General features: G+C 38.5%; 3 protein-coding genes and 1 pseudogene across 4 annotated transcripts; 2 read left to right on the top strand and 2 right to left on the bottom strand.

Annotated features, from left to right (window-relative positions):
- Positions 1–6,922: 6,922 nt before the first annotated feature.
- On the top strand, positions 6,923–50,755 carry LOC139726091 (N-acetylneuraminate-9-phosphate synthase-like). Its single transcript, XM_071637172.1, has 8 exons — positions 6,923–7,030; positions 40,246–40,443; positions 43,411–43,626; positions 45,258–45,410; positions 47,060–47,161; positions 48,249–48,408; positions 49,560–49,666; positions 50,013–50,755. The coding sequence occupies exons 1-8, from the start codon at positions 6,923–6,925 to the stop codon at positions 50,199–50,201; spliced, it is 1,233 nt and encodes a 410-aa protein (XP_071493273.1). The 3' UTR covers positions 50,202–50,755.
- A 9,332-nt stretch (positions 50,756–60,087) lies between these two features.
- On the bottom strand, positions 60,088–90,564 carry LOC139726145 (N-acylneuraminate cytidylyltransferase-like). The gene is made up of 8 exons (XM_071637225.1): positions 90,339–90,564; positions 81,489–81,641; positions 77,198–77,350; positions 70,727–70,865; positions 68,184–68,371; positions 62,742–62,828; positions 60,815–60,952; positions 60,088–60,336 (listed from the first exon to the last, which is right to left on the bottom strand). The coding sequence occupies exons 1-8, from the start codon at positions 90,484–90,486 to the stop codon at positions 60,140–60,142; spliced, it is 1,203 nt and encodes a 400-aa protein (XP_071493326.1). The 5' UTR covers positions 90,487–90,564; the 3' UTR covers positions 60,088–60,139.
- Positions 90,565–97,010: 6,446 nt separating this feature from the next.
- Positions 97,011–107,282, top strand: LOC139726144 (DNA-directed RNA polymerase III subunit RPC8-like). 2 transcript variants are annotated; one of them, XM_071637224.1, is made up of 6 exons: positions 97,011–97,144; positions 99,670–99,849; positions 100,614–100,797; positions 102,748–102,811; positions 103,831–104,032; positions 105,938–107,282. In XM_071637224.1, the coding sequence occupies exons 2-6, from the start codon at positions 99,739–99,741 to the stop codon at positions 105,989–105,991; spliced, it is 615 nt and encodes a 204-aa protein (XP_071493325.1). In that variant the 5' UTR covers positions 97,011–97,144; positions 99,670–99,738; the 3' UTR covers positions 105,992–107,282. The 2 variants fall into 2 exon arrangements, with proteins under 2 accessions (XP_071493325.1, XP_071493324.1); XM_071637223.1 differs by having other exon boundaries at positions 97,022–97,246.
- Positions 107,283–116,217: 8,935 nt separating this feature from the next.
- On the bottom strand, positions 116,218–118,764 carry LOC139726090 (uncharacterized; annotated as a pseudogene).
- Between the last annotated feature and the right edge of the window lie 25,415 nt (positions 118,765–144,179).

The raw sequence follows: 144,179 nt of genomic DNA, 5'->3' as shown, positions 1-144,179 counted from the left end.
TCTACTTGCAGTCTAACAGGACTGAATTAGATTGCTAGTTGATACATCCCTCAAGATATTACAATATATATCATTGCTCAATACCTTCAATGCAGAGGCTGAAAGTTTCATTGGGCAGCAAATTCTGAAATGGAAATGAATGTGTTATATCAGCTATATAGAAATTATATCTTTCATGTCAAAGTATTTTCAGTTGGAATACATTCAGAAAATGTCTCATTTCATTTTTGTGAATTTTTGTAACAATAAGTCATGTAGACCTATTATTAGAAAAAAGAAAACAATTCTCACAAAGAACACATTTTTGCATCGAGTGTTGTTAACTTTTCTTACTGAAATACCCAGGCTGGAAGTCAAAATACTCAAGCAAAAAGCATTCTGATGACAATGCAGGGAGCATCTGTTGAAGTTGACGCTGATGAGAGCATCCAGTCTGATGAATCTGATGAAATGCAAGGTATCATAAAGCATAATTTTTTGTATCATGCTTTTTTTTCCTAATTAGTAATACTGCAAACAGAATGTTAAAAAAGTGATAATATTAAGTCAATAACACTGACTGTAAAGCCTAAAAATAAATAAGGGAATGTTCAGCTAGATGTAAACTGAATGTGAGTTATGTGCTAACAGTAATTCAGTCTCTGTTCTCATTACTATTAAACTGAGTATGTGAGAGGTGACAGTCCAATACTAGAGCATTTACTGAGTACAATTTGATAAATTACCATCAGTATGTAGACGATCAATGAAATGAAACTGATTTTGTTAACCAGTAATAGCTCCCTATTGCTTAACAACACTAATATTGAGAACTTTCACGAAATGATGAGTTTCATTCGTTAAAGTACTTACTGAATGACTCAATATCTCTGAGTTGCTGAATGCTGCACCTGATCTTATTTGATACAGTACCGTTACTACTGCAGCATCCTGGTTTAAAGGAGACATCAGTTTTTTCTTTTTTTGTTGATGTGAACATAATGAACAATTACAAATTGGTTATACTGAGCACAGAGTTTACGAATTTACTGTGATTGGGAGGAGGAAAAAGAATATTTTCTAAATTTATAATATGTCACAATGAACAAGGATAATATAATTGCAGCCTCACTACAAGAATGCATGAGATGGGGCTCAAGGAAGCAGAACAGAATAATAAACCATTCATAAATTCTACACATGTGAACTTGTCAAGTACAAGTGTACATGTACATGTTATTGCAATGGTATTACATTGCTAATTTCTGAAATGTGTGAGGCTATGCCATCACCACTTCTCAGTTTCATAAGATTTTATTTTTTCAGAGCATAGATTTCTCTCCTCATACACTGTTGACTACAATGTATTTCACAAATCTATGCATGGAATTGTTCATTTTTGTACTCCATGGTGTGAAATTATGAAAATCATCTGGAATGCCTCTCTTGACATCAAGAGAAGTCAAACACTGCGTATCAAGAATTTTAATTCAGTATACTAAATACATCACTGTCTGCGATGCTTTATTGCAAGAGATTTCCGTCAATAATTTCAAAATGTGCAGCAAATATATGATGCCCACTGTCAAAATAATGCCAAATCTAATTTTCAATCATTTGTTAAATGATATTTAATTTTCTAAGGTGCTCTCCCTGAGGAGGAAGAGGAGATTGTAAATGTTGCAGTGAGGGGTGGTCGAGGGAGAAGAAATGAAAGGAGCACCTATGAGGAGAGGTTCCTGCGACTCGAGGAGGAAAAGGTCACCACCCTCAAAGCAATTCTGGATCAGTTGAAAATCATTGCGAATAAGTAGTACTTTGAAATTTTTAATGGATTGTATAGTTTGAGTTTGAATGGGAATTACAGATTCCAACCTCTATTTATTTATTCATTCATTATTGGTTACATGCATAGAATAAATGTTGCTACATAGGTAACTGGTATGCATTATCTGTAATGTATGGCTCTCCAAATAGGTCTAGATTATGTCTCAACAATGTGAGATGGCAGTTTCACGTAAGTGAATACAAAAAACAAAAACCTAAAACGGCATGTTTGCCATTATGTAAATCTATTGTTCACCTTCCTTGATCTTGGTTTCAATTTAATGTAAGAAAAATTTGAGGGAAGCACATCAAAATCTGTATGTGCCATGGTGTAAACCCCTTGTGTGCTACATTATTCTGAGATGGCAACGTGGTTATGCCTTTGTCAAAGATATTCTGTTTTGAAAATCCATGTACATCTTACAGATTTTAGTTTCCTGGACAAGCAATGAGAAAAGTTGAAGAAAAATTATCAAGCTTTGCTTGATATATTTATGAAAATGAAGATTGTATGAAAATCTATTTTTTTCCCCCCGTCAAATGACCAGTAGCCTTAGAGCATGACTTTTGCACACAAAACAATGACAAAAACTTGGAATTCACTCGGAAATCCAGTATGAAACACCTGCACTTGATAATCAATCACTCCAAAAAATGTATGTTACATGTGGCAGGCATGGAATAGCAAGAAATGCTTTCACTGCATTGTGGCATTTGGCGATTTACCGATTAGTTTGGGCGGGTTTGTACGCTTGACCAGAATATGTGAACTTGGCATGCCGTCGACTGAGTTGGGAGTGCGAATGCGGCACATGAAGAGTTAAGCTTTGACCCCATGGCCAAAATCTTTTCAGCTGATATATTTTGCAGTAATGCCTACCCAATTTTATGCATGCATACCAAATTTCATAAAGTGCATGCATAGAATAACAGCTTTAATTCAACCAAAACATAAAAATTTTACTACTTACATCATGCTTCCAAACATTGTATCCAAAAGAAAAAAAAATGCCACTGTCAGGCCATACTTGCATGTGTATGCATAAGTTCCATGAAGCTATATTTAGCCAATTTTGATATGTACATGTATATGAGGAAACGGTGAATTTAAACAAAATTGTGACCCTTTAACTTTGAACTGTGACCAGCATACCCATACCCACATCTTTTCCTACAAAACCTTTATCTGGTTAAGAATGCATACATTAAAAATGAATAAACATACATTTTGGCACTATGTAGGTATTGACAAATTATTATTGAAGCTTTACAACTTTGACCCCTTTGCATTTGACTTTTCTCTCAGAGCATGTGCAACTAAACTTTGATACTTTGTTATTCATTATCTCAAGTTATCAAGTTTCATAGTATCTCATAGATACTTGTAATGTTTCCAAAGTTACACTGCTTGAAAACTTGGTCATGGACGGATTGATAGAATACTCAAGCCATAACACAGAGTGTCTCTTTGTTGCAAGGACACCCATGCAAGGACACACAAAAGAATGTCACATGAAATGATATTCGATTAGCCGAGCTCTTGCAGCAGCTCCACACGGTGCATGTTCAAGAGGCAGTTGCCAGTCATGATCTTCTTCCATGTGGAATTCAACATCAGGCTGGTGCAAGTCCTTGCTGATGTTGTGCAGAACAGCACATGCCACGATGACATCCCCAGCCCGTATGGGACTCATTTGCAGGCCTTGACCGATGAGGCACCTAAATTTATTCTTGAGCTGCCCGTTTACCTGTTCAACAGTTGCGCGAGTGCGGCTGTGTGATCTGAAAAGAGCAATTTAGAAATACATCGGTTTAGTCATGATTAGTACAACATTCTGAACACACAAAAAAGAACTTCAAACCTCTACGGTTGAAAGATAGGGATAATCTGGCTTGAAAGTAGGGAAAAAAAGGAACAGCTGTCAAATGAGTGTGTATAGAAATCATTCAGAAATGTAAGATTTCCATATTCAAACAATTGCTGGGAATTGTGAACTTAAAGAATCTTTAGTCCAGATTCAGAATGAAATTCTTCTGTCGAGGTGTTTTGCATTGCGACTGATTGACAAATTACCCTACGTCGATATGAACAAGCACTGCATTGATCAGTATTTCAGTAGTAGCCCTGATAAAAAAATCATGGACAGACATACTCAAGTAGGATTCAAACCTATGACCTCCTGATCGAAGGACGGGTGTCATCTCCACTACATCACCGAACTTTAGCCCGACAGCAAGTGTTGGTTCTAATCCTTATTTATAGCGTGCAGCGGGTACCGTGTAATTATTCAAATTCATGACATTCTTCTGTCGAGGAGTTCTTCATTGCAACTGATTGTCAAATTGCCCTATATCGACGTCGATGTAGGGCAATTTTTCAATCAGTTGCAATGAAATTAAGAATGGTTTGGAGTTCTGCATCAGATCAAATAAGAGTAGACATGATGTCAACTGCAAGTGGCTCTTTAATATCAGCTGTCAAAGAATTATGTGATTAACGGTACACTGAATATTGGTGGTAAGGTAACACTGGCACGGGGCGCTGTAACATCTACGTATTTGGGGTTGCTACTGCGGTTAATGGTAAGGGTATTAATCTGTTGTCATTTCCAACATTTTTCAGAATGGGATTCGCAATCAAATATTTCGCATTTTTAGTACTCTCACAATGCAAAGTGCATACTTAACCTTTCGTAGCCTGATCAGACACTGTAAGTACGCTGTGCGATACATACCTACCTACAGCGACTGGGCTGTGTATAGTTGAACCTTTCGAAACCCTGAATTGTAAATTGCATGCTTGACATTTCAAAAATATATCGAAATAAAACTGAAAGTTAACAACAGTTGTAGGATTAGGAATTTAAACAAATAAAAATCAAAATTCACATCTTAGTGACATTTTCCGTAAAAATAAAAAAAAGTTTACCATTACCACTGACTGTACCAGTATGCTAGTACTAGCAGTAGCAGTAACTACCAAACAAAAATGAAAAGATGATTATCATAAATGAAGGAATGTGCCGACAACTGAAGGTAAAATTAAAAAAAAAAAATGGAAAGAGTTCCTTGTTACCCCCACTCACATACACACTAGTTTGCCCAGAATAGGTAGATTACTAATACTATTTTTTTCTTCTTTTTTTTTTTTTTTCTGGTGGTATTAAACTAAATAGGTTATGTGAATTAAGTCTTCCAATAAATAGCATAATAGTCTAGATCTAGTTACGTTGATTGTTAGTGAAAGGAAATAGTAATTTGTTTATTTTGTGCAAGTTGAAGGGACATAAGGAACTCTCCTCCCCCCCCCCCCAAAAAAAAAGTATATATAGACCTATGTTTCTTCTGACAAACATTTTCTGCCGTGCCTTCTCATTTGCAGTGACTAAACATGTGATGTAGTATCAGATCACGTATCATCACTACGAATTTTGAATATCTTGAATTTGCCATGACACTCCATCGTCACACTGTCACTGACTATCATTTTCCCCGCTTGCACGGGGCTGGGAGGTGCTTACGAACCGCTAATTCCACCAATTAGTGTACCAACATACCTGCTGCAACCTCACTCTAATTATCAATTTCGTCCTCAAAATAACTACCTTGTCAATATTCAAAGTCACCAATGTCTTCCGTGGATTCTCCCAGTAGTCCCTAGTCTAGCATGCAAGAGCCTCGTCGGTTGTATGGTTTTCTTGGCATTTTCCCCGTCGGCAATAGGCGCTGGCCTAGCCTAGGCTCTTTATTCACTTTTTTCTCTAGAAGTGGGGTCCCTAGAAGTCTCGTCTAACCAAGGAGGTACTGCCTAGTACCTCGGTCTAACACCGAGATGCACGAATTTCACGCTTGCGCAACGCCCGCAATGTAAATTGTACTGCGAACATTGCACAAATTGAGTTGATCACATGATCGAAAATACGGGCAAAAAATGTCACATGACTGATAAGGTCCAAACAGGTTCTAAAGCTATGTAGATTTTTTTGGGGTGATGCCTGGTTATACTATACTATTTTACTTTCTCGACGAGGCTGGAAAAAAAAAATGGGTCATTCGCGTTCAAGTGGTTAATTCAATAATTTTTATACAGATTTATAAATATTGAAGAACAGATAAGAATGTCTGTGTCTCGCACACAAACAATATTGTATAATGTGACTGATGAACTTAAGTGCAACTTGTGACATTACACTGTATTAGAAAAGGTGTTATTCTAATGATGTTTTGTTTTCATTTTATTTCCCACATTAGTAATAGGCCAAGAATTTAAGACATGAAAAATATTGTAAATATATAAATTGGTGCGTTTATGATATAGCCTCTTTGCCACACTGATGAAATGTCATCTGTCGAATATATATATATATATATATACATATTTTTTTAAATAAAAGCTTTCATAGCAATAGTACATGCACCTATACAATGCTCCTTTATTAAGTTTCATCAAAAGACAACTATTAAACCAAATTTTTGATTAAAAAAAAAAGATGTCACCTCAATTGTATATGTTTTTTTTTCCAAACCTTGCAGGCAGATCTAAGATTTGGATGTAAATTTTCCCCATTTTAAATTATACTCACTGGTTGTACGTGTATGGAGGCTGTGTCGATGAACATTTGTTTTGACGGGATAAAGCCATAACTGTGAGAGGTACTAGGGTAATTAAGACATGTGAGGGTACGAAGTGTACTCTGATAAGGTCAGAAAACTTAGAGTAAAAATATGACATTGAAGAGGACGTAGTTGTACAATAGGAGAGGAAGGAGATGTTTGATAGAAGAGGGCTAATATGCAAGAGTGAGCGAAAAATACTCTGATGAGGTCAGAAAACCGATAGTAAAAATATGTCCTCGAAGAGGAAGGAGTTGTCTGATAGAAGAGGGCTAATATGCAAGAGTGAGCGAAAAGTGCACTGCTGAGGTCAGAAAACTTATGGTAAAAATATAACCTCGAAGCTGTTAAAAATAGAGGAAAACAATGCAAAATAAGCCGATTGTGATGAGCTCTGATACATTTATAAAGAGTGAACATGAACAACATCGATCATTCTACAGGTAAAATCAGTATTGCGATCTTTGTCTTGAACGTGTAGCACTTTGAGTTAACTGAGAAAATGGCCTCTTACAGTTATTCTGATGCCAGTGCCTATGTGAATGATGAGGGGGATGTTGCTGGTGTTTCCAAGGGACGAAATGAGGACGGTGACAGTTCGGCATCAATGGTGAGTACATTATCGTTTTTTCGATGGATATGTTTAACACAGATGATTTTAGAAAAGTTGATTGTCACAAAATTAAAATACAAATTAAGTATAGTTTATCACGTCTATCACTTAATTACAGTGCCGTAGGGACATACTGCATTATTATGAGTCTACGTTTCAAATGATCCTACGTTTTAGTTATTTCTATTCGTTTCATTGTTATTTTTTTTTGTAGAATTCCTCCACGAGTGGATATGCTGGAAAGTCAGTGACGTCACCATTTACTTTCGAGGAAGGAGCCATTCCCTTTCACTTGGGTTCAAAACGCTTTGTTGTAGTGAAAATTTATCAAGGCACTGTCTACGTGAACATTCGCGATTATTATCAAAATCATCTTGGCAAGATGTGCGCGGCTTTGAGGGGTATAAACCTTACTGTGGAGCAGTGGGAAAAGATGCGTGATGCGATGTTTCCAATTTCGCGTGCGATTAACCAGTTGCAAAAAGAGGCCAAAAAGCAACAACTACAACAACAGCAGAAAAGGAAGAGGGAGAACAGCAACTCCCATTCATATTCTCGCAGCACTTCTTGGCAAGGTCCCGATTATTATCATTAATGGTCTAACAGAACTCGCGCTTCTATTTTTTTTACCCACCCCCTATAGAATGAATATCCACTATCACTACTTCTACTGCTAATAATAATAATAATAATAATAATAATTTTTTCGATAGGTCAAAGCTGAACTTACCCACCACAAGGAAATGAGAAGCATAAAACCATTGCCCGCTGCCAAACACGTGTCGGTAGATGAGATTCGGGAGATGGTGACATCGAAGAGGGCCAGTGAGACGAGCGGAAAGGACGAGAAGGAGATGGGAGCAGGTCAGGACGGCGAGAAAAGGAGGGAGAGATCAAACCTGATTGATATTCCCAATGATATCCACTGCATCACCCGTACGACCTATGCCGGACCGTTCATCACAGCCACCAAAGTGATCATGAAAAAGATCAACGAACTTGTACTGGAGAAATGCTACGGTTGTCAAACGAATCATCCTAGTCAGAAACACCACGAGTGTCTGTGGTTAGACTGGGAAGCGAAGATAGACACATACATGGATTCAGCAATATCGCAACTGACGGAGTCGGAGTTCATAGAGAACTTGGACGCCGTGTACGACATGGACAATTTGTGGGAGGATGAACGTTTGATAGTCCTGTGCGAGGCTGTGGAGTTTTATCACTTTTACTTGCGTACACCAGAGGTGGTGGAAGAACTATCGCAATACATAAAGTTACACTGCTAGTCACTTTATGGCATGGGTGTGTGTGTGATAATGTTACATTATAGCGATGCACTATGCATTAAATAATAATGATTATAATAATAATCATAACAATAATAATAATAATAATTCAATTGACTATCTAATCTGTCAATAACGCATTAAAAATTGAAGCCGAGCAATCCAATTGGGATCGAATGTGAAGAAGAAGAACTACAGTCTCGATGTGTCATACTGTTGGTATTTTCTCGTCACATGAAAGGTTGAAAGAAAGAGAGAGAGGAGGGGAAGTAGAGAATGATATTTTGTCTTTCGTTAAAAATTGCACATATATATATATATATATATGTATTGTTTGCCTGTACGAGTGTTCGGTGTGATACGTTCAACTAATTATCCAAACGGGATCTTGTGTGAGAACCTATTACACACACACACACACACACACACACACACACACAAATAATGATTGATAGAGAGAGAGAGAGAGAGAGAGAGATAGGAGGGGAGGAACAGAGATGAGTTTTCGTGGTTCGTTAGAAATTACACTGTATATTATATATATATATATATATATATATATATATATATATATATTACTTGCATGTACGAGTGTTCAGTGTGATTTGTTTAATTAATTATCCAAAAGGGATCTTGTGGACATGCCATCCTATTACACACACACACACACACTCACACACACACACACACACACACATACACGCAACCCTGAAAAATTATAAAGTACGATAGCCCAGGGACATCGTCCTTTGCTCCTTCGAAAATACAAAGTTCAAACGTCTCAGAGTGCACAAACAAGTTTTAAAAATAAGGGTATTACAGTAAGGTGACCGGCGGATGTCTCTTTGTCTTTCTTGAAAAACACAGCCCTCAAAAAAAAATTATAAAGTACGATAGCCCATGGACATCGTCCTTTGCTTCTTCGAAATACGAAATTCAATCGTCTCAGAGTGAACAAACAAGTTTTAAAAATAAGGGTACTTCAGTAAGGTGACCGGTGGATGTCTCTATGTTTTTCTTGAAAAACACTGCCCTCAAAAAAATTATAAAGTACAATAGCCCATGGACATCGTCCTTTGCTTCTTCGCCGAAATACAGATCTCATACATCTCAGATTGAACAAACAAGTTTTAAAAATAAGTGTACTATAGTAAGATGATCGGTGGACGTTCCTTTTCCTTTTTTAAAACACAGCCCTATAAAAAAAAAAAGTTTACGCAATATGATGTAAGAAGCTAGTACCATAATCACTGTACATAACGCCCCTTGCTCTGACCAGTATAAATATAACTTGCGAGAACTGGAGTACAACCGTTCGAAAAAAATGGACAAACAAGGGAACTCTGGAGCTGTCGCTCCAACACCACCACCCCCACCGCCCCCACCACCACCTTCACCTCAGAAGGGGGGGAAAAACGCACCCCCCCCCCAAAAAAAAAGAGAAGAAGAAGAAGAAGGAGAAGAAGCCAGGCCATATCCCAGCGGGCACTATGGCTTTTTCAATGCCGTCTACTGTACGGATCCCGGCACTAGAAGGCTTGGAAAGAAATGGGGATGGTGATATCATCATCCCCTTAGAGCTGCTAATGGCAGTTCAAACACCCGATGAAGAAGATTACATTTGGTAACTCTTCTTCTTCATCACACACCACGTGAGTATACCCTTACCTGTGTTTTTTTTTTCCTAGATCCGTGTACTATTTTTGTACCTTGCATGTTCACCTCGAATATAAATTGACAGTCCGTGGTCTGACGTATCATCATTATCATTCTAGCAGCATGGATTCCAATACATTTAACGAGAGACTGACAATATGCAATTCGCTTGACGATTTGAATGCATTGTTAATGGAATATGAACAGTACCAGGGTAAGTGTCATACGTTCATTCATCCCTACAAGAAATGTATGGTTTCTTGCGTGTTTGTGTCTGTGTCTTTGTGTTTTGCCAGTCATTCTCTATTTTCTTTTTTTATCTTTGTTTTTTCCTTCTTTTTTACCTTCACATATAGACCAACGTCTGCCACCAACACCACCACCACCATCACCATCACAACTCACATCACCCCTAGCGACCGAAGCCGGCCCCCGGAACAGCCAAACACATTTTCCACCGCTTTCCACCGAACCACCACTACCTGACATCTCTGCTGCTCCTGCCCAGCAAGGCGGCACCAACACCACCGCGGAGGAGGAGGAAAAGGAGGAGGAGGAGCAGGAGGAGCAGCAGGAGGAGAAGGAGGAGGAGGAGGAGGAAGCAGATACACCCACCACTTCTCACGAGTCGCCATCCCCCGCATACTTTCTTCGACGAGTGAGTCAAAGAACCAATAAGAAATTTAAAGCCAATGTTGTTGATTACACCGTCTCTTTTCCTACCCATAACGAACTGACGCCACTGATAGATGCCTTGCCGCGTGCCAGTAGTTTATTTCAACGTATAGTAGATGATATGATAAGAGATGCCAGTGATCACGACATGATTCGACTCGTTTTTAATACTCCTAAGTTAGACAAACCCATAAGTCTTCCTTTTGTGAGAAAAGATCAACTAAGTCATGATGTGTTCATGCAAAAGTTAGAGGCAACCTTACAGTCCCACGAAGAAATAACCTTGGACGAAACGGTAGCTTTCAACGTGATACATATGGAAATGCCAGTAGGTGGTAAGAGGGATAGGAGAAAATGTTCGGATTACGATGAATTACTGAAAACCATGCGATGTGTGTTGCGCATTAATAATAATACTGACAATGATAGAATGTGTTGTGCAAGAGCGATCGTGACCATGATAGCCAAAATTGAAAATCATCCCCAAAAGCAATCTATTCAAAGAGGTACTAGATTACAAAGACAAATGGCTAGACAGCTGCACGAAGCTGCTGGTATACCCATCGAACAGTTGTGTGGTATTCCGGAAATCAAATGTTTCGAACAGACTCCCATGATGACCAATTACAGAGTAGTGGTTGTTTCCAGAAGAGCCTGTAACTACATCACCTATATTGGTCCCGAAGATAGAGATCATACGATTTATCTTCTGCAGACAGACGATCACTATGATTTGATCACCTCCATGAAAGCCTTTTTGAACAAAAGCTACTATTGCGAGAAGTGTATGAAAGGCTACGATCACAGGCGCGAACACTCTTGCCAACGCATTTGCAAATTGTGTTACGGTTCGACTTGTCCCGCAGTTAGCCGAGCGGACGAATATGTAGAATGTCACAAATGTAATCGTAGATTTAAGAACGCTACTTGTTTGAAAAATCATGTCGAAAATAAAGTGTGCGAGACCATGTACAGGTGTGTGACGTGTGACAGAAATGTCAGCGTGGAACTCTTAAAAAAACACAAGCGCGAGCATGACTGTAGCAAGAAATTTTGCAAACACTGTCAGGGCTTTTTTCCGTTCAATCATCAGTGTTATGTCTCACCCGAACCCCTCGAGAAAAATAAACAAAAAAGTTATATATTTTTTGATTTCGAGTGCACTCAAGAGAGTGGGATACACGTGCCCAATTACTGCGTGGCCCAAATTACCTGTTTTGAATGTCGTGACCAAGCTATCCACACTCCTTGTACGCATTGTGGAGAAAAGAGACAATTCATTTTCAAAGGACCCACGACTGGCGATGATTTTTGTAAATGGTTGATAGACGAGCATTCCAACGTCATAGCAGTGGCCCACAATATGAAAGGGTATGATGGGATGTTTGTTCTTGATTATCTCTATCGCAATTGCATCATTCCCAAGATGATTTTGAACGGTGCAAAGATCATGAGCATTGATATCTCCTTAAATGACATCAAGATCATCGACTCCCTCAATTTCTTACCAATGCCTCTGGCGAACATGCCCAAAACTTTCGGTATTGAAGAACTGCAAAAGGGATACTTTCCTCACTTTTTTAACACGACCAAAAACCAGACGTACACGGGTCCCCTACCCGATGTCAAATATTATGGTCCCGATAGTATGTCTTGCGCCAAAAGGCAAGAATTTTTGAAATGGTACGAGAGCGAGAAATCCAAGAACAAGGAATTTATCATGGCAGAACAATTACACGCATATTGCGTCAGCGATGTCGACATCCTGCGCAAATGTTGTATGCGCTTTCAGGACCTATTTTTTCAAGCTACCAACGGCGTCATCCCCTTTGAGAAAAGCATCACCATTTCCTCGGCCTGCCACTATGTGTACAGGAGAAATTTTCTCAACGAGAATACCATTGCTGTTCTTCCCCCTAAAGGCTATAATCTCCGTTACAAGCACTCTAAAGTCTCAATAGAATGGCTAACTTACATGAGTGAGAAAGAGAATGCGTACATACGTCATGCGAGGAATGAAGGGGAGGTAACGGTGGGTAGATACAGGGTAGATGGTTTTTGCGAAAGCAACAAAACTATCTATGAATTCTACGGGTGCAAATATCATGGATGTCCCAAGTGTTACCAATTTGATACGCCTAGTCCAGATTATGAAGATAGGATTATGGGTGAATTATTTCTAGACACTCTGGCTAGAGAAGCGTACATTGTACAAATTATGAAGGAGTATCAAGTGGTCACTATGTGGGAATGCGATTGGCAGAGAATGAAAGACGAAAATCAGGTACCGCCCCACATCAAAACACTGCCCGGTATCGATGACTATGTACCACTTGACCCAAGAGAGGCTTTCACGGGAGGTAGAACCAATGCTACTTGTCTTTTGTACGATTGCAACGAACACGAAAAAATCAAGTATGTGGACTTCACCTCTCTATATCCATGGGTGAATAAGTATGGTGTATACCCCTTAGGACATCCCGAGGTAATTACGAGCAATTTCAAACCTGTTTCCAACTATTTTGGTCTTATCCGATGTAAAATACTACCTCCAACTGACCTCTTTCATCCTGTTCTACCTAGTAAGATCAATGGTAAATTAATGTTTCCATTGTGTAGAACGTGCGCTGGAGATTACAATCAGCAAACCTGCCAACATTCTGACGAAGAGAGGATGTTACACGGTACTTGGGTTTCTATCGAACTGAATGAAGCCATAAGAAAGGGTTATGAAGTTAGCTCGATCGAATCTGTCTGGCATTTCCCCCGTAGAACGCAATATCAGAAATGCGCGGAAGAGGAGGAGGAGGAGGTAGAAGAAGAAGAAAGAGAGGTCTGGGTTGGGAAGCCACGCGACGAATCAAAAACTGGTTTATTCCGGTATTACGTAGATCAATTTTTGAAAATTAAACAGGAGTCCTCGGGGTGGCCAGATTGGTGTAAGTCAGAAGCCGATCGAGATAAATATATCGCGGATTATCTTCGTCACGAAGGTATAGCGTTAGATAAAGAAAACATCAAGAGAAATGAAGGCATGCGCGCGCTGGCGAAATTACAATTATGTTCATTTTGGGGTAGGTGGGGTATGAGAAATAACTTGACCAAAATAGAGATAACTCAGGATCCTGCAGTATTATACGAGTTTCTCACAGCGGATGACAAGCAAATATTAGATTTAAACTTCGTTTCTGACGAATTGGTAGAAATAAGATGGCAAGTGGCGGAGGAATTTGAGGAACTATCTAAACAATCTAACGTGGTCATAGCTGCCTTCACTACCGCTCAGGCCAGGCTTAAGTTGTTTCATATCTTAGATCGTCTAGGAGATAGGGTGCTTTATTATGACACGGATAGCATCATTTATGTCGAAAGAGGACATATTCCCGACGAATGGTCGCCTCCCTTGGGAGATTACCTCGGTGATCTTACTGATGAATTGGATGGTCGTTATATTGTGACTTTTGTGGCAGGGGGGCCAAAATCTTACGCTTATCAATTGAACGATGGTAGTACTGTGTGCAAAATCAGAGGGATCACTCTAAATTACAAAAATTCCCAAGCCCTGAATTACAATGTCTTGAATCGCATGGTGAAAACATTGAATACCAAAGAAACTTACAAAGTAACGGTCACCGATAATCATCACATCACGAGAGATATCAAAAGACAGCGCATTTTGTCTAAACCACTCAGCAAAGACTACCGCATTGTTTACGACAAGAGAGTCATTCAAGATAACCTGTTTACCGTGCCATACGGATGGGTTCCCCACGAATAATAATATAAATCATACCTCTTAACAACAAGAAAGGCCATTTCGGCGTATGCCTCTCAAGAATGATGAACGTGTCTGATTCTCGCGCACGGGTGAACGAGGGGGAGGAGGAGGTAATAGGGGAAGTGGAGTATCCGGTAGAACTCACGGAACGTGACATTTTGACAGTTAAGCGAAATATGCCTTGGAAATCAGTTTTTCTATCTGCTTTCCTAACCCTTCTTTTTGTAGTCACCTTTAGTTTAACTTATCATTCGGAAGAAAAAATCTTAAAACTCCTCCAAAATGGTGTAATTCCAGATACTGAACTCTTTAAGCCTTTACGTTCATTCTTTTTCAACGCATCCAACATCCTGGTTTAGCTATTAAGACGCAACACTAAATAATGTCCATCTCATCAGAGTATAAAATAGACTGCGATGACACTAAACCGCGTTAGTTCAGACGCAATTTCTCGAAAGAAGAGGGGAAAAACACTGTCATCGTCATGTCGTTAAAATTCATTCATCCATTTACCTGCATAGTGGCAGGTCCCACGGGGAGTGGTAAGACAGTATTTGTCCGGAAAATTCTAAACTCTCACCGCGAGATGATCGATCCGCCTCCAGAAAAGATAATATGGTGTTACGGGGTTTATCAAAAAGCTTACGAAGAGATGATGCGAGAAATGCCTTTTGTACAGTTAATAGAAGGCATACCGGGCAATCTGGACGAGCTGATAGATCCTACATTTTGTAATCTTATTATCATAGATGATTTAATGTCGGAATGCGGTAATGACGCGCGAATCACCAATTTGTTCACTCGCGGTTCTCATCATCGCAACCTCTCCGTCATATTCATAGTACAAAATCTTTTTCACCAGGCCAAAGAACTCAGAACCATCAGTTTAAACAGTCATTATCTGATTGTGTTTAAGAACCCCAGAGATAAATTGCAAATTGCTCATCTAGGTAAACAACTATACCCGGGGCGTGGCAAATACTTGCAAGAAGCGTACCAAGATGCCACTCGTTATCCTTATGGATATTTGTTGATTGATCTAAAGCCCGAAACGCAGGAAGAGTATAGATTACGTAGTAAGATATTTCCTCCCGATTTGACCGTTGTGCACGCTTGTAAAACGTAAGATCAGAGAATTACTCTCTTTTGTGCATCACGATAATACGTGGTGGTTGATTGTGACTGGCAGGTAGCCATAAAATAGACGTTTGTAGCATTTTTGCGTCACTCTTTCAATATGTCTCGTAGATTAAAGAACCACTTGCCGGAGCTGCAAGTCTTGAATAAATGTAATTCTAAACAGAGAAAGGCTCTTTTAGAATACGCCAACAAAGATCTCATTTTATGTCTATCCGAATGTTGCGCAAACTGCTTAAAAGGTAACGTTCAATTAACTAAGAGCCAGAAGAAGGCATTATCGCGCCACAAGAAAGAGCTGCGCTTCGTAGGTAACAAACGCAATGATTATAAAGCTCGAAAATCAATGTTAGTCCAGAGAGGAGGTTTTCTCACATCTCTGCTGGGACCTATTTTGTCAATGTTATTAAAATGATGTATTTTCTAATCAAAGTGATACTAATAGATTAAGTTTAAGGTGTCGAACGAGTGTATGATTGTCAGAATCGATTCTCTTTGTTAAACTTATTGGTACTTGTCATGGCTAATAGTAGTAGTAGTATGCAAAACACCAAGAAAATGATATTGGTGCCTCACGATTTTGCTAGTTCTTTGCAAAAAGCATCTCCACAGCGTGAAACACCCACGGGTAAAGCTCTGTCTATATTGGACGAGTCTATTCGTGATGTGCTAGAAAATCACACCTTATCGGATAGAGAAAAATTGCAAAGATACAATGACATCTTGTATAGATACTTGCAATTGCAAAAGCAAAACAGTCGGAAGAAGCCGATCGAAGTGCTCTTAGGAGAGCGACACGCAGATACCCATGATCCGACATCTACAAAAGCACAGTCCGACGAATTGTCTGACCATCAATACGCTACCTTGAAGGAGGATGTGTTAAAGATTTTACCCCCCTCGGTAAAACATCGAGGGAGTTTGTTATTAGATCATTTACTGCAAAAGAAAGACAGCACCGACTGGCTGAATAAAAATAGAGAGTTGATCGTTGGTGATTCCATTGTACCAGGCTCAAATGTAGTAGATCTAATATACGATGTCATGAGGGTACGCAATACGCACGAACCAGCAGGGTTGGAAAGAATTTCTTAAAATTCTGATCAATAGGCAATACGCCCGAATCACTTATTGTCAATACGGCACGACGCAACGCAATGCAAGACATGAAAATTAAAGGGTTCATACCTACGTCTGTAGACAAGAGGGTTACTAAGAAAGGGTCTAAGAGCGCAAGCTCAATGATGATGATGACTACACGTGCAAAGAAAAAAAAAGAAGAGAACTCTACCTTTCAAGTGGGAAAGTCTCTGAATTATTGTGACCTAATGCATTGAGATTTGAGAGAAATGTGTTTATGATAATGAATAGTATAGTATTTTCTTGACGATAAATGTCTAAGCTAATGTTACTGAATACGTTGATACATCAAGACAATTGTTGAATGTGTATTGTGTTATATCATTTTTATATTATCTTTCTCGTCTTAACCCTACCGCGTCTCGGTAGAATAAGAGGAAACGAATGCCCATGATAGGTCACACATATTGATACCATACATGTATCGCAACGTTTTTATGCTCCTTCGCCGTGTATTGTTTGGTGTAATGTTTTGTTATAGGATAGATTACAATTGATGCCTTACATGCATCGAAACGATTTAACGAGAGTACAACGGTACCTATTGACTTTTATGACACTTGTGTACGATCGTCAAGTTTTATGTGAAGACGACTGATTTTTTTTTCAGCCTACCCGATGGTATTGTGAAATGACGTTGGTAATGATTATCATAATCATATTTTATGCATTCACTGAATGTTACAATACATAACGAACCTCTACGTAAGACGTGTACACGTGAATTCAAGCAAGATGAAGACAAATGAATATGAATTGTAAACGCTTTATTTAATTTATTGAGACCACAATCGTGTATTATAGTCAAACATGTACAGACAATAAATCTACCATGTACAGCGTATAAAACTTTGCAACTGTATCACTCTTGTCCGAGTCTATGCTACACATTCTATAATCTTATAGACTAAGCTGCAATAATTCCCACAACCGAGGTTTTGCATGTTTGCGTGTGTGTGTGTGTGTGTGTGTTAGTGTGTGTTGATTAATACTGTAAGACTAATACATTATAAACGTGTAGCTTATGTGAAGTTGTGTATGTGTGCGTGTATGTGTGTGTGTGTGTGTGTGTGTGCTGATGTGGTTAGGTTAATACATTATAGCGTGCAAAAATTTACATTTACTATATATATATATATATATATATATATATTATTGTTAACATGCAACACCATAAACTCTATAAGATAAAAAATAACTATACAAATAGTCTTCAGGTTATAACATTCACGCCGTAATTCTTAATAATATCAACTATCACAGAGACAGAGCTATACATCATACATTTTGAGCATACAATATCTACGCCTGACTTTATGGCACCTATGTACATAAAAATCTTAGCAATATAATCAGAAGATACATAGCGTAATATACCTACGCGTGTGTGTGTGTGTGTGTGTGTGTGTGTATTTGAGATTTTATTTTCTTGACAAGACAGTACGATTTATATTCTACGAATATACTTCTTACTGATACCATCATATCAGACAATGACATTATTCTACACGCGTGTGACATTGCTAACAAAATGCAAGTTACTATATCGCGGTCAGTTAAATAGGATCAAGTCACGTCACGACATAATCATTACAGTGTACAAGACGACACAGGGAGAGAGAGAGAGAGAGAGAGAGGAGAGAGAGAGAGAGAGAGAGAGAGAAAGAGCTATATCTTATACGTACAAACTACGAACATATATGAACAGCTTCGCGGTACTTATGAGGGTACCAAAGACAACACGCTTCGTTAGGTTATTATGTAACAGTACAGTCAGACATCTAATTACTACGGCATGCTTTGACGTACCACGTTAGAACCAGCATATCTTTCATAGCATAGCATCTATTTCAACATCCACGACTTTGCTATTTGATTGTACAGAAAATTCGCATCTACTAGTGGTGGCGGAGAGTGTAAATAATTGTTGATGTAATGGTACACTCTCTGATCATTCTGCCCCCGTGTGCGAGAATTAAATTCAGACAAAATGCTACTCATCGAATCACCTCTGGCTCTACGTATAAGATAATAAAGACAGTACTGCCCGCACACTGTAGACCAGCTGGATTGTAGCGATTTTCTATTGTACGTCCACACATCGGCATTGGCATTCAAAAACTTGGTAAAGTAGGGCGAACATAAAGTAGGGTGTCTACCATATGAATCAAAAAATTCACCACGCCCTCTACTGTCGATGTAAATAGCAATCCAATGAGAACCTATTTCTCTGTGACCATCTACATTCGCAATCAATGACACGGTTTTTTTCTCAGCCTCTCTTCTTCTTTTTCTTCCATTCCTTCTTCTTCTCGTGGCTAAAACTGGTAATTTATCGGCGGGAAAAACACCAACAAAAGTCCCGTTTAGTTTGGGTTCTTTCTGAACAACTCCCAAGAGTTCACGCGTGTTCATCTCGACAGATATCTAATTACCATAGTCGAGAGTGACATTACGATTACGATCAACTTCTAAGATAGATTCAAATTCGGAATAAACGACGACATTCACAGTTTCGGACAGGGGAGAAGCAAAAGTCAATTCCAGTCGAACTGATCCGGAAGTCTTGGGTTGAAAGTAATCGTCGGTCGACAGATCTGGGGTCAAATCAAAGGCGTAGAGGGCGTATCCCTTTCCGTAGTCGTCTCTAGTGATATGATTTCCCTTGTCGTGAAACATACTATTGGTACCAGAAAACAGAGTCTGATAGGCCAAGATGTAATTGGGGGAAGATCCAGTAAACTGAGGACGGAGCGGTTTCCACGGTACTTGTTCTGAATTAGCATACAACGCTATGTAATTCAGGTCATAATGATGAAAATTGAAGGGATTTCTGGCGTAAGATCCATTGTAAGCCGTGTTACTGACACAACCAATCACCATTCGCTTGGGAATCTGTCCTATTACCAGGCTCTCTCGGGTAAAAGACAACTGTCCTTTGGGAATTGAAAAAGAGGTTGTCACGACTCGTCTGATAGGATACTTGGCCGTTTCCGTTTCCAATGTTTTAGCGTGCAGTAGCGATGTGGTCGGGCTCAATTTCACGCGTCTCACCAAGAGACTGGCTTCGGTGATTTTGACTTTGTAGCTTGCTTCAGGGGTAGACGACATGAGACTAAATGCGTTCTTGCTGCGATGAAGTTTGAATTTAATGTCCACCCCTCCCATAATCAACCGATCTTGGAACGATGCATCCACGTGTAGCCTTCCTACCATGTCTACCGTTTTAGACAATTTGGTAAACTCGTGGCGTTTATTCAGCCCTTCGTTGGTATTACTCGAGGCCAGAGGGTCATTGATTTCCATATATCCCGCCGTGTCTTTGTAAAACAAGGACGAAGTTAGCTGCGACAATTTTGCATCACGACCGTAGGTGAGAAGATTTTCGAACATAGCTCTATAAGGATAGGTGTTCGTGGAAGGGGTGACGAGTGTATCGTTGAACATCACATCTACCTCGCTGAAGAGCGAATGTAGAAAAAGATTGACTGGTGCTACAGAAGATTCATCGGTGAGGGCGGTACCATCCGCATTAACAACTTTCGCCTTGAGATGTAGCAGCGTTTGAGAAAGATCGGTATACTCTTCCGGCGAACTTTGCAGATGAAATTGTATGGGCGTGGCATCGGCTATGCTCGTCACGGGGAAGAACTCGACCCATTTTCCTTGCTCTATAGTCGTCTGAGTCGGGGGGATGCTGAACAGGTCAATTTCCGATTTAGAACAGTCGCACGATAACTTGTGTAGCTTTTCCATTATGCCCTCAACTTTAGCTTTCACTCTCTGTCTTCGGTTAAAAATAGTAATAGAGTGATCAGGACCGATCAAAAATATCGTTGCTTCTTTTCACCGGTCGAGAGCCAGTGTAAATGAATGCCTTCTTCTTACGTCTGGTCTTTTTATTCACTTTCTTGTCATTCTTCTTCTTCGTCTTTCTTTTCACAGGAGGTGCGTCCATACTCTCGACCAATCGACGTTTAATTTTTTTCGCTTGTGCGGCCGAAGCAGTTTTCTAACTTTTTCCCGCCATGACATCTTGAGCTACATTAACACCTGTTTGCAACGCTCTTTTCCCCAAGTACTTTGTACCAGCTTTCAGGAGTGGTACGGCCGATTTCCAGATACCTTTAAGCATACTTTCCAGCCCATATCCCCGTTGCACTCTCGCCCCTCGAAAATAGGGCAGAGATCCACTCCCATACTGGGGATGAGACCACACTTGTTCTCGATGGCGCGGCATTACACCGTTAATGTAGATAACGACAAGCTCTAAAATGGAGTTTAATTACCAACTTTCCGGACTGAAATGGCACTTTTTCCCCAAAGTCACTTCTTATATCAACTTGTATAGTGTCTATGTATTTTGATTTTACGGGCAGATAGTGAGGGGTTTGGTAAGTAAACGTGACGATCTCACCGGCCCTTCTGTGGGGAACGGGAACAATTCTCAGGAGAGGGGCACTGATGTCACCCACGGGCTGATTGCAAATCACGTCCGTATACAGATAAAGTGTATTGATCCCCCCATTCACGTTCGGAGAAAAAGGCGCCTGTGCGTGACCGTGAATGATGCCGCGGGGAAATCCCAACAGGTAACCTAATCCCTCGCTTAACTGTATGGCGCTGACTTGATCGAAATCAAAAATAACTTTGCCCGAGCTCGAATCGCGTTGTACAGTGAAGTTGTTACGAAATCGTTCAGGTAGAGCAGCTGTCAGTGCCTCGCATATACTACCTATATCTTTGTAATGTCCTTCAGGTATAACGCAATGGCTGACCACCTCTTCGGACAGTAGAAATTGAAATGTGTTGTTCGTAATATTCACGTTATACCAAGAATAGGGATAAATTATTTCCACCAATGCCACCTCCCACTGCGCGTGAAATATGAGCGGCGCGGCCAATTTAGTCTTAAAACTGGTGACTGTATTATCCGGAAAATAATCGAACGAACTATTACTGGGTAGAGTCACGTAAAATTGTTCCTCACCTTCCATACTGATTCTTTCGTCAAAATGATGCCCTCCCTCAATTGCGATAGGTTTTATCGATGTTATCTACCCAAGCATTAAACGTGTCTGGATAGCCTAGAAATTTCACGAAATATTCGGTTTTACCCCCTCGCTTTCGCCGTCTCAGTATCTTTTCCACCCTATACATGTCCGTCTTGTCCTTACGCACCCTCTGCAATTCAGGTTCGTAAAATGTACCTTTCAATTGTTCGTTATTATCATCGGTTAAATGATAGACGGGTAAATCACGATGTTTACGACCAGACACTGTGTACACTTCCTCTGTCCAGTTGGGGAGGTACCCCTTTTCAAAAGTTCGTTTCATCTTACTGATGCGTACTCTTTCACCTTTTTCGTAGCGAGGTCTGTTTTGTTTACGTAATGCCCATGATTGATCACCATACAATCGCTGCCAGATGATACCTTCATTTTTCTTGGTGACGAGCACGGGTTTTGTTTTGATCGAACGGTGCTGGGCATTATTGTAGGCTCGGAGGAGTTTCGGGAGTATGCGGGTATACTTCAACGTGTTGGAGTGAGTAAAATATTTCCACATCTTTTCTTTCAACGTTCTGTTAAAACGTTCGACGACACTAGCCTTGGTTTCGTTTTCAGTTGTAAAAAACTCAATGTCTTTCTCTTTCAAGAAGGCTTGAAATATTCTGTTGGTAAATTCAGTGCCTTTGTCCGTTTGAATCTTTAGCGGAGACCTCTGCGTTTTGAAGATAATTTTCAGAGCACTGACCAAGCTTTTGCCACGTTTGTCTTTGATGGGCACTACCCAGGCAAATTTAGACAAAATGTCTATACATGTAAGGAGATACCTATACCCCGAATTGTAACGGGAGAGCGCAGACATATCTACCAAATCCATTTGCCACTGATCATCCATACCGCCAACAATGACTCTGCTTCTACTAAACCGACGTCTGGCCGGTTTGTGCAACGTGTAGGTGTCAATACCCTCTAACCATTCTCGTATTTGTTTCCTACTTAAGCGATATCGACCATCTTCTCGCACGAACTTGTACAATTTTTCTACCCCGCCAAAACTGGCTTCGTGTTCTGGATTGAAATAAATGTCATTCAGATATCGATTCATGTTCTCTCGTGTCACTCTTAACGTGTCAGTGCGAGCACGTCCACAATACCTATATACTCCCACAAAAACAAATGTTTATCAACTCTGTCTCAATACTACGTATTTATCGTGACAGTCATATTCTATATTCAGTCACTGTCTCATATGCCCGTCGGTCATCAGAGTACACCTCTTACCCTCACATTTTACAGTAGACGATACTGTTTCACTCGCTTAGACTTCGTCCAGTCATATGATATACTGTTTCACTGGCTGTCTGCTCTGACCGTCGGTCACTGTCTGATATGTCCGGCGCTCATCAGTGCACACTTCGTACCCGCACATTTCTTCATCACATTGCTCTCGTTCCTCCAGCAGACGATACTGTTTCACTCGCTTAGACTTCGTCCATTCATGATATACTGTTTCACTGGCTGTCTGCTCTGACCGTCGGTCACTGTCTGATATGTCCGGCGCTCATCAGTGTACACTTCGTACCCGCACATTTCTTCCTCACATTGCTCTCGTTCCTCCAGCAGCTCTACGGGCTTTATCCCGTCAAAACAAATTTTTATCAACTCAGCATCAATACTATAAATTTATCGATACATTCATAATTTTCTTTTTCTCACTGTCTGATTTGCCCGCTCCTCCCTATTTTCAAGGCTACATTATTACTATAAGCTCTCTGACCTCTCCAAAGTACGTGACCTGATTTTCAACAAAATACATAGCGATACTATTTTTATATTTATTACTCTCATTTTTTCCCATTTTCTCGGAAAAATCAAGGTCGAATTATTACTATCTAGACGAGCTATACTACTTACCAAGAACTTTTCAACACAACACATGTTCGAAAGAAACCATTTGGTTCATATATACACTAACTTTTATTTTTGGTGGCCCAAAGGCAAACATCCGACATTTTTTGGTGGCGCGATCAGGCCACCAAAGTCTTCATTTCTGAAATTTTGGTGGCCCGATGTGCGTTTTTGGTGGCCCCGGGCCACCGGGCCACCGTTAGTGTCGAGCCCTGCTTATAGTATAGGCAAACCAGGCCCATAAGGGTCCGACACATGGGGGGAGGGGGAGGTCCACAAGACCTACACTGAATAGATTAAGCTTTCTGATGTAATACATATATTAATCTCGTGGGCCTTGTTTTCGTCGAGTGTCGAGTTCGCGGACCGCACAGCTTGTGGGCCTACTATATTTGATGTCGAGCTCATTGACCTTGTTCATCTAGTGTTTAGGTCACGGGATGTATGACTCGTGGGCTGCGTAACTATGTGCTGTACGACTCGGGTTGTTTGGCTTGTGACGTACACCTGATGAGGTGGGCCTGTTGTTTTCTAGTTAGCATCTGTCACCCTTTCATCCAGTTCAAGGGACTTAGTTTGCCATATGCCTGTTCACAAACTATTAAGCATCAACCCAAAATATGGTACTCCTCTCCCCACCTTCCATGTTTAAGTGTACAAATTTTGTCCAGTGCAAATTGGATAATGTTGCACATAATTTCATGCAAGCTAGTCTGCATAACTAACCCAAACATAAATATTATATTTGAGGTCACTGCCATCACTGATGAAGGCACGTAAGCTTCATTTCTGAAGTAATTGACCGCTCACATTCCTGAGACCTGTTACTATGAACCAATGCTTTGTGGAATATGCATACATATACTTTGATTATAACGTCAAGGCGTGATTTGTACATGATTAAACATTCAGGATTAAACCAATGAAGCCAAACATCAATATTTGCAATCCTACACAAATTTTGATATTCTAAAAGTCTGACCTCACATTGTCCTTGGAGGTCAAAGTTGGATATACATAGGGTACCGTAATGGCCAATGTTCTGTGGGATGAGAAGACACTTCTTGTAGCATAAATGCTAATAGCATAATGCATAATTGCACACCAGGTATACAGTTAACCATTGAATATACATCAAATATCAATACAGCCTTGTATTTTGATATTTTGAGGTCATTGACCTGTCACAATCCTCAGCGGTCAAAGGCAGAGACGTGTAAATAATTTCCCTTGATCTGAGGAATAAGAAACGATTCAGTTGTAACACAAATGAATGTTTAGGACATCGTTATCATGTTTATCATCAACCAATTGCACCAAATATCAAAATTCTGATAATTTGAGGTCATTGACCTCTGGAGGTCATTAGAGGTCAAAGCTAAAAACCTGTCAAGGATCTGCGGAACATTGAGGCAATTCCACTGTTTAAAAAAAAAGGTTTTAGTACATCATTGCCGTGTTTATCATTAATCAATGACAAAATATCAATATTCTGATATTTTGAGGTCATTGACCTCTGCAGATCATCAGAGGTCAAAGGTAAACCTGTCAAGGTTCTATGGAACATGAAGACAATTCCACTGTAAGAAAAATGAGTCTTTAGTACATCATTACCATATTTAACATTAATTAATGACGCAAAATATAAATTTTTATCAAATTTTGAGGTCATTGACCTTTGGAGGTCATCAGAGGTCAATTCAGACTTACCTCCCGATCTTAAAATGAATCTTATAACATGTACTAACACTGGTGAAAGTTTCATGCTTTAGTCAAATTTTGCACAATTTTTCGGCTTATCTGCTCTATTTATATATATATATTATATATATATATATATATATATATATATATATATATAAGCGTTAACTATATAATCTTTGGTCACTGCAGGTAGCCCATTAGGGGCCTACACATCCCCATCATGGTCCCCCCCCCCCCATCATACACCAATAAAGTTGTGGTCTTCCATGGAACCCGCAATAATATTGATTCCTGTTGTGCATGATTGATGACATATCACAGAATATTCATTGCTTTTTTATCTCTTTCCTTATGATTCTCTCCCCCCCTCCTCCTTCTTGTCAGATTTTTTGTGTTGTTTTGTATTGTCTTGTTTTTCGCACTCACACCCGTTTTTATACGTATTTATACGTACTACTAGTAATTATTGGATGAGGGTCTACCACGGCGAGCAAAACTTTCACAGCCCGTGCACACACTCACTGATGAACGTGTACGAATCGAATCGTCGCGAGACCACAGAAATACTCACAGAACTCTTCGCAACACACAACCACAGAATATCTGTGCACACAACCCGAGCGGAGTAAGCATAGACGTTTTACAAGCGGTTTTATTGAATTTGATTGCCAAAAGCCACAGGCTTGCGTGTAAATAAAAAATACGCTACCCGCGAGGATGAGAAAGCTTATGTTTGTTGATCAGCATGTGCGCGCCTTAAAATGGCTGCGACTGGCTGGAATGCTCCCCAGGGAGTGGAGAGTGAGCACTGTCAGTGCTGGTTGGAAATAATGTATCCAGTTACCGGAGTAATAATAGTCTGTAAAGCGCATTGAGATACTTAACAATTGATGCGTTATATGAAGGCCATTATTATTATCATAGACATTTTTTTGTAACCCCGGGTTACAAAGTCTTTGATGATGAAGACCACAGAGTTTGGAGTCTTCAACCTCAGTGTATACATACACAACAGTGATGTTGAAATTAGTAAACTATTGTAAGGTAATTGTAGATTATTTTGATAATCTTTGAAAAGATTTTCTTGTGTGTGATTATGAGCACTTATACATCAACCCTGTTAGAGGGTGATGATTATTCAACTTACATGTATTGCAGGCACAGTGCCTGTTATAGAAAGTAAATACATTGTAGTCTGATGTATTCGTATATTCACTATTCCATGTACATGTATATCTTCATTGCATGTTTAGTCTGTCATGTAGATTGTTATTCTTGCCAGTTTGTATCTTACATGTATTTATTTTTACTCACATACCCCAGGAGGGTGATTGAGTTAATAAACTAAACTAAACAACCCCTTCCTCCTAGATACACGTGCCTTCTCGTGCATTGTCCTCCAGTCCCTACTTCCGTCCTTATCTTTCTTCTCCCCCCTCTCCTTTTACACGGGGATGCAGACCCCAAATGTACGTAAGTCTCTCCTCATCTCGTATTCGTCTTTTCCTCTACCAACATCGGTACTGTCAAATTTTAAGATAGAGTTCCCATAGTGCTACGTCCTCTTGCGCCCTTGGACGTTGGAGAGAGTGGATGTAGTAAGGCGTGGTGCTGGCTCCTTTCAAGGTGAGAGCAATATTATGCCAGTTTATATGTTATAAACCTTTAGGGCGGTTACTGAAATTTCAGTTAACAAGTGAAGGTACAATAGACTGACAACTTATTTTTCTGTAAAGGAAAGTTAGGATGTTCAACTGATGGAACATTTCATCAATTGACTCAAGCAAGGCTGTCAGTTCGCAAGCCCTATATACATGTATATATGTGTATGAGACAATGTGTGAGGTTTATAGTGTAGTTTCGAGCAATACCTGTGGTATGCACTCATTTGCTTAATATGTGTTATATTTTGTTAGACTTTCTACACCATACTGTATGAAAATTATGTGCTTTAATGATGAAGATTAATCCAAACTTTTAGGGTCTGAATAGTACAGGCTAATGTACAGTGATGTATGGGGTGATTGCATGCTAGGGCATGAGAGAGAGAGAGAGAGAGAGAGAGAGAGAGAGAGAGAGAGGGGGAGAGAGGGAGAGAGCCAGTCTTCGAGGAGAGAAAGGACTTGATTGTTTTAGGGCTTGGCTTTGGTTTCATCCCGAGTTTAGGACAGAGCTGATAAGAACTGTGGCTGTAGTGTGCTGGGTAGTGAAATACAGTGCAGGCTTGATGGGTTGACTCGTATGTTACACCATCTGCTTGTAATCAATCATTCCCCGCTGAGAGTAACTATCCAAGTACTATCATTTCATCTTAATTGTTCTGTTGCATTAATCTTGTGTAGAAACGGTAAAGTAGGAGAACAAATGTTGGATTTCCATACACTGTAGTGTGTAGCTTGAAGTGTTTGATATACATGTAGTAGGTATGTTGTGATATATATGAAAGAATAGATTTGAGAGTGAGTGACAATTGAAGCAAACATTCTGTACAGTTATAGCTAAGATCTACTCTGTTTTATTAATGTTTTATAAGGAGAAATGTGATTATATGTTGGGATGACAAGGGTGACAAGCGATAGAAGTCAAAATGACATACTTCAACTTCTTAATATGATAAAGTATTTCATGATTGAATGGGTAATCAGATCAATGTGGTTATATAAGTGGAAAAAGAGAATATATCCCATAACACCCGTAACAATAATGATTTCAGAGTGATGATATTTGATTTAATGCATGAAAGTGTTTATGCAATTTCCCATGTTATTAGGTTCGGCTTGGATAATACATGTAGTTCAACCCTTATGTTTCATACAGATGAGCTCTATTTCAATATTCAGTCCTTATGGTTTATTTTGTTTGATAGATACTTTATTTTCTGCAAATCAATATACATTGTACATAAACTGAATAATCGTGAACATGGGAAATATACAAAGTATATTTGAAACAGAGTCGTTTGACTTGCATAAACAATGATATAAAAGGAAATTAATGATATTACAGTATGCATGTCTATGCAGCTGGGATTACAATAACAATATTATATTTAGGAAATGATAATGCAGAGGGCCGCCATTGTAAGCATTGCTTGAAAAGATGGCCGGCCCGAGGAAAAGGTAGGTAGGTAAATTGGTAAACAATACAAATTCTGCTGCGAGGATAGCAGGGGAAAATAAACTCTGATGTGTGAAGGTGGTGAATGTGCGTGCGAGTGCTTGAGAGTGCACAGGGGCAGATAGGCTGGGATTTGGAATGATAAAATTGGTTTGCTGGAAGAGGGAATGACTTACGATGTTGCTACTATCGGGAGACCAACATAAGTCATATAAATTATTCGGGCTTAATTCGTATTTGAAGTATACTGTGATAAAATATGCTTCTTTAAGTTTGCTTTGAATGAAAACAAGGAGGCACACTGTTTCAACTCTTCAGGAAGAGTGTTCCATGTATCCGGACCGACTTTTGAGCAAGTAAAAGCTTTGGATTACTTAAATGAAAATCATGGGAACGACGGGTAGGGTATGAGTGAATATGATCATTAGTAACTAGGGCATTATGGAAAAATGGTAATAAATTTCGAATGTGTTTGTACATAAATATAGCAGTTAAATATGAATGTATATCATGGGCATTTGATTGCTTTGAGCTGACAAAATAATATTGTTGTATAGTCAGTATAAACTTATTTGATTGATGAGTGCACGTAACAATTACTTGGTTAAGAAGTTTAGCAAATTTATCACAAACACGCTGTATGTATTAGACCTTTTATATAGTGCATTTATATATATTGTATATGCACCTCCTTTCAGGGTTTTCTCCATTGATTCATCTCCTCGATAGTCTACACCCGTGACATCAGGGACATTAACGCGAAATTTGGATCTTCTTTGGATGTGACACCCCCCTGATTTTGTTTAATGTTTGGTGAAAGACGCTCTGCTGTAAATCCCAAGTAGCAGATATTTCCCCACGAAACAACGCCGTTAATTGTTCTCTGATGATAGCATTTGGAGGATATTTGGAGGATATATTGATGCCTTTCTCATTGAACCCGATGTGAAATATGTGTAAAGATATTGTTCGCTCCGGCTAATAGTAATCTAAGATTAAATGGAGGAACATCCACACGTATAAACATAACCTTTGAATTGTACATTGTATTCATTTGCATTGTGCCAAAAGAGCGAACCTTGTGTTACATATTATTATTATTATAATCATTATGCTACAATAATCAATATGTGGTAAAATCATTGTAAAATACAGATTCTTCATTAAATTGAACGACAGCAAATGTTTACTCCTCCATATACAACATATTGCCTGAGAAATTTTACACACAATAATGGAAACATGTTTACATAGTGAGTCGAGCATAACACCCGAATATTTTGATCTTCTCTACATTTTCTATAGGTAGGTTTCTAAATTTTATTAACAAAACATCATTCCCTAATTTTTTTCTTATTACCAAAAGCCGTGACTTTCGTCTTTTGTGGGTGTAGATGCATATTATTCAAATGTAACCACTTGCATATTGCAACAAAGTCATCTTGCAAGTTTTTCTGTGACTGCTAATTATCTTACAATGATTACAAATGGCTGTATCATCAGCATAAAGAGACATTTTAGAATCAAAATGCAAATTTACATTACACATAACATTGATTAAAAAAACCAAAATATCAGCTTTTCTGATGTCGACCATTGCGGAACGCCTTGTTTGATCTTCAAAAAATCACCGGAGCAATTATTTTTCTGTAACAAATGGTCTCTGGTCACTCAAATAGGATTCCATTCAATCGTATTCTTTCCCTTTAACCCTAACCAGGCCGGGCTTTTTTGGGTGTTCTGTGGCCGGGGAGGGGTTGATTCAACCCCCCCCCCCCCCGAGATCTCGGCCGTCGATCGCGCAATCGCCATGAAATTTGGCACGCGCATTACCTGTGGCGTAATCTACCAAGCTATACAAAAAGAAATGGAAATTTTCGTCAAAATAATTAATTATGCTAATATATGCATAAAATCATACATTTTGCTCTAAATCAGAAATTAAAGCTCCTAGAATCCTAATTTTTGGTGAAAACATTCTTTGTAGCATTCCTAACAATGTACTTGAAAAAAATATTGGTATCAAAATCAATTTCTTATGTATTTTATTGTTTTCTGAATTTCTTATGTATTTCCTTGTTTTTTACCTTTTGTTTTATCATTTTTTCCGCAAAATTTATGACAGAACCTATATCAGGCATAATTATGCTAAAATTAATTAGTTTCAGCCTATAAAAGTGAAAATAATCAGATCTTTATGAATATGAAGAGAAAACTCCATTTGCATAGACTTTATACACAAAATCACGTTTTTGAGCCATTTTCGATCTAACAGGCATGTATAAAACGTTATGCAGCGTCGTAACGGTATGCACGATTTTCGCGAAAATGGTGTCAAAAGATGCGCGAGACTTGAAAGTAAAAAGTCAGCGAACGGCGCGGTCAAAAAATTTCGCGCGGCGGAGAAGTCGCGAAAAATGTCGAGGGGGGGGGGGGTTGATTCAACCCCCCCCGGCCTTTTTAGGGTTAATACCATCGTACTTGAGCTTTGCAAGAATAAAATTGTGTGGAATAACATCAAAGTCTTTGCGTATAGATCTAAGAAATTACCTCCAATGACATGTTTTTGGTCCATTTTATAGCATAAATAATCTGCAATTTCAGTTAAAGATGAAGTAGTAGAATAAGATGGTCTAAACCCTGATCAACAATTCGCCAGGAGTTTATTAACATTTGAATATGCATAAAGTTGATCATGGGATTGAAATGCTCTCTCCAATATTTTGGACAAGGCAAGTAACAAAGAAATTGGTACGTCAATACATAACAATTCTTTTACCACATATTCAGTCTTTATTGCAAAAAAATTAAATTCATATCCAGAAATAGGTCAAGTTTGCAAACTGTTTAATAAATCTTCCGTGGTATTACCAGAGGGAGATTACAACCTTAAGCCTACTTAGCATGAGCTACATTGTATTTCTTTGTTACAGGTATTTGGTCATTTTCAATTGTGAGCGTAATATCATGATTCCTATTATTTTTCTTTAACAATTAAAAAAAAAATTCCCTTTCTTCTTGATATCATTTCCACAATTCTGAAATTTATCCTGATAAATGCTTCTTTTTTATTATCTTTTTTTTTAAATTATTAGCCCTATCACAAAAATACGGGAATTTATTCCAACAATAGTAATTTTGTTTTCCAAATTGCTTGCGAGACTAATCTCTTTGGCGTCCTAAGGTTAAATAATCATCATTTATTCAAGGTACCCCTCTCTGTTTTTGACGTACAGTTATTATGGGATAATGTTCATCAGGGTGCTTTTAAAGCACTACCACAGATATTCAATATCAAAACCACAGGAGCAAAATTCACTCCAGTGTACTTCACTCGCATCCTCTTCACATTTTTCACTGTCAAAGTGTTTGAAAGGATGAAATATGACTATTTGGGATTGATATTTACCTATAATCACAGAAACTAAAATCAGCAGTTTGGACTCCTGATTTATTGATTTTCTCATTAAGTTGTTCAAAAATACAAATCAAGTCAGAGACTGACTATAATTATTCTTGTGGATTGAGATATAATTTGTGTCATTGGCACTGTTGTACAGAGGGTTTGAAGTTTTCTAGAAAGATTATTGTCAGTCATCATATTGCAATAGAATCACCGAGCAAAATAACATTGTTTGTAACTGTATGTAATTTCTCAAGACTATTTTGTAAATTATCTAAACAAGCAGAATGATATTTGGTTTCCTATACAATATGTCAATGAATAATGAACTACTTTTTGTGCTTTGAAATTCCACCCACATTATTACTAATTCGTCAGATTCGAGATCAATCTTCCCACATACTAGAAGAATTTTCTGATATAAAGCATCCCACTCTTCCTCCACTGGTGCGTCTGTTATTTCTCCTCTCAAACATAAATCCTTTTTATAGAAAACAAACTATCAGGATTTTCTTCTGTCAACCACATTTCTGAGAGGCCTAACAAGTCATAAGAGTAATTACTAAGGCAAGTTTGCAAACCAGCAACTTTATTGACTGGGTTCCTCACATTGAGTTGAGGTACTTTTATACTCTTTATTTCGTTTAAGTAAAATCATTATTAATATCAGTTGAACTATCTTCATCTACATGGATTACCAAATCATTACAATCAGTGTTACTATCCTTAACTTCTATATTTATCCAAATCATTCCAAAAAGTAATTGTTACAGATAACTATTATTATTATTATTATTATTATTATGGACACTGCTAGACCCAGTCAGCTCGTAATTAGCTCATGTGCACATTTGTACAAACATGAACCTACAGGTAGGGCCTACTACAAACATGGACTATTATAAAATAGGTAAATACTGAAGTGGACACTTTTGGACACGCGTTTAACGTTGGTTTAGAATGGAAAGGCGTACATGTTGTCTACCGTTACTGTCCATGTTTACCCTGAGGCAATGTGAGAAAAAAATGGGAAAAATTAGATTACAAAATCACTATCAACGTGCTAAAATATTTGCTTTCTCTTTCAGAGTTAATGCATTTCGCATTTCGCATTTCGCATTTCGCATTTCTTGACTTAAAAGAGTTAATATTTTCTGCCCATGTAGTTTTTTGATTTCTCAAAGCGCCGTCTTGTTTTTATTCTGGTTGGCTGTCGTCGGTGATGATGAAATAAAGCAGGAAAGCATGCCTCAAATGTTGATGTGAAACTTTTTACAGAAACAGGTGCGTGAATTAATTGATTAATCAATAATCTAATACTTGGGGAGGCATCCATTTAATAGTTTTACATATGAATCCGATAACAAGATATTACTATTAATATTGTCAAATACTAGGTTTCTTGCTGTTGTCAGGCGGACGTTTTGGCAAGCCCCATTTGCAAGAATAACACGAGTAGTCACCACATTACAGCTGCTTTTCTCAGCGAATTTTAAAGCCAACAAGACTGTTTACCCTTTTTCTACTCATGCGAAAAGTGGAACTACGAATTGGCTTATTAAGACTGAGCAGATGCAGGGCAGTGACGAGTGTTTCGAATGTATACTGTTTGGCCTCTCAACTCGCCCCAACCCACAGTCCCAAACCCATTCACATTTTCAGCAATTGTATGCATGACACTATGTTAAACGAAATGCCTCTTTCGATTTATTCCACTCACTAATTCATTGCATCAAAACTGTTGTTGCCGACTTCATCGTATGCTCAAAAACTGAATTCCCAGGTAACATTACCCTTTGCATATAAAAAAACAACGCTCAGGACCCTCAAACAATGTTATTCCTTGTCTCTCTCCTCTCTATTTTTTTTCAGGTATAATCCCGTTCTATGTTCCTCGTACTCAATTTTGATGCAATTATAATCCAACAAAATGAACGAAACAAAGGCAAAATTGTGAAATCGGCCCCACCAGTTCAGGTTTAGGGTTAGGTTTAGGTTAAGGTTGTATTTATGGTTAAATCAGTCGAGGGACATTTTAGGAAGTCCTTCCGAAAATCAAAGGGAGAAAAAAAAGACAGGAAAAAGAAAAAAATGAACAAAGGAAAGATGAAAATTGCTCTTCCGTTGAAATCGGACCTGCCGCTGTATCAATCACGCGTTGCGCTGTTCGGTGGGGCCTCGTTCACGAGTAACATACTAAATGGAAGAGAGCCCCACCGCTGTGCTTAATGTACCGCAGCTGACAGTGGGCTGAATTCACGAGTACGACAGGAAAGCCGCCATTAGCACAGACAGGCAGTGGTGGCAATGGAGGGGTCTACTTCACGAGTATGCCAAAACAAAATGCAGAGCATACGTTACACAAATCATATTATTTTATCAATTTGTAAGAAATACATGCGTTCATAGTGCTTTGTGGATCGTTCAGTTTATTATTAAGAGATATGAACAATTAAGTAGAATAGCCACGAACAACAATGCAAAGGGCCTATTTGCAAGGTTGACAGGAGGGCAAGTATCCTGGGTAAGTATGAAAAACAGCGGTCACTGAAAAGCAGGGGTTGTACAAGACGTGGATCACTCAAAACATGAATATGTAATTAAAATCATCCAAAAATCTATCAATTTACAAACAAAATATTGATGTTAAATGTACAGCAGGTAACAAAGAAATCATCATTAAGAAGCAGTAACTATTTTAAAGTGCAAGAGATAGAAATTCAGATTAAGCTTTTAATGTTATAATCAATTCGTCTTGTTGAAATCATGTATGTACAACACAATGTATACATTAATTTATTGAACATTATGAAATTAGAGACTGAAGTACCTTATTTTTTGTGCTATGATGTTGTTGTTCATTTATTTTATATCAGTTATTTCAATTTTTAGTTATATTTGTTCAAGTAGACAAAGAAAATATATGGAAACGAAAATGGAAAACGAAACGATCAGCATTTACAAGTGTTTTCGGACAAGATTGTTCATGAGAGTCTGTGTTATTAATATTGCTGAAATGCATTTGTTGCAATATGATTAAGAGATTGCTGCCTAGATATTGACAGGGACAAAATCAAAACCACCAATAAGTCAAGGGAAGATTGCAACCATGAGAAAGGAATACTACCATACGTAATAAATATGACTCCTAGAATATAAACGTAATATCAAATATGCATATGAAATAAAGCAAATGCAAAACGATGATTTTACTGCATAATGTTCATGAAGGAGTGAGGGCCAGTACCACGAGTAAACTGAACAGTACTATTGTTTCTAATCTCACTGCTGAAATTGTAGACACTTTCATTAGTAGCTAATCCATCAAGGGACCTTGGCATGCACAGTAATTTAATCTGTATCAAATAAACGTCATCTTGGTGAATTCGAGCATTCATTTTCCAGAACTTTGGATCTTGGTATTTTTCATTTCAAAGATATGAGATAATTGAGCAATTTTGAAGCACGACGATGCACTACCCCATACATCACTTGATATGGCTTGTAGCAATTAATGTGTAGTATCATAGTAGTTTATATTGATTTAAAAAAACCCAAGTGATTTGTTTAACGCCTGGGCATTTTTCCAAGTATGCAATATAACTTGAAGGGATGGTATAGTTATGGTTGAGATGGTGTGTCAGATTTCCTACTTTTTTGTGATGTAATGAGAGACCTCTCATATGAAAATATCAAAGAGCTTAAAATTCCAAGAGAAATTCAAAGGTCATTTGATGTAAATCGGGTTTGAAAATGACTGAGATACCCAAAATCAGATTGGTGCCCAATAAAAATTGGGACCCACCTTATATTGGGCACACTTTGTTTTAATTTTTTTTTGTACATCTCAGACTATTCGAAACCGATTTTAATCAAATAAATGCTATTTGATATTTCATATTGTTTTCTAATCATGTCACTAAATGTCAAAATTAAAATCCCCTATCTCAACCAAAATTATAGCATCCCTTTAAACTGTTTGAAAAACAGATGTGATGACTGACTAATCCATGCGTTTGCTGGAGACGGACCCAAAGCGTTCGTTTTCTCGGTATGTGGCCACCATCCTACATATTTGTCACTCAAAATTGGATGTTTCACGTTGAGATTTTGCACTCAGAAAGATAGATATCATACTTTCCATTGTTCATATAGAAACGTTTCCTACCCTTCATCACAATGAATCCTGTATTAAAACGGCGAATTTCGTTGACTGAACTTAATTTCATTATTGACGTGCAACGGCGCTATATATTTATACGGCTTCCCGCAAAACCCGTCACGCCAGCGAGGAAGGGAGTGCTATATCATAAACAGGCTGCCGCTCCACTCTGCCCGGGCTGCGCCAGACAGTGATATACCGATCTCGCTGAAGCAACGCTGTATATGGCTGGCATTCAGCGAAGCACTGAACACGTCATGTCGTGCTTTGCTAGGCGTGATGCTGTTTCACATGAAGTTGCCTCCATAAACCAGCTTTCTGAACATGAAAAAATGTGTATCAATATGCAATCAGACAAGTAACAATCGTAATGTGACAGAAAGAACGTCCTCTAGCTGTTATATGATAAACCGGAAAGAATGCGGGCCGAAGGAATCTCATAACTCGAGACATCCTCAAGACATCATTTATATTCGATGTTCAAACTTCGCAAGCTGAGGTAAAAGTCTCCCATTATAGCTTTGTGCAATTCCTAAATCCATATGAAAATCGGAGGAGATCGCTTCAAATATAACTAGTTTTTTCTGGCAGAAGCTTAAAACTATAATTTTGAAGGCACTCGAGAAACCTAAAAAAAGGTAACATATGGGTGCAATTCTGTTCTCGCATTAAGTATGTAAATACTGCATCAACTCCCCTCTTCCCTCTCTAATATGCAAACTGCATGAAATCCATGAAGGCTACAGTGTGTTTCACAAGGTGCTGTAGCATCATCTTTTTCAAAAGCATTTCGCTATAAACAAGTCAGTGAGTGCCAACACCGTGTGATTTTTTTTTTTTTAATTCCTTTAGTCAACTTCGTGATTTTTTTTTGATTTTTGGATGGATTTTTACTAATAACGTCTGCCATAACCAATCGGGTCCTTCCTAGGCCCAGGGAGCATCTACAGGTTTCGTTAAAAAAATGGTTTGTTTAGATAAGGTTACACAAAATGAGAGCTTTGAAATAAAGAAACTGTAATAATGTTATGGCCGAGGTGTTCGCCGAACAGACCACTATCTAACCCCATGTTATAGTGTGTTATGTAGGGTTCCACGATCGAGATTTTTCTCAGAATTATAGCACCGATTATCCTTTTTGCATACATAGTGAAATTTGTTTAGTTCTCCCAGCGAAGCATGTGGTGTTTTTGAACCTTGTCATGCGGACTTGTCATTACATCAACCGATATTACCTTTCGTTGTCCATGCGCAGCTGGAATATTTTCCAGAAAATTACATTCATAAACTTTCCATTGTAACGGCCTACATGATTACACCTGTTTTAATTTTCTTTTTTTTTTCTTTTGCATCGCTCTCATCAGAGGCTGCGATGAGTTTTTTTTTTATTGGCATAAATTGTAGTGTTTGTATAGTATTTATTCTGGTGTTGATAAATGAAAACAAACAGCTTCAGTACGTGGAATGTGTCCTGATTTTATTGACCCTTGATGGATTGAGGTTTTGTTTTCCTTTAATTCTTAGTTTAGGGATGTCAGTACGATGTCTGTTCGAAGAATCCCCTTTTTATGATAATATACGTAGTTGTTAAAGTTTATTTATGTATTTCGGTTCCATGGTACACGTGCATTAATTGCTTATTCGATATTGGAGGTTATTTTCAATTTCTTGTCACCCCTTTTCTTCCTTTTTTTGTTCTATTCATTTGTTTTTCCAATCATTGCAAATAATTAGTAAATAATTTGATTATCTTTGTGATATGATTCAATAAAACATACCATGGATCAGCATATAAAAGGATGGAGAAAAAAGAAGCTTGACACACTATACCAGTGGTCTTAGCAAGTCATCCGAGTGGAAGAAGTGTAAAATTCCCAATTGGGGGGGGGGGGGGGGGGGATGGAGGAAAACCTGGGCAAGTACTCCTCTGCCCTCGAGCATTCGTGTATACTTGTATTCATGCTAGAGTCTTCGTTGAATAGGTTCAACAAAGCCTTTTTTTTTCATGGTAACATTTTCATGGGAACTCGCGCTATTCTTCTGGTGCTCTTCCTGCTATTCTGGATTCAAACATTTCAACCGGAACCTTTCATTGCATGTAATATGTATATATATATATATATATATATATATATATATATATAAGAAGTATTGGAACAAGTTCACTCGGTTGACAGCAGGTTCATCCGTATTTTATTGCTATATTTGTATATAGTATATATATATATATATATATATATATATATATATATATATATACATACATATAATTATATAAACGTATATATATGTATGTATTTCGCAATGTAAAAGAGATATCAATATTTTATCCTCCTACATCTTTTGACAATCGCATATATTATATAGGCCCCCTAGTAATGAAGATTTGATATTGTTTGGGGAGGAAAGCAGTTTGGAGTAAGTTTGATTTGATTTGATCATATTCCTGCTTTTTTGCAAGGTATATGAAGCGTAAAACAATAATTATACATTGGAACAATCAAACACACATAGGGCTTATTATATCTAGGTCTCTCTCTCTCCATATATATAAACATATATATATATACATATTTGTATATGAAGATACATGATATCTATCATAATAGTATGTGGAAAAATCATGAATTATTCACCCAAATTATTACGAAAATGCAGCTCCATTTGATGTGTGAGCTGCTCGGTGGCGCCAACTGCCCTACCCAAGTTCACTGCACTTTTGAATAGTGATTTCAATTGTGTTCCATTAATTGCTATCCGGTCTGAAAGGTTACTGGTAAACTTTAACGCCAATATCTATTCGCCCTTTTTAAATCTACGAGATTGCGATTGATAGAAAACGCGTACTCTTGGTCTGAACGGGGTATGACGGTGAATGAGGAGAAACGCCCACTTCTCTATGGAAAGACCTGTCCACCAATCAAAAATGGCCTTCCCTCTCACACACAAGACGTACGCGGGTGGTTCTGCATTGTAGTTGTTTTTTGTTGAAGTATTTCACTATGAACGAAATTGTTTACACCTGCATGCGTTTTTGCAACCTTTCGCGGATGGATATTGAGTATCAACAGGCAGAAGTAGGACCGGCGAGGTGTGTTGTTCAGGAATTTTGGTTTGTTCGGCCTTTGGCGTTTTCGAAGACCTCTGTGCCTTATGCTTCAAAGTAAGTACAACGTATTTTCATACCCTTACATTACACGTTGGCTTACTATCCTAAATCAGGGAGGTGAGACCAAATATACCTCTCTGCCTAAGCTTTAATGTAGCCTGGCCCAAGCCCCAAATGGTCTGACAATTTGACCCTCACATGAAGGTTTTCTCCGTGATTCAGGACATGTCAAGGCAAATCTTTGTGCTCAATCATGAGTCGTTTCCTTAGTTCTTTTTAGACATTGTCATTGTAATGTATTGCCTTGCATGGTATCGCATTGTACTGTATTGTATCATTTAATTTTTTGTACCTTTTGTATATTTTCTAGTTTTTTTTCAAAACATTCTGGAGAGGGGAGCAAGTGCTCTTAGTAGCTTGTTACTAGATATAGCGCTACATAAGAAATTACATATTCTTATCATTATCATATTACCAATATGGCACATGGTGAATTTTTGAGCATGAAGGAGAAACCTTACGGTCAGATTTTATATTTCATTGACAGTTTTCATCGCTTTAAGATTTCATTTTAAATGGGATGTGACTTGTGCGTGCTCGAGTCCCGTGAGTCTGTATGTGAGCGACGGATCGGATTACTATGATTTCGTTCGTTCATCTTATGAGAGATGCATGGATACGAAATAAGCATTCATTAAGATTTCTATTTCATGAATTTTTTATTTATCTCTTTTTATTTTTTAAGAGATAAATTGAAAAACAGAGCACTAAATGTGACGAATAGTACGTAAGAAAACGTTGGGTATAGATACGATGTAACAGTGCAGGTCCTATAAACCGTGCAGGTGTATCCATTTTGCCAAACTGATATAGACATATTGGCAAAAAAAGGCGTCAGTTTAATTCGTTTTACTGCTGTTATTTACAGTGGTTAATAAAGAATTATGCATAATGAAGATAATGTGGTAGTTGACAATGTACTAGCACTTGACCCATAACAAACTGCACACGTGACAATTAAATCGTCACACTGAGGAGTGACATGTTCTTTTTGTTTGTTTTGTTTTATTTTATTTTCCTCGCAAATGACTTATGGTGATGGTCTTTGTCTCTGACTCTTGTCAGAGCCATTTTTGTGTGTATACCTCCTGTCAATATACGGTCAACATGAGCGGAGAAAACGGTGTAAATAAGCAGGTGGAATTCGAATTAGCGCCGGGCAGAATGGTCGGGCAAAATCATCCAGTCTTCGTCATTGCCGAGATCGGTCAGAACCATCAAGGGGATATCAACATCGCTAAGGAGCTGATCAAAGTTGCCAAGGTACTGTTTTCTTTACAGGATCTCCCGTCGTATTGCTTCCTCTCCCTCTTCCCCTTCATCTCTGTCTGTCTTCTACCCCTCTCTCTCTTTCTGGTATAATATGTATTCATGTAATCATATAAAACTTTTTTTTTCGAAAAACAGACATAGCAGAAACATGTCATCTTTGCGTCTCTTCATCCTCTGTTTACTCACCAGGCCAACGCAAGGAACAATAATAACCGACAGCAATTTTTTGAAGCAAAATAAAACGAGATTGCAAGTTCGATTTTAATACAGTGCTAACATTTTACACGCTCTCTCGAGTGTGGCAAAGATTTATCGTAGCGGGAGTCGCCTTGACCATTGAGGTGAGAAAAAGTCGTCTCACCTCCCTGCTTATGACTATAAAAGCATGAATATTGATCCTCAGGGTAATCCCACTAAACGGACACCCACGAGTCACAAATGGCCTTGCTTTTTTATTACAAAGAAGTTTTGAATTCTAAAGAGACAAAGCCTATTCTTTCTGAAATGTTGGTGCTCCCACAAGCATCTATTTTTTAAAGACAAAAATACATCTGCCTGAGGATACAAATACTTGAATGAGCAAAAAATATGATTTGTGTAGACTCCTTGGTCGCACCGCGATAACATCCATACAAAAAAAAACAACAAACTACTGTCTACGTGTATGTATAAGAATTGATAAAGAAATGGGGAGATGCAGATGAGTCTATAATAGAAGTACTAGAAACGTTTTAGGTGAGGGATATAACCTAATATAACCTGATGTCACTAAAGATGAAGATGTTGCTTGATACAAAAGGCATGGCTGGCGCGTTCAACCACAATTTCAGAGCGTGCGCAGTAGTAAGCCTTTACCAGATCATGTTGACGCGTGATGGCAAGGGTGATGGTCAAACATTTCTATTCATTATATTCACGAAATTGTTTCAAAACTTTCTTTCGACTGTTTTTCACCTTTGAATGTGAAATGTCTGTTGCCGGAATATCTGGGCATGAATGTTATACATCCAAAAGATTTGGGTATACGCCTACAAAATCTTATTTGTTTTTTGAGCGTGAATCAAGTATAGGGAATGTATTCCTATTCCTACTCAATGAATAGAGCAAACTTTATGTTTGAGTACAGTAGGTAATTGCGTGATTTTTAAAAAAGTGAATAAATAAAGACCTGAGAATCAGCGGAATTTAACTTACGAAGATCTACTATAGGTTTCCCAATCCATTTTCGGACTTTTAAAACCACTTTCAAAGATTAAAAAAAAAATCAAATTCGTCCCGAGAAGCACACAGAGTTCAATTCCTAATTCAGTCAATTGTCATTTTTAGTTCGTTTTTCGTCAACCATTTTCAAAGACATCCCATTCAAAATCAAAATCGTCAGTTGTCATTGATTCATCCTCGCCGTCCATCGACTGGAGAATGTAAAAATCAAATTCGTCTTTGTTCGCACAATTTCATGAATTTTTCAAAACAAATTAGTCAGATGGCATAGGTGGGAAAATCATGCTCAGAAGTATTTGGCACGATGCCTTGGGCGACAGGAGATTGAATGAAAAACGGTGGTAAGAGAACATGAAACACAGTAAGACAATCTTTTGGCCTTGAGCTCTTTTATTTAATGACTTCACGTTATTGCATCTTATGTATATGTATATGCCATGTATATGTATATGTATATGTATATGTATATATGTATATATATGTTAAGTATGTATATACATATATATATATATATATATATATATATATATATATATATATATATATTCTTGCATTAAAACGGGCTTAGACTCAATGGCCCGAATTCACGAAGGTGGTACAAATGAAACCATGGTTTAAACCATGGACAAAAACCATGGAGCGCCAGTTGTTACCCGGAATATTTTCTTAAGAAATTGGTCATTTTGTTGACAAAATGACCGTTTCGTTAACGAAATTATCATTTCGTGGACGAAATGTTCATTTAGTTACAAAATGTTGTCATTTCGTTACAAAATAATCATTTCATCGACGAAATGACTTATTTCGTAACGAAATATTTAATGCAACACTTGGCGCTCCAAGGTTTTTGTCCATGGTTTCATTTGTACCACCTTCGTGAATTCGGGCCAATAGGTCTACACAATGTAAAATTGTCTTAAAAATCATTGTTATATGAATGGAAATCGTGGATCAGTGTGGCGTTTGCGAATGGTTTGTGTGACAGAACATTTATGTTTATCTCGGTGTGTATATACTATGATTCGGGTGTGTTTGTATGTCTCTCTCTCTCTCTGTGTGTGTGTGTGTGTGTGTGTTTTGTGTGTGGGTATGGTACACGTGTGTGCATGTTACTCGTAAATATTTGCAAAAAGTGAAATGTTGCAGGAAAAATTAAATAACCAAGAAATCACAACAGAAAAGAAATGAGACGAATTTGAAGGAAAATTTGAAGAAAATTATCGCTAAAAGACGAAATCCTTTAGCTGGAGTGTGTGCAGCGAGTGTAACAGACGAATTTGAAATGTAAATGACGAGAATGTGTGACAAAATGACACAATAAGTTGAATAGACTTTGTTCGAAAATGATCAACAAAAGGCGAATTTGAAAATAGGATTGGCATTTCCAGATTTCTCGGCATGAAATTGAACTAGAAATCTATTAAACTGAATATAAAAAAAAGAAGTTTGAAAATGAACGGGAAAACTTACACCAAAATCAAATAGCCGTTTGACAGTTTCTCTGTTCTAATGAATGGACAATAGATATACGAAACTCTGGAAAGACGAAGCGTGCCGCCGTGATGTCATTCCGTCCGTCAACAAATCTAAAGAGACTAAATCCTTAGCGATTTGATGACATTGTCTTCGAAATCAAGAGATTTCCTCCTTCAATTACTGTATTGAACAATCTCGTAGTAAGCCTGCCCTGTCTGTCTGTTTGTTTGTCGGTCTCTTTCCGTGGCGTTATCTACGAAGGATGCTGGTGCCGACTGTGCCAAATTCCAGAAGAGCAACTTGGCTGTACGCTTCAACCGCGCCGCCCGTGAGCGCCCGTATAACTCCCGCAACGCATGGGGGCCCACGTACGGAGAGCACAAGGCTTTTCTCGAGTTTTCAGAGGCAGAGTTCCGCGAATTACAGGCCTACGCAAAAGAGATCGGCATCTTCTTTACATCGTCCGCCTTCGACGAGGTATATAACCTGAACTAAATCCTTTCCGCAAACCAGCTTCCTTTCCTACGTGTGTCTTAGTTAGGAATGACAGCATAAATCTTTGCCTGTTACTTCCCCTATGCTCTAAGAACAAGACCCAAAATTCTACGATCGTTTACTCTGTGATATCAAGGTTTTATACATGGAGTTCCAACTGGCTGTAATTGTTCAAACAGTTGTCAAATTTCTATTGATGTACAAAAGAATTCCACAGGTGCACTTGTGCCTTTGATGATCGATGTTCCAAGCCGCCGTCTTGCTGAGCAATCTGAAGATTCATTTTGAACGTTATCATAATGTTGGCCATATTTTGCTTATTTATTAAATTGTTAAATGAAATGAAATTTCACTTAATAACAAAGTATGTAAAACAAAAGTCAATTCCGTTCAGAAATTTGCGCACAAATATAGTGTAAATCAGAGCTGTATTATGTGAAAATGTTTAAAACTGTAACATCCTGGAAAGCTGGTTTTATCACTTTTCCACTTAATTTCCCCAAATGAAACTAACATGTAATAATCTTCAAGTATAATTCTTTATTGATAGATATATCAGATTAGTGCCCGCGTATGCCCAGTCGAGTAATTTTCATCTTCATTTCAGCATTTTTCCTCAATTTCTGTTCGCGCATCCTCGTGTCTGCACCACCTACCTATTATAAGAAGGGATAGCGAAAAGTAATTACCATCACAAAGACATGTCTTCCTTTGAAAGTGGCTGGTGATTATGCAATGAGACACTAGTCAATTGTCTTCGTATCTGCGCGGCAGATCCTGTTTGGCACATGCTTCAAATATTTTTGAGCGGCGGCTTCGAACATAAATCAAAGGGAATAACTCTGTTGTTACTCCATCTCTTCAACCTCCTTGATGATATACTAAAGTAACGTGACGTGATGTTTTCATAGGTCTTATCCCCTTTCATTTTAAAGCCTTTCATTTTAAATTCTGAGTTTTCCTTTTCATATCCGATGCTCTATTATACAAAATAATAAAGTGCATTTATAATGCGCAGTACCTATGTTTTAAGTCATGGCAGCATAAGTTTTGTGGGGCGCTGTGGCATAGTGGATAAGATTCTCGACTCCCGATCGACTGACCCGAGTTCGAATCCCGCCCAGTGCTGACGTCCTTAGACACGATGTTTTGCCCACCATGTCCCTCTCGGCCCATGTGTATATGGGTACCTGGCAAAGCTAGGCTAATAATAATGGCAGGGCCCTCTGGTAGAGCAGTGGCAACACTGAAGAGGCTCCCCTGGAATTATAAGACCATATATTATTATCATTATTATTATTATTATTATTATTACTATTATCATTATCATTATTATTATTATTATTATTATTATTATTATTATTATTATTATTATTATTATCATCATCATCATTATCATCATCATCATCCTCATCATCATCTATCATTACTGATACTCTCGGCACATGAGAACCTGCAAGATTCAACACATACTGTGTACACATGAACAGCTAATATAGTACAACCCTTCAACTCCTATCCATGCCCAAAATACATAAAATTGGTGGACGGATTATGCTGGATTTCAAGGTATTTCTGTCATTTGAAGTTGCAACTGTCCTTGTTTGCTTCAGAGTGCCTTGGAATTTTTGGATTCCATTGACGTGCCTTTCCTGAAAATCCCTTCGGCGGACGCAAACAATTTTCAGTACATTGAGAGGGCGGCCAAGATGAACCGACCTCTGGTTATTTCCACTGGAATGCAGGATATGGAGACTGTAAAGCAGGTCAGTATAGGGTCCAATCCCCCCCCCCATTCAAGTCTGGTTCTATTGTACTTATATTGAGGCGTTATTGCTAATATCATTGTCATTATCAAAATTTTATCATTGCTATTATGATTATTATTATCATTATTATTATTATTATTATTATTATTATTATAATGATTATTATCATCATCATTATCATTATTTTTAATCATTAGTCTTATCATTATTGTTATTACTATCGTTAGAGTATTGTTATTATCATTACTATTATTATTATTATTATTAACATTATTATCATTATTTATTCGGCATATCAGACAATGTGTACATGGGTAAACACAAAACACATTTGATTCAGCTTAACAAAGATAAGATGAATTGTAACACAGAGACAAAGCACAAATAAGAAAAAAAAAACTAGATTGTGACACAGAAAACACAGTTGCCATGTGTCATGGGTGTATGTGTATTCAAATGTTTTATTGCAATTACATTTTCGTTGGAAATAAAATAATCATGATGAAATGAAATGAAAATGAAATGAATACTTAATTGCTGCGGAGACAAATAAGTGAATAATGCGTATCGAATCTGTATTCTGATGTAGACAAGGGAAAAACAATTTGTGTCATGGGAAATTCACCTGAAATGCACATGTACATAGACTCAGTGAATAGAAATGTTCGAAGTTTATACGCTTATAGTAAAGATGGCGAAAAATCTGTTAATCCCTTCAAGAATGATAAATCCAGCCATGACACAAAGTGGTTTTTACAAAACTACGAAAAAAATAGAAATAAAAAAAAAGATAAAAAGACTGCTGTGTCATGTTAAAAAACTCCTGCAATATCACAAAGATTTGCATAATGCACAATATGTGGGACCTTTGTCATCTATAGTATTTTGAATATAGGGGAAAAACATAAAACATAATCATTTGATTAATCCAGTGCTGCTAATCTGCTCAGCAGTTGCATCTTCTTAGTTCGGAGGTGTACACCGAGCAAACCGTCAAATAACACTTGAAGCATATAATTTTATCTTTCGTCAAGAGTTCAGGGTCTAAGATAGCCTTTATAATGTTGTTGATGTACACTGATATACATTTAGAATGTTATGATGGCACTTTGATAATTGCACTTTGAACTACATGAGGAAAAGATACAGACAACGTCAAAAACCACTCCATCGGAATAAACATTGCTAAAGTCAATTTAAACGTCTATTGTTTGAACATGCAGCAATGATTTAGGGCGGTGAGTTGGCTCAAGCGACCCGAGTCTTGACTGAACAATGTTGTGCGTAATCATACCATCCCCTCTAGCAAGAGGCAAAACACTCTGTCCCTCGGATAGGACATGAAATGAAGCTCCCGTCTGTGAGCGAGTCGGTTGAGTCACATTTCATGCACGTAAAAGATCCCTCTTCATTCAGTCATCGCAAAGTGGTCCCCCCTCACATCCAACTGGACCCCATGGAAGACCAGCCTAGCATAGCTGAATATGGGCTATCCAGCCATCTTCTCAAATGGAAAATGAAAAACAAACAAAAACTATAGAGTATCGAAAAATAAATCATCCAATAAACAGAACAGTTTTTGGATAATACCTCTTGAGAGGCAATATCATACAAATCATTTAATTTCTGTTTTTCCTTTGCATTAGATTTATGAGACTGTGAAGGCACACCACGATAAATTTGTTCTTCTACAGTGCACAAGCACTTACCCACTGGATGCCAAAGATGTTCACCTACTAGTAATACAAGTACGTTGAGATATTTGGGGTATTTCTCTCTCTATCTCTCCCTTCGTGTTATATATATATATATATATATATATATATATATATATATATATATATATATATATATATATATATATATATGATATATATATATATATATATATATATATATATATATATATTAGTCATCATAATTATGTATGTGTTATTTCTCTGACCGTGGCAGGTTGTTCATCCTACATCTAGGGATGATGGAGAAAATGTCATTCAGATGTGGCCACGACCGTTTAGAGGACAATTATGTACATGTATTGTGTTGTTAACTTTCTATTCTTTATCTTTCATCAAAATATAACAAATACAAAATGAATATTCTGCAGTTTGAAGGCCCTGAGTAGACCAACGTACTCACATCTTTCTGTGTTTTTGTTTGTTAGGTTGTTTGCTTCTTCTTCTTCTTCCTTTTTTATAACAAATTCCCAGCGTGCTTTGCAATCATGTCATTTTCATTTTATGTTTTTTAAAAAAAATTTATACTCATAACCTTTTATGTCACATCCGCTCATCAGACATAATCATGAAAATCTCCGGTAATCATTTAAAGGACAACTCCAGAGTGAGATTTTTGCATCTGAACATCTATGAATAATGGTTATACTGGGTTCAGATTTGCACAAATCATGGTAATTGACAAAAGCAATAAGAATGCTTTCAAAATTCATAACTAATTACATAGAACAAGGATGATGACGTAGCATCTTTAGCATAGCTTCGCAGGATTGGGTGCTCATGGAAGCAGAACAAAAGAAGAGGGCATGCATAAATTCTACATAGGTGAAGTTGTGAAGCAAGTGGTATTGTAATGGAATTACATTGCTACGTTATTGGAATATGATCTTCCTATGTCATCATCCTTGTTCAGGATAATTTGTTTTGGGTTTTTCAGAGTATTGATTTATCTGCTTGAAGGACCACAATAAATTCTACAAATCTATAAATGGCACTATCGATTTATCTTCTACATGATGTGAAATTATGAAAATCGTCTGAAATTTCCCTGCAAAATATCTTTCATTATTTCGATCCGATCCCTCTCACTATCTCTCAGGAGTACAAAGAGAGGTTTCCCGACGTTCCCATTGGTTACTCCGGGCACGAAGGGGGAGTCGCCATCACCACTGCCGCCGTTGCTCTGGGCGCGAAAGTGGTTGAACGTCATATAACTCTGAATAAGTCATGGAAAGGGAGTGACCACGCGGCGTCTCTAGGTAACACCAATCACGACTTTCTCTCTCTCTCTCTCTCTCTCCCCACACACACACACACACCTTTTGCGTAATCTTTGATGCGATTTCATTAAAATCATTATGTTATAATCATAATGTATCGAAATTGACCATTCCTCAAAGTCTCGTCTGTAAGCCACCCTATAAATTCGCTATAAAGAAGCAAAATAAACTCCCACGCACACAAACGCGCACACAGTGTTCCTGCACCCTCTTTTTTCAATGTGTGTTTTTTTTTTTTAAATTCAGGGTCATTCAATAACTCAAGGACAGAGATCCAAACTCGTATCGGTGTACGAAGTAGCAGAGTATATAGATGATTTGGACACAATTAACAAGAATAGTTCCTTTTCTGTGCGCAATGTTTAGTTTCGCACAACAGAATAATAAAAAAAGAGATTAAAGTGAATAACATGTCATTTGTTTAGTTTACAACAGGGAAATATGAAAATACAATAGAACATGCAAATAAGGGAATCTCGATATAGGTAGACTAAAAAAGCAACCATGTCAATTTTTGTTAATCCTATCATAGACCAAACAAGCACAAATTCACGCACACACACACACACACACACACACACACACACACACACAGATTTACAATACAAGATTCCTTTATCAATAAAAAACACGTCTGTCATGCAAGTCTCATATCAATTCACTTTGTATACAGAATCATATCCCTGAAAATTACCACTATATCAAAAAGCAAGGGGGGGGGGGGTGCTACAGGGGCATAACAGATGCTGAAGGATGTGATTACTTATTCAAAGCCACTTACTTTGTTAAGCCACCTCTCTGCTAATTTGTTCCATCATGCTATATCTATTTCATTTTTTATACCCATCACTGAGGATACATACATACATACATTGATTCGAAGATGACTTTTCTGCAATTAGATTATTTTCTGCTTGACTAATTATACGATAAATCTGAATTCCAATCCCTCTCGGGATGACATGGATCAAAAGAAATGTAAACAAAAAAGAAGAAGATGAAATTCGAAGCCAATCATGATGATGCTGAGGTCACAAAAATACATTATAGGCGTACAAGTAGAATTCTATTATGCTCTACAAAGCGAATTATCTTTCCTTTTCTCTCTTGATTTCTTTCATTTGATGAAGATCCTGCTGAGCTCACGGCTTTGGTAAAAGCCATTCGCGAAGTGGAGACGGCGTTAGGCACACGGACTAAGAAAATGCGAGACAGCGAATCAGCCTTGTTGAAGAAGGTGAGAGCTTCGTAGAAGCAAGCAGTTGACATAGTTCAGTTTTTTTTTTTCAATTCAGTTTTTATAGTAACCAACGTCCACCTCCATTCAATGTTGTATCTCCGTGATTCAATTAATGTAGCCAGTGCGCAGAGAAATAATCATCGTGATATAGTTTGTGGGAAAGCAACCATCTTCCGCCTACTTGGTGTGACCAAAAAAAAACACAAAAAACACAAAAAAACAAAAACGAGACTGGGGAGGGGTGGGGAGGGTTGCCCGTTTATGAAGTGACATGTGTATACTCAGTGACAAATTGGCGCTTCTCATTTTTCGTTTTATTTGTTTTGATTGCTTTTGTATTCAGATGGGGAAGAGTATCGTAGCACGCGGGAACATCCCGCGGGGAACCATCATCTTGAAAGAGAATACTCAGGCTAAGGTTGCCGAACCCAGCGGAATCCAACCCCAGCTCTTGAAGAAGAGGATTCTCGGGAGGCGCACTCGACGAGACTTGGCGGATGACGAAACTATTCTTGAGGAAGATCTAGAGTGAACGGGACTTCCTCATCTTCATCAAGAGCAACGAGGAACACCAATCGAAGACTACTAGTACCTCTAACATATTGTCTAGATTCACTAGATTGTAAAGTAAGCAAGGGTAGAAGTAAGCTGGCATTCCAACTTGGAGGCTTTTGAGGTTTTATTTGTTTCCTTAGTGGTGATTTGATATCTTGGTTCGTTTTATTTGGTCACTTTGTGTTTTAATATTTAGCTAGAATGGGTAACTCTTGCAAATTTGTTGTATTTATTAAGTGTGTGTCAACCGCTTTATTCAGTCTTCAGACTACCACCATCAAATAAAAAGAAGGGATCAACAACATCATCAACAACAAAAACCCAAACCGTTGCAACTCAAAACCTAAATGTACCATTTTGTCTGTTTTTTGTTCCTGTTTTGTTTTTAGATTGGATTGTCATGCAGCTCATTAGTCACTTAGTGATAGTTTTGTGGACGCTAGATTACTAGTACTGTTCAACAGAGGAACAGAGAAAATTAGGGCGCCAAAGTATTAATTAGCTTGTTACATGGAATATATATAAATATAGGATGAGGCTCAAAATGATCAAATTTGAAATGGTTGTATTCGCTACTCAGCTTCAATTTTTCTTTTATTGTTAAAGCCCTTAAGGCCAATTAGGAAAATGCCATTTAAACATCGCATCTCGCATTAAAAGGATACCTTCACTGTGAAGCGGCTCTAATAAAGAATTCAAATCACTTAAAAGTTAATTGCATATCATATAATTTAACACCAAATATTATTTCGTCTTCATTAAACTTAATCCATCAAATCGCATCTTTCTCCCACTCCCAAATATTCCTACCACTCTCATGCAGCAGCATATCTTCAAGTCCAGCAGAATTTCAGAGAAGAGAAAGCTTGATATCAGAATAGAAGTATGAACACAGAAAACTGCAGTATTTTATGGACTGCTGACATTATAACCGACACATCACAATTTGTATTACTGGATAACACGACTTCATAATGAATTATACCCTACAACTTTCTCCGAAAACTCGACTTTGAATCTAAGAGAGCAAATGTGACTCATGCACGGTCACTGAAGATATTCGAAATAGATTTTAACGGAACATGTTGCTGTACTCTCGTGACAAGATTTGAAGAGAGATGTCTGGAAGCTGAAACACTCACATCATTATAGAAGCTTGGAAGAGATTAGCTTCAATTTCAAAATACACGTAAAACATATTTTTGATGTTTTCGTGAATGTTTGTTGTTCCCTTTTAGACATGTGTATCTCGGGATTGTTTACTTTTCGGGATAGTATTCTTTCTGCAGGGTATAAGAGTTTTTATTGTCCTCTTTTATTATTCTGAGGTCGCCTTCACTACCTATCTGATATCTACCTGTGAAAGAAACAATGCGATGTTTATTCAGTCAAAAAATGTAGATGTTTTAACCATCGAACTCATAGTTCTTTATCATTATCTTTTTTTTTTTCAACAAGGAATAACATAGAGTTTTACACTTTTGATATAGGAAACATTGAATTTTCGTCATTTTTTTTACATGATCAATGGAAAACTGTAAGGTGATGACATCATCAGCTCCCTCATTTGCATATTCATATCAACTGTACCAGAACTATATCTGCAGAAATTGGCGAAACTTCACAATTTCATAACTTCCCTAGTTTTTATCCGATCTTGATGTTTTCACTGTTATAGGTATTAGTCTTTCTTATCAGACCAACTTATAAAAGGACTGAAGTAATTCCTCTTTAATTGGCTGTGATTTACTAGCGCTGATTTTTTTATCTTGTTTTGTTAATTGTGTATTAGTGTAATTGTGTACCGAAAGTTTTGATAGATTGATTTGTTGTGTTTTTAACATTTCGTTACTAGTGAGTGTGCCTATGATATACCAAGTCTTTCAGAGTGGGGTTTACCCTCGTATTGCTAAATAAGAAGCAGGGCCTATACCACTGTATTGTTTCACTATTTCAAGTCGAGTCTCAGGACTATTAATAAAACAAAATAATGACTATCATAGTTGTGTATGACTTCTATAATATACCTTTACAAAGATAGGGGAAACTATATCGAGGATAAACAAATTCTAAATCTTCAATCATTTGTAGCTGAAATTGCTTGTTCCACATTGTTGACCATCAAAGATATGAGAAATTGCTTTTTGTTACTGGTGTTGCTTTTGGTCATAAAGCAAATGAGCTTAAGCGCAGCCGGAGTGTAGATGTTAAACAAAGTAAAAAAATCCTTGCGGATTCACGTCGTAGTACATAATAGCTTCTATCAAAGCTGAAAGTTTACAATCACAAGATCTATATCGATCAATTTAACTTTGCTTTTGTGTGTGTATAGATGTGTTTTGTTTTGTTGTCGATATGGCGTTTCCATGCTTTCTGTTGCCTAGGAATACTTCACTTGAAAAGTCGGTTGGATCTAAAAACACTTACCGAGCGACAGCTAGTTCGTTTTTGTACGTATGAATTGAACTTGCCTATGAGGGAGAGAGGGAGAGATGGAGAGAGAGAGAGGGAGAGAGAGGGAGAGATGGAGAGAGAGAGAGGGAGAGAGAGGGAGGGAGGGGGAGAAACACACAGTTCCTTCTCGTCATGCATGTTTAGCATTTCAATACTGGCAGGATAGCAGACTTCTAATGTGTTACATTGTGCATGTCATATTGCTTGGCAGATGATATAGAATAGATCGTCGAGTCCCACTGCCGTCTGTTTGACTGCTATAGTTAAATCTTGCTTATAAGATGCAAGAAATAAGCGGATAAGGATAAATAAAAAAAAACAAACACGGGTTTTAGGCTTTTTTCAGGTGCTTGTGGAGTCGCATTATGAAAATATTTCGATATTTTGACTAAACACCATCTGGACAATGCGCGTACAAGCAGCGTGATAATTACACGGCATCATCCTCTACGCCTTCCCTTAGCATGCAAGTATTACACACAAGTAATTACTGTATAATATATGCGTATTTAAGCTTAGTGGTATCATTATGCATAGGACCTTGAAATTGAGGGAAAGAATCGAATGTGTATACTTTGATAAGGATAAATATAAAGGTCATACGCATGCATACAAATACAACCGAGAAATAAGACAATAAAAAAATGCATGATAAAGAATAAGATAATTAGGCCCTACATGCTGTGTATGTACAAGTAAATGTAGACATATAAATATATACTTATACATCCTCCCCCTTCCTCTCTCTTTCTTTCTCTCTGTCTATCTCTATATTTATATATATAACTGAAGATTTATCTTTTCCAGCAACTTTGTGAATGATGTGTGACACTTTTTGGGAGCTGGGCGCCTTTGAATGTTTCTACAGATAAATGGCGCTATACAAATGCTGTTTCATCATCATCATCATACATATATATATATATATATATATATATATATATATATATATATATATACACATACACATATATATACATATACATATATATACATATACATATATATATATATATATATATATATATATATATATATATATATATATATATATATATATATATATATATATATATATATACATACATATCAATACTATAAGACAGTATAGAGCCCGTGGAAGACTTTATGTCGGGCTACCAAATTTCCATGAAGGCTTTTGGTGGCCCGATCGGGCACTAAGATTCAACATGAATCGTTATGTTTTTTTATAGTTTGGGGTCATCACATTTCTTTAAAGGGCCACCAATATTAAATTCAAAATATTATAGTTTAGTGGCCACCAGAGAAAAGAGTTAGTGTTGAACCCCGAGATCTATCTATCTATATCTTAATATCTATCTATATCTACCTATCTATTTATTCATCTATCTACATCTATCTCTCTCTATCTATCTATATATCTCTATCTAGCTATCTTTATCTATCTTTCTATCTATATCTATCTGCATATCTATCTGTATCTATCTGTATCTCTCTATCTAGCTATCTTTATCTATCTTTCTATCTATATCTATCTACATATCTATCTGTATCTATCTGTATCTCTCTATCTATAGCTATCTTTATCTATCTTTCTATCTATATCTATCAATCTATTTATCTATCTCTATCTCTCTATATATATCTCTCTATCTAGCTATCTTTATCTATCTTTCTATCTATATCTATCTATCTATACATACATATATACACATGTGCTCTTTCGTACAGCTATTCATACTGTCTTTAAAAAAAAAAGAAGATTCAGTCGTCATCAAATATCCACTGGAATCATCAATCCTCTGTCTCTTTCTTTGACCACAATTTTTCCCCTTTCTTCCTCTGTGTCACTGCCCATACCACAAAATCATATTCACACTAAATGAATTCAAGTATTGACATGCACCACACCGTCCATATCATTCTTACCATGCTACCTCTCTTCCTCTCTTAAAGCCACGTCGTAATTTTAGTATGCATCAGATATACTACAAGCTTGACATCTATGTAGCAGAAAAGAAACGTCGGTATATATTTTATAGACGTATTCATATGCTCTCATATTCTAATAAATATATTTTACTTTGATAATGTAGCCTAGATCAGAAAAGAAAAATCATGGCATAACAATATTTTCCCTCAAAAATATGAATTTTATGATATAACTCCCCAAAGTTCTTACAGTTATATCATAGTTTGAGATGTAATCGCAATAATTGCTCAAAGAGCATTCCAACTCCCCCCCCCCCCAAAAAAAAAGTACAGTGTACATCTGTGACAGCCAGTCATATCCAATACTGTATTAAAATGGTGAGTGTTGCACTGATGTGCATTTATTCATATTGGGCGATCTAAATCTGCATGTCTGAGGAGTAAAAGGAGGTTTTCAACAGATGGCTATTTTGCCTTCTGTTATCAAACAGATGTACATTATATAATTATAATTATGTACACTGGTGTATGTATGCATGTATACACACGGATACATACGTAAATATACATACATTGTACATACATTTTGGCAGTATACATTATAGAATACCAAGAGTCTGTACACTGATGTAGCATGCCTTATTCATTTTATGGAAATGGGTGAGAACAATAAGCATTGTATGAGGAAATAATGCTTCCACATGAAGACACAAAAGCTCTTCAAATATATTGGAATATTCGTGGGTCATCTTGGGGTGCCTATTCTGTGACAATTGAAATAGGTTATTATCATTCTATATTCCATGACTTTGTGGCATCTGAAAACAGCTTTACTATATACCGCATCATCAACAATGCTGCAAGGTATATTTCATCCCAAAAGAAGGGACGTCGCAAGAAACCCACCACATAATATCAATAATTTATCAAATGCGCAACATGACAGTAAAATAAGATCCTTGTTGGTTTCTACAATGCCAATATGAAAAGAAAATAATGAAAGTGTACGGAAGGTTCTTATGCATGCAAAAAACAACAACAGAACAAAAAGTGTATTCTACTTATAGCACAAGCTATTATCATTTCTAAAATTTAAACAAAACGAATTGTAAAATCGATACAGGCATGCCTGAATGTGTTTTCATACCCTGAATTCTATCCAAGCGTATTTAAAATGAAAAGCACCTATAAGTACAGCTGTAACCTACTGCTCTACACACATGGTATTATTGCTAACCTACTTCAGTGCATTTCGCATATGCTTTTAGTACACGATCACAGCCCTGACGTCACAAATTTAATCTAATATCCCAGCATGCAATGCATGCTTGCGCAGTACCTCAGTTGTATACATGCACCAGCGATTAGCAAGGAAAGGAGACAATACATCAGACATCCTACGGAGACTGACAACACCTCAGAGGGGCATTTCATACTTAAGCATTTTGGTCAGATGTTTTTCTGACAAAGTGTTATAAGCTACGGAAATCCTTGCATCTGATTGGCTGAAAGTAAATTTGTCTGACTTTGTTGAACAAAACGCTTTATGAAATGCCCCCAAGGCCTCCACTTTCCTTCCACTGTCTAGATCTCACAGCCAAAGCCTTCTCTTTTCATTAACTGCACTGATGTAAATACACAAAAACACACAAAAACAAAAACAAACACACAAACAGGAGAATTAAAGCAAAGTCAGAATTCATGACAGTCTTTAAGAAAGTCATCACATCCATTTTATGTTGTGTCCTAATAAACCTGTCCTATTTTTTTTTTTTTTTACATTTCTTTCTTAACTTTGAATAATCATAATTGTGAATGTAGTGCAGCTCATTTGACAGAAAAAAATAGGCCATGAGGATGGTCTCTTTTATTGAGATGAAGGAATGTGTTACATTCTTTCAGAAGATGTGTGGAAAAAAAAGTACACAATCTATCTCGGTATCATGGTGCTTATAAAGGAATTGCTCTCACTGAAAAAAAAAAAATCTTACATAAGACACATCTGACAAGAAATAGCTAACCACACTCCAAAGCATCAAGTCCTAGCTGCCAATCACTCTGATGACTTTTTTATTTTGTTTATCTTTTATTTATTCATTCTCCACTCATTGGAAGGATTACTCTTTCAGCCAAAGTTAGGGCTGATTTTCAAAGGGGTCCTTGAAAGGCATTGTCCATCTTGTATACTGATGACTAGATGATCAAAACTCGCTGCTGTCCGATTCTGCTCATTTCCCTGATACAACCTGTCAATGTTTGCAAACTATTTCTTTCATATGGTGACTAACATTATCTGTGAGCTGCCATTGACAAACAAGCAATACATTGTATAAACTTGTTCATGTAAAGTTGATCAGGGTCTATAGCCTAATTTTTCTACCTTATACAGAAAATAATATTGTCAATATTATTATTACTTCCATGCTGATTTAGAGCTTAAAGACAAAAGATACATAAAATTGCTACTGCACAGATTTTGACATGTTGGTATGCACTTAGAATAACACACTTTATACAGAAGTAAAAACAGGAAAGACTGACATGAAAGATCGTTTGCTGTAAAATGTTACCTCAGTCCCAAGTTAAAAAAGATATATGTATATACATTATCAAGGCTTTTTTATGGTGGTCTATTTGGGTCTCTTATATATCTTTAAATTTCAAAATTTAGTGATGTGAAAAGTAAATGTATTGGCTCAAAATAAGAGTAAGCATATAACAATTCATTTAGAATCTTTATTGCCTGATTGGGTCAAAAAAAAAAAAAGAGAGAGAAAAAGAAAGAAAAGAAAAGACAATCTTGAATAAATTTGGTGGTGGGACAATATTGTGGTCCCAGTCCACAAGGTCACTTGCTAATGTCAAACCCAGTATGTACATATATATCATATACATCATCATGGGTCTACTGTTTCTCAAAGTTTCACACACATCACAGAGTTCAAGTTCATGAAATTCTTCCGTCGAGATATTTTCATTGCAAGTGATTGACAAATTGCCTTACAATGTATATTGACGTAAATAAGCACTGAATTGATCAGTGTTTTAGGAGTAGCTAATATGATAAAAGAAATCAATGGCGTACATACTCGAGCAGGATTCAGACCTACGACCTCCTGATCTCCAGACAGGCGTCACCTCCACTAGACCACTGAGCTTCCATCCGACAGCAAGTGTTGTTTCTAATCCTTATAGCATGCAGTGAGTACTGCAAATTATTATTCAATTTTATTAAATTCTTTCATCGCCTAAACCACTGATCAATTCAGTGCTTATTTACATCGACGTAGGGCAATTTGTCAATCAGTTGCAATGAAAACATCATAGAATGTTCTGATTTTTTAGCAAATGATGCACATGCTAGTTAACAGCAACTTGCCAAACTTGCAAATGCCAAACTTGAAAAATGCAAAGCATCTTGCCGAGACCCTTGCAAAATAATTGGTGGGCAATCAAGCATACACAAACATACCAAAACCAAAATGATCCTATTCTTTGAGAGGTAGGCATGTCATGCTCAAATGTATTTCATTCATTTGCAGGGATGCATTCACGTAATGGATATTGTACTCCCCCAAACTCCATATTATGACGTCTTATACACTGCTTTGAGGGTTAATGACTACATATAAGAATGAAGCAAGTCACATATGTATACAGTATCTCACAACAATTTTCATAGTACATACATGTAGCATGTTTGTTTCAGTTTTCAAATATCCTACAACTTTGAACTGTGCATTTAGACAAGGAGCATTTCACTTTAATATTTGATTGTCCGTGCCATAATGGGATACCTATGCTAATTCTGCATAATTATGAGCTTTTAATTTTAGTTTGTTACCTTCAGACAAGATGTAATTTACTTGTCATCCAACTCCCATAATTTCTCCCCAAACTAGTCTGCAAGTATAATGTAGTAGGGCAACACTTGCAAATAAATAAGTGAATACACATGGGAAGTGAGTACAACAGACTAATTTCCTGTACTTTGGTCCGTTTAGTGACACACCATCTTCGGTATGAAGAAAAAAAGATACACGTGTATATATTCCAGGACTAAGAATTGGACCCCATACAGGAAAATTGATAATTTATGCACATACTCATAGTCCATATCTCTTAAGTCGATTAAAAATGGACTTTTAAAAAATCCTTCGACTTGAACCTACTGCATTTTTGTATAACTTATGAGGTGTTAACTACAACCCCTGGAGGGTGAAATTATTGACAGGATGAACTATGTAATCTACATATAATTATACATAAACTTGAAAGTACTATTCATTGACAGAAAATGCTCAAAAGTCATTCATTTCCAGCCATAATATTAATTGCTAAAAATCTAGCTTTTACATCATTACAGCTGTAGAGTTGTTTGGAGAATAAATAACTTTCTAGCACTTCAATCAACATGGTTCATAATCTCTAGATCAGAATAAGGCACACACATAGCCCCCTAAACCTTGAAAACACACCACAATATCTTCTTTGGAAAGTCTTTTAATCTATAGTAACTACACATCAGTATTTAACATCGAACTTTAAATTTCCCTGCAAAATGAAAGGAATCTCACATTTTGGTGACAGCCATGTCACATTAAACACACACCTATACACACACAGAGCAGGGGCATGTAGCCCTCGTAGCCCTCTAAAATCTTTAAAATATCATATTTGTAAAGTTACTTTCAAAAATTCACAGATCACAGGTAAAAAGAATATCTATGCTACAATGATCTCTTCACCCGTTGAGGACGGACTGATTTTGCTATAACACGCATTTCCAATAAACACCTGTCCGAATTTGTACTCAGGACTCATCCTCAACGGGTAAACTGAGTTGATGGCAAACTCTGACTTGCAGAGCATGAGTTATTCAGATAATTCTGTGGCACATACTATTTGGCAGCTTCCTAATGTTGTGAGAACATTGCCGACAAATTTTAAGAGATTGAGGGAAAAGAGACCTGCACTTAACTCTTTATGTGCCACGTTCGCACGTCCGACTCAGTCGACAGCGTCCCAACTTCGCATATTCTGCTCAACCAACAAAGCCGCCAAAACCGATCGATAAATCCCTAATCACTGCTAATCCCGCGGCACAATGAAAGCGCTTTTCGTGCTTTTGTTCCTCTCATATATGGCTTGCATTCTATGTGGTGATTGACTATCAAGCGATGTTCCCAACTAGATTTGCTCTTACATTCTAAGTTTTTGTCATGGTTTTATGTGCAAAAGTCATGCCTTTACAGTAATGTAGCAACTGGTCATTCAAAAGAAAAATTGAAAATAGAATTGTTAAACATTGTATATGGAAGCAAAGTTTGGCATTCCTCTTTAACTTTGCTCACTATTATGTCCAGCTTAACAGAAACTTCTAGAAGTTATACAGATTGGAAAAAACAAAATTCTTTCTCAGAGCATGACTACCTTCCTGTCTCAGAATAACGTGGCACACAGGGGTTTCCACCGTGGCACATAAAGAGTTAATAAAGAATAATTGCAGAGGCCTGCGTCAACAGAAGACACCACAAACAGTACAAGCTACGTCCTGATTTCCATGGCCGACTGAGCCTTGTCAATGACCACCAGCAGGTGGTCGCAGAACTCCCTGGCAGCTCCACGCCCTCCTGCCTCCTTGGCGACAAACTTGGATGTGGTAATGATGAAATGCTGGGCGTCGGCCGGGGCACCACCTATCCCAACCACCTTCATACATTCCATGTCGGGAATGTCACGCCCTAATGAGTTGATGCGAGAAATGAAACAAATTTCCTTGGTAATTGGTATAAATAAAACGCCCATGTGCTGAATACAAAAATCCTTTGTGTGTTTGTATGTGACATTAGCCGAGCACAGTGTCATCATAGAGTGGTGCACCCCTCCCACTTGGAAAGAACACATACAATATTTACTCAAAATTCATGAATTTAGCAAGAACCAGTACAGATATTTTCATTACAACAGCTCTTTTGAATCTTTGCTAAATATCTTTATCCAATATTGACAATGGTCTTTACCAAGGTGAAGTATGTTAAAGGTATCTTCTTCTCTTATGTTCAAGCTTCACTGAAAGAAGAAAAAAAATAATGAAATTAATTGGCCTGTCCCCCTTTTTGCAGGCTTTTCCTGGCTTGGAGACCCCCCCCCCCCCCCCCCCCCCAAGCGTACATGGCTGTGATTGATGGCAATTTTTAATAAAAAACATTTTCCTTTTACCCATGTAGGCCACTTGGCTCCAGTCCAGACCCAAATCCTTCCTCCATGTGTTCAGCAAGTTAAGCTTGCTGTTTGGCTCCACCGCTATGGTCACGCCCAGGCGTGTGGCAAGCTTCGTATGACACACACTCTGCTCCTCTGCAACAGTAATTTAAAACAAACAAACAAGCAAAATAGTAAGAAACCAGAGATTAAGGTGGGTAAAAAAAAAGGGACAAGATATACAAATTAAGTACTGCACAAATTTGAGCCGTTTGGGGGCTCACCATACATCTTCGAGAAATACAGATGATTATACACTTCCAGAAGCCTAAGAGAATATGTTTATATTATTGTAGTCCATGAAGCATGGACCAATCTCTCGACTTTGTAAAATTCTTGCATATTAATTGTACCTCTCCTATGCTATGAGAGATACATTAGAAATAAAAAAACACAAGTCAATATTAAATTTTTTTAATGAAATCTTTTAAAATGTTTACAGCAAATGTTAAACAATCATAAAATCAATCAAACTTTTAAATTCAATTGGAAATTCACAGCACAAATTAATTAAGCAATCAAGCATTTTAATTCAATTTGAAAATTAGCTTGTAAACATTGAATTACATAAGATTTTTAAAATCAATTTGCCCAAGAGTGACCACGACCAATCACTGTACTATACGGCTTGCATTGTCATATGATGATTATCAATTCAAAGGAGTAAGAATCTAAGGATTAAGCATGATTGGATAAAATTTGAATGCAGTAACACCAATGATTCATCCTCAAAAATTAGCAACAATGACAATGACTCATTGCCATGAACCCAAAACCTTCTCAAATGAAAACATTGCAACTTTTTAAAGCTTTGTACTATTTTTTTTCCCTTTTAAAGGCCCTGTTTACCTTTGGGAACAGTGATTTTAAAAAACTTCGAGATTTGACATTCAATGCATATGTGTAGGTCTGTTGTACCACAAAACATCCTATCATATAAAATTTTTGCAATAAAGCATAAATATAACGAGATATCTGTATTTTTCATAATAAACCATAGCTGTAGACGGTTTTGCCTGGAGACATTTTTATTAAACTATTGTTCACATTTTGTATATTTAACAGTGCTTAACATCGATTAATTTTACCAATTCAAATTTTTACAGTGGTCGTTTCTATCCCTAACACACATTTTAGAACTATTTTAAAGCACTAATGCTGGGTTTTTATTTCATCTGCAAATGGTAAATTATGCCTTTAAAGTGTGATTAATTTTTCCCCCATCAAACTAAATATGCTTGGATTCAAAGGAAATGATACATTGAAGAATGAGTAACAACACATGTTGAAATAATAAGTATTGCATCTAATAGCATTATAGAGCCATGATACAGACCACTGTGGGTATGTGCATATCATTTCTGTTTCTATCACCAGTGCACGATTTTGAATAATTATATTATACTAAGATTTAATGCACAACCAACAACACGAAAAGCACACCTAAAGTTTTATTTTACAGATGTTTCATGGCACATTTAGATTTAGCAGTATAGTTAGCCTCTATGAGTACATGACAAAGCATGCACCATCTGACACAACACATTATTTCACGTCCTAAGTGCATTTTTAAGATTTATTTCTATATACACCAAAACAGGAGATATGTCATGTCACATCAATTCAACAAAAGAAAAAAAAAAAGAAAGACAGAAAGAAAGAAAAATCAAATATTCATAAATCCCCTAGAAACAAAAACTGAACTTCTAGCTGCATAGATAATTTGTTGCTTAAAACAAAAAGTGACAATAACTGTATAACTGCAGCGGAAAATGGATAATTGCGTCCCTTTTTGTTCTGGTAATTCTATCATTAACTTTGCAGTAGGCCTTATCTTTGGTAAAACTTGGTGACAAGAATTCAACTGTAGAGGGCACTCTCATACCTGTCATTATTCTGACCTCGACTCCCCTGTCCTTCAGCATGTTGATGCCAATGGAGTCGCTGAGGTTGAACGACCGGAACTCTTCACCTATCAGAACGCGTCATGGAAAAACAGTGTTTATGGGAAGCTGAATTACATTCAATGATATATGAAGAGTTTTTATTGCAAAATGAGCTAAGCGCCATTTTTAAACATTTCAAAGTAAGTCCATCATCAGATAGAGCAAAATTAAACCTTTCTAGTAATACTTCACTTATGACATTACAAGGAATATTCTAGAAGTTATGATTAAAAATATCCTGTACTCTCTTATTTCCTTTCTCTTTTAGCAGCTTTAATCACAAATATCTCAACTTAACAAGAATAGAATTAACTCATTTTGCGATAAAACTCTTCATATGATCAAAAAAAATTGATTGTCTCACTGCACAAAATGAAAGCCAGTACAATGACATTTAAAAATGAATTTTATTAAGGCTGCTGCGAGCTTTCTTAGCAATTTTTGTGGTCTATGAGACTTGAGAGTTGAACATTAGATGTTTAAGTGTTTCTAATCAATTTCACTACCTACTTCTCTGGTCCATTTAAAAATGAAAATTTTCTCATTATGAATTTACATTCACTAGAAGATAGTGTGAAGTTTGTTCACAGTAAGGGTAAGCCTTCCTTTTATTCCTGGTTACAAATCTATGGAACGAACAAGCACAGGGTTTGGATAGTCTCAATTTTTTTCAGCTTTTCTTTTTGGTCACCATCTTCCCAATAGTAGACAATTCCTCCATGTGCAGCTTGTGTCATTTATATTCTGCCGTCAGCAACCATATTAAAGTTAACTTTATCAACCAGCAAGTACTGGGGACATTCTTCGATAAAGCGTGCAATTACCGTTGTAGAAATGACAAAAAATCAACATCAGAGATTTCATTTATTTTTCATCGTTTCAGAAACTTCAATCCCTTAGGAATACAAAACAATCAATGGGTGATTTTTGAGAGCCCATACTTTTCCTAGAAAAATTTCCAAATGTAGAGTCCTTTTTTTGCATATTAAAACCAAATATCAGATACGTTACCAGAGGTAGCATCTTACAAAACTGTTGATTGTCTGCTTATTTCTTGCTCTAAAATGGCAATGATAATGTAAAACTACAAGCTTAAACATCTACAAGCATCATGGAAACATTTTGGAGTCAGCTTTGATCTAATCTGTAGTAAGAATGATCGTAATTTATAAAATGAAGGCTAAATAAAAATCAGGAACATGTACATATTTCGGCTTGAAATATGTTGCCCCAATCTAACTTTTTACCTGCATTTGAATTACAACAATAATCTCATTGATTATGTATGCAACTTAATGAACAAGTATTATACCTCTCATAAACAGCAAATGCCAGGTAACATCTCCGTCAGATTAAATACATTTCGGATCGAAAGAAGAACGGTGTGTGGTAACGTATCTGACGCATCAGACGTTCCGTTAGTATACAATTTTAAACCCAACACCAATCATGCCAATATATTCATTTTAACTTGTAAGAACATCACAATATGATTATTTTTGTTAAAACACCACACTTCTAAACGTAAAAAATGTTCTCGTCATTGATAGAAGATTAGATCATTCTTCAATAAAACTTTGAGATGTACGTGAAATACGAGAGTCAAGCAGGCACCATTCCACAATGCTTCTTTTCTGATATAGTTCCAAAATTTTGTTATTATGATACACGGAAGACGGTAAGAATGAAATTGGAATATTTATCACTTCAAAGCAAGTGATAAATATAAATTCAAATTCCTTTGTTCCTGTCTGTAATAAATTAGGTCTGAAGAACCAATAAGCGATGGTAACGTATCTGACAAAGTATTTATGTTTATTGACATAATAAACTACCAATTTACATCAAACCCCGATCACTCAAACATATGATTCAAAAACCTGATGCAAAACGTTAGAAATTGTTAGACATCAAACCCTATCTATATTTTCAGAACATAAACCTGCAACGAAGGGAGTGATCTTGACTTTAACCATAATACTAACCCTATTTTATGTAAATAAGATGCAACATTATAATGAAAGGTAATAATGAAAGGTAGACCGTTCATGTAGTTGCGTTTGCTGTGAAGTTGAAAAAAAAAGGTGGGTACCAAAACTCAGCCTCTAAAGTCTTTCTATGTTATTGTGGAACATAACACGCACACAGGTACACATACAAACACAACAAAGCAGAAAGAAAATGAATTTGTAACATGTCTGACGGCACTTTTTGTAAATGCCACAATAAGTGATAGTATAATTTCTGGTTTAGATGAGTATAGGTTTTAACCTTTTGCAAGATAATCGAAATCCACTTACACGAAATAATTTACAGCATATTACTCTATGAAGAAAATGAAAAAGGGCCCCGAAGTGACTGAGATGTCCAAAATAAAGTACAAGAAAGATGTCCAAATAAAAGGAGATGAGCCACCACATTTTGTTTGAAACTTATTCTTTTAATTTATATTGGACATATTGGCCACTTCAAAACCGATTTTCTTCAAATAAACTCCTAATTCCTCTTAGAACTATTCTTTTAGCAAGTCATAATAAGAGAGCCCGTTGTAAACCAGCTAAATCCGCGTGCAAAAGCGCGGCGTGGATAACCTTTTATTTTATTGGTAACGTATCTGACACTTTTGATGGTAACGTATCTGACGTGCCGTTACCGTTCTCATACTATTATTTACTAAAATATTCATTTTCTCAAAAAATTTCTGTTGTGTGATTAATCATTGCCTTAAGTATTCAAAAGTATCTGAGTTTCGTTTTTATTTACAGCATACTTTTTTCTAAATGAATCAAAGTTGAAGTAACGTATCTGATGTCAGCTTATTGTAACATGAGGCTTCCACGGCTTCGGATCAGTATATTTATTTTGTAACAAGAGATTCAATGAATAAATCATGGTTCCATGTATGCGTTAGGTTGACTTTGTTTAACACATGAAATTACACTGCCATGGGGCATTTCTTTGATCTTCTCTCAAGAGTCTGAAAAAAGGGTAACGTATCTGACTGCGATTTGGCGACATGATGTGAATTACCGCTTAGAAAAATATCAAAACATCATATTGTTATGTAATATTATTTTTCATTCAGGCACTCGAGGGGCAATGTAATGAGGTACAAAAGATTTGATCTTAATGATATGTTAACAAGTAACAACTTGTTATACGAACACTTCCTGTCCTGGCGACATGGGGTTTTTAGGGTTACATCAAACTTCGGATCGTATTTCTAATATTATCCCGGACGTCCCAATAGCTTTATTGGTATTTATTTTACAGGTCCCACCTCTCAGATGAGTTTAAGCAAAAAAAAAAGATTTCTGAGGGACAAAATATCGATTTAGACTGTATACACATGCTGGCGACACGAAAATCGCAGTTTTGCACGCTTTATCGGAGAATGGCCCACTGGATTCAAACAGAGGATCTACACTTTTACTTTGGTGCTTATCTCAAATCACCTCATTTGGAAAGAAATAGCTTCATTTCAGTTTCACCATGTACTCTTGCTTGAGCTGGCAACTGGACTTGTGCAATTTGGTTATTCCTTAAGAATCACTGCCTTATTCTGGGTCTTGTGATTATCGGCCACATGCTCATTTCAATTACTGTAAAAGTGGAAATTTTCGCGGTGTTCAAATTTTCGCGCATTTCGCGCAACCAGAAACAAGCGCGAAAATAAAAGCATGCGAATATTTTTGCTTGCCATATGTGCCTGTGCGTGATGTCTTGATTCCGCGGAATTAAAAACACGCGAAACTCTTCCGACCAGGCCAAGCGCGAAAAATTAGTCACGCGAAAATATCCGCTTTTACAGTACTGAAAAAAAAAAAATGTGATTTGCAAATGCCTGCACGCTTGGCACTACAGTAAATAATTACAGCCATGGATATTTTTTTTTTCCTTGAATATTTCGTAGTCATAGGGAAATAATACAGAAACTATAGGAACTACCAGTATTGCATCTTAATACATAACTGTACAATAATCTCAGCTCTGGTAAATCATTATAATAATATTCTCACAGACACAGCCTGATTGCAGTCCCATGAACATTAGTAGTGAAATTTCCTACACATGGAAATTTTGTTCAAACCTATCAAAGCTCATTGCTATAAGTACCAATATATTTTATCAGCTCAGTCTACTTTGGGTATTTATTCTATTTGGCTATTTTATCATCACAATTTCACAGCTATTCAAGCAAGTTTCTTGATTATCCCTGTTCTGATCCCTTAAAAGCAGCTGGTAAGTATTGTACAGTCATGTTATGTTTCTGTGATTTTGTATTTGTGTTTTTCTTAATGTTTGTTTATTCTTTCTGTCTCGTCTGTCCCGTTATGTCTCTCACAATGACTTTTTTTTTACTCGATTGTATAAGTTGTCCTCAAAGTACAAGCTCTGCTTTTCAGTGGACTTCTCATTTTTCTTTCTTTCCTGAGAGCATGGCTAATGTAACATGTGACAAGGCTGATTTGTGAATATGTATGAGGGGACATGCTTTTAATTCATAATTACATCTAATTTTCAAGGTACAGTCGACTTGTATGTACTCATTAACATCATTTGTAATTTTTTTCCCCCTAGTATGTTATGTGGAAGAAGAAAATAAAATTTATACATACAACTGAATTCAACTGAATGAACTGAATTGAATTAAATTCACTTATTCATTCACTTCACCTATCATCCTATTCATTTGCTTTTTTTCATCTACATACTTAAATATATTTATGTATTTACCTATGTATTAATCTATCTATTCACTTATATATTCATTCATTTGTTCATATATAAATTTATCTATCATTTTCTCTGAGGTGGCTAACATTTTAATTTTTAGTCAACCTATTGTGTATCAATGCCTACCATTGCTCACTTTACTGCATCTCATCTTTCTCTATTTATTTGTATCTATTATCATATTCAATGTTATACTTTGAGCATTGTTTTAACTTATTCATCTTTTGTATTGTATTGTATGTATTGTTTTGTTATGAACTGCTACATTGCAATGTTCAAAATTTGTTTTAAATTGTAAACTGTATTTCAATGTACTGAAGAGACTAAAGAACACAGAATAAATGAATGAATGAATGAATGAATGAATAAATAAATGAATAAATAGATAAATGAATAAAAAATAAATAAATAAATGAATAAAAAATAAATAAACACCTATAGTGGCTGGCTTTTTCTATATTGCTGTTGTAAGTTTCAAGAAGTTAGGCAAAATGGGGTCTGGAGAATCTGAAAATATTTCCATGAGAGAATAGCTCATCTGTAATTTTGAGATTTTTGTTTTTGGTGATCAACCACATAGGTCTTTTTGATGCTTCACCTCATTTCCACAAAACAAAATTCTTCCCTCCTCCTCCTGAACTCACCCTCAGCAATAAAGTTAATCTGATTGTCCATCAGCACTCCATCAGCGGCAAAGACCACAAGCTTGACCCCCTGCGGTTTGGTCTTGCCAAAGTAGCCAAACCTGATGACACGCTGCTCGGCTATTGGCCAGTCGATGTCTGTATCGATGTCCACACTGTACTCAGGCTGCATTTCACAATATCCAATCCTGACACAGACGAGGAAAGATAGTGATTATAGACTTGGTCCTTTCAATCCAATTTAAACATACGAAACAAATCTTTGAGACTACCTGGTCATATCACAGTCATACTTAGAGACATATCATCAGCGGTCATCAAAACCATCATCTATAGGCCTGTATACCGATTTTCGGTCAAATCTTTCGATTGTGAGATTTTCAGTCATTTCCATAGTGGGCACTCTGTTATACATATTGTGAAACTCTCAGCTTTTAAGTCGGTGTAATTTTTGTTTAATTATCACTTACATCTGTATTTGAGTCTAATTGGCATTTCATTTTGTTCTAATAATTACTTTCCCCCATGGGCACTCATGTTTAAAAACAGCGTTATGCTGTCTTTCCTATACATAGGATGGTTCAGATGACTGCAAAGACAGTGCGCGTGGTCACAAACCATCGTATATCAGGTGCATTGACTTTGCGCGTAATATTAGTGATATACGATGGTTTCGGTGACTGCAAGAACTGTGCGCACGGTCAACAAAACTGTCATATTGGGGAGAACAGTCTTTGCAAACTGAAAAAAACAACAACATACAGGTAGCTCTCTTGCGATTTCTTGCATATTTCCGAACAATAAAATTCAATGAAAACATCACACATTTAAAGCAAGAATAAAGCCTGACACATTACAAAAATATGACAGAAAATGACAGACATAAAAGTGCAGCAATCATGATTGAAAAATTGGTTAACTTCAAATGTAATTATATCAAAATAATATTCTTATGCAAAAATTGTACAAACGGCGGTCTGGATGACCGCCGAAGATATATCATAGGTATTAGTATTACAATACAGAATGAAATACAGAATGTACATTTATATCAATTACATCCATACTATATACATAGAGAATATAATTAGAATGAAGAGATGGACTAGCTATATAATGTGTACACCATAAAATATGAAACTACATATATGTACTTGAAATATGGTAGCCTGTATTTTAAAAGATTTCCATTAATTACTGTCAAAATATTTATCTTTGTTTAATATACACAAAAGTTTGTTTTACTTGCAGAATTTCAAAGACCTCTCAATTATCTAGAAATAGATAATTATTCTAGATAAGCAAGACACTGTTGAAGATTTCCATTCCTGTGTCTGTTTCAAATTGGCATTTTTTCTTTTCTGTTTGTAAATTTCAAGTTTGATTTTTAGCGGATATTCAATGACACTAGCCGGTCTTAATAATTCTTTCGCCCATAAAAAGCACTCACTGAAATCTGAAGGGGCTAATCTAATTATGACAGGATGAGGGTTTCCGCGGTAAATTTCACCTGAAAATGGTCCTGCAAACTACAGTGTAATAAAGCCTGGGCCCTCACAAAAATCGGAGTTTAACACTGAAGAAGCCATGATATATCTTAACCTAGATTAGACCTCATGTTTAAATGTACACATTGTAAATCTCTATCATAAAGACCATTAAATTTCATTACATTCAAAGATCATTCAATTGCAGTACTTTCATAAACCCTTACATGGGTTTCTTTGTCATTATAATCATCATAAGCACAGATGTGTGGAAGATAACTGTTAAATAAATAGAGATAATCTAATCCCCTAATCCCTATCATGCGACCATGGCCTTCATAGTGGACTGAGGCGCATTCATTGCCATACCCTAATCTACAACTAGATCAAGTTTGGATTATGGACTACTAAAGTGCAAATTAATTTGAGCACTGGGACATATAAATGGTTCAACAGCGTAGTCATTCTCTTCACGCATACTTTTTTATTGGGCATCATAATGTCATTTCTTCTGTGACAAGAGCTTTAATAAAGAGCTCTAATACAATATGTCCCCCCCAAAAAAAATTACAATAAGATTTTTGCATTGATAACTTCCAATATGATAAGGCTGTCTGAGTGTCTAAAAATATAACATCTTACCTACATTTAGCAGAAAACCCCATTCAATTTGGTTGAGTAGTCACAGAGAAATGTGAATCATTGTGAAGCATGTCATGAATGTGATTCTTCCAAATTTAGCAATTGAATGCTCTTGGTAAGATGTGCATATTAATGCGTGAACACAAAGGATGGAACTTGGAGGGAAAGGAATTCCTAACATGCTCTACAAATATCCTCATTTCTCTTTGACCACTGAAGCAAATCGGATGGTATTTTCTGCGAGAGATGGGTAATGCATTATAGTTTCATACCCTGAAATTGTATTTTGATTGATTCACTATTTTTAAAATTATCATTGCGAAGGGTCCCGTTGTAATCTTTTTTTGGGGGACATATGGTATACACCATGCATAAATTTTATACTGCTTAATCTAAACCATCTGGAAGTCATACTTTCCACCCTGAAAGAGGCCCTTCAGTAGAATATCCCTCCTGGTGAAGTAGAATGACCCATTCTCATAGAGCTCGCCTGACCAGTCTTGCCTGCGAGGGCGCTTTGCTGGATTCAGATTATCGGATGTTGTTGATTCATCTGAAGAAATGATATGATTATTATTAAAAGCAGTTAGGTACAAACTGTTTTATGACAATACATAAAGTCTGGATTCAATTTTGCCTCAATTCATTCTGCTTCAGCTCTGAGTGTAAGAAATAAATACATGAAAAAATGTTGACAATCAAAATGACAAATTGTTACTTATCTTTGATTAGCATTTCTACAGTTTAATGATGCTGACAACTTGTGTATACTTATGAATTGTTAGGCTTTGAATATGGACAGAGACCCCCAAGTAAGAGGACAAATCATATTTTTAACAATTGCACTTCACTTTTTTTCTTGGATTCACCATCTATTTCAACACGACCTTTCACTTTTCAAGAATGACAGGTTTCACTATTAATCATGCAGCACATAGGCCTACAGCAGTCCTTCATTACCAGAATGTCACATGAGGCGTTTTCACATCAGCCCGATGTTTCGAAATAGCACGCTATTTTCTGACTTGGGAACTTTTCCCGATAGCGAAATGGCGCGCTATTTGATAATGTGAACACAAATTAACACGCTAATTGTATCGCTCTGATCGAGAAAATTTCTTGAGTCCAACTCGGAAAATTTCTGAAATAGCGGGATAGTAGCGCGCTATATGATAATGTGAAAACGACTCGAGAAATTAGCGCGATGCATCCCATTATGCCTAGTGTGTGTGACCCGATTGATCGAGGCAAACTGCACATACTCATCAGCTGTCGAATTAGCTCAAAAAAATTCGGGCTAAGTCATTTCGGGCTGATGTGAATAAGAAATGAAATAGTGCGCTTACTAGTTCGCAATCGTGGAAATATTTTGAGCTTGGATTTTTATCGGGCTGATGTGAAAACCCCTATTAGCACATTCATCCATTTCTATATGGAAATCAGGCATATCTCCTGTACAAAGTCTAGCTATTGCAATTGTGGATTCTTATGTAGGGAGAAGAATTGAAAACAAATAGGTGTGGCTGACTCCAGAAAAAAAAAAATCATAAGAAACAGGCAAACAAGCAGAACTGGGATATTGGGGGAACTACTGTACCTCATCAAACAAATCCTTCATACATTCAATAGAACACAGCACCCAAATAGCTATAGGCTATGTCTATGCTGATCATCAGAATATAATACACATGGCATGCCTTAGACCCCGTTTACAGTGAGTGAAAAGGCCGCACGGCCTTCATTTTACTGTAAACGCGCAAAAGTCCAAATGCAGTACCAAAATCGGCATTTGGCCAAGCTCTGGAGGTAGTCTCGGCCTCAGCCGAGCCTGGCCTTTTCTAACGCTGTAAACGCAACCTGGGCCAAATGTGGTACCAAATTTAGTCTGGCTTCCAGACCCTCTTCCTGTACTATTTCGCTATTCAGGATATTCACGCCCTCAATGTCGAAAACTAGTATAGTTTCAGGTGGTTTTGTCCTGCAAAGGCCTTTGCCTTCAGCAGAGGCGGCGACTTCATCGCCGGGGAGTACAGTTGGCAAAGGGTCTGGAAACCAGACTAAACCAAATAGCGACCGGTGCCCTCCAAATAACTGTCTGTTTACAAGCAGAGCGCCACTATGACAAAATATTGAAAGGTTTGAATTAAAAGCCCAGTAAAAAGGTACAAAAAGGCACTTAAAAGGCACTGTAAACATACAAAATTGTAGGGCCGAGTACCGCAATTGAGGCCGGGCTCGACTGCAGCTCGGCCCAGCTCTGCACTGTTAAACAGGGTCTAGGTGTGCTGGCTGCAAGTGAGTACCCTCTCAATAAAAACAGCCAAGGCAATGATCATGATGGGGGTATTGCCAGAATCTGATATAAACTTGACATGCCTTGCACGCACTGATTACATGAGTGTGTACCTACCCAAACAAACAATCTGGGTTATGACTTTTTGCTGACTGCAAGTACATGATCATACACTTGGCATGCCTTGGTGTGGTGATATTACAAGTATGCCAGAACATGTGACCTTGGCAAGCCTCCATGTGCCTGTAAATGTTAATGGGCTTTCTGTCCCTGGCAAATTAGCAATGTGCACGCTATGCTAAAAACCTGTGACAAATGGATTGGTTGACAGAGGTTCACATAACATATTTCATATAGCTCCGCAACTATAAATATATCATCCAGTCTAACATTGTGTCAGTTTCAACAATATAGGACAACAAATTTACATATTTTTGGCTCACTAATAAGTCACGCATAGTGCAAAAATAACACGAATATGGCTTTATTACGACTTTGTTAGTCAAAAGCTAACAACTACTCACTGACGCTGAAAAATATTAAACAAATTGTTAGCCCTTCTTTCCTAACAATCACATTGAGACACATAGCCTACTGTTGTGATTAATGGGCAATGTATCTGTTCCAGCAGTCTTGAAGCAAAGATAAACTACACTTCAGGAATTATCTACCGACGTTCAGTAACCCAAGCACACAACCCAAAGTCCTTTAGGTGATTTTTATCTGCGGGACTCATCATTTTCCTATTAAGGAGGTGGATGCTCTTTAATCATGATATCTACGAGCTATTTACACTGTCAAGGTAAAAGGCTGATAATGCTTTTTGCATTTTATTTATTTATTTATCATTTTAGCCTCTGAACAAGGTTGATATATCACAGCTAAATGTTTGGTCAATATCAAAAACATTACCAATGAAGAAAAAAGAAAAGATAAAAGAGAGGTGAATGTCATTATTCAATAGTATTATCCAGCAAAGGGCAGGAGCTACAAGAAATGGATATCTATCTTCTTTAGAAAATTAGTAGTAGTCTAAAATTTGCTGTTATTGTTAGAGTGCAACATTTCAACATAAATCGAATTATCCCTTCATTCCGGTTGCTATTGATTTTATATTCTATTTTTGTCTTGTTCTGTTGTTGTTGGTTTTTTTTTAATGTGTCATTCATTGCACAGAGCATAGCTTACATCCCTTTTATACTGCCCGCAACTTTTATCTCGCTTCTGAAGCGAGCTAACTTTAGCTCGGGCTAAGTCGTTTTATACTGCTAATCTCGACCGCCTAAGGCTACGTGTGAGACCAGATCGATCGCCCCCCCCCCCCCCCCCCATCACCCTACTGTCCTTCAGTAGTACCGGTACTGTCAATTCAGTTTCGTTGTTATAAGTTACTCGCGAAATTCAAACAATCATCGGCATATAATACATATTTGTACATTTTTAAGTGTGTACGCACTGCATCGGTCTTTTTTTTTTTCATTTGCTAGTTCATAAAGTTCACTGAGAGTTTTACCAAAGTGAACAGTGACAGCAGCATAAAATGCTATTAATACATCAGTGCATGCGATGCGTAATACACAGTGCGCCGGTGGCAACACTACAGAAAACATGATACATATTGGCAAGCCGGAAGCATCATACATGATTTCCAGTCACAGGTCAGTGAACTTTGCCCAAGCTAATCTCGCATACCTTTTATACTGAAGTTAGCTCGGACCTGAAGCTGACCTGATCCCCCCTAAGCGGACTAACTTTAGCTTGGACTAATTTTTCAACCTTTTATACTGAGAGTTAGCTTGCTTAAGGTCCACACATGAAGCGTGCTAACGCCTAAAAAAGGGGTATTAGTGACTTTAAGCACTTGAGCAGACCCTAAACTTCAAAGCCTCGTTTCTCAGTACACACTTTCTAAAAGTGTGTGCTTTTTTCCCATTATTTCCATCATTTAGATAGGTTAGGGAAGTCAATTTGTATCGAGTTATATATCACTTTAAAGCTTAGAGTCTCCTCTTTCACAATCTAGGCCTATCCTTAACTCAAAATCTTTGCCTCACAACTTTCTGGTGGTATTGTAATGCATTTGCACATATAATCATTCCATCACCCCAATGATAGTGCTTGCCAAAGTGTGTTTAAACGAAAGATGAACATGTGACAGCTGCCCCTGCCCTCAGCCTATTTAACTGCCAAAATCTGCCACTAACAAACTTGAAACTAGTCTTGCCCTTAAACCCGTTGAAGACTAGTACCTAGTATACTCATTGAGGTATCTATGGGAAGTGCATGCTACAACAAAATCATCTCATCCTAAAAGTAGAGCCTACTAATAAGTACTATTTCATTATAGGCATAGACTGGTGTGTTTTTCATCAGTGAATGACCTCATTTACCCACATGGTGACCTTCTGTGGTCATGGTTGACATTGAAAGCTAGACAACTAGAGGAAAAAAAATGCAAATCATGGAAACTGAATTCCCTATGTAAATACTTTCAGTTTACAATACACTCTGCCATCAATTAATTTACTGATGAGTAAGCACTTTCTGCTTCCAATCCAGAGGACTGATCAATTATTCTTAGGGGAATTCCTATCAATTTCACAGTGACGATGTTATGATTCTTCTTCATCATAGTCACTTTATCGTTTCATTTTGAGAATTTATAATTCTCTTCCCTTTAATACACTTTCACGATAAAATATTTTGTCACTGGCCATTAAGAGATGGAAAAGCTACCCTAAGCTTGAAACTTGGTACTCATTTGTTTTGTCTTTAATACACACAGCCTTCTGTACATGACTATATCTTTGTTATGATATTTGCACGTACCAAACATACAGCATCCATATTTAGATACATTGGACAACAGCCACCATCACTATGGAAACAAGATCTGCATGGTGTCTCTTTAAAACTTTGTCACATTGCCAAACCTCTTCCTTGGTCCTCATATCCCCTTTGCAACAGCAACAAATGATAAAAATGACAAAAACACAGTTTGACCTATGAGGCTCAAGTGTATGACCTTTAAGCATCACGATATTCAAGGCAATTAGGGATTATTTTGCCAATCATAGTGTAAGGATTTTTTTATTTTTTATTTTTTAATTTAGTTTCCCTTGTGTATTGTCAGGAATTCCAGTCACAGTCAATACCAGCATAAGGGACAGCAGGTAGGAATGGGACATGTTGGAAAAGCAAACAACAGGAAAGCAAAAAAGGAAGGTGCTGTTTGCATTGGTTCCATGACATTTGTTCCTGCGACAATTACTCCCATGATATATCTGCATGCTAAGCCAACCGTAAATTCAACCCATAAACATAACCCTAACCGTAATCCTAATTCTCACATCAAACTAAACCTAAAACCCTATCACAACCCTAACCCTAACCCGAAGTCCTTAGAGAAAATAAGACCGGAGCAATTGTCACAGGAGCAAATGTCGTGTCACCGTTTGCATTATATGTCTCTGACACCATAATGACATGTTGTAATACTGAGAGCACCCTTTTAAAAGATCACACTATAGGCCTACCCTCCACCTATAACTGAATACAAGAGGGAGAAAGAAGAAAAAAAAATAATTGTACTGTAACTGAAAACAGTGATCAAGTTGCTATGCCATGGTGATCTGCAAGCTTCTCTGCACAAATTAGCTTTTATGTTATGGGGAATCAAGACATTATGGGGTTAACACTATATGCTCCCATTGATGTTTACTGCTCTGTAGCAAACAAGAGTGATGCCCTTTAGCATATGGAAAATCTCAACATTTCTATATAAAGATATCTGAATGATTCTCTCAGAAGATGCTAGGTTAGCACAACAGTCTGTTTTTTCCCTGATTCAGTAGTCATTGCTGTGGCAATTGAGACAGCACTCCTTTTGCACAATGCTGACCCACATTTTAGCAAAATACCAGGTAGTCAACCTGTCCCCAGCAACTGAGAATCAGGTGTTTAACCCATTGAGGACCAGTCCCGAGTATACTCGGGCAGGTGCGTGTTGTAGCAAAATCAAACTGTCCTCAGTGGTTTAATTAAAGGTGCATGGTCCCCGGTGTTTAGTCAAATGCATATGCGGGCGGACGGCACAAGTTTCCTATAACCTACGCTATCGACTCCTCTTTGGCGCTTATGCTGTGGTCCACTTCCCCGAGTCCGAAGAAGTCCGATTCACTGTAGTCAGTGGTCCGATCACAGTTCGGCTCATGGTTCGGCTGAGGGGGATGACAGCTTTAGCAAACTTCTTTTGTGATGTCATAATAAGAAGCACATATGCACGCACCCTGGCATTACTACTACAGACTGCGCGATGCGCAGCGCGATAAGCAGAGAAGACAACGAAGGCAACGTTACTTAGCAACACCTACGCACTTTACTCTTGATGATAGCTCAACTTCGGCAATCTTCGTACCAAAGCAAGCGGTGATCGGCAGTATCATCAACAGCACCCTCTACACAACCGGGACTATGCACCTTTAAGTCTTTCTGTGCTTTGAGTGCCAAATGGCACAAAACAATTCCCATGCTCTGTACACACTGTCCAAAGTCCCTGACACAGAAAGGGTTAACTGACAAAGACTTCTTACCCACGTCTACTTCTTTCCATCGGAAGAGATGCCTGCGGGTGACAGAGAAGACTGAGTCGTAGCCGAGATTCTTTATCATGTGACTCGCCCTCTGCAGGTGGAACGGGTGTAGGCATGGTGATGTGCACTGGACAAGGGCTACTACATCAACATCTAAATCAGAAAATGAGAACACACACAAATGATTTTAGTGTTATTTTGGAAATCCTATTGGTTCATCGAACAAAATCTGCAAATTGTTGGTAAAAGTATTTTGAGGTTGGACACCAAGAGGGTTGATATAGTCCCTTTCATTAATGTAATATAATTATTCTTCAGTGGAAACTACAATGCCCATAATGGTGCCTACAGCACTAAATTTTGAAATGGTAAGATAAACCATATGGTCCAACAAGCTTGCTTTGAAGTTAACCTTTTAATTGTTGTCACAAATGACTCTGATCACATCACTGTAATTGTGCATTGGGCTGCAAACAAAGCTGAAAGGAACCAAGAATGCATATCAGTAACCACTTGGAACAAAATGTTGAGATGGTTCTCTCAATATTTATGTGACATAAAAATCGAAAGAGATTTTCGTGTATTGATTCACTAGCTATCCTTGTGACCGGTGCCAGAGCACTACTTTTGTGCAACACTGACAATCAACATTGTGCTACTTAACTCATTGGCTAAAAACCAGTTTCTGTAAAACCACAGACAGTCACATAAAAAGTTTGCAAAGTCTGCCTGACTGCCCATTTAGTGGCAGGAAACTTTCACAAATTGCCTCTGACATTCAGTGCAATGTATAAACAAATACTTTCACATCCTTTTTACGCTAATGTTGGCTCTATATAAGATTTGTCAAGGAGAGGTCATGTTTACGGCATGCAAAAAATGTCTGGCTTTACAATGTGTGATGTACTAGCAAATCTGTGATGGACTACCATATCCCACAGGCTACAAGTTGAGGCCTATTGGATAAAATTCACGTCTGTAATTAGAACTCACTTTTAATTTTACCCTGAAAAGTCAAATATGAGTCCTGAATACTTGACTCTCAAGGACTTACAGCTGAGATTACAGACCTATTGGCAATTTATGTCAATATCAATGTAAATACAGCATCATTGGTAAAACCTTTTGGTTCTTAACATCAGCATCATGCGTCAAACAAACTGCACAGCTGCTCAAACATTTAATCAACCCTTGCACATTTCCTCAATCAATGACAGAATCCTGGTTCTTAAAAATAGCAGTGCAAAATCACTCTCCTATTGACCATGCAGGAAGTGTGCATGGGTGTATGCAAGGGGGGGTCGGGAGGGTCGTACGACCCCCCCAAATTTTCAAAAGGTCCACTTTTTGTGACAGACATTTATGTTTTTCGAGGGCTTCTTACCCTGTATACAACAGGGGAAAAAAGTGACCAGGTGGTGTTCTAGCAAATTGTCAAAAACGTCGTAAATTTCGTAACTTAGTTTTAATCTGCCATAACTTATTTCTTAGGCTTAAGCCGTGCTGCCATGTTTGATTTTCCTGTCTCCCATCAGCAACTCATCGAACTAGTTGCCTAGACTACACACTTACAGTCGGCCTTATTACTTGCGCCTTACCCTATGATAACCGCGGCCGTTTGAATTATGGCCTAACCTATATTGTCCTGAAAGGAGAATGTTATAATTCATACTCATGTTTTCAACTCCTGTCCTTTTGGATTGAGATTGAAGTGCATATTCTACTTTCTTACTACGTTTGGAGGCAAAGTTAGGCAGGATTGACTAGCTCTGGGAGTATCGTCAACTCTGGAATACTTGTATTAAATGGTCCGCAAAACTTTTTACTATATACTCTAGGATTTAATAGGAAGGTGTAGCTAGTCAGCAACTTTTTTTTAAATGCAGTTTTCAACTTACCGATTGACAAACTTGTAAGTGACCAACTCAGGTTTTATCACCAGTTTTAACATAAATGAGTTTTTCTAAGTATGCCGAAAAAGTCACTTTTGTATGCACCAAATGGCCCCATTTTAAGATATAAAATTCAAAACTCCCCACCGTGGGAGGGGGCACACCCCCCTCCCACACCCTCCCCCGCTTGGTCGCTCCGCTCCCTCGCAAAGGTAAAGGTTCAAAAATTGTGATTACGACCCCCAAGAAAAAATCCTGGCTACACCCCTGGACCAACTCAGGTTTTATCACCAGTTTTAACATAAATCGGTTCTTTTCTAAGTATGCCGAAAAAGTCACTTTTGTATGCACCAAAATGGCCCCATTTTAAGATATAAAATTCAAAAACTCCCTATCGTGGGAGGGGGGACACCCCCCTCCCACACCCTCCCCCCCCCCCCCCTCGGTCGGTCCGCTCCCTCGCAAAAGGTCCAAAAATTGTGATTACGACCCCCCCCAGAAAAAATCCTGGATACACCCCTGGTGTGCTCTTAACCTGCTGAGGACAAGTCCCGAGGATACTCAGGCAGGTGTCTATGGGAAATGTGTGTTGTAGCAAAATCAGTCCGTCCTCAACGGGTTAAACATAGACAGACATCAAACAAGTTGAATAATAGTACTTACTAACTAAAATATTATGTATAATAAACACATAGCCCCAAATTCATGATGTGAGTCACAAACACAAAAGCAAAGATATTTGGGAGGTTGGTCTCTTCCCACCTCCCTGCACACACAAGGGAAAATTTACAATGATGTACTATAATGCCAGTATACTACATTTTAACTAAATTGTTGTATACAAAAGATGTTCATAATTGAAATTTGCATACATAACCACATCCTGAACTTTTTTTTTTCTTTCATATCTTTGCATATTCCCTAATCATCCGAACTACTCCTTAAAGGGTGTGTATCAGTACAGTTCGGTTTGGAAATGGCCGAGATATCCAAAAACGAGGTGAAACAAAGAGATCCTAATAAAAGGCTGGGCCTGTGGCCTTTTTTTATTTTCACTTTTCTTGGATATCTCAGCCATTTGAAAACCAATTTTCATCAAATAAACATTGAATCTTTCTTAAAATTACATGCTCTTTCATATTTCATAAGAAGTTTCTCATTATCTCACTTAGGAATGTTCAAACAGTACTGTACAGTCCCTTTAAGGGCTAAGTATTGTTTTGGTTTGTTTTGTTTTGCTTTGTTTTTGTTTTTCACAACACATTTTAGAAGACCCTGTCTATATTTCTCTTTCTATCTAGAATGGGCCAATTCTTGTTATTCCATAATCTAAGCAAAATTATTATGTTTTTAACCATTTTCATCTCATCCTCCCCAAATACAGGATACGCAGTAAAGTTCAGAATTTCTAATGTAATGAGGACAAGATGATAATTTCTGAAGTAAAATATCTTTAAGACTTGGATGGATTACATAACTAACTCACTTAGGGGATCCAATGTGTGGTATACATGTAGATCTAGGCCTATAAGAATAAAAATGCCCTGTACTATTAAGTGTACTGTAGAGTGTGATACAGTATATGTGTGCATTATCATAATGGCATTATATTGTGGTACTTAAAAGCTGAAATGAAGTAGAAAATATGCATTGAAAGATTTAAATGCACCCTCCCACCTCTTTTACATGGAGTTTTGTATTTTTACCTTTACTGCACCTCGGCCCTGTTTTCTGTTCCCTATGACCAATGATAAATTTGCCACACCCTTGCCCTACATCACGCTCTTTTAATACTGGTGCTCTCAAGCGTCTCACAGTGAATTTCTGCAGAAGTGTACAAACACTGCAATGCCACCATATTCCATGGTGACGACACAGAACAATTGAATACTCTACAGCATTATACTGACTACACATACATGACATCCTACAGCCTGTCATACCCTGCCTTGCAGTTTCATGGTGTGTCAATGCATAATAGATACCGGTACTAGCTCTTCTTGCTATAGTTTTCTGTGTGTGTACCATTGTTGTCTATAAATACAAAATGATAGGGACCAAAATATTGCTACTTGACAACAGATTTTCAAACAATACTCCAACACGCACAACAGAAGACATGTGATCTTTAATATGACAAAACTTTTGTGTGTGTGTGTAAAATCCTACTGCATCTATCAAGTAAATGTACTTTTGTAGCCTCATTAGAACAGACAATTGTATTCTCTTCAATGATCAAACTCAAACAGATCTGTCTGCAGCAAATAATGTTTGTAACACTGCACAGTTGGTGCCTCAATATAAAGGACATCCAAGCAGCACGACATAAAAGAGAAATGAAATACATTGTATTATCTACAAGGGTAAAATCTACTGCACATATCAAATCTACTACTAGCCTTGGTTTTCATTCAGGAACTCGTGCACGGCCTCGATGGATGACGCTTCGTCACGCGACGAGTGCGGACTCCTACGATGAATCTTTGCTCCCCACTCCTTGGCTATCTTGGCAATCTCGTCATGATCTGTTGACACCCAGACATTGGTGAACTCTGTAATTGAGAGAAAAAAAAACCCAAAACAAAAAACAAAACAGGTATTTCGAATGCAGCACAGAATTCTAATGAACAAAATGATAGTGATGTACAGTAAAAGTGGACATTTTCGCGGTGTTGAAGTTTTCGCGCAATTCGCGCAACCAGAAACTAGCGCAAAAATAAAAGCACACAAATATTTTTGCTTGCCATATGTTCCTGTTGCTGATGTCTTGATTCTGCAGAGTAAAAAAACATGCGAAACTCTTCTTACCCCGCTGAGCGTGAAAAGTTAGTCACACGAAAATATCCACTTTTACAGTATTCATATATAGGTAGAATATACATAGGTAGAATAACAGGCAAGGAAAAAACATCCTGACATACTAGTACTTCACCTTCAAACAATCTAACCTCTCAGTTTGTTCAATTGACAATGATATTTGCATAAGAAATGGTTCAGTAAATAGAAAATATGACCCAACTGTGCAAACATTACACCCTGCTCAGTTTGTACCCAGACCATTTTATTTGCTCTCTACAAGCATTATTCATTTTTGCATCATATCATTCAGAATTATTATTTACAACTTGGAGCAGATGGCCACAGTTTAATACAGACCTGGCGACATATCAAAATTTCAACAAAAGTTGTGGACAATTCTGTTCTGCATAATTTACTTATGTTTCTCTCCAAACTATTCCAAACATATCATACACATTTTACTGACTTGCTCTATTGTTCATCACAGAGCTACACATGACAATAAAGATGTATTATTATATCAATGAAATTTTGTATCGCATGAAGGAAAAATGAATGCAGTAAAAATAAAATGCTTATTTAGTATCTAAGTAAATATATACAAATTACAAAATTGTAAGTCATATAATCTGCAATATTTAGTCCTTAAAATATAAATCTCTCAATGAAAAACAAAAACCCAAGCAAACTGGATTTAATTACCTTATTCAATTTCTATGCTCTGAGTTTGTTGTATGGACTTTGCTATGACTGCAAGATTTTAGAGATAAGGTAAATGATTTTCATTTGAAGCATGTATTTACTGCCATTGGCTGGGCTGAAAGACAGAATGAAACACTCTTCTTACAAAACATTAATGAGTACATCTATGAATGTTTTATGTTCAGAAATACATTGTACTACATAAATTAATGGTATCATAGATAAAATTTCAACACATGTATGTACTGGTCACACTTAACAATCAAATTACATAATCTACCAGGGGATGAAATAACCATTCTCATGATTACTATAAGAAAAGAAAAATAGAAATCAAAATGTTCTTCAAATGACAAGGTTCTGGCATTCATCTTCAATGATGTCTCTTTAGAAATGATAAAGCAATGATACGCAAACTTTGCAATACTTTTCCATTTATGAATGCGGTTAACCCAATCCCAACACCCTGTCCACACACACACAGACAAACACAGACACTAAATAACATTGCATAGCATATAGTAATACCCAAAGACCATATCTTTTTCTTTTGGTAGGTTTATGTGACCTTTCTGTGGCCTTTATTATGATTTGTTGTATTTTATAACTGGATACCATTCATTTTACATTCAATGGTCCATGCAGAGCAATGTTCCTTGAATTGTTGTCCCATGAAAACATGTTATCAAATGGCTGCAAACAGCAGCCATTTGTGAGCATTTGTTATGTAAGACGGGAAGGATTTTCCTACACGAGGAAATTGACACAAATAATGGCTTTTGCACTCCAGCTGAGGTTACATAATTGGCCCAACTGCAAGATAGGTAGGTATCAGTGCAATACGAGCTAAGCTTAATTATCATGTGGCTGTGCTGCAAGCATTTGCAGGTATGAAATAAACTAGCTGTGTGAATATAAAGCTGTAGGCCCACCAACAAAACTACACTGTATCACATACTGTATACGCCATATATTTCGCGAGTCTAAATTTTCGCGAATCAGGAATTCCCTACAATTTCGCGAGTTGTTAAATTCGCGACCGTGGAACCTTGTACTGAACGGAGAAGTGCACACGCGTATGTCACATTCACATCAGGATCAGTCATCGCGAATAGCACCTGACTCGTGAAATTCGCGAAAATAAAAACCTCACGAAATATTTGGCGTATACAGTAGAACTCTAAGATAAATAACAATAACATGAGAAAATCCTCCCCCCCCCCAAAAAAAAAAAAAAAAAAAAAAAATGAGTAAAAAGATATCTATGCTCAAGCAAATTTACTGGCATGTGGTTGGCAGATACATGGATGATACCAGTTTATCTGATCCCACAGAGTATTGAGGAGGTTTTATTTTGAATACCGGTTGTGGGACGGATTGGCACGTGCATAGACTATCAGCCTGGGGAAGTGAGTAGGAGGAAGGATTTCAGCATCAACCTCTGTCACTTCGTGGTACCAGGAATTGTCAAGCACGACAACTTTGGCCTCAGAACATTGGTTTCCTTGCAATCAAATGTAACTCTACTTCACAACATCCGTATGCCCAAAAAGTAGCGCAAATTGATTTTTTTTCCCCAAGCACTTCTGTATACTTGAGTTTGGGTCAATGTGGCTCATTTTGTGTTTGGGTGTATCAGATCCTCAAAGAGTAACCTTTGTCACGAATTGGGAACATAGCACTTCAGTAAAAGTAGCATTTTCTAAAATCGGATTTTGAAGCCCCATTTGCATTTTCTGTTATGAAAATGTGTTTCCATTTGTTTTATTATTCTTCTTATTTTTTTCCCACATACACAAGGAGTGTTTCCATGTAGGGCATATGATGTAACACCATATACAGAAACTCAACCAACAGTCAGTGGTACTAGTACATAACTTTGATACTTAGCCATTATCCGGAAGAGAATAATGAGGGCAACAGGCACTATGTTCATCCGATAATCCTTCACAGCAGTTGCCATGGAGTTTCAAAGCCCACTTTTGTCCCAAAAGTCCCTCATATGACAGGATGACTAAGAATACTCGAATATAGACCTTCAAATTTAAAACCTGGTTCCCCCCCCCCCCCCCCCCCCCGCAGTCCTGTATCTATTTGCTTGGTCATTGTTTTTGTTGGTGGGTTTGATGAGTAATTACTCGATATTGAAACTAGTAATCTCTTCCTTCAGAACTTGACCATATTTTACAAAGGGTCACAAATGGTATACTATACAATCATAAAGGTCATAAGCCTGATATTGAGGGACTGTGGGGAAGATGACAAAGGTTAAATCCTGTAAAATCCTGTGGGGGCAAATCAAGAGGTGAGGGAATTTATCAATATTCATCAGTATACAAATATCAAACATATTTCGGATAATAATAATAATAATAATGATAATAATAATAATGATAATGAGAATAATAATAATAATAATAATGAAAATAATGATAATAATAATAATAACGATAATAATAACAATAATGATGATGATGATGATAATAACAATAATGATAATAATAATAATAATAATAATAACAATAATGATGATGATAATAACAATAATAATGATGATAATAATAATAATAATAATAATAATAACAACAACAACACCAGTTGCTATTTGTATAGCACACAGGTCCACCTTTTTGTGCTCAGTTCATGTTCAAACTTGACAACAGAGAAGAAAATGCAAATAATAAACAAACACATATCAAATACAGAATAGAATTGTTCCGAACATTATAGATTGCAATAATATTATAGTTGTCAGTGTGAGAGGAACAGATATATGTTTTAAGTTTGGATTTGAATGTTTCTGTAGATGACAGTTGTCTTAACTGAATAGGTAACTGATTTCACAATTTTGGTCCCATTCATGCCTAGAGGGAAATGTACAGACAAAAATAAGCTGTGTAATTTATATTCCACAGACTCATTTTTCGCATTATGCATAACTAATTAGTTCTGTGTGTATTTCTTTCAAGAACAGCAGGCAGCTTGCTCTGAATTTATTGAAGTTTTTGCATGTTTGGTTTCAATATAATTTTATTGTCAGTTTTAATTACATAATGTGTAGAGTTCAGTGCTATTTCATTACACTCTCATTACCATTAATCAGTATCAATCATAGTCATTTCTGGGTCAATTTAAGTGTTATTTTCATCATAGCAATTCTAGTGTATTTCAATGTTATTTTTTTTAAATCTATTTTTGGGTCAGTTTCAATATCAACATCCTGTGTCATTTTCTGTCCGATACCTTTAATTTTCAGAGTAACTTCGGGGACAAAATTGCATGAAGTTGAGCCCCCTGAAGGCTCAGAACAGCTGCCCGTTCCCACTAGCTGGCTATCAATCAATTCAAGCTTCCAGGGATATCAGTATTTTATGTGACTAGAGCTCAGATCTTTAGACCTTGTGAGCTAAAGACACAAACCCCTTAAACTTGGCTGGAGCTTTTGTATTATAGTGAGGCACTAGTGGGGGCTTATGCATGCTAATTATTGACAATGATGTAAGTCAGGAATAACAACATTTCATTCCTGTACAATACACAGTAATAACAGCTACTCTTGCAACTCCAATATATCACATAATATAGGCCTATCTACTATAGAACATAGTCAGCAGCAAAATGAGTATGTTAGATCAACCAATCACTTGGTTAAACATGGCTCCTTTAATAGTAGATGTTCCTAGATTTATGATAATTTTGATGATGACAACAATAACAATATTGACAATGAAAAAAATGATAATCATAATACTACTTTAATAACATTGATAATAATAATAACAATGATAAAAATAATGACAATAGCATGAGGAAATCAACTGTATCAACGAAAAAAGAACAACAAAAATGACAAGGAGAAGAATATCTAATGTGTTCACAGGCTATTACTTTGTAAAAAAAAAACATAGTTCAAATTGATGTTGCTACAAATGCAGTAAGAGCATAAACTATCATTACACAGTAGTTCTCATAATAAATGTTATTTCAAAGCTTCAATAAATCTGCAGTATAATGGAACAGATGATGCCAGGGTGAAGGTTTCAGCACTTTCACAAGTATTTTATTCAAATTTAACCACTATGAACACAAATAACATTTTCAATATGACTCATAGGAAATGTTACTGTTTTATTCAAAATAAAAAGCATTGCTACAGATGGCATTTTTTTTTTCCGAATGGAAGGACAACAGATTGAATGATATCTCTCTGAATGTCTCTGTGTCAAGCCTCTCTCTCTCTCTGTGAATCTGCATTGCACTTCATTCACTAAACTGGCAATTAGCCTTGCTCTCCTCCTTATGGATGCTAAACATGAACATTATAGATTATTGACATAATCTACAATACACAAGGAATTCCCTATTTCCCCTATCTTCATTGTATCACACATGACTGCCTGAATAGCAAAGAAAACATCTGTGATGAAGTAATAGGAATAAACATTTGTATTATTTAATTCTATGAAGTAAGTACAGCATGCTGTTGGAAACATTTTCATATGTGGTGTAAAGAGACTACAAAGAGCAAAAAAAAAAAAATGTGTGTGACAGCAATATATAGGACAACATGAGACTGGGTAAAGTGAATGAGGGTAAAAATGTATGGTATATGACTTAATCTGTTTCGGTATATGAATTGATTGATTTAAAAAAAAAAATGTTGGGTACTATACTACTAGTACTAATTTTGATGGCACGGATTAATAAAAGTGTCTGTCATTATGATGGATTTATATGAATACAGAACTCTCAAAAGTATATTGGAGGCAATTCACTTTAAAAATTTGCAAGATAAATGTTGGATATTGGAAACAACTTATGGACACAACATTCAAAATGTTCGATATATATGATTCTAGAACTTTCAGCCTAAAATGATTTAAAATTATGAAAGTAACCACTTTGAATTATTGTGCCCTTATACTAAAAGAAGCAGAAAATTTGGAGTGTTTTTACTCCCTCCTACCACCCCCCCCCAAAAAAAGCAAAAGCAAACACAAAATCCATTCACAAGTTTTTCAATCTATTTCTTTGGGGCTCTATTTGGCAGTCAATATACTATGGATTTCCATTGCAGAAATAATCACACCATGGTAAATAATGAACTGCATATTTGATGAGTAAATATTCTAGAAAGATAAGGAATGTGGATACATTGAGAATATCCCCACCCCCACCCCCTGCCTTGCACCCATAACAATTGAATATGTTTGATCTGTAATCACCTCATGCATAATGTACAAGGGTATAAGTCTGTTCCCTTGATGGAGGATGACTGAATTAAAAGCTTGGCCACTGTAGTATTATACCAACTAGCTAATTTTCACTGAGCTAAAAGGATTTTTTTTTGTTTGTTTGTGCTTTTTGACAGATAAATCCAGAAAAATTAAAAGATCGACTTGGACTCTTGACCTTTTCTTGATCTTTATGTCCCAAATATTTTATATAGTATACATTTTCACACATAGTAGTTGTATCCTGTAGAATGTGTCACATTACCAGAGCCTACTGTAAAAGTGGATATTTTTCCGCGAGTAATTTTTCACGCTCGGCCAGGTAGGATGGATTTCGTGTGTTTTTAATTCCATGGAATCAGGACATGAACTACTGGAACATGTGGCATGTGAAAATATTTGCATGCTTTTATTTTTGCGCTAGCATCTGGTTGCGCGAAATGCACAAAAATTTCCACTTTTACAGTATGTGACTGTATGGACCTCATCTTGTGGTTTTAAAGGGGAAATCAAGTCTAAATAAAATATAATCTAATAAGAAAAAGTAAAATATTGTGAGTTCAACAGTCAAATTTTGATCAAAAACGGTTGAAAAATAAGGAAGTTATGACATTTTGATATTTTTCTGATTTTTCAGGAAACAGTTCTTGAACAGTCAATATGAATATGCACATGGAAAAGTGAGCATGTCATCCCTTCACAACTTGCCACATATTTTGTACAAAAAATTTAGCAATTTCCAGTTTTTCATTCAAATGCAATCATGCCTAAGGCTTAAATCCTGGTATATCTAACTGATCACTAGTTATTCAACCAGGAATAGCAACACGTTTCAGACTTCAAAGACAGAAACATCAAATTTTTGTCATTTTTTTTTTTGTACAAGATCAATGGAAAATTTTGAAGTTACATACCGTTACGACATGGTTAGCTCACTCATTTGCATATTAATATCCACTGATACAAGAACTGTTTTGCAGAAATCAGCAAAACTTTAAATGTCATAACTTCCTATTTTTCATCTGAATTAAGTCAAATTTTTACCATTGAATTCGTAAGATTTTACTTTTTTTTTCTATCAGACTAACTTATACTTGGTCTGGATTTCCCCTTTACTGATGGATAGTACAGCCTACACAGTTAGGGCATGTATTGCAAGTGTCTTTTTTTCCCTCACTATTTACATAAGTAAAAATACATACACACATATCTTATAGATGTATATTATATACAGTTTTCTCTGAAATTATTCATACTTCAGATGTTTTGTTGGCTTTTTTGTTTAAGCAGATGCCAATTTTCATAAAATTATAGAGTGGTGGCACTCACACTCAGGAACTGGTTTGATACCCTACATTGTCAGATTGAAAATCATTATATTTATTTCCTGATTAATCTCATTAGCATAACAAAAACAATGCAAGGATTTTTATTTTATGTTTTTTTCAGGACTTTATCCCAAATCAGACGTTTTTCATCAATAGGCTACTGATCTCAAGCAATTTCCGTGTAATAACAGCATTCAATGTATTTGATACTGATACTTGATAAGCTATCAACCCCCCCCCCCCAAAAAAAAACACACCAAAAAACAACAAACAAAAAAAAAAACACCAAAAACAAAAACTAACATAATATTTTATCAAAGATATGAGGAAGTGACATACCATGCAAAAAGAGATATAAGACAGCAATATTGCATGTCTCATTAAATAACACAATTTTATAATTACCATGTTAACAAAATCATTACCAATAATACCATCATCAGAAATTCATCCCTGTGCCTTACTCTTTGAATTGTTCAAATAATGATGTAGGCCTACTGCTTCTTTCACACCCAGGCACACTGTCCCTGAACCTCATCTTGCAGTGTTCTTCTTTAATTTTGCTTCAGAATATGCTCCAATTTCTCATGTTATTTATTTCAGCAACCATGAAGGCCTCAAGTTTTTGCTATTATCTCATTAATAGATCTATATAAAAACTCTGTCTATATATTCCTATCATGTCTTTGCAGTCATGTGCAGAAAGAGAGAAAAACACAACAACAACGTAATTACTACATATTAAAGACATACAGATATTATGGCAGGTACTAAATGTAAGTTGATGCAAATGAAAATATAATTGCATTAGAAGACAGTGACCAGTTCGTGCAGCATTTTTTAGCCTGCAGAAAACGAGAACAAGTACGACCTCCAGTATGACTTTCGCATTGCATAAGCATCGTTTTCTTCAGTGCATCCCACATCTAAATTCATCGCACCATTCCGAGCCAGTGGCTCCACGTCCATGATCGCGCTATGATTACCAATACTAGTAAATAGGATTATGATGTATTAGTATTAATAGGCAGCACACTGTGTGGTGGTAGCGGCTTCATCGGGCCAAGGAGGCTCGCAGAGGCGTGGCAATGCCTGCCTATGAGCCGAATGCACACGCGATCGCTGCAGCTGTCGGCTGATATAGGAGCCAAACAACCGATACCATGCACTCGCTGGCGCTGCATACCTTCTGAATCAATAGCAGCCCTCAATCCCCAAGCGATGAGAGGTTGACCAGCCAGCGTCTTGATGTTCTTTAACTTGATGCCCTTGCTACCACCCCTAGCCAAGATCAGGGCAGCATAATGTGGAGTTTTCTTCTTTTCTGCGGACATTCTCCAGGATACAGTTGTAAAAACAGACAGGGTGTGTGATGTGATGAGCTTGTCAGAGTGTACTGCACTCGACGATTGTCTTTGATTGCACTACAGCTCTGCGTGTGGATCCCTATGGTATCAAAGTCCATCAGATGATCTACTTACGGCACATCACACGTGGCTTGTGTACTAGTACATTTCCGCCTCAGCTATGAGTTAGTAAACATACCGCTGAATGACTGAAATCAGGAAGGTACTTCACATCCACTTCCCTGCTGAATATGGACCTGTATACTACCATGGACTGAGGGGATGACCAAGGGGGTACGAGAGAACCTCCTTGGGATGACTGGCTGACGGGCTGAATGACTGCCTGAATCATAAAAACTGACGGATTGATTTTATAGATGACTCACTGAATGATGGCTGATTGACAGACATCACACTATTGACTACCATGAACGACTGCCTGCCGTCTGATAACCTTGAAGTACACGTTTACTAATCAATTACCTACTTTATAACAAATCATTATAGAAAAAGGCTGGGGTGATATCCCCACCCTACCTCCGACTCCCACCCATGGCCATCCCATACCACTCCTCCCTCTCTCGGATCTCTACATCTCTCATATCTCTCTCCCACCCCGATCTCTCTCTCCTCCATCTATACCGCCCCTCTCCCCATATCTTTCTTTATGCTAAACGTGGATGGGGTTGCGGGGGGGGGGGGGGGAATGCTCGAGGTTCAGTCGAGGGTCAATGCTATTTCAACTTCCTCCCTCGGGAAGTATTTGGTTTTCTTGGGATTGTTTGAATTTTCAGTGCTGTACATAAATGATAGTTCATGAAGGGAGGTGGACCAGAGAGATATCTCGGTCTCTTCCCACCTCCCTGCTCGTCCACTTCCCGGTTCATCAACAACCATTTTCATCGTAGGCCTGTACAAGGTTTTATAAAGAGCACAACATGACTCGTCTCTTACAGTAATCACATTATCTGAGTAGAAGGAATGTGCGCTTTTCTCACACACACACACACACACACACACACACACACACACACGAAGGGATTCTTTGTGTAATATATTTTATTTGTTGATATATCACCGGGCCATGCATACGGATTTTTCTCCCTTTTTTTTTTGTGGGGGGGGGGGGGGGGCGGGAGAGGAGGCAAAAATTATATTTAATATTGGGGAAACATACAAAGGAGCTTTTGCATTTTTTCATCGATATTCAGCGATCTGATGCACTCTTTGGATTGATCGAATATTCAAAAAATGTTGAATGAAAAATGAGAAAAGAGTATTGATGTAACTGTACGAGATAATTCTTATGTAGAACATTGACTGCTTGTTTAAAGTGATGACAACTGGTTGAGACTTGGCTTCAGTTTCTAATATTCTTTTTATGAATGATTTAGAAACCTCTTATGAAATAATGATAAAACTTGTAGTTCCAGGAGGAACTTAAAGTTTATTTGATGAAAATCTGTTGTGAAATGTCTGAGATATCCAAAATAAATTGAGCGATCACACTAAAAAGGTGGACCCCCTTTTAATAGAATTGCTTTGTTTTACTTTGTTTTTGGACAGAGTATAGCCATTTCAAAATAATAATATTCAAATAATAAACTCTGAATTCCTCCTAGAATAGTGTACTCTGTGATAATTATTTATTATAAGTAAATTTCTTAGCATCCTAAGAACTCAATCCTCATCTCCACCAATATACTAGTATAATATTCATTTAAATTGCAAAAATGGCCAAACAAACAAAGCAAAACAAAACAGTAATTTTGTGATTTTCTTATTAAAATAAAAAACCCCAAAATTTGATATGCGACTGTATAAAAAGGAGAAGTGCAAATCATTGATTAGGTTGCGGCAATCCCCCTGAAACCGTCACCATCATCACCACCACCACTACTAACACCAATAACAAAGTAACCGGGCCCTGACGCGAACCCCAATCAAATCTACATACAAGGAAATTGAAAATGTATAGGCCTCACCCACGTACCTCTATTTGCCCCTTCGTTAAAAACAAAAGAAATAAAAAGAAAACAATGAAATGAAACTCGGAAGTGACACCAGAAATATTAGTCGCACCCCCCTTCCCTGGATCGCCCCTGCCTTTGTTGTCGAAGGTATCTGAGAGAAATGAGGCTGTGGGAGACCATTTCAGTTCATACCCCCTCCCATTCCAATGACACAACCAAAGAGGATGGCAGTAACTGAGTGGGAATCAGTGGGAATGCTGGGGGATGATGATTGTTCCAATTCTTGTGGGATTCATTTAAGAGCACATTATAATGGTGTTGTTGTGTGAAAATTATTTGCATTAGAACGGTCTCATATTCAAGTAATGAGCAGTTTAATGCCCCGTCACTGTACAGACATGCTAGCCTGGAAACATTAAACTGCACATTACATGAATATGAGACCATTCTGAAGCAATTTCACATAACAATAGATGAATCCCACAAGAATTGGAACAATCATCCCCCAGCATTCCATTGATTCCCACTGATCACTTACTAGCTAGCCTACTATCCATTCCCTTTAAGAACCTCTTTGGACACTCTTACCCTTCCCTGCCCTTCCCCATATGGCACGCTATTTGCCCAACAATTCCATGGGGATGGCTAGTTCAGTGGGAATCAATGGGAATGCTGGGGGATGATGGTTCCAATTCTTATGGGATTCATTTAAGAGTACATTTATATCCATTGTTGTGTGAAAAAGAATTTGCTTCAGAATGGTCTCATATTCAAGTAATGGACAGGTTAGCATGCCTGTACAATGACGGGGCATTAAACTGCACATTACTTGAATATCGAGACCGTTCTGAAGCAAATAATTTTCACACAACAATAGATATATAATGAACTTTTAAATGAATCCCACAAGAATTGGAACAATCATCCTCCACCATTCCCACTGATCAGTTACTAGCCACCCCCTTTAATTTATCGCCGATAAACTTACGAAGTATACAGTTAATCGTTTATCAAAAGGAAAACGCAGTTTATCAACTGCAATGAAAAACTTTCTATTTTCTCTCAATAAACAGTGTTTCTCTAAAAAAAAAAAAACACAACAACTTGGTTTATCGATCGATAAACTGACTTTTTTCGGGGATAAACTAGGGTTTTCACTCGATTATATAAACCATGGACCTACAATGTAATTAGGTCCATGGATAAACACAGTTTGTCTCGAAAAACTTAGTTTATCCACCAGGGTTAAGCCTATATTCAAACCTTGTCAGTAGTTGGCGCTTTGAGCTTTGCGTTGCCACGACTCATCCAGATCTTCTGGATCTTTCACGTATATGTTTACCGTCGCGACTACTAGCTGGTCATGGTATTTTATACTTCTGTAGTCGCAAGTCTTAGTTTTTCGATAAACTCTGCTTGTCGAGCGAAATTAGTTTAACTAATAATCCATTATTCTGTTTATCAAACTTTAAGAATTAACAAGAAACTCTGTTTATCGAGCGAAAACTCAGTTTATCGATAAACTCAGTTTAACTATAAACTCAATTTATACGTATATCGTGACAAACTTAGTTTTTATTCAATATGCAAAGTTGCTCCCGAAAAAACTGAGTTTATCGACTGATAAAGGGTCTGATCCAAAAATCAAGGGACCGCGACGGGATGGATTTTTTTTTTTCTCACAAGAAGAAATTATTGTTAACATGAAAGCAGCCACATACCCTTACATAATGTATTAAGCTTACATGGAAGCATGAAAGTGCACTACAAAAAAGGCAGCCATTTGTTTGTTTCCACGGCAACAACAAATTCTGTTGGTGCGATGGGACGGAATGAAAAAATAAGTTTTTTGTAAAGCAGATCCAAAATTAAATTGCATCAAATTTGATGAGCAATTGCAGACTTACCATACCATGTGATATTTGCTTGCTACTATTCCCTATATTACTTTAATAAAAGAGGTAACATATTATAGACTTGATATAGATTTTATTTTTTAAGCAATTTTATCAAAAAAAAAAAAAAAGCCGAAACGATATGCACTATGTACAGTGACGTACAAAACGAATGGGAAATTTTAAACAATTGACTAATTTTCATTAAAGTGTGGTAAAATCTTTGGCAAACACAGTTTTATAACATTTTAATGTAGGGTTAGCATACCAAGATTTAAAATACCAAGCAATGATGAAAAATTTCACCAACAATTATCACTATTTTACTTTAAAAAAAAATATCACAAAAGAATCATTGCACTTTTGGTATAGTAATCCTTGATTATTTGTCCAGGAACATTGATTTTATGAGTAAAAATGAGACTCACTCATAAATTGCATGTCATTAGCCCAAGGTTTGAATTCTGCCTGAAAGATTTGAATAAACGGTACCATAAAGTCTATACAAATTTTCAGCTGCAACAACGCCACACAGTATAGTGGCAAAATGCTTATACGTGGAAGTATTTTTGTGATAATCTGGGAAATTGAGGACCTTTTTTTTGTTCAATTTTCACCCAAAATTTGAACACCATATATTAGGATCACAGTTTTTTTAAATCCATGCTGTAGTTTTTCAGCTGCAAAACTTCACCTCGTTATTGAGTTGCAGTAATACAAACATTTCTTTTTTAGATATGTGCTTTTAAATTTGTATGCAAGAAGGGCATAAGAAAAAAATACCACTCTTTTTTTAAATGAAGAATTTAGAATTTTCAATTCCCCAAGTGCATTACGATATGGGAATGTTCAAAATTAATGTTTCAATATTGAAATGTAAACAATTTTCCGAGAATGCTTTATTGCCCCCTTTTCTTATTATTTTTTTTTGACGGTACTTTTTCTTCCCTATTTCTCAGACATGGTATAAGAATCTGCATTGTGATAAATACCAATTTCAATAGAAAAAAAGAATACAGTTAGAACACATGAAAAAGAGACCGCTATGTAATGCAGTATTTGTCTACCTGAGTAGACTGTATATTTGTAATTAACAATTACAGTGTTTAAAGTCTGAATAGAAATTGCTTTGCTTACAATAAGTTGGTAAATTACATCAAGGACAAATAGGAAAGAGAAAGCAAGTGCAGATCTTATTACATTACTCCAAACAGTGAAAGACTATGTAAAATAAATGCAAACTACAAATCGGCAGAAAACCGAATCTAAAGTATGATGGTAAAGTATATTGGTTGAAATGAGGATTGAGCTTTTAACTTTTTGTGAGGTACTAAGAAACCTCGAATGAAATGTTACAGAGCATAAGTGTTATGAGTCTAAGAGGAATTCAGTTTATTTTATGAAAATTGGTTTTGATATGGCTGATAATATATCAAAACCAAAGTAAAACGAAGCGATCAAAATAAGAGATGGGTCCCACCTTTCATTAGGATTGCTTTGATTTGATTTGTTTCGGATATCTCGGCAATTTCAAAACTGATTTTCATCAAATAAACTTTGAAATCATCTCAGAATTACTTACTCTTTCATATTTCATAGGAGGTTTCTCATTTTCAAAACAAAAAGGATAAAAACCTGAAGCCCCATCTCAACCAAAACTATACCATCCCTCTAACTTCAATTGGTCAGACCAAATAGTCACTCAGACTGGGGGGAGGGGTGGGAAATATAGAGACACAAATGTAAGAACTGAAGGGAAGACGAATCCATATACCTCTTGAACACTTACAACAGTCATTCTTTTCATAAGTGTGCCAAATAGTCTTTTTGTTCTGGTTCAAGTTAGGAACACTCTTTTTCTAAACCATTATGGTATAAAAAATCCGTCCCGTCGCGCGACAGGACGGAATTTATATTGAAACATAATTTTCTCAAGAATAGAAAATTATTTCTTTTAAGTGTCATGCATACAGAGCGACATTCATTCATTGTTACATTATGGCATGTGAGTCACCAAACTCGAGTCTACCATAGAAAATTATTTCGTGTCAAAGTACTGAAAAACATGTTCCCCACCCCCCCCCCCCCCCAAAAAAAAGGTTTAAACACTTTTGACCCCAAATCTTACTATATACTGAGAAAAATGAATGCCAGATATGGATTATTCCTAGGAAGGTAATCCATGTTAAAACTTGATATTTCCCCTACTTTTGTAGTTTTTGTGCAAATTACTTGAAAAATAAATTCCGTCCCGTCAGGCAAAGAGAACACTTTTCCCGTTTTACTAGCATTTTACTGAAAAGTTTGATGTCAAATATATTAGACCTGTACTTTTCTGAAAACTGCAGATTCTCAGCTTTCATATGATATATAGCATGACATACAAGTGTCAATATGACAATTTAGCCCAAGTGAAAACTATTTTTGGATAAGACCCATCGGCGATAAAATCAGTTTATTGGAATTATTGGGCAGATTGGCGAGCCATGATCCTCCTCCCCGCCTGCTGCGATCCTCCTCATCCCCACACGTACACGTGCGTTACGTTGTGGATGTATGGCCTCTATAATTTTGTCGGTGCAGGGAGAGGTGGAAGACTGGTTGGTGTATCGTACGTTTGGTGTGTACAGCAAATGCTGTGATGGTGGTCGCGGATCCGAATGGTGCACAGTGACGTTAGATCTGGAAACAAAATCGTGGGGAAGTTGCAAGTGTAAACTGGACTGTGCTCTTATTTCCCACCGTATTCCCCTGTTCCTTTTATTTGTCTGACATTCAGTAAGTTCTTTGAATCGTATTTCGGAGCTTCGAACCAAAATCGATGAGACCCGACCTCCGGGTCCGGAGCTTCGTAACCCAGTCCCATACGTGAATCTTCGTGTAAGTCATCGAGTTAAAAAAAAAAAAAAAAAAAAAAAAAAAAAAAAAAAAAAAAAAAAAAAAAAAAAAAAAAAAGTGCGCTGAGAATTAATCATGATCATGTGCTATGTAGGGGTTATTCTTTGCTTTACCTAGCCCGACGACAGCGACTGGGCTGTGTATAGTTATGCTTTACCTGCCTTACCTTTATCCACCTAGCTAGTGCGTACAATGAATAGTACATTCAACATATCGTAGCTTCCTAAAATTCTCCTCAAATCAACACTAAAAAACAGCTAAATTTAAATCTAATATGATGGGGGGGGGGGGGGGGTTTCCGGACACTTAAGTTCGCGCATGAAAACTTACCTATTTTACATAGAATATGCACCCTTTACCTTAAAGACTTGATATAGATCTAGTCATGATCTACTCATCTAGACTAGACTCCTTGTAATCGTATCATAGTATACTAGTATAGGCTAGACAACATACAAACTTGTTATCTTAAAACGGCGTGAGAATTAACCTGCTAAATCGTTGGATATCCCCTTCAAAGTGACTCCATGTACGCGTCCGGTCCCACAAAGCTTTGTCATACAACTATTACTAGGTCTAGTAATACTGTAGGAATCTAAAGACTAAAGTTTAGTACTTGCATGTCATGTATTCTTAATACTATTTAACGATAGCAGGTTAGTGCGCTTGAAATTGCATAGATGGCATTTTGATTAACCCCGGAGCGCTCCTTTACACCGTTGTAGATCTACTCTGGGATCGCCCTGAGTCAACAGCAGAGATGGAGTGGTATCTAGCTAGGCCTATGTATGATGAAAAAAGAAGCACAAATTTAAGTGCCTCTAAAAGTGTCCTATTTTACAAGCAAATCCAAATGAATGGCTTAGGGCCTACTTTTAAACTATACGTAGGCCTACGTTCCATATCTAATTCATACCACTCAGTTGTGGATTGTGGACTAGCTCAATGAGTTAGCCATTGATGTGTCCATCACTCATTAGTCATTAGTTTAAACAGGTTATCATCAGTGTTCTATGTAAGGCTAGGAGTAAAATTGAGAACACGTATCAGCTTTCACATAGAAAAATCCAACACCCTCTGTTTAATTTCATCAAACTGCAAAACCTGTCTCACCTACACTCAGTTGTACATATTACAATGGTACATGCACATCTGTCCTAACATGCAGCACAGTTGGCCAAGTACCTGTGTGTTTGGTGTTGAGTTTGCCTCCCCATTGTCATGGAGGAAGTGCATTGACATCTCCTGGGAAGGAGCAAGATGCATTCCTTTCCTCTGTCCAGACCCAATTAAAAGTGCTCTTTATCCATAATTTTAGTAAGTCCTCTTTCAGCACCATTTTATAGTCTGTCTTATTTTACAGTATGCCAGTTGTGTCTTGGCCCCCATACTAGGAGGACCTCATCTGAGGTTGAACCATTCTAATGCACTACTGCCACCTGCCTTGTCACACACACACACTGAAAAAAAGAAACAAAGCAAAACAACAACAACAACAACAACAACAACAAAAAAAAAAAAACCTCCACTCCTGAGAAACCTGTGTTATCATTCTGGATTGATAAACTATGTAGTAGTGCCCAACCACCACCTCATGCAAATTAGAAGGTGAACCAGACAACCAACTTGTTCACCTGATCAGGCCAGTAGAGACAAACCAAACAATTAATTCCCGTACCCTAACACACGGACCCATTTCCTTTGACCCGTTGAAGACTAGTCCCGAGTATACTCCGGCAGGTGTCAATGGGAAATGCATGTTATAGAAAAATCAGCTCATATTCGACAGGTTAATACGTAGAAGGACACTTTGCATCTAAGCACAATCTGTTCCTTGCACACCTCTCCCGAATGTGAAGTAAACTCGGCTTTTCTTGACAGCATCATACCAAAGAGAAAAAAACATAAGTGCTTTCAAATAGCCTGGGGATATGATTCACAAGTGTGCTAATTCACGGTTTTACACAGTATCAACAAAAACAAGGAGAAAACCTCATTTTCAGAATATTGACTTGAGACTTTCACAATGACTTGAGAGGAAAAAATCCATTACAATAGATGCAGACATTTCGCAGGATATCAAAATGTATTGCTTTTATCTTAAATTCATGCTGTGAACTGTGTTTGAAAATAGATCTTTTATGCCGATAATATCCCTGCATATATATTGGTAGTATACTTTTTGTCACCATTACAAAGTATGCATTCTTTATTCATTAGATCGTGCATTTTGTATTAAACTTTTTGTATTAAACTATTTCTTCCAAATTGTTAACAGTATGATTTATTAACTGAGTGTATGCTTTGCATTTTTTGTACCTTTTGTTGTTATATATAATAGTTAAATTAATTTAGGTTAAAAAGACAGTTAAATGGAAAAATATAAATGTATTCTTCCTCTGCAGGTCACTTGAAGAGGACCCAGCTGCAGTGTTATTGGTGATACATAGCAGGACATCCCAAGACCACACACAATGTTTGTTCTGGCAGAAATGGTTGACACAGTTCGCATTGAACCATGGCTGTTTAATGTCAAACCAATGGATGCAATAACCGAAGAGCTCAATAAAAAGCTGGCAAACAAGGTTACTTAAAGTTTAATGTCTTACTTGTTGTATTACAGAGAGCTGAAATCTGTGTCCCATCTGTTTGCTTTCAAAATTGTGTACCTTCTGGAAAAGTCAAGGGCCCTTAACCCCGCCCCCCCCTTTTTTTTTTGTCTGGGGCTTAAGCTCTCTGTTTTGTCTTAGCAAAATTCCTGTATTGAAAGTTACTCATCCATTCATTGTATCTGTCCATGTTGACAGCCCTGGGAAGTTTCCTCAAGTAAAATAGCTCTTGTCAAAGATAAAATAAAGAAATAAGATTTACAAAGAAAATTGATTAAAAGAAGTGAGGATTTAAAGGCAGCAAATTTATAGAAGAGTACTTGTATGCTATTTTATTATTAACCACATTTTCCTACTTCTGATTGTAATTCACAGCTATACAGATGAGTTGCTGCAACAGCTTGTATTGTAATCAGTGGAGCCGAAATGTTACATTGCCATTGCAGATCCCAGCAGAGGAGTAAACACAACCTTCAAACACAGAGTCTAGACAACTCCTAAACTTTGGAATATATAATCAGTAGAAATAAGGTGTTGATTACATTGAAATCTCTTGAAATCTGAATTAAAGACATACTTGACATATTTATGATGTCGAAAGATGCATGACTTGTGCTATCAGCGCTGCAGAATAAGACAGCTCTGCTTTACAATTTCAAGTTTTGATACATTGTATGTCCTGTTGCCATTGGCTTCAACATGCACATCCCAGACATGAAATGTTTTATCTTTCGTTGAAGGTGGTGCCAAATGTTGGCTTGTGTATTGCACTCCATGACATCATCAAGCTGGACGACTCGCACATCTTCCCAGGAGATGGGGCCTCTCACACCAAGGTCCACTTCAGATTCGTTGTCTTCCGCCCATTCATGGATGAGATCCTCGTGGGCCGGATTAGGAGCTGCAGTCGTGATGGAGTCCATGGTAAGTGAAGAAAAAAAGTCCGCATATACCTTCAACAAAAGAGAGATAGTAAAAGGGAGACACTCCAGAATATAATTTTTATGCCTCCGCCAATGAAGTGGCCGGAGGCATTATGTTTTCGGGTCGTCCGTCCGTCCGTCCGTCCTGTTTTGTTTTTGTCGATATCTCAAGAACCGTGTGGTGGTTTTACATCAAACTTGGTATGAGGGTATATCCTGGGGGGATAATACTTTGTTTGGATTTAAGGGTCACGGGGTCAAAGGTCACAGGTTATTTTGTGTAAAAAAAGGTTGAAAATTCATGTTTTTCTCCATATCTTGCAAATGGTTCAAGGTATCTTCATGGAACTTAGTATATATGCTTGTTCCAATAAACAGTGATTATCTAGGGAAGTTGGGGTCATGGTTCAGGTCAGGGGGTCAAAGGTCAAGGTCAACTCCTCAAAATATCACTACTTTCCTTATATTTATGCAATGCCTGAAGGTTTTTTTTTTTTTTTTTTTAACTTGATGTACATGTATACATGTATTACCCAATATATATTCTGTGGGAAGTGTCTTGCCAAAAGGTCAAACTTCAAAAGGTCAAAGGTCAAGTGAAAGTGCTGAATTGCACTTTTTCCTCCATATCTCAAAAGTAACTCAAGGTATCATCATGAAATTTACATGTTTATGCATGTTCAACCTAACAGTGATTCTCTTTGGAACTGTGAGGTCAAAGGTCAAAGGCCAGGTTTAGATAATGCTGTTTTCCCATTTGATACTGAAATTATACTTTTTCTCAATACCTTGAAAATTACTCAATGCAAAAACTTATAAAAGGGTCAAAAGTCAAGTAAAAATCATCAGTTCCCCAAATACCAGCGCTCTGACATTTTAATCATTCATCCAATTGAACCTAGGAAAGTGAACATTCAGCACATTTGTGTCAAACCTGTCATTTTAATATTTTGCCAATTGTGTGAAACTGTCATCACACATTGTCAAGACATTGTACTATAGACCTATTAGGAGAACCATGCATTATGGCGGAGGCATATCAGTTGCCGTAGCGATATATCTAGTTTTCTTTTATTTTTTAAGATACAGCAAACAAAGGGATGCTGCTATTGGGATAAGTTTCAAGTAGAGAATCCAGCCTCCGAAATTAAGAAGATGTGGACTTTAAGTCACAAAAATTCATTTCATTTCAGAGATTTCTGAGTCTCGAGTGAAGAGTGATGTATCCATGCTGCTCTGCTGGAAAAAGTGGCGTTATGTTTATCATTCATGTCTAGAATCCTATAGTCTGTGCTTGTGTACATTTGTATCATCTGTAAAGGCCTGCTTAAAACATCAAGTACGATATGGGCAACAGACCGGGTTTTCGCTAGGTACGTCAAAAGGAACCATGTCTGGTTCTGTTACAATATCATTTCCCCATTATAATTTTGTTACAAAATTAATCTTCTACTGTTTATTTTGTTGCTCTTGATTTTGACAAAAGAATAACATTTTCGGTGATTTTGTACCGAATTACTGAGTCTTCTTTAAACAGAACCTGACGTGGTTCCTTTTGGCGCACCATAGCAAAAACCCCGTTCCTTGACCCGTTCCGGATTTGCTGTAGATGCAGCTTAACCCTCACCGGGGCATAATGTGTCATACAATAGATACTAAAGTCAAGCCAATAAATTTGTCCATAATTAGTGTAAGACATTGAAAGAAATAAAGTGATGGAAGTGAAGTTTCGAATCTGAATTTGTATCCAGTGGAAAAGGCGCTATAAAACTATCAGTGGTCATGATTACATGTACCGTAAGTATGGTATATGAATGTTTTATAAGAAAAGCACTTGCGCAGTGGCTATCTACATACCCTTATCCAAATAAAAGAAAGTATTGACATATACCTGTAATGTTTTTAAAAGGTTGCCGTGGTTATACATGTCTTTTTTTTTCTTTCCATGCAGTGTCCTTGGGCTTCTTTGATGATATTGTGATTCCACCGGAAGCCTTGCAGCAACCTTGCAAGTTGTATCCTTCATGCATAATACACATGTACAGTACCTCTATGTTTTCTCTCTTAGTTGCTGATATCGTTAGTTTTGTACATTTGTGTACTTATCAGTATCTTTTAATCTATTAATTTGTTTGATTAAAACTTTGTAAATTTATGTATATGTAAAGATCTAGATGTTTGTATGTATTCTTTTTATTATGAAGTGTTGTTATACCACAAGGATCTGTTGTACTTTGTGTGCCCTCCATGTTTTAAAGATGTATTAAAATAGATATTAATGAAAAAACTCAGAAGAGGAGCATGGTAGAAAAAACAAAATGTGGAACTTAGTCCTAATAGTAATGAACAGAAAGTTTATATGACTTTGTAACTTAAATCAGATTTTGACCAAAATGTCCAGGAGTCATTATCAGGGAGGTGGATGTACAAAATTCATGAAATGGCACAGACAGCCATATGGGGACCAAGAGGCAGGGCCTGAAAGTTGTCCACATCTAGAACAAGTGCCCAGACCTTGTGAGGTCTAAAACGGCCAGAGACAGAGTAATCATTTTCTGATGTTTGGTAAAAACTACTGATTTCTTTTTTCATTCTTATCAGTATTCTTTAAATCTCATAATTAGCCAGATTTGTTTACGTTAGTCCTGTATGTCATCCTACATGTGCAAATTTAAAGGTTACATTTACCAATAATTCACTGGAGCATTACGTTAGACTCATTTGTTCACTTGAGGTATGAGGGTTTTATGAATGATGCGTATTTTATCATTATGATGACTATAATTGTAGGAAGGACAATAATATCAAATATAACAGTAATAAAAATATTGATTTTATGATAATCATGGGAATTATTCTTGTTTTAATCGTTATCCATAACCCCATAGATAATTATTTTATGCATTGTTTTGTATCTTTATTGCTATTAGAAATGTGACTCTCAGAAGGGTTGCTGCATTTATCATTTTAATCGTAATTGCTGCACATCAAGATGCTTGTCTCAAAGTTGTTTCCTTAACAAGGATCATTTCAGTGATGACACCGAGCAGTTGTGGGTCTGGCAGTATGAGTCTGAGGAGGGAACCCATGACATGTTCGTGGACGTCAACGAGCAGATTCGCTTCCGTGTCGTCCAGGAGGTCTTCACCGACACCACGCCCGTTGGACCCGACGATGGGCTGGAGGGGGGTGTTGTGGAGGAGAGTGACACCAAAAAATCCCCATACAGCCTTGTGGTTAGTATGTCATGTGAATGAATCCTCTGTTGTTGCTTTGGAGTTTTGTTTTGTTTTTGTTTTGTTTTGTTTTTTGAGGAGGGTCATTGTCAAAGTCACCGCTATGTTACGTAATTGATTGACTGAGGTGAGGATTTGTTGTTTTTGAAAGTTATTGTCTGAAGTCTATGAGAGAATGGGGGTTGAACGATGAATCAGTGAACAGTGTAGGTTCACTGGTCTTGAATCCTTCTCTGTGAGAATGTTTTGCAGTTCCCATAGCGACCAAGTAGATGTTCACAGCTGATTGGTTATTTCCTGCCTGCTGCCATAGTACGTGCAGTCATGGCAGTGTGAAAGAAGTTCAAATCTGCTCAAGAAGTGGGACTGTGTTCAAAAGTTGGAGTAGCTCATCCTGTAAGCTGTCACCTCAAATAATGATACATGCAAATCTTATTAAACTGGTCAGGAATACATTCACTTTTGACACTATGAGGAGGACAAATCCAGTACGTTTGAGCAATTCAGCCCAGGTGAGCTAAAGTTGTGATCGTTTACCGTCAAGTGCATTTTTCATGTCGTACATGAACATTTTCAGTTTCTTCTTGAAAACTGTTGGCTGGATTTCGACCAATTAACTTGAAAGGAATCACTGACGGGAGAAGGGGATCATTTCTTGTGCAAATGGTGATGGTGCTGCACGAGTCTCCTGAGATAGGCCCAAACATCCCGTATTTTGCAAATTTTCATTTTTTTTTTGCCGTATTTGTCTTCTTCTTGAAACAAGTGGATTAACTATGACCACACATGGTAGGAAACATCAATGGGAATGAAATTATAGTTTGTTTAGACTTTGGGCAGTGTTTAAAGGACAAGTTCACCTTCGTAGACATGTGGGTTGAGAGAATGCAGCAATATTAGTAGAACACATCAGTGAGAGTTTGAGCAAAGTCGGACGATCCGTTCAAAAGTTATGAATTTTTGAAGTTTCTGCTCAGTCACGGCTGGATGAAAAGACTACTATAGCTTGTGATGTCACATGAGTACAACGATTTAAAGAAAGAATAAAGAAAATTCAACATATTTCCATTTTTCTCGCGTAACAAAAGAACACTCGACTTCTCTCTTTCAGAAGGCATGGGGAATAATATTACCCTTAACATACATCAGTAGCTAGTCAAAAACATGTGCCCTTTATTCAAAAAGTAAAGTTTTGTGAAATTCTCTTTTTATTTTCCTTATATAGTTGTACGCATGTGACATCATACACTTTAGTAGTCTTCTCTTCCAGCAGTGACTGCGCAGACACTTAAAATATTTGTAACTTTTGAACGGATTGTCCAATTTTCCTCAAACTTTCACTGATGTGTTCTACTAATATTGCTGCACTCTCTCAATCCTTATGTATATGAAGGTGGACTTGTCCTTTAATACCCAAGGGGCCAGCAGCAATCCCTGAATCTCCAAGAGTTTTGAAATCGTTTGCTCAGGTGGAATTCCATGAAGGCAAAGATTGGTGCTCAGGTGAACATATTGTAAGACATCCAAGTCTGTATTTTTTTCCTTTAAAAGAAATCCCATATACATATAGATTATAATGTCATTCATCTCATAAAAGGATAAAGCCCTAGTAGGGAACAAACAGAAAGAAACCCCACACTCAACCCCCCCCCCCCCCCAAAAAAAAAAGAAAAAGAAAAAAAGATATGAATAATGCAAAAACTATCGGATTCACTTTCTAATCTTCCTAATGGTTGGAATGGCTGGGATGCACCCAGTATTGCACAGTGTATCAATCAATTGAGCTGTCCACAATCACCTTTATGGAAAAACAAAAGAAACAATTGTGATGTATTATTCAGTTAAGGTTGTTGAACGTGGCCTGATTGTGTATATGGAATGCATTATCTTTATGTTTCTTTGTAGGGATCTATCAGTGAACCTGGGTTAGGCCTGCTTGCTTGGTGGTCCAACATGTGAAGGTGCCTCGCAATGGAAAGAACCAAACAAGGGCAAGGATGTGGCAGGAGAATACTCGTCACAGATGCCCATACAAGGCTTGAGCCCTACATTGCAGTCAGAGGCTGACGGTTACCAGAGCTTTTGCATTCCACTACAAAACTTGAGGATATATGACTCTTTGGAGTAGTCAGAGGACTGATTGCTCTTCAAAGCTTTGACCTGTGATGTGACCTCTGGTAAAAGCTGAGTGAAGAAAGTATGCTTTCCATTCCATTCAAGATGTATTTTGAAGCGGAGATAGATGCGCTGTGAGATCACAGACGGTACATGTAGGATCCTTATCATGTGAAAGTGCTACACTGATATATTAGGAGATCGTAATTGTCGGCGATAAATCGAACAGGCCAAGTCCACCATAGAGAGTGCAAAAGTTACTTTCCAGAAAAATGCATTTTTATTCAGAAGTTTCGTGTTACACACAATTAAATGCCAATTGCAAACTGGTGAAGCCACTTTTTCTCTGAAATCATATCAAATTTTGGTCTAAAATTTTGTCACAAGATAGACAACACCTTCTACCACTAGATTACACTTAAACCTTAAATTTGAGTATTTTGCATTCTTAAACAAGCATTTTGCCAGTTACATTTATTGCTGAAGAAATGTAGTAACAGTGTGCTCTTCGTGAAAGTACCACATTTCCACAATTTAGCATGCTGTGAACTTTCTAATCATGACAAATAGTATCTGCAGAGGTGCTGCAATGGATAACACCTCTTGACGACTGCTAGTTCACATGTACTGATGTAACAATCCAGAGTAAACAACATTTTGAGTACATGAGCAACAGTCAGTGTACAATGGTAGCATGCTTGAAATCTGCAGGGGATTGTATGCTGATTTACATGAACTTGGCTGGTAGGCGTACGTTTGTGTATCTGAGCTTTTCAACGCGGAAGTTACACAGATGAATCAAGCATTGTCTGTGAGAAACCAGAATTCCTAAAAGAGAGTGGATTTGCTCCAGTAGATGCACACATTCACTAAAGCTGCACACTGTTTTATCGCTGATTTGAGGCGAGGGTTCGAGGCTTGAGTGAGCTGTTGGCCATTGCTTTTTTCATGTGCTGTAAATCATCTGTTGTGCATCATTTGCAAACTTTTTACATTTTCATCAGCCTCTTTCTGAACATGGCAGGAATCTTTGACTATTGCGGGTATACGTACAAAGATCTTCTGTGGTGTTGGTGGTTTCCATGTGCAAAAAAATTAAAATCTTAATAATTTTCAGAAATCTCCAGATCCTGAATAAGAGCAATCATGTAAATGCAGGGTGTTCATTTCAGTGGCTGTGGCAGCCCCATTGGGCACCTGGGGGTTTTAATTAGTTAAGCTGGGGCCCATCCTTAATTAACGATTTAGCTGATATACGCTGTATTTATCTCCCTTAAAATGCGTAACAGCTTTCCATTAGACTTGGCAAAAGAGAAAGAGAATTGCTCATATTGGTCAGATGGTCCCCTTGAAGGGTCCCAGGGGTGGGGCTCAAAGAACCAAATGGCATGTAATCAAAAATATTCTCCAGATTGAGAACTAGAACAGCTATTTGGTATTTCATTTAGATATGTTTTTTTTTTTTTTAGAGATGAGAAACATGAGATGTTCCTTTTTGAGGTTGTGGTGGCCCAACTAGGCACCTATGGGAATGACAATGTAGGGCTCCCAATTCAACGCCCTGAAAATCCAAATTGATAGACAACATACCAGATCAAGAGGGTATTCTTGTGGTATTATTTTTATGTAGATCCTACATATGGGAAAGGTAACAGATTTTGGTTACTATGTGATATTTTATAATTGAGGACAATATATCGGTCCTTTGCAGTGTCCATGGCGCAAGAGTGAATCACATGCTTGTCTTGTCAGTTGTATGCTGTTCAATAGTACTGCTAAGACATGTTTCCGTCATTAATACTTCTAGTAAAGCTCTACCTACAGCTGTACCCACTTCTGAATGGGGGAATGGAGCTTCAGGAATAAAATCCAGTTAAAACCTTTGATTATTTTCACTCTATTGATCTCACCATACTCCAAAACAGCTGATTTGCCTGGCCAATTGCATCAGCAAAACAAGTTTGTGGGTGGAGCCTTTCTATATATTGCAAGCAACTTCCAAATGATGGAAGATGAATATTAAGCCCTTCTGAGATCTACATTTTAGCTTTAAACGTGAAGATAAAAAATATGTATATAGTTGTACACTGTATTTGTAATTTGTACTTGTAGCCCATGGAAACTGGGTACCTTAACTTGATATCAAAATAACAGTGAAAGAAAGTTACATCAAGCTTTATTTCTACATAATATCAGAGAAGCAGGTAGTAGAGAACATCGTAAAACAATTATTTCTTTAGGTCCAGTCATACATTGTGTCAAAGACCTGAAAACAGCTGGAATATTTTGTATTGTTACTGCCGTCTTTTACTAATTCTGTCGCATGCATCTGATTGTTGTCTGTTGCAATACACTCGGCTGCCTGCCTTCTGTTGTCATCTGGAAATATGTTTTTGTTGTTGTTGTTGTTGTTGTGTATTCTGTGCACTATGCAACTGTTTCCATTCAGATAGCCATGAGTTCCCACAATGAGCAAGTTATGTATAAGGGACTGTACAGGTATATAAAATTAGAAGTCGTTTGTACGGTGAGGAAAGCGTTTACAGTTTGTCACATGATACCAGATTGTCTGATTGATTTTTCTTGTAAGTCTTTCTCACTGGTTTAATTATTTATGAAATGCATTTTTCTTTCTGCATAGTCAATCCAATTTGCATAAATTGGAGCTATTTCAAGATTCTTGAAGTTATATTTTGCTTCAAGCAAATCTAACTCAACATCATTGCAAAATGTTCTTGGTAACTAGCTGCACTGAAAATCAAAATCCCACAACCATGGCACAGTGACCAGCCATTATTCAACATAATCATGTTTTCACTGCTATGATTTTAGGGGGGGGGGGGAGCAATTTAGATTTTATCTATTTTTCTCTAAGTGGCAAGATGTATGTACATGTGGCCAAAATTTACTGTAGGCCATCAAGCACTGGGAACATTTTATAGCAGAAATAATCATGATCATGAAATTGACAACTTTGGATGTCATTATATATCTTAGGTTGGATAAAGTCTAGCTAGAACTGGTTGAATTCAATAAACTTACATGAAATCAGAACAAAAGTATAAAAGAAAAATTGCCAGTTTCAGTCAAAATATAATCCTTAAAGGACAAGTTCACCTTCATAGACATGTGGGTTGAGTGAATGCAGCAATATTAGTAGAACACATCAGTGAGAGTTTGAGCAAAATCGGACAATCCGTTAAAAAGTTATGAATTTTTGAAGTTTCTGCTCAGTCACGGCTGGATGAAAAGACTACTATAGCTTGTGATGTCACATGAGTACAACGATTTAAAGAAAGAATAAAGAGAATTCAACATATTTCCATTTTTCTCGCATAACAAAGGAACACTCAACTTCTCTCTTTCAGAAGGCATGGGGAATAATATTACCCTTAACATACATCAGTAGCAAGTCGAAGAACTGTGCACTTTATTCAAAAAGTAAAGTTTTGTGAAATTCTCTTTTTATTTTCCTTATTTAGTTGTACGCATGTGACATCATACACTGTAGTAGTCTTTTCTTCCAGCAGTGACTGCGCAGATACTTACAATATTCGTAACTTTTGAAAGGATTGTCCAATTTTCCTCAAACTTTCACTGATGTGTTCTACTATTATTGCTGCATTCTCTCAATCCTTATGTATATGAAGGTGGACTTGTCCTTTAAAAAGCAATTTGTTGCCAAAGTAGGGATTAGTTATAAGTTATAAGTTATAAGATATAAGATACAGTACATGTACCATAATTCCAATATTAGCTAGTATAAAACACATATAGTACCATAAATGGCTAAAAAAAAGAAGACATTTTGGTGATTTTAAACCCCTGTGTTTTAAATACTACTTGTAGGTACATACATGTACATTGCCATAACACATTTTGTGAGCCACTTTTGGGTTATAAAGCTTAATCAGTATATGAAAAATCAGATGTGTAATTGGAAAAAGTTCATAGCTCACTACTGTAATGTCACTGGTACCATTTTCATATAATCATATCTCTTTGTTTCCCATTCTTTTATCTAGATGACTATAAATGATATCATTTTTCTTCTCCAACTCAATGAGTTTTTGTTTAAGTTCAACTTTCTGGGTGTCAAGTTTCTTCTCTATCTCAGTATGCTCGAGATGTCCGGTGATTCCTCGGGGGTATGCAATGAGCTGATAAAAAGACAGTGCAGAGGTTGCGAGTCATTAGTTTTGTTCTACTACACTCTGACTCACTGACGTATCGCATCAATTGTTATCGTGATGGCGGAATCAGCAAAGGAGACAACCAAGATGAAAGTGCCCGAGCATCTACCGACTCGGGTGATGGTCAATGCTACTATCAGTGCTCTGAAGGAGCGGAATGGATCATCTCTTCAGGCCATTAAGAAGTACATCGCAGCCAACTACAAAGTAGGCGATGTGGACCGACAGACCATATTCATGATGCGAGCTGTGTGGAAAGGGGTTGCCAACGAGACACTTGTTCAGACAAAAGGTGTCGGGGCATGTGGCTCTTTCAAGCTGAACGTCAAGGCAGCAAAGGCAGAATTGTTCCATCTTGTGCTACTTGATTCTCCTCAGCTCAGTGACAGTGCAGTGAAAATCACTCACTTCACTTTTTGTAGCTGACAAGTTTTGTTCTGCTCTTTAGCTAAAGCAGCAAATTGCACCAAATTTGGTGTTTAAAGAGACTGTATTTGCTTTTAAGTTTCCTTAAGTTCTTCTGCCTATTTTAATTCTCTCCGATATTTCACGGACTCCTTTTTTTGTAGTATATCAGCTTTCTCTTGTGCTTCTTGCTGCAAAAGCTCATTGAGGATTGCAATGGTATCACTATGATGTATGTTTTAGTATGAATGGTGAAATTTCTACACCAGATTCATATCCAGAGTCAGTGTGGGATCCTGTCATGATTTCCAGAATTTAATTTTTTTTTTTTCTTCTACACTTAATTTCTGGAAATGCTTCACAAACACATCTACACTGGAAACTGTATGAAAATTTTGTGCTGATGCAAAATCTGACAAATGTCTTTGTAGGGGATGTTTGAATACCAAGTGAACACAGAAAATATCTGTATGGTTATCTGGGTTAACCATACATGTATGTCCATCAGTCATTCTTTGAAAAAAAGTTCTTTGTGCCTTTTGCTTACTATTGTGGAACAAACTTCCAAACAAAACAGGAAACGTCTGATCAGCCAGTAAAAACACGGAATATCAATATGGATATCTGGTTTTTCCTTTCGGTTAACCTTCGGTCTCCGTCCTTCACTTTCCACCGCCCATTTCCTGACCTAGTGAAATGTCAAGCTGGGTTTCTCTTTCAGTAGATGCTTGAGCTGCCGTCCTCAAGGCAGGGTCACACAGTTCTTCCTGAAATTGCTCCTTGGTGGCTCTATGTACACTAGGAGCACCCTCTTTCTCTTCCACATCGGCACTAAGGTGAAGAAGGGTACAGGCATACTGTGCGATGGACTCGTTGCTCCTCTGGGCCTGCCATAAATTTGTCCAAGCAGTTGGCCGCTCAAAAGCCGATTCCCAAATGCATCCTCTGGGACATCAAGATTCGCCTCTGCATCTTTGTTGTCCTTGCTTGGTCTAAGTCCCACCTCCTGCCTTGCTATACCCCTTCTAGATAGGCATTGATGTAGCGAATGGTATCCTCCTTCTAAAGTCTCCCCAGCTTTATACCGGCACATATGCCTTCAACAAAGTCCCATCAGTGATGTCCTGTCTGAGTCGTTAACTCTTTATGTGCCATGGTGGAAACCCCCCGTGTGCCACGTTATTCTGAGACACGAAGGTAGTCATGCTTTGAGAAAGAATTCTGTGTTTCCAATTTGTGTAACTTCTTCAAATTTCTATTAAGCTGTACATGATAATGAGCAAAGTGTTATAGGAATGCCAAACTTTGCTTCGATATACATTGTATGACAAATCCGTTTTCAATATTTCTTTTAAATGACCAGTTGCTACATTACTGTAAAGGCATGAATTTTGCACATAAAACCATGACAGAAACTTAGAATGTAAACGCAAATCTAGTTAGTAACACTGCTTGATAGTTAACCACCACATAGACTGCAAGCCGTAAGTGAGAGGAACAAAGGTGCGAGAAACGCTTTCATTGTACCGGGGATTAGCGATTTATCGATCGGTTCCGGCGACTTTGTTTGTTGAGCAGAATATGCGAAGTTGGCACGCCGTCGACTGAGTCGGACGTGCGAACGTGGCACATAAAGAGTTAAATGGCCTGATTTTTTTTTACTCCTTGTGGGTTGAAAGCACACCTTCCTGCTTCAAAGCTCTGCTGTCAGTCTCTCCAGTTTCTCCTGCAAATTCTCCAAGGTTGCCATGTTCCCACCCTCTTGTGTGTCTTATTCAACAAGAATTCATTCCTGAGCCAAGCCAACAGAATTGTCAGTTGCAATTGAAAAGCTGTACCCTGTCCATACTGCCAAATGTCTTAATGGTATGCAAATCAAGGATAGCCTGAAAAAGTGTTTATTTAGGTTTCACAGCTCTGTTGGGTGTAAGGCCCGTTTTATTTTGTAAAATCAACTCCAACAAAAGAGGCCAGAAGATGTGCCAGTCAGGAACAATCAACCTTTGGAGTGAAGGCCATTAGAAGGTTGCTGTGGCAAGGTTCAATAGCTGGGGCAAAGTGATGTAGCGGTCACTTTGGTAGGTGGCAGCTGTCTTGGGGTCAGTCTACTTCTAGGAGGGATTACCAAGTTGTCTTGGACAACTCAAGGGGGAAATTACCAATAAGATTGGGGGGGGGGGGGGGGATTGCCTGTTCTCTCCCAGTTTTTAGGTGCTCACATCAGTATTCACTATCTCTTTAGTCAAAGATCTATTTTAAAGAAAAATACCCTTCAGCTCAAAGCACATTTCCTCACTGTGCTATATAACCATCTGAAAAATCTGACATTCCTTCGTCTTAAAAGAAACGCCACACATCCTTCTCGCTAGTTCATAGATGGTGAAGTTGTAATTGCTGAAACGGCGTTTGTAGAAGATTTCTGAACGGTTGCTCCAAGGCAGGTAGATCACTTGTAAGTCAAAGACTACAGAGACAAAAGAAGGATCAGTCAAAGCTCTCTGCTTTACTGCTTCCTTGAGTTTTCCTTACTTTTTCTTTCTCTGCAACATGCTTTGTGAAGTCCTGTTGTATGACTTGTGTTTCTTCTTGTGTTCCACGATGATAGGTTTCGCAGAGACTGCAGCAATCCTTCTTGGGATGGTGAAATTTCAATTTCATTTCACCAAAAAACATTCCGCTACAAAGATTCAGAAGCTGTGTCTTCTCTAGCATGTTCTTCAAGATACATCCTGTCCATTGTTGCAATGTTCAGTTCTGATGATAGGTACTTACAATGGCTCTTAGCTCTGCGGTAGTGACTTTCAGTCTGAGGGAAGCAATTAATGTGTCTTGTAATGATTGCTCAGAGCTGAGCATCTCTTGCTACTGATTTTCTCCTTCCTCGTTCTTGGCCTCCAGTGACTCCACAGGGCATCTTCTTAGAAAACACTGTTCTCACTTGCCTATCACTTATCCCTGAGGTTGATAAGAACTTTTGGTTACAGACTTTCCACTTTTTCTGGGGGTCTCTTTGGTCAAGCAAATAGTAATTATATTATAAAATGAGCCAGCATATTGTAGACACATTCACATTGAGATTCTTTAAAAAGAAAAAAAGAAAAAAAAAAGACTGTTGGGACATATGTGTAAGATCAGCATGCTGCTTCATGTATCTTTGATAATTTACATGTGTAGTCTCATCCTTTCCTCAAAAGTAATTTGATATGCTGTAAAGTCATGTCCACTTGATACAGGACATGTGCAGCGTAAGCGTACACTTCATACACACACTCTGAATCATACCAATGGTGACAGCTTCAAACTACAAATATATATTTCCATAGCACAATGAAGTTATACATGAACTTATGGGTCAACAGCTTGTTGCATAATTCTGTAAAGTTTTACAATCCATTCTTCACACTAATTTCCTTGCTGGCACACCATGCAATAGACAAGAACGATGTTATGATTATGTTCTTGTACTTTGATTTGCTAGTAACTACACTGTACATCAGCTTTACATTCAAGTAGATACCGTGTATCCATAGAACTGACAGTATATTAATTCCTCAGTGATGTATTCTCATAAACGACGTAGACTCAAAGATATCTAAGATTCATTGATCTCTGTTCTACAGCCATTTATTTATTCGTCTCTGTATACACAGGGTTCCCCATGAACGGTGTGGTACTTATACAATGTTGTTATACAAGTGGTAGCTAGCTGTACAGTGCAGCCAGAATAACATGCATAGCAATCAGCAGTACACTGGAGATGGTACCAGAAGGAGGTGCATCATCGTCATGGGTCATTTCCTTTACCACAGCTGCTTTAGCTCCTTTCATTGCGCGAGCCTTAATAATAATAATAATAATAATTGCATTTATATGTCGCTTCATACTGACGTTTCTAAGCGCACTTTGCTACTCATACAAATAGACTAGAAAACACAATAACATTAACAAAATTAACGTTAACAGTAACAAAAGAAGAAGAAAGAAAAGAAAAGAAAAATACATGTGATACAATGGTACAATAATTGATAACTGTGTGCGCCTCCAGAAAAAAAAAAATATTACAGCTGATTAAACAGGTGAGTTTTAAGAAGAATTTTAAATGATTCGACAGATGAGGCATTCTGTATATAAAGAGGAAGTTTATTCCAAAGAGTGGGAGCAATGGAAGAGAAGGCTCGGTCACCATAACAGGTTTTTGTACGTGGGCCATGAAGTAATTGGAGAGAGGAAGATGAACGGAGGGGTCTGGCAGAAGAGGAGGAGCGGAGAGAGACTAGGTTTTGAAGATATATGGGTGCAAGATTACGTGTGATTTTGTACGTCAGAAGTAGGATCTTGAAAGTAATACGGGAATGTACTGGAAGCCAATGGAGTGAGCGGAGAACAGGAGATATATGGTCATGTCTCCTACTAAGGGAGACTAATCTAGCGGCTGAATTTTGGATACATTGGAGAGGGGATATGTGAGAAAGAGGGAGGCCGGCAAGGAGGGAGTTGCAGTAGTCCAGATAGGAGGAGACGAAGGCATGGACGAGCCGCTCAGCTGATGATTGATCAAGCAGACGCCTGATCTTCCCTATTTTGAAAATACCCCATGATGCAGACTTACAAATGTTTGTGATATGGTGTTTAAGAGTTAAGTGTTTGTCCAAAGTAAAGCCAAGGTCTCTAACACAGTCAGAGACCTTAATAATCCCATCCCGAGTAGTTAGATCTGGTAGAGGAACTGTGCTCCTAAACTGTGAAGAGAAATGGATGAGTTCAGACTTGTCTTCGTTCAGACGGAGTCTGTTGGCAGTGGACCAGGTTTTGATGTCGTTGAGACATTCTCTCAGTGAATTAACAGCAGCAATCCTATCGCCAGGTGACATAGTTATGTAAATTTGAGTGTTGTCAGCATACATAGCGTAGTTGAATCCATGATGACAATTGATGATTCTGGTGAGTGGACCTGTATAGAGGAGAAAAAGAAGGGGGCCGGCAACGGATCCTTGCGGAACTCCGCAGCTGATAGGACTAGGACGTGACCAGGTCCCATTGATTATCACCCTCTGTCTGCGATCTTGAAGATATGACTTGATCCATTGGATGGCAGTGCCTGTGATGGAATAGATTAACATAATTAGATTGACAAACTTTTTCAAAGTGATTGAGTTTCGAGCAATAGTTGCAGCAATAGTTTGCCTGCTGCAGGGCATGTGCCCTCATGTGGATAGTGACCTCCGCAGTGGCCACAAGTCTGTGAAGATTTCCGTCTGGTATGGCCAGCTGACGGTCCTTGGCCCCTGTAGGGTTTGCGATACGCGGGTGTTTTCACAGCGAGCACAGCGGAAGTCTGTTTGGGCCTTTCCATTTCCTTTGCCTGAGCCTCAGACTGTTCAAGCAAGCGACCCATGATGATAATGTCACTCAAAGATTTATCAGGTTCACGCAGGGCCATTCGACGAAGGCTTTGTGAAGAGCAATGCTGTATTAGCTGGGAGAGGATTTCTTGCTCCGGTTCACCCACCAATTTATATCGTCACTCCAGGCCTGTTTAAATGCGTCTACCCCTTCTGAATTTGGACATCCCCATCTGGAATTAATCCTTCTACACTGTGAGTTATAACCACATGCAAATCTGTCTACTGTATGTGGCCCCCATCTGCGATCCAGGTAACCAAATACATTTGGACTTATATACCAATCATCACTGTCTACAATTTTACTGAGGTTATCAGCTCGTGTATTCTGTTCTCTAGGAATCCAAACCGGAATTATGGTTAAACCAAACTTTTCACAAGTTTCATGAATTTCAAGGGCAATGCTCTGTAATTGCAGACTTCTACTTCCTTTCTGGACAATTCTCGTGACATTTCTATTATCCGTAAACCAACGGATACTCTGCCCTTCCAGGCACGAACCAAACGGTTTTAGTGCTCTGCCCAGAGCTTCAATTTCTCTCCACGAAGAGCTATACTCTTTTTCTTGTTCTTTCCAGAAACCAACCAATTCCAGATTGGAATCCTCACATACATAGGCACCGTACCCAGTGGCCGACGCATCTGTAAACAAAATAGCATTACATGGTTTCACGAATGTCATAGGGATGCCATTCACCCGTTCTATATGTTCTTATACCAAAACATAAACTCTGATACCGCCTCATCAGAAACTAACACTGGGGCATTCCACGAAGCCCTGCTATTAATGCACTTAAATATTTATCTCGTTTTCAACTGAACTACCAACCCGACTGCTGGTTGAGTGGAAATGATTTGCCCAGCGACACTTGCTAGTTCGCGTACCAAAACAAGCCTGTTACCTCTGTTCACTTTGGTCAAAATACTTTCGACTGACTTTTTCAATTTTTGTATCCTGCGGTCCGTTACATGAACTACATATGTACTCCCAATCTAAGATTCCAATCCAATCCTGGCCAGGTTGCGTTACTGCTAGGTACCCACTCGCACTTTTCATCCGCTAAAAGGAAACCCAATTCGTTCAATTCTGATTTAATTGACCCGCTCATATTTATCGCCTCTGTCTTATCACTACATCCCGCAATCCCGTCGTCTAGACACATGACAATCTTTTTCCCTTTTGCTCTCCAGTAGGTAACTGCAACCCGTGTTATTTTTGTAAAAATATAACCCGCTGTGGAAATTCCAAATGGTAACACATTAAACACGAAATACCTTGTTTGACCTTCAAAACACCACGAAAATCCTAAATACTGTCTCTGTGGTTCAAAAATCTCTACATGATGGTATGCAGATTTAAGATCAAATGTGAGCACATGATCCCCTTCTTCAAACACATCCTTCGCCACTGATGTATCTTCATATTTAAACTTTTGCTTGAACAAATGTGGATTAATGTGTCTGCAGTCCAAGACAAGCCTACATTTGTCCTTATTCTCAGAAACTGTCAAAGGATTCACGACAGTGGGCCTTGATTTTAGAATAACTTCTGTCACACAACCCTTCTCCAATAACCTTCCAATCTCCTCTTCCACAAACATGCCATGATTTAAGGCGGATCTATTATTACGAAGCTCTTTACTATCGGGCAATGTGTGCAAAGGCAATTTGTAGCCATTCTCAATAATATCCAAGATTTCCCTGCTGGCCCTGAAATCGGCCCACTTATTCACATTTTGTCTCAATCTCCCAACAGGGGACACATTAATCTTATTGCCACTATTTTTGGGCCGTGACTTCAAATCACTTGACCAATGTGCTATCAAATTGATCCCTTTCTATCGATTCTAACTTAGACTCTGTATCATTCTCTTTATCTCCGTGAATAAAATCTGATCCACTTATCTGGTCAGATCTGTTGCCTCTTGCTTGACAGTCAGCCTTCCAGTGACCGGGTTTACCGCAGGCGAAACAAAGCCCCGGTGTCTTGCGTTCGTCTACTCCTCCGCGGCTGGTTGAAGCGTGAAATTCTTGGGTCTTTGGCGCTATGTAGTCTGAATCGGCCTCCATGATGATCGGTTCGTGGCGTATGGTTGGAATTGCCTTGGTTCCCACTGCTTTTTTACTTTTTTCACTTTCCTCTCGGCTCTAGCCTCTGCTTTTAACATCCGCTTTTCATCGTCAGAATTGTCGGCTAAAGAGTTCTTCTCGTACTCTGCTACCATCTTCCACCCCAAGGGTGAACTATCGGCCATTTTGATTAGCTTTTGCCGTTTGTCTATAATGTCAATACCTTCCATGATTTTTGCTTTCGCGTTGGCGACAGATGTAATATTTCTTCTTTCAGAATCTGTTCTGCTTCCCTCAACTTCCTCTGAACTTTGATGTTGACTTTGTATTGCTCCTCGTTGCCCTTGCGTTGAAATTTATAGTTGTCCGTGTGCATTTCTTCAATTTTGGCTACTTGCGCATCACTGAGAGCTTTCTGAGATTCGTTCAAAGATTGCCGAAAATTGCTTAGTCTGTTTGAAATTAAATTATCGAGGTCTGATAAAAGACGGTTTTGGCTCTGATTGACTTTAGAGTCAATCATGTCGGCTATCCTGGCTGCATCCATATGATATTGAGAAACCGCAGGTAAATTGTGAGAGGCCTCAAAATTTGAATGTGCTAGCAATGGAGTGCAAGGCTAGAATACCTCTTCTTCTCACCGCTCCCTAAACAGGCATCTATCTCCTTTCATATTCAAATTTCCCTCCACTCGCATGACGGATACAATGCATTCCGTCATGCATGCCTGAAAACAATGAAGTGTTCACACTTATGCCGTCTAAACAATATTTGCCAGCTATACTGCGTAACGCAGGCAAATACATTTTCCTTCCCAGCAGGTGGAGGACTAATGCCCGAAGCATGATCGTTATCAGTGAAGTCATTCTTGTGATGGCGTGGATTTCTGTACACATTCACTAAGCAGAGTTGCTGATTTCCTGAGATTTGAAGGATGATGGTCTGAACTTCGATGTCTGCAGGTTCCAAGCAAAGATTGGCACATTTGAAAGGGAGTGAAGCTCTGACATACATGCATAATCCTCCTCCAGTGCCCCTCTTAGCAGTGCCTCCAAGTCTGTCAATTCTTTCTAGATGAAACTCAGGGATATAGCTTTGCTTGACTTGTGTCTAGAAGAAAGCCATGTTTCTGTCAAACATACTGCACTGCATCTCTTTACAAGTGGAAGAGCAAGTCTCTCTGGTGTGCTGTGATTGAGCAAATGTTGTGAATTGCAAAGAGATGAGTTGAGCTGTCGCTGATATGAAGCAGAATGCCATCATATTGTGTTTCCAAGAGCATGTCCTTTTCCATTTGTGACATCTCTGATTTCACTCTGGCACTTGCTTTTATCTTGCCTGCATTCATGTTCAACAAGTGCAATCCAGTTATGCTTGGCACACAACTTAGTGCGACATACGCTTAGCATTGGCTGTCTCCAAATCTTCCTTCCAGTGACACTACAATATCATTCACAGTAAGTTCTTGCACTTTATGAATTGTGGTTGCCCAGCATAGTTTAAGGGGGAACTGCTGCTGCTGCACTATTTCCATTCCCGTTCTTCGCTCCAAAACAGAAAACTTTGGCTCAAAAGCTGTGATTGGAACTGCACTCGGATGCTTACATAGGTCATACGGAGTATTTCTTCTCGTCTCTTCAGCAACTGATGCATTGTCAAAGTGTACAAGTACAGCTTTTGGAAGACTTGTGGGCACTCTGGACTCGATGAAGTCCACTACTGTTTCAATTGCACCATTAACTAATCCATGAGAAACATTGAGATTTCTTGTCAGCATCACTTGTGCACCTACTTTTAGACTGATCACTTCAGGCTAGCCACCAGTGTAGCAAAAGTCAGATTTAGGAGTATACTCCTTTAGTTTTGAAGGCTTCTTGTCAATTGCAACACACTTTCTCAAATTGCCCTGAAGTTAAGTTTAATTTCATTGTAGTTGTTCACTTTTTCATTTGTAGCAAAGACATGCAAGCTGTTTCTAGGGTAGTTGACATCGTTTGTGCTTCTTACACAGTCTTGCACAAGTTGGACATCGCTGTCTGTGTGATCACCTGTGCGAATTCTATTGAGCAGCTCTGCAAAGATCTTGTCATTCTTCTGACGCATTATTTCTTTTAACTCTACCATTTTGAAGTTGTCTTCCCGAAGTGAACCAGAAAATCTTGCTATGATGTCTGTTACTTCTTCAAAGACAAACTTCTGCCCAACAGGGGCTAGTTGGTTGAGGTCACCGAATGCCAAGACCATTACCCCTCCGAATAATGTGTCTACACCTTTGATTTCACGCAACCTTTGGTCCAAGATGAAGAGTAGATTGGAACCAACCATGGGGATTTCTTCAGTGATGAAGATTGGTAAGTTTCTCATTCTGCTGTGTAGTGTGTTCATCTTCTCATCACTCAGCTTTTTGTAGGAGTGACACTGACCAAGGGGGAGCAGAAATGTAGCATGCAATGTACTGGCATTGATGTTGGAGGCAGCTGTTCCTGTAGGTGCAGTAAGGAGAATGGTTGTGTCACCTGGGTTATCACCTTCCTTCTGCAAAGTTCTTATTGCCATTTGGTAGATTGTAGAGATAAGGTGTGATTTCACTGTACCAGCACCTCCTGTTATGAAGATTTGGATTGGGTCTTGCTTGCATTCTGCTTATTGACTCTTCACCAGTTTTTGGCACCAGTTGAGAATGTGCTCAAACACCTTTCACTGATCAGTATTCAGTGTTCGCACTTGAGCATTGTACTCATGAGATGGTTGGATATGAAGTCTGTGCTCTGTTCTTACTGCCATGTCTGTTTGATTGTGGTAAGATGTGTCACCATCTGTGGTTTGGCTGTGGTCAGCTATAGGTTGCAAGATGACATGATCAGGATGTGGAACTGCTCCCTCTGCATCGGCTTGTGCATCCTCCATTTGTGCCTCTGTATCAAGTAGATCCCATGCATGTACTTGGGGTCCAACCCTTTCATGGTCCAACAATGGCATGTTCAATGACCTCTAAGTGATACAAGCTCTTCCCTTCTCGTAGTCATAGCATCACATGCTTCATGGTAGTGACTTACATAGGAGTTGTATCCATTCTTGAAGTCAACTTTTGATTTCTCCAAGGATGATAGAGCATCTGCATGTGGTGACAGCTCTCTCTACATCTTTAGCCTCATTGTACCTGTGGTATCTAATCACACATGGCTTCTTCCTCATCTTCATTTTACCCTTTCCGTAATAGCAGTTTGATAAGACTCGGTCTATCATTCTCTGTCAGGTTTTCAAGGAGATGTGGATAATAATCTGTACCATTGTCATCTTCCTTCACTCTGTGGTCATTAACGTACCACTTGGCAAATTCTGCGAGGGACATATTCTTCAGATGGAGTGGTCTGTTTGCGTATCTGCCAGGCAGAGTTTGGCTGTGGACATGTGCACTGTCCATGTCGAGAGACTAAAGCACTTCTTTAGGTTTGAGGAAGAGAACTCTGTGTTGTGGCAAATCAGTGGGAATGAATACAGTCTGCAGTGTAGATCTGTGCAGAGGAAGCCCAAGTACACAAGACACTACTTCTTGGGCACTTCATGTGCATTAAGGAAATAGCATCCTACTGCTTTCATCAGCTGCTTTATGTCGACGTGCATTCTTTTGCTGACCTCCTTCAATGCTAAACGTATTTCCCGCTCATCCTTCCTTACATAAGACACTATGTCGTGTATGCAGGCGTAAGGATTACAAACAAACTGGAGATCCATATTTGCTCGCCATGCTCTTAGGATCATCGGATTGTATGTGGTGATGTTGATTTCTTTTGGTGTTCATCGATAAACTATGGATTTCTCCTTTCCATTCATCCATAGAGCCTCATTGTAGTCAAAGTTATGCCAGCCTTATGTAGTACACTGTCTATTGTGCTTTCATGCTCACACTGATCAAGAGCGTCTCTCTCCTTTTGCATGATTTGTTTTGCTGATTCTATTTGCCTTTTCTTCTGTGCATCGTCTGTAGAGGGTGTGTCAGCCACAACAGTATTGGGGGCAATTGGCCGTGGATAGTGAAACCTACAAGTCTGTCCTGCCTTTCTACATGAAGCTGAATGTGTGTGTCTCTGCAGAGTGGAAACCAGGCTGTGCATTTGCTCATCATCATCCTCATCTGGAAGTGAACTTGTGACATGCTCATCAGGAAACGTACATAACTCTTCCTCTGGATCATTGTGACTTGGTGCATTATCAACCCAGAGAACATAGTGGGCGTGTGGACTGCCACGTTGTTGGAATTCAATCCGCTACATGTAGTTTTCCCAGAGGCTGAGCTTCAGATAAGATGACATCTCTGAACAGGCATTGCAATCTATGATCAAAGTGTCAAGCAGCAGTCACTGGATTTGATGCCAGGAGGGTATACTTTTCATTCCATGTCATCCTTGATATTTGTTCTTCAGTCATTTTTTTTTGCCTTGCTGTAGTTCGATAACTTGTAAGGTGTCTTCCCACCTTAAATCTGCGGCAGACAGGGTCAGAAACCATGTGAAGAGGCCTAGTTGCTTCACAGCTGCCAGCAACTTGTACATCACACTCTGCCAGTATGATGGTGAGCCTCTAACTGTTTGCAAGATATTGTATGCCTTGTCTCGGAAGATGATGGATTTTAGTTTCTGAGGATCTGTTAGCATGCTTGCAGTTACACGTTTTCCTGATGCTGTTGTAGGCTTCACTTTACGAAGAGCAACAGTCCATTACCTGTTTATGTTCGGTAATGTACTGAGCGTAGAACAGGTACTCAATGTCAAGGACTGTTCTTCACACTGTTCATCAAGCATGATTGAGATAGGACGTCTCCCTTCACATGGAGTGATGCTGTAAATGCTGTCAGATACTAGAGCTGGATCTGTTGATTGGATACATGTATCAAGTTTCACTCCTCTCAGACACTCAATTTGGTCTGAGGCCTCCTGTGTTCATTCCTCTGTATCGTCATGCTTGTTATCATTCACAGGACTTTCTGTGCAAGATTGATTGCTGTCGTACTCTTGGGTTTGTTTTCCTATTGAATTAAGTTCTTGATGTGATATTTCCCCTTCAGCTGTTTGGGACCCAGTAGATGTTCTCATACACTGGGTCTTCACTGCGACAGTCATCTTCAAACTTATCATTTACAGGTTGTGAAGTGCACATCTTCTTGATGCGCTTCAGAACTCTCAGTCCTGTTCTGATCCCTTCTGGGCGGATGTTTTGGAAAGCAACATAGTTTTCATTGGATACTTTCCTCTTCAGCTTTAGTGGAACAATTCCTACCTGCTGTGGTGTGCGTGGTGGACTCTCACAAACTTTTTCTACACTAACAGGAACATTGACAACACCTCCTTTGATTCCTGGCTGCATGCCTCTAGGAAGTGCCAGAATTTTCATAAAAGGATATCTCTTTGCTAAAAGACATGCTTCAAGAACAGCCAGTGTTCTTAGCTCTTCAGGAACATCGGCCACATGTAGTTTTTTAGAAAATTCAAATGAAAACTTATCTGTTTGAAATTTAAATTGTATTTTATGAGGAATGTGAAGGAAGAGACTATGCTGCATAATGAGTAATAATAGGAGAGCCTGCATAGGCGCCCAGCAATATTAGTAGCTCTGAAAAATGTGACTACCAAATCATACAGTCATCCTACTGCTATTGAGAACTACCTGAGATTATGAAGAAAGGTTAGAGAGGAGGGACTGTAGTCTCTTCCTTCGCCTTACAATTTAGATTTCAAACATCAGGTAAGTTCTCATTTAAATTTTCTATTTTATTTCGGAAGTCTTGAAAGAGACTATGATGCATAATGAGTAATAATGGGCCGAATGCATAAAACAAGCAATTGCTTGTAAGCAATTGCTTCAAGCAAAAGCACAAGCTCGTCTAGCAAAAGCTCTAGCTGAAGCAATTGCTTAAATCCATATGAATAACCATTTGCTTATGCTTATACCGTTTGCTTGTCCCACACAAGCAATTGCTTGCGTTTTCAACAAAAGGGACATCACACCTGTGCGAACATAAGAACAAAGGCGAGTGTGGCAGCACGTATTTGAAAGGGCTTGTGTGTGCAGAAACATTTCCTGACATAGCATCAGAGCTATGAAATGACACTTATAAATGCACACACAGACCAACACACACACACATCTATACACACACACATTATTACTGGCTGAATCCCATCACTGCTTAGAGTAGCGCGGATCTGCCAGATCGCACGTGGAGAGAGCTCTCCTTGCTCACGGCCGAAGTCAGACATCCTACCTGTTTCTCATCACATTTTGCGTGCTAACCACTGGACATTCCCGTTGTTGAAATGTAAAAGTTTCTCACACATCTTAGAAGTAATTTATTGTAGATTTACACCACTCCTTCACAAGTGTGGTCTTTATTAAATGAATATGAAAATGATACCTAAAAGGGAAAGTCCCAGTTAAGCAAAAGCTCAAGCTCATTTTACAGAGCTTGGAAAATCTTAAGCAATTGCTAGCAAGAACTAGCAAAAGGTATGTTATATGCATACGTTTTTAAGTAAATCCTTGTTCTCTAAGCAATTGCTTGCGGGCAGCAAGCAATTGCTTGTGTTTGCTAGCAAAAGCTTCTGCTCGCAAGCAATTGCTTTTTTTAATGCATATGGATTCGAGTAAAAGGCTAGCACAAGCAATTGCTAGCGTTTATGCATCTGGCCCAATAGGAGACTTTGAAGGTGTAGTCAAATTTTTTGGCCATGCAGTACTATGCCAATGACCACACTTTCCACGGAGGGGTATGACTTTACCTGTTCCCCTGCTGTTGGATGCATGACTACAAAACCATGACTGGTCCCTCCACTGAGATGACAAATATTTCTCACCTCCCTAACCGGAGTGTGTCTCTTATAAAAAAAATTATCAGTATTTTCTTTAGAAAAATGATTAAAGATTTGTTTCCCCTCTTGAAGCCATCTTGTAAGCCCCTACAATTAAAAGATCGTATTTGTGATGTCATGTTCTACCTGCTACCCAACCAAAAATGCTCCAACAGCTTGTCATAAACAAGACAAGATTATGACAAGCTGTTCCAATTTTTACATGAGGGAGCTGGTCCACTGTCATTTGATGAACACACAGATATATACTCATCCGGGTGAGGGGTAACCGACGAAAACGGTTATCTACTGAGTAAATCAGCATTTGCATTGCACCCTGAAGACCGATATTTGATCTTTTACTAGTAGCTTGACAATAATAGTGCCCATCTTTGCATTCGAGGAGCAGATCGAGTTGGGAGGAATCCCCACTTTCGGTCTGAAAATGTGTGTTAGCGGTTGATGATCTGTGATTAGTGTGAAATCTCTTCCGTACAGGTACTGACGAAACTTCTTCACACCAAACACAATTCTTCTTTGTCTATTTGCGCATAGTTTTCTCAGCCGCAGACAATGTTCGGGATACATTAAAACGGCTTTTGGCTTTTTGGCTTTTCGGTGCCATCATCTAGTTTGTGGCTCAGAACTGCGCCTAACCCATAGGGGCTAGCATCAACACCCAGTATGAGTGGTTTAGAGGGATCATAATATATCAAAACTTGGTCCCTAGCTGGCAAGCATGCTTTGGTTTTTTTTTTAATGGAATGCCCTTCACATTTGGCACACCATTACCACTCGACGGCATGTGCACAGTGATGCATAGAGTGGATTCCACTTTGAGCGCAGGTTAGGCACAAATTTTCCGTAGTAGTTTTACCATGCCCAGAAATGACTTCAACTGAGATATATTTTCAGGTCGCGGTGCGTTTTATTTTGCTTCTACTTGTACTTTATCTTGAAGTTGCTTGATAGCGATCGGCAGTGAGTAGATGTCTGCGGTATTTGATCGACGGCTTTAGAAAATGACATTTCGCAGTTCAAGCAAACATTGTACCGTTCTACACGTTTGTAGATGGGCACAAATTGGTTAGTATTTGCATGTGTTGCTTGTGCGTATCCGTCGCGGTCAAAATGTCATCGATGTAGCAAAATAGTACTCACCTACTACATTGTACATTGTGGTATTCTTGACACTAGACACTACAGTCTGAGAGTCTTCATTGTCAGAGTCTACATAATGCTGGTTAGATTTTCATCAATCTAGATACTGGTTTAATATGACCCTTTTCTTACAAAAACGCACGTAGCGTCCTTTGATTTGCAATCCTCCTTGAGATGATCTCCACAGCACTTGCACTTAATTGTTGTTTTGGAACGTTTTTCCCGGTGCCGATTTCCCAGTGTGGTATTGCTACTTCTTTATTCCGGGGTTGTTTTGGCACGACACTCCTCCCTTGTGCTGTTTGTTGGCTACTCCAGCCATCTCCTCAGCGATGCTTTTTGCCCTGGCATCATCGAATGTTAATTCACATATGGAGAGGAGTTGTCTCTGAATGCGGGACATTTTTGGATGTAGTCCCGACACAAAACGGTCCTGTAATGCCTCTGACAAGAAAGGTCCAAATGAACGGGTCAGGTAGACGCCAGACTTTTAAGACAGACCACGAAGTCTGCCACTGATTCACGTTGTAATAACTAACCGCGCCACCCTACCCCAGGTGCGGGTTAATTAATACATGTGCACTAGCGATATCACGCTAGTGTTGTGGCTGAGCGGTAGGCAACAACTACCTCTCAGAATCTTACCTAAATATGTTATCTTACCTACAACTTACCCTTTCAAAACTAACTCTACTATTACTATAACTACTGCTCAGCTCACCTACGGTTCCTTGAGGATCTTGCTTCGCTTATATGGCTGATGGCTGACGATTGGAATGGAGTTTCAGGAATACCTGTCCGAACTTGTAATCATTCATCCAACCAGCGCTTGGCTGTCCAATCAGGAGACAGGACTACAGCCCCCCAATTAGGGGTGTTCAACCCTACTTCCAAAAGATGAACCCAATTTACTGCTACACTCCCCCCGTCCCATAAAAGAGGAGAAGCTCGGGGGTCTCGTCTTTAACGTGGGTTCTCTGGTGGAACTCGCGGTCCCTTTGGAATTCTCCCAAGAGATCCCAGGGCGCTCGTCGGTTCCGGTAGAGAACTTAGTCCAATAGAGACAGCCCACGGTTCTCAACTTGTAAGAACACCCCAATCCCTGGTACACCGGAGCCTGCAGGGGTTCCCGAAGGATCGGGTAGCCCGAATTGGACTACTCCGCGTGCTCAGGGGGAATTTCCCTGCCAATGTACCACTAACAACTATTAATTAATTCCCCACAAATTATCCAAACCTTTAGCCCAAAAATCCTAAATCCCCACGTAATAATTCTCACATGTACTCCTTAAGAGTACTCATATGAACACAATACAACTTTCTACCTAATTAACTCCTGAGGACCACCCAAACTTTAACTCAACAAAAACCATCGGGGCACCTCAAACAATGCCCAAAACACTGGGACTTAACAAACAACAACTAACAATGCGACTCCCTAGGTGGGTCGGCGAAAGGAAATGTAGGGACAGAAATGTAGAAGGAAACCAAAGGGCAAGGCAGAAAGGACAGCAAGAAAGGCCAGTCCCAGAGAATGCTCACATTCGGTAGAGCCTGCGGGCATTCTCTGTGGCAGCGTTGCAGATCCGCTCCACTGACTCCCCTCGGATCTCGGCAACCGCCTTTGCTACCTCGCCGAGATAACGTGGCGAATTACATCGAGTCGCCGAGAGTGGCTTCAGGTGAGGGGCATCTGTCTCCAGCAGCAACCGGTAGAGGGGAAGATCCCGCAGTGCCTGCTGGGACGGGAATGCCATTCGGGCAATCGCCATGGTGTACCCAAAGTGACATTCTGGAAATGCCGCCATCCACCTTTGTGCCTGAGTCGTGGAGCTGGTGCAGCAATGCAAGTGGATCCGGGTATCCGGTGGACAATGCTTCTGCATGATCACTGCTGATGAGCAGCGTCCCCCTCGGGATCACCCCGACTGCCGCTCACATGCAGGACATGCACTTTCACGATGGTCCCGATCCTCAGGATCCGTTCCATGAATTGGGGACGGAGTAGTCCAGCCCCAGCTCACTGACTCCCGTGACTCTGGCGTCTTTGAGCAATTGTTCCAGCTCAAAGATGTGCCGGTCGGAGGTCCTGCCAGCGTGCTTGGGATGGATGCCCACTACTACCTTCCACCGGGCGTCCTCCGGGAACACTATGCTGGAGTAGTGGTTGGGGTCACCGTAATTTAGAACCCCTCTGACCACACTCACAGGCACCTTGGGAGGGCGGCCTACCCTCCTCGCCAAGGTCGGACGCAGACCCTTAAGCTTGAGGAAATGCCAGGGTTGTCCCTAAGTCCAAGAACAGCAGGATAATTAACTGGAATAGGCAGCACCAAAGTCAGCGGGGGTCTGGGGGCCGTGAGGCCCCCAGCGGGGTGAGGGGGCAGCGCCCCTTGTAGAGGGTTCAGGGGGGCTAAGCCCTCCTGAAGCTACAGGGTTTTTGTGTTTTTCGGTGGGCTGGAAATGATTCTAGCAGTGCAAATTTTACTAAATGACTGCATATTCTGAGCCTTTTATTTTATTTCATTTTTTTAGGGGGGTAAATGTTCATATTTTTGGTTAGTAAGCTTTGGAAAGATACAGGTTATACAATTACATTTAGGTTTATAAGCTGACTGTGATTGTTTATCATTAATAAAATGAGTTAAAATATGATATACAGATAGATAGCCCATTTTATTTTATGTTAAAGTCATCAAGGGTGGAATGATAATGACTTTGACATCTAATTAAAAATGAGCTGCCATCTTATGCAAATTATAAGTACATGCACTACATTCACTCTGGTTTCTTGCATTTGTTATTGTTTTTATACTTCACTTGTCAGAGTAACAACTATAAGTCTGATAAGTTCACAAATCCAGTAACTTGGATGTGTCCATAACAGTAATCTTACATGTACATGTCAAAACAGTAAAATTTGAATGAGTTGAGAATCACAATAAATTAAATGAATTATGATGAAATCATGAGAGTTCAGTAACTTGAGATGGCTTTTACAGAGTGTTTTCTTTCACTGGAGTTCCTGATGAAGTGTGTGTGGTAAACCTCTTATTTGTCATATGCAGTGTGACATGTGATGTTGAGTTTTTAAAAATTATTATTAAGAATCTGTTACAGGAATATAAAATTTCTGAACTTAACACTTCATCATTCTGTCACTATTTGTTGCTTTCTTTAAGCTGACAATTACACAATAACATTAAATCCCTGATATGGTTTAACAAGCTTTCCATTTTGCTATATCTCTTCAATAAATTTCTTTTGCTCTCGTCTTCTGAATTAACATCAGGAAAAGGCAATTCCATAATTGTGCATGATACACATGATCAATGCAATTTCACAATGAAGTAAAGCTACCATCTTACTGTGAGTGGAGTGTATTTGACAGATAATTCAGACCAGAAATTGCAGTCATCAGAATCTGAATCGTAATCAGATCCACAAGAATCACTCCCTGGCAAATCAAGTGCCCTGACTGTGGAGTTACCTTGTTCAGCTATATCAAGCTGATCTCTGGAATTTCCTCCTTGGATACTTTCTGCCTCTCCTAAGTGAATGTCTGCCTGGGTTTCGACTACGAGTGCTTCACAGTCATCAGCCATGCTGTCATTTGGATCATCTGTTTGTACCTGGAGTTTGTATATTCAAAAATAAAATAAAGACAATTTAATGCCTTATTCTCTCAAATGTGTATTTTCTGTTCAGTATTTTGACCAGGGAAACTAATGAAAGGTAATTAAATGTTAACTCTCCTACTCAAGACTTCTTACATTTTGATATTTGAAAGTAAATTTAGAATATCAGCCTTATAATGTACAAAATTAATTTGGATGACACTGCATAAATAAATTATGACCCTGAACATTGATTCCTTGCAAATGAAATTTTGAAGTAAATTTCTTGAAAATAGATCATTTCAGAAATGAGAATGAAGTGCCTTAAATAATGAATTATAATCCAAAACAAATGTCCGAGTACCTGGGCATCAACAGTGACCATGAGAGGAGTTGGGGAAGCACATCTTTTCTTGGGATTAGGAAGTCTTCTTCTTTTCGGGCCCTGGGTCTTCCATCTTCTCACTGCCTTCTTGATGTCTGCAGCTTCAGGAGAATCAGTGGCAGATCCATTTATGCTGATATGCATCAAGGCCTCGAGCATGTCATTACCAAGTCGACTCCTGAGCCGTGTCTTGATTCTTTTCATTGCACTCACACCATGCTCTGGCCAAGCATTTGATACTGGTAATGTGGCACATACTTGCGCTATGTAGAACAGTTTGGGGTACACATGTACGTATGTTTGTTTCATTTTCATTATTCTACCAAGTACCCATTCGATGGGTGACTTGGCTGTTCTCAATTCAGTTCTGTTCTGCCATTGCAGCATCTCGTACTTGAAATTGCACCACTCGGCATCAAGTTTTCTTCTAGAATCTGTACAATCTGGGAAGAAGTGCTTTCCAAGGATTTTGATCTCAGCTCTACTATAACTCAAATCCTCAGTGCAAGACATGGGGTCAAAGATGGAGAAGCTCTGTAGGACCGGTAATGCTTCTTTAAACCGGTGGTCGAGGTTCTCTTCAAGTGCAGAAACATACTTCTGGAGCATCGATGAAACCTCATTGTACTGGTGTTTGGTTGGGTGAAGTTCACATGTCGACAGCCGACCATCTTCTGCTAAGTCCTTTCTCATGTCTGCTAGCACATGTCCCGAATCAAGGACCTCTCTCAAAGCAGCTTTCGCTGCTGACAATTCAGGCCCTAATCTTGCATAGTTCACAGTCCCATACTGAAAGATCTTGCTCAATGTTGATAGAATTGGTAGAACTTCCTTCAAGATGGGAATTGCCTCAAGGAATTTGGCTGTTTTCATCTTCTTCAGGAGTCCAGTTGCTACTGCATCCTTCTCAGCGAAATGATTGAGAAAGCAGCAAAGGAGCAAAGTCATGGAAAACACCCTGCACTGAATGATCTAGCGATAACCATCTTGTTCTGCATGCCTTGCGGATTTTGCGCACAAGTTTCTTGGCTTCACCATTCAGAGTCGGTGTAACGGCAGCTTTATACTCCAGTTGGGTCTTCATGAACTGCGCTGTTCTCTTCGGTGAATTCTCGAAGAATTTCCACAGTTGGCGCAGGATTGTCTCAACAACTGGCAGATAGTTTGTTTCATCAGTGGATCTGGTACAAGCCAGTGATAGTCTGTGGCAAATGCAGTGTACAGATATAATTTCCTTGTTTTCCTTTTTGATTAGTGCTGCCAATCCGCCAGTTGCTCCAGTCATAACTGCGGCACCATCCGTGACTAATCCCATGAAATCAGCCACATCTAAGTCACATTTATCAAGCTCTTTCATTAGCTTTGTGAAGAGGACTTTAGCATTTGCACCTTCACTATCGGGATCTTCAAGGACATTTGTTACAGAGAAGAAGTCTACTTGTGTTGATGCAGTCTCCTGATTCACATAGCTCACAGAAGTGACCATCTGTTCAATAGCAGCAATGTCTGTCGCATCATCAACCAAAACACCATACATTCCAGCCTCTGCAACTCTGGTTACTACCATCTCCTTAATTGTCTCACCTAGACATATGAACAATTCACGTACCGATCTTTGTGAAGTGTGGTGGAACGATTTCATATTCAGTCCTACTACCTGAAGAAAGCTTATCAGTGGAATTATCTTCCGGTTGGCAATCTCTTCCTTAGCTAAAAAATAGCAGGAAGAAAATACATTGAAAAGTACAGTATCCACATTCTCTTTCTGTTCCACATATTCATGGTGAAAGACGGACACCCTGCTAATCAACTCAGACGTTACAGCCGATCGGTGTTGCTTGCTGGCAGCATGGTCCTGCAGTGCTTCCCTGCGAAATCTAGTTGCAGCATCTTTATTGAAGATTTTGCTTTGTTTCTGTCATTCTGGGAATTGTGTTTCCTGCATAATACACAGTACATTCCATGTTCTTGTTCACTGTAGACAAGCCAATAAATGCCAGTTTCAGAGCAAAATGTTACTTTGTCTGATATCCAGTTGTGGTTGAACTTATATTTCAAAGAACGCTGACTGTTCACTTCCTCTTGGCTTATTGATGAACACTTTTTACAGTGATAAAAGCTGTGAATCTTCTGCTTCTCAAAACTGAAGTGTTCTATTGTGCTAAGCATAACATTCTCTTCTACATGAGCTACATGTTGGCGGCCCTTGTTCCCTTTATCACTACAACCACTTGAGCTTGGCACAGTTTCTTCTACATGTGGTCCATGCTGGTGGCTTACATTCTTTTCATCACTGCAAGCCTGCAAGCTGTCCACTGAGGGAGAGTCTTGATGATCATTTGTTCGGAATTGGCAGGGAAGAATCTTTATTGACCCCTGAAATGGGAACAGATGGGGAATCTTGATCACCCTTCTTGGAACTTGGCACAGGAGTACCATCTGTTTGGAAAGAAAAAAAATATTGATATCATAAATCATATGTGTACACAATTTATGCTAAATTTAGTTATATATACAAGTTGTATTTAAACCGACGAGGAACTAATACCTTACAAGCCTTGCTTCTTATTAATTCCTCTTCTCTCATGTTCTTTTGAAAGCTTGTACTTGTTACTTTGTTCATAATCTTGTAAATGATATACATGTACATATTCTCATTTTATTATTATGTCATTATTTGATGAAGCTTTGTTATTGCCTATGCTTTTTGTATATATTTATCATGAGAAATAAAATACTCAAGAAAGAAAAAGTTATATTGCAATGTAATGACAAAAAATACAAAAATACCAAAAAAAAAAATCTAAAAGAATAATAAAGAAATAAATTATAAAGTCACCCAGTGTTGAGCTCTTAACTGGATTTCATTCCCCCCCCCCCAAATATTCTGGAACACTTTCACTTCATGCTAATGTGCACTATAGACTAATTAAAATCTTTAAAAAAATATAAAGACATCCGCCACCCCCCTCTAAATGGTCAATTGGGTTTTTTTCTTTTGTTTTTCTTTTTTTAAGGAAAGTCTGAAATCAATTCCAGAGAAGGAATCTCGATCTACTGCATAAGTCATAAATATCGTATCAACGTTCAAGAAAAGAGCGAGAGAAAAAAAACAACAACAAAACATTGCGCAAATACGTTAGGCATCACCGCGGTTTCTGCTGCTGGCCCAAATACGCAATTGAGTCGCAAGTCACCGCTACTGTACGCCGAAGACTCCGGGCTCGCATAATAGCGCGGCCCGCTCATATTACAGATTGTACTAACGTATGGTGCATCATGAGATTGCGCAAGTCAAGTATTTTGCGACACTTCCGGCGATTATTTTTCTCAAATTGCAACTTTTCATTTCAGTATCTTATAATTGGGGGATATGAAAATAGGGCTGGAAAATTATTCTTTCATAAGCATTACGAGGTGAACTAACCTAGGTCTGGCTAGCAGTAAACATATTTCCAACTGTCTTCATGAACAACCGCGTACACAACACACTACCAATACACTCTACCAATGGGGGCATCCCCTCATACTCCGCCACCGGGTCGCCCACGGCGGGTTCCCCAAGGGCCGCGGCCACAGCGCTATGCTGGGCCAACTGACCCTAAGCTGGAGTGGGGTCCACGGGGCCACGTGGCTCCCCAGGGTGTTGCCCTAGCCGACGGAACTCACCCCATTGAAGGGGGGTTACCCATGTGGCCAGGAACAACAACACCCTCCAGTGCATCAGTGCTGCGCGAGAATTAGGAGGTCTTAACATAAACCTCTCTGGAACCTCCCACCCATGGCGGCGGGCTGTTTCCCTCATCTCGGCGGCCCCTCCCTCGGGGGCCAACACCGCGGGCCCTGCCCACTCCCTCACCACCATCTCCAGGAGGGCCTCCAAGCCTCCGCTTCCAACACACCCCGCCAGGTACCGAAGGGCATTTAGTCGCAACGGATGCAGAATATCGGCATTCCAACTTCCACATACCAAGGTGCAGAAACAATCCGGAAGGTGTCTATGCAGATGCCTGCGCCTTTGCGTGACCTCTTTTCCACACCCTGGGACAGGACATAGTGTCCGATCCTTCTGCCCTGGTGAAGTCTCTCTCGGTGGCACAGATGGCTCGGCCGCCTGGGGATGGGATCTTCCCCCTGTGCTCCTCGGATGAACAGGGTCAGGGGCTGGGGCTGCAGGAGGCTGTCGCCCTCTCGGGGTTGAGCCTGCCTTGCGCCCCTTCTTGCGCGCCTGACCCTTCGTCCGTGAGTGGTAATTTCCCGCCCTCTCGGTTCCTGGGGCCACCCTAGGGGGCGTCGCAAAACGAGGGCGGAGGGCTGCCTGGGCCTCTTGAGGCATCATGGCCGGAGCTTCTGCTGCCACACGCCCGCCAGCAATGTTACGTGAAGGGATCCGGTGGGGAATATTCCCCAAGATCCAATCATCGCTCCGCACCGGCCGACATGCCAGCTGCAACACTTGCACCCACCACCATTCGCCGCGACCCGCTGCCAGCTGGTACTGGGCCCTGATGAGCATATCCACTCCCACCTGATGATGGAAATTGGGCACACCTTGTCCCTGCACCAGCAAAACCGGGTCTAGTAACTCCCCCCGGTGATGCCAGACCCAGAGGCACTCTAGTAAGGACAGCTCACCAATATCCCTAGCGTCCTCCCCCTACCCCTACTGGGCCAACGTCCTGATCCGCTAGCCATTCTGAAACCGAGAGATCAAAACACAAGATTCATTATCACCTCATCACTTTATCACATCCCCCTTACTAATTTTCCCTGGGGAGAGTTCATCCCCCTCCCAATCACTCTTCAATTTGAAGCACTCATGCCTCCAATCAATTATATATATTCCTATCATCATCCATTATATCACCCATTATTCTTGTGTCCATCTCTGGATTGACAATCAATCTGTTTCTCTAGTTGCTCTTGAGGGCTCGGCATACCAGGCAGAAATACTTGTCAATGTGCGCACCTTCTTCCGGTGACACATTGACGCAACGCCCGTGGTACCACTCTTGGCACCCATCACACATGACCGTGAACGCACCAGTATAAGGCCTGCGGCAAAAGCAAAATACTGTGTCTGTGAGGACCTCAGCACTGCTCTTGCTCCCCTTGGGGATGTCCCTATCCCAGCACTCCTTCAATCGGTCATGGTTGGTCACAAACATTTTGTTCCCCACTTTCACGCGGTAAAGCTAGGGTGTCAACCTCTCGGTGATCACACCTGGTCCTTTCCACGAGGGACTTAGCTTGAGACACTGGCCCTTGACTGTGGCGGTGTCCAACACGTAAACCCGGTCTCCCACTAGGTATTCCCGAAACAAGACCCGCAAATCATGGTCCCGTTTCATCACCCGTTGGGTCGACCAAAGTGTTGACTTTGCCACCTCATGGACTTCCCCAATCCGGCGCTGCAGCTCAGAGCAATAGTCCTCGAGGGACCCTGTCTTCCGCTGGCGGGGGATCGGGTACACCAAGTCAGCCGGGAGGGTTACATCCCGCCCCTGCATGAGCATGTTTGGGGTGAACCCGGTACTCCGGTTCACGGTTGACCTAATTGCTCCGGCAATTTGGGGCAGGTGCTCATCCCAGCGATTCCGGGTCTTGCCCACGAAGCATCGCACAGGTGAAAAGTCTGCTCACAAAATTTCTTCTTTGGTCCGTGAACACTTCCAAGGGGTAGCCGAACCTGCAGAAGAATTCATTCACCGCCGCACGGGCCGTGACCTCTGCCGTCTGGGAGGGCAATGGGACACACTCCACCCACTTGGAAAACTGATCAACCATCATCAACACATGCTCATTGCCCGACTTTGTCTTCTGCAAGGGACCTAGGAAGTCCAAATGGACTCTTTCCATTGGCACCCCTGCATGGAAGTTTGTCATCGGGCAGCGGGTGTCTCGCGATGGTCGCTTGTTCCGATTGCACGCAGGACACTGCCATACGTACTGGCGGATGTCCCTCCCTCGATGGTACCAGAAATACCGAAATTTGATTTTCGCCAATGTGCGATCAATACCCGCGTGAACAGCCGCTGGGATATCATGATTGAGTCGCAGCACCTCTGTCACCAACGAGCTTGGGACCACCATCTCCCTGTTCTCTCCTTCTTGACGGTAGGGGGGCAATCAACACAATCACTCGCACACACAAACTCAATTTCAATTATACACACACAATACCGACCCTTATTGGTCCTGATATAAAAAATCCAGTAACAGATTGATTAACTGCTGAGTTGCATTTAGATCAGCCTTATAAATCTCGATCACGTACAGAAGCCTTCCCACAATTTCTATCTGAAATTCCTCTGCTTCCGAATCACTATCCATCAAACCCCCAGTCACACACGCAATCGACCGTAACACTCACTCGCAGAAAGAAAACACAAGACACTTGATTGTAAAACACCAGTTTAATATCCACACGTTAGACACAAGCACACACTCTCTATTCACACGCTAATCACTCACCACTACTTTTGCCCTATCACTTAATCTCACTCCGTTCCCCTATCAATTATTCCCGTGGCACTACGGATCACCGCTTATGCAACACACTACAATATCCGGTACCGGTACCGAAACTTAAATCAAGAGGAGCCAGTCCGCTCCGCACTGAAGTGCATACAGCGCTGTGACAATACGCACACAGGCCGCAATCACGGTCTTGGACCTCCGTTGAAAAAGCTTGCGAGTACGGAATCACAACTCATGCGAAGCAAAAACGCCGACAGAGAGATTGGCACTAGTTCGCAAGAAAGAGAAAAGAAGACAGGACACGAGAAAGACAGTAGAGAGTAGATACGAAATCCAAAAAACCCAACACTCGCGCCAATCCAAGGCCGCTAACACGAACAACCTGAAAATTACGAATAAACTGTGCGGGGCTACCCAGCTTTATGAAACACACGAAACGATGAAGCAAAACACGAAATCCCTGGAATGAAAGTCACTGCACACGGTAACACACATTGACACAATCGTTTGATGCTAACGAATAATATTACGGAGCGTCGGGGAAACCACAAGTTAGACGCGCCCGATATGGCTCAATAGCCGACTACGCCAGTGTTGTAATAACTAACCGCGCCACCCTACCCCAGGTGCGGGTTAATTAATACATGTGCACTAGCGATATCACGCTAGTGTTGTGGCTGAGCGGTAGGCAACAATTACCTCTCAGAATCTTACCTAAATATGTTATCTTACCTACAACCCTTACAAAACTAACTCTACTATTACTATAACTACTGCTCAGCTCACCTACGGTTCCTTGAGCATCTTGCTTCGCTTATATGGCTGATGGCTGACGATTGGAATGGGGTTTCAGGAATACCCGTCCGAACTTTTAATCATTCATCCAACCAGCGCTTGGCCGTCCAATCAGGAGACAGGACTACCGCCCCCCAATTTGCATAAAGCCCTCCCCGATTAACCGATTCTACTAACTAGGGGTGTTCAAACCTGTACTTCCAAAAGACGAACCCAATTTACTGCTACCAGTTTGCTTCTCCGTCCAAAATGTATGTCTCTCCGCGATGGTGATAGGAGCAGGCTCATAAGTAGTTTTTAGAAATTGTTTCAGTTAGAAATTGTTTCAACTGAGCATAGTTCTTTTTGTACATGGCTGCACTAGCTGGACTGCACAAGTTTTTTAGAAGCTTGTAGGCACTTGGACCAACACAGGCGAGAAACAACTTGCTTGTTTGTCAGCATTTATATTGTTCGCCGTGATGAATGTGTTCATACGAATCGCATGGTCTTCAAACGATTCCACCGTTTCATGAAAACTTCCAATGTCTTTTGTAGACTGCCATATTTAATGGGAATTTTAAGTCCTAGTCACAATAGAAAAACAAAGAAAAAACAAAAGTTGAAAAAGTTGAAAAACAAAGAAATACATAAGAAATTATGAAAAACTATAGAATACATTAAATTTCACCTAGAATAGCCACTTTTCGTTCCTTTTAACATCTTGATTATGTTTTGGTATGTCATGAGGATCCTTAAACGTCTTCATGTAAGTACGGATTCGAGGAGACTCTCGGGTGCACGGTGACGAGCCCCCCCCCCCCTTAGGTACCCTACTATTTGCAAGGTGTACATTCTGAGATGTAACTGTACAAGCAAGGACAGAGAACAACACTCGTGCACACCACAGCACAGTTTCAAACTATGGACTGAGGACTCATTTATTTGTGTGCCGATTTGCAGAGGTTGCTTCGTAGCATACATACGTCACAACTATGAAATACAGTGTAGTCACATGATCCAGTTTTACAATAACTTTCACATTTGAAAGAAAGGAGACCGAGCACACAAATGGATGACTTGAGAGGTTGAGAGCCAAAATTCAAGTAAAGTTTATTCAACGAGCAGTGGGCCACCTTGGTGGTCAGTCATTCCTAAGTACCGAATCTTATGAAAGATACCTTTTACTATTGAGGTGGTAGGTTACCAAATATGGTGATAGAGAACAAGGAGTGGTCATTGCATATGGATAACAGACAGAATAATGATACAATAGATAACATAGATTTGCATGCTTGAATATTGATGCAATGATTATAATAGATATCCAAAGCCTCATGGCTTACTAATGGATATTACATTTCTCCTCTCTAGATCATGACTTAAAAATTTTAAGAGAGGAAACTACTTCTGCAAATGATGGACCTACATTGTACAATAATAACACATTAGGGGAAATTTTTTGGCAACTGGACCACTTTTTACTAGTGAAGCAGTTCTAATCAATTTTCTAATGAACTACTGTACAGTATGTGTCGTGTTGTCGCATCCTACCACACTGCAGTTTTCTACCAGCGCATCAGTGCATGGATGTTGTTGACATGAGTGGGACAGTTTTCCGACAACCTCTACCCTCCATACTCTACTGATGAGTTGTCTCTCCCATGGCTTCAAGGTGATTTCTTCTATGACATGTGAAGACCCCTTCTTGATTTTTCCATAGTCTTCCATCGTCATTTCACCCACCTCTCCCTGTCTCCTTCGATTGAACAGGATCAGATGAGCCATGCTGAGTTTGTTCAGTTTTTTTCCAGGCCTCTGATTTCTGTTCCCTGGTGCCAGTCGCAAGTAGCTGTAAGGACTTCTCAGACTCCTCCTTAACGAAGGTAGACATTTTGACTACATCGCTGGTTAGTGGTAACAACTTCGGGTTGTTTCTCTTGCCTTCATATAGTGAGCGGGGCGCATGTGAGGAAACTTCCTCTGCCAACTTGCTGTCGTAGAGCGTAATGAAATTTCTGGATCTGTCCTCTAGAGCGTTGCCTTCCTCCACCAATCTGTTGCTGATGATAATCAGGGCTGCTTTATTGAGTGTGTGGCCGAATTTCAGCCCCAGTGATGGTTTCTTAAAGGTATGTATTTCTTCATCAAATTCTGACAACTCCCGTATAGCTTCAGTTACTCCCTTGAACTCTTTGGGCCCAAGAATCGAGGAGAGGGTGGCATTTTGCTGGCTGGAGATCTCCCTGTACTTTAGGAGAAATCTGCCCACTGACCGCATCTCAGATCTGATGTGACTGTGCGCAGTGATGTACATGTGTCATGAATGGCGCAACGCGAAGTGTTATCCTTCGGAGTACGTGCGAGTGTGTGTACGTGTGGGTGTGCGAAGGTAACGTGAAATATGCACTCCCTCGGAAAGGACGCGCTTCATGTTTTCTGAACTCTTGTTGTTGATCGGTAATTATAATTTATTGTGATGAAATATAAATTTGTAATGATGTATGTGTTTACTGTATTGTGAGTATAAATTATGCTTGTATGATTGTGTATTGAAAATTGTATTTATTTATAATAAATTATGTGTACATGTACATGAATGTACGTATGTATACGTGTACATGTATGTATGCAGATGTTCCTATGTGTATACCCATATGCCATCAAGAAGATTTCCTATATGGACAATACATGAATCTGAATCTGAATCTGAATCTGAATCTTTGTCATGTCGGAGTTTTCTTGTTGGTGATCTACCAAGTTCGTTTATCAAAGGATCCACTTTTATGCACCTTGAGGTTTCATCAATCCTCAAACCGGCAATGATTCCATCGAACACCTTACGAGTATCCTTATCATGTAGGGTGGGTTTTAGCATACGTCCTTCTCGAACTGAGCCCTTTCTTGCTCCAGCTCTAGGACAGGAGTGCTTTCACATTTCTGTTTTGGCGTATCATCCTAGGCACGAAGGACATGGTTGGTAATCGTCGGGATTCGGACGATAAACTGGGATTATCACACCCTTCCCCTCTTCAATACATGACAGCTGTGTTTGTTATTTCCTGCATATCTGATCCTTTGAAGGAGCTTAAGTTTTCGTTGTCTGTCCTCTGTGGCCAAATACTTGGCAACAATGGGGTCATCTTTGTGCTGTTGTAGGTGGGCGCGGAGGTCACAAATGAGACAGTAGGTGACTTTGTCGTACTTTCTTTTCTCTACATTATTTGTCTGTAACACATCTTTTTTTTTTTTTTGTTCAGCCGCATAACGTTTTGCCTTCCCTGGTTTCTCTTTCGCTGGTTTTTCCTTTGCTGGAGATAGCACAGAAGTACTGATGTCTTCGTCTTGCCGAGCAGTGCTGGATTGCTCCTTCACTCCCCCCCCCCCCATCCTTTTCTTTGTTCGCTGTTTGGGTATCTGGATGACCTCAGAGGCTGAACTGTTGTCATCTGAGTCGGGAATATACTCGCTGCCAGAAGATTCTTCAAACACATGATAATTAGCTGTGCAAGAAGAAACCAAAGATTTTTCCATCGCTGGTTTTTCCTTCACTGAAGAGAGTACAGAAGTACTGATGTTTTCTCCGTACCGAGCAGTGCTGGATTGCCCCTTCACTTCCCCCATCCCTTTCTTTGCTCGCTGTTCGAGTATCGGGTCGACCTCAGAGGCTGAACTGTCGTCATCTGAGTGGGAATTCGCTGCCAGAAGATTCTTCAAACACGTGATAATTTACTGGGCAAGAAGAAAACAAAAATAAAATGAAATGGACTAAACTGAAATAGATAAATAAATGAATGAAAATAAGAAAAAAAAAATAAATGCTTATTGAAGGGATCGTATAGTTTTGGTTGAGACCTAATTTCAGGTTTCTTACATTTTTGTTGGTGAGATAATGAGAAACCTATTATAAAGTATGAAAGAACATGAATTCCATGAGGAATTCAACATTTATTTGATGAAAATTGGTTTTGAAATGGCTGAAATATCCAAAACAGAGCGATTCTAATAAGTGTGGGACCCAAACTTTATTATGATCGCTTTGTTTTACTTTGTTTTTGGATGTTTCAGTCATTCCAGACCCGATTTTCATCAAATAAACTTTGAATTCCTCTTAAAATGGTATGCTCTGGACTAGTGTTTTCTTGGTATCTCGCAAAAAGTTAAAAGCCCAATTCTCATCTCCACCAATACTGTACCATCCCTGTAACGGTACATGAATGATATGGAATTTTATCTTACAAATTGAAGAAATATACGGACTTGATATAGCTGTTAGCTTGTCCTTGAATAGTTCGTTATTTCCAAGCAGGACCCCTGTCATTTTTGGTTTGGGCGGAGTCATCGTTTCCATCGTAACTTTTTGTGGAAATAGAGATTTTCTTGTGATGCTCTACTGGCTGCAGTTCTTCTAGAATCTTCTTTAATTTCGCATGAAGGTGCATTATGGTAAAGCAAAGCCGCCCTTCATTTTTTTTTTTTTTTTTTTTTTTTTTTTTTAAATGTGGGCGGAGTCATTGCTGCCATGGTAAATGTTACTGCAGATTTAACAGGAATAGCGCCACCTTGTGGTCGAATCTGAAAACGCATATATCTCACTAGCATAATAGCCAGTACATATAAAGAGAAGACAGGACTTGGCTGACAGAAACGGGTGAGGGATGCTGTGATTGTGACCCGGGGGAGGCGCACAATCTTTCAACCTGCTTTTCCCACTTTGTACCGCCTTTCCACCTTTTCACCTTTCTGCTCGGTAATCATGTAAGGATGTAGAACAGACAGGCAGTGAAGAATTCATCGTGTTGACCTTCATTGATGCTCGATCGTGTCTCAAGTGTCCAAGTGTAGAAAATAGTGAGTCAGACGTGAAACGATGCATTAAAGAACACAGTGGACAATACCACAGCACAGTTACTTGATTGTGATTCGCTGCAAGTTTGTGTGTACCGTACCGTGCCAGAGCAGCGCAAGTGTGTACAGAGCATCAGTGTGTGTGATGATCGGATGATGAAGTGTGAATGGAAGTGGAAATCGGGAGACGGATCGGCGGAAGAGTAGCGTGATTAGAAAGAGCCAGCCCAAGATTACACAAGGTGCCCGGGTATCATACATTGCAGCATAATAAATAACTGGTTAGACAGTAGCAATTAACCAGCAGCTACAGTAACAATATCATTAATAGAAACGTTCTAGAACCTGTAACTTCTGCAGTTTTTACCTGATTGTCTTGAAATTTGGCACAAAGAAGCGACATTGGTAGGTAAAGAAAGAGGCCTATCGTTTTAGCTGTAGGCGGAGTCATCAATGCCATGGTAATATTTCTGGATTTGTGTACAAAACGTATGAAAACCAACTCTTTCAGCTTAAAATACATTTTAGCCTCTAAAACTGTATTCTTTGCCGTTTAGTTATTATTTTAGTTATTAGTAATGTCTTATCTATTGATTTTGAATACTTTCACTGTTCCAACCAAATTTCAAGCCATATGCTCAAAGACTGAGGTAGTTACCTGAATCCACAATATTTTTGTATGCATTTTAGTGAAAAGATGTTGTTACCATGGCAACGCATTGTTCACCACTGACGAAAGATCAAGTTTGCACATCTATACGGTATAGTGGTCACATGTGCCAAATTTCAAGCCAAGAAAAGACTGATGGAGTTAACTGAATCCACAATATTTTTGTATGATATTCATTCAAAATATGCCATTACCATGGCAACACATTGATCACCACTGACGAAATATTACGTTTACACGTCTACGTACCACAGTGGTCAAGTGTGCCGAATTTCAAGCTAAATGCTCAAAGACTGAGGGAGTTAGCTGAATCCCCAATATTTCTGTATGCTTTTTGGTTTTAAAAAAAAACTCTTACCATGGCAATGCATTGTGCACCACTGACGAAAGATTAAGTTTGCACATCTATACTATGGTTGTCATGTGTGCCAAATTTCATGTCAAATGCTCTAAGACTGAAGAGGTTAACCGAATCCACAATATTTTCGTATCAATAATTTTGTAATCTCATCATTGAGAAAATGGAAATATGAAATAAAATTTGAACTGAACTGAACTGAACATGACGCATGCTGAGTGTTTTCTCCAGCGCACACTAAGTCTTTCTAATTTAAGTACACCATACAAGTTTTGCGATGGAAATAAATAATCCACATTCAGTACAATCCAAAGTGCCCGATTTTGTAATACTTGTAATTCATTAAAGATAGGACGTGTATGTTTTTGCCAAAACTACATCGCAGTAGTCAAAATTAGGCTGAATAATTGATTTGTAAAACAATAATGCCGTGCGTCTATCAACATACAATCTTATTCTACGAAATAAATATAACTTTAACACTTTTTTCTTCACATAATCAGCAAGTTGTTTCCAACATAAATTCTGATAAATAATTACACTTAAGTATTTACCTCATTCATTTCTCTTTATTTCATTATCATCTATAAAAATACGACAACTGTTAAGTACTGTTTAGTACTTTTTCAGTCGCTGGTGTGTACCGAGAAACATTACTTCACATTTCTTTGCATTCACGGTGAATTTATTTTGTTTAAACCAGCTGGATAACTTAAAAGAAACCTATACTGACATTTTCTACTTGCCTGATAATTCTAATCTACATTTGTTGATGCCTACAACTGGAAAGAGAGGATTCTAAAACCCAGGATAAGCCTGTAATG

This window comes from Diadema antillarum, unplaced genomic scaffold (genome assembly GCF_040938485.1).
Source record: "Diadema antillarum isolate AM-2024a unplaced genomic scaffold, OU_Dant_1.0 seq00000079_RagTag, whole genome shotgun sequence".
In the NCBI taxonomy this organism is placed as follows: Eukaryota; Metazoa; Echinodermata; class Echinoidea; order Diadematoida; family Diadematidae; genus Diadema; species Diadema antillarum.
Note: the sequence above shows the minus strand (reverse complement) of the source record. Positions and strands in the feature narration are given on the sequence as shown.

Bases quoted from the DNA above. Each gene is read 5' to 3' on its own strand.
- LOC139726091 (XM_071637172.1), top strand. From the start codon at position 6,923: ATGGCCTCTTACAGTTATTCTGATGCCAGTGCCTATGTGAATGATGAG. The intron at 7,031-40,245 runs GTGAGTACATTA...GACTCTTGTCAG, and splicing joins GTGACAGTTCGGCATCAATG to AGCCATTTTTGTGTGTATAC. The intron at 49,667-50,012 runs GTGAGAGCTTCG...TTTTGTATTCAG, and splicing joins AATCAGCCTTGTTGAAGAAG to ATGGGGAAGAGTATCGTAGC.
- LOC139726145 (XM_071637225.1), bottom strand. From the start codon at position 90,486: ATGTCCGCAGAAAAGAAGAAAACTCCACATTATGCTGCCCTGATCTTG. The intron at 81,642-90,338 runs GTATGCAGCGCC...TCTCAATTACAG, and splicing joins GGCTGCTATTGATTCAGAAG to AGTTCACCAATGTCTGGGTG. The intron at 77,351-81,488 runs GCTAGTAGTAGA...TTTCTGATTTAG, and splicing joins GTTCCTGAATGAAAACCAAG to ATGTTGATGTAGTAGCCCTT.
- LOC139726144 (XM_071637224.1), top strand. From the start codon at position 99,739: ATGTTTGTTCTGGCAGAAATGGTTGACACAGTTCGCATTGAACCATGG. The intron at 102,812-103,830 runs GTATCCTTCATG...GGATCATTTCAG, and splicing joins TTGCAGCAACCTTGCAAGTT to TGATGACACCGAGCAGTTGT. The intron at 104,033-105,937 runs GTTAGTATGTCA...GTTTCTTTGTAG, and splicing joins AATCCCCATACAGCCTTGTG to GGATCTATCAGTGAACCTGG.